The sequence below is a fragment of the Rhinoderma darwinii genome, chromosome 1 (assembly GCF_050947455.1).
Source record: "Rhinoderma darwinii isolate aRhiDar2 chromosome 1, aRhiDar2.hap1, whole genome shotgun sequence".
Lineage (NCBI taxonomy): Eukaryota > Metazoa > Chordata > Amphibia > Anura > Rhinodermatidae > Rhinoderma > Rhinoderma darwinii.
The window spans coordinates 406583642-406696195 of NC_134687.1; the positions used below are offsets into that span (position 1 = coordinate 406583642).

General features: G+C 44.5%; 1 protein-coding gene across 2 annotated transcripts; it reads left to right on the top strand.

Moving 5' to 3' along the window:
* Positions 1 to 57656: 57656 nt before the first annotated feature.
* Positions 57657 to 106293, top strand: JPH4 (junctophilin 4). 2 transcript variants are annotated; one of them, XM_075828922.1, is made up of 6 exons: positions 57657 to 57889; positions 58665 to 59396; positions 59662 to 60454; positions 103298 to 103416; positions 103977 to 104368; positions 105714 to 106293. In XM_075828922.1, exons 2-6 carry the CDS (start codon positions 59018 to 59020, stop codon positions 105834 to 105836), a joined length of 1806 nt encoding a protein of 601 aa, XP_075685037.1. In that variant the 5' UTR covers positions 57657 to 57889; positions 58665 to 59017; the 3' UTR covers positions 105837 to 106293. The 2 variants fall into 2 exon arrangements, with proteins under 2 accessions (XP_075685037.1, XP_075685038.1); XM_075828923.1 differs by having other exon boundaries at positions 57658 to 57889; positions 104485 to 105803.
* Positions 106294 to 112554: the final 6261 nt, after the last annotated feature.

Genomic DNA, 112554 nt, shown 5'->3' on the forward strand with positions numbered 1-112554 from the left:
ATCCGGACTAGGTTGTAAGTCCCACGCAGGTCTAGTTTGGAAAAAATCCTGGCAACACGTATACGATCAAACAGTTCTGAGATCAGTGGCAACGGATTTTTATTGTTCACCAGGATCTGGTTGAGACCTCGGTAGTCAATACAAGGACGAAAAGAACCATCTTTTTTTTGACGAAGAAGAACCCGGCTCCTGCCGGGGAGGAAGACTTTCGTATGAAGCCCCTCTCCAAGTTCTCTTTCACATAGGCGGACATGGACAGAGTCTCTGGCAAGGTGAGAGGATATACCCTACCACGGGGAAGGGATGCACCAGGAGTCAGCTCGATAGGGCAGTTATACGCCCATTGTGGAGGCAATGCCTCCGCCTCCCTCTTGCTGAATATGTCCGAAAATGAAGCATAATGACCCAGAAATCCTGCCAATGACCGAGGCAGCGAAGGCTGAACTGAACGAATCTGCACCAGGCATCGGCTTTGACACTCAGGGCCCCCTTGGAGAACCTCTCCAGAATTCCAGTCCAGGACTGTGGCATGTAGTTGGAGCCAAGGCAGGCCCAGCAACACAGGGTTAACGGCTTTGGATAGGACATAGAACGACAGGAGTTCGGAGTGAAGAGCTCCCACTTGGAGCCTCATCGGTTTGGTCACAGCTATAACTGGGTCTGGCAGAGGTAGTCAATTCACTGATGCAACCGTCAACGACCTCTCCAGGGGGGTGGTGGGTAGTTGAAGAAGATCCACCAGGTCTCTACGGATGAAATTAGCAGCGGATCCAGAGTCCAGATACGCAGAGACCTGATGCGTTCTCTCGCCGGACATTATGGTCACTGGTATGGACAATTTAAACAGAAGTCCTTTATTACCCAAGGTTGTCTCTCCTAGCAACCCTAGGCTTTGGAATTTTTGAGGACACAGATGCACAAGAGGGCCACCGAGGCCGCAATATAGACAGAATCCCGAAGAGCGTCTGCGTTGTCTCTCCTGGGTGGATAGCTTACACTGGTCCATCATCACAGACTCCATAGGAGGATCGACACCTGAGGACAGCAGGGGTTGCTGCAAAGTAGGGACTAGACTAGGAAGGCGCCTCCCGACGAACCTCTTGGAGGCGTTCTCGGATCCGCATATCAATCCGGGCGGACAGAAGGATGAGGTCATCCAGGGTAGATGGCAGGTCTCGAGCGGCAAGTTCGTCCTTAATTTTAGGAGACCGTACATGCCAGAATGCAGCCACCAGGGCCTCATTGTTCCATAACAGTTCTCCCGCCAGGGTGCAGAAGTGGATGGCGTACTCGCTCACGGAGATGTCTCCTTGGCGTAGGTTAATCAAGGAAGCAGCTGCAGATGAGACCCGTCCAGGCTCCTCAAACACCATGCGAAAAGTCCGGAGGAAGCCCTGGAAGTCACGAGTCTCTGGTCCTTGTCTCTCCCAGATAGGGTTCGCCCATGCAAGAGCCTTGCCAGTGAGGAGAGAGATGATGAAAGCGACCCTTGCGCCGTCAGATGAAAATGTCCTAGTATACAGGCTGAAGTGGATCTGGCACTGGTTCAAAACTCCACGACAGGTACCTGCGTCTCCATCATAGCGGTCCGGAAGTGGCAAAGAAAAACGCGGGTCGACATTGCCAGGAGGTGTAGTCTGAGGATCAACACTGCCAGGAGGTGTAGTAGGAGGAACAGCAGCTCGTGCCTCCTGCCGACGTGCGAGAATTTTTAAAGCCTGGAGGAGTTGGTCCTGTCGAGATCGGAGGTCTAGCATAACCGCCGGCATCTCTTGTGACGTCGTCATGGTCTTGGATCGACCAGCGGGGTCATGGCCTGAGCTTACTGTCACGTAGGGTTCGTGGACCCACTGGGCCATACCGCCTTGGCGTTTATATAGCGCTTTGCTCGGGACTCCAGCCCTGCTCCCGACATCATTGTCCATATATGGACAGTGACAGTGACGTTGGCAGAAGTGCTGGGGTCCCCAGGCAGAGAATCAGCTAACGTTTTGCTTGGGACTCCAGCACTGCTCTCGAGGTCCATATTTGGTCAATTCAGGGGTTTCCTATCGCTGGGGTTCCCGAGCAGAGCATCAGCTGATGCTCTGCCTGGGGACTCTACAACTTCTGCCCACGTCACTGTCACTGTTCATATATGGACAATGACGTCGGCAGCAGCAGCACTGGAGTCCCCGAGCAAAGCATCAGCTGATGCTCTGCTTGGGGAATCCAGCACTTCTGCCAACTTCACTTTCACTGTCCATATATGGACAATGACGTCGGGAGCAGGGCTGGAGTCCCTAGCAAAGCGCTAGCTGATGCTCTGCTCGGAACTCACGCAATAGGCAATGTGAAAGCCCCTTGTGGTCATGTTCACGAACAGCACATGAAGCAAAAGCTCAGTCATATGGGGCCGTGTCGGAGCAGACTGTGTGCATACCACTAATAACCCAATTTGGCTAGGGAGGAATACATAACGCTATGACAATAAATCAAATGAGGCTTACTTTATTTATAACGTGTGTTGACACGAGGGTCAGCTTCAGCTTTATTATATTTATATTTTGTATTTCCTTCGTTTTTGTAACAGTAACTGATTGCAAGAATATACAAGAAATAGAGCCCAGAAGCAGCACTCAATAGCAAAAAATGTGAATTTATTCACCCAACACAGCAACGTTTCACTTCCTCCATGGAAGCATTTTAAAGCAATTAATAAAAACAGCACACTGACATATATAGGAAGAGCAAAGCTCAATTAACAAGTGTTCTAAATCGTAGCAATTATACAATACATGTAAAAATATGATAATGTGTAACAGTGTATCAAAACACCAAGTATATATGTGGATGAGTCAATCTCTGACATTAAGTATAGAAAATGTAAGATTCTGACAAGTGAAATATGTGTATATAAAATAGTGAAACACATTGATTGCATATTAATTGATAATCACAATACAATACACAAAAGCTGACACTCACCAATCTGGATAAACAAGGAAATTCTGGCCACGAGATGTGTAAACTGAAATTTCGGAGCCATCGTCGCCGATCTGCGCATGCACCAACACTAACTGTCTATTGGGTAATGCTAACACGTGTGTACCAGGTAGCTATGACAATGCACATCGCCGCAACAGCTGACCCGAATACGTCACTGCTTGGAGACCAAGATCCCGCGCAGTCGTACTAAGGTATAGAGCTTCAGATTACGCCATATTTTTTTTTTTTTAAACTCGTTTTATTGAACTCCAAGCTTGCAATAAACAGTATACGATGTTACAGCAAATCAAACAATAGTACGTGGAAATTTAACACATATCATTCCATACATTTTCATACATTACATATTACAGATCATACAGTACATCCTAGCCTTACATGTTCAGAAAATATCCAAGTTTAATCATAGTTTATTCCGTTATACCTATATTAGTAAAGATCGGTCTAAATATATTTACCCAATATAACATTACATCCTTAATTTCTTTCTCTCTCCCTTCCACTCCCTGGATTCTACTGCATTAAAGAGTGCATTCTCCCTCTCGTTCCCAAGGTCTCTGATGTTGCGAGCAGTGGCGGATTAAGTAGACCATGGGCCCTGGGCTGTTACCCAAACTTGGGCCCCCCTTCCTCACCGCCGCCCTGCCGCGCCGTAACTATTTTTAACACTACCTTTTTGGGCAAGCATTAACAGTGTTACGATTTCCCTTGTCACACTGTGCAGGGACACAACCTCCTGACAAGGGGAATTGTCTATCAGTCCTGGACTGCAGAAATACTTTTTGTGAAATACAAGGATTCCTATAATAAACATGTCAGGAGAGGTGACAGATTCTCTATAAATCTAGTGACTCACAGGTGACGACGTCTCAGATTCTAGTAGTTTCTTTCCTCTTTTCTTCTCCATCCGGTCCAGTGCTCATGACGACTTCTCCCGGCCATGACTCAATTCTGCAGAATTTGCCACTCAGACGTCTCCTCACTTTCCAACATTTCCACACCTATAAACGAAAATAAAGTTATCATGGTGCCACATACTGTGCCCCTAAATATAATAGCACCAAACACTGCGCGCCTGAATATAATAATACCACACACTGTAAAACACCACATACACACAGCCCCCTGTACATAGTGCCACACATAGCCCCTGTAGATATTACACACTCCCATAGATATCGCCATACACAGCCCCCTCTATATATCACACATCCCCCCCGTAGAGAGCGTTACACACAGCCCCCTATAGATAGTGCCATACAGCCCCCCTGTAGAGAGCGCCACACAGCCCTCCCCCTCTTGTAAATAGCACCAAAAAGCCCCCCCTATAAAGAGCGCCACACACATACCACTGTGGATAGCACTACACAGCCCCCCCTTGTATATAGTGCCACACAGCGCTCCCCCTTGTATATAGTGCCACACAGTGCTCCCCCTTGTATATAGTGCCACACAGCGCTCCCCTTGTATATAGTGCCACACAGCGCTCCCCCTTGTATATAGTGCCACACAGCGCTCCCCCTTGTATATAGTGCCACACAGTGCTCCTCCTTGTATATAGTGCTACACAGCGCTCCCCCTTGTATATAGTGCCACACAGCGCTCCCCCTTGTATATAGTGCCACACAGCGCTCCCCCTTGTATATAGTGCCACACAGCGCTCCCCCTTGTATATAGTGCCACACAGCGCTCCCCCTAGTATATAGTGCCACACAGCGCTCCCCCTTGTATATAGTGCCACAGGGTTATGTACACATTTAAAAACTTTATATTGTAATTATATATATATATATATATATATATATATATATATATATATATATTTATTAGTATGTGTGTTTATCAGTGTGATTGATTGATTTTATTAAAAAATATTTTTACTTTCTGAGATACAGGTGCTTTGTTTCTGACAGGATCAGTGACACGCAGGATCCACCTCAAATCTATCACATCTAAGATTATAATTTAGCGCAGGGCCCGTTTCACTGATCCCGTCAGTCCTGCTGACCTGACGGATACAGGATACAAAGCAGCTGTATCTCAAAAAGTGAAAATATTTTTTAATAAAACGTAATTACAAAGTTGCACCAAACACACATTTTTATAAAAAAAAAATAAAACCGACGTGATTTTTGCGACGTTTTTTTCCGTAGACAATGCAGGTTTCATTTTTTATCGTTTTTATACACACCTTTTTTGCAATTTTAGAATTTTTATTCATAGTTTGAAAATAATAGTAAAAAAATAAGCTTTTTTACGTTTCAGCTATTTTTTTTTTGGTAATATAGTTTTACCCTAAAATAGACGTTTTATTTGTAATCGTCATTGTTTACCGTAAATTTTTATATATTACATGTCTATATTAGGGTAATTGGGTCAGCGCTGGCGTTACAACAATGATTGGCGGGGGGGAACGTTTTTTTTGGGGTGGGTATTTTATGTGTATTTATTATTTAATTTTTTTTTGCACTTTACTTTACAATTTTTTTATTACTGTGGTCTGATCCTCAAAGGTAAAAAAAGACCTTTGGGGAACTTTATATATATTTTTTCTTTTACACCATGTTTTTCCACTGTAACTGGGGCTGCACAGCAGCCCCAGTTACAGGGGAAATCAGCCCTCTCATAGTGACGATTGTCACTAATAGGGCTCTGCTGGGTCTAGTTAGACCCAGCAACAGTCTGCCACTAACGGCACCCGGCGATCATGTGACCAGTCACATGATCACCGGGAGGAATAGAGACAGCGCCGCTGCTGCTGTCTCTATTCCTGTACACAGCGCGCATTGAGCGCTGTGTACAAGTCATCAGAGAAGACAGAAGCAGTGAAAGCTGCTTCTATCCTCTCCTCAGGGTCCCCGGCAGTCACTGAGATCGCGCGGGCAGCAAGTTAAAACCCGAGCCATAGAAAGTCTATGGCTCGGGTTTTAACGACCCGTTCCTGACCGCTGGCCGTAAAAATACAGCCAGCGTTTGGGAACCAGTTGGGCAGGAGGTTAAGCCAACTAACCTCAGCGCCGGTGACCGCCCGCCCGGCTCTTCTCTTGCTGCTTTGGAGTAACAGAACAGCCGTCCGTCGCTGTTCTGTTACTCAATGGCGGCGGCCCGCACTTGTCAGGGAGGCGTGTCCTACCTCTTTCCCGGCCAATTCCCTGCTCCTCCTCCTCCTCATCTTCGGCAGCTAGCAGCGCTAGCGCGCTGAATATATTTATAAGATGATGTGCTGTTCGGGCTGCCATGGGCCCCCTGGAAGCCTCGGGCCCCGGGCGGCCGCCCGAATCGCCCATATGATAATCCGCCACTGGTTGCGAGCCAGCCATCCCAAATCTTCCCAAACTTCTGTTCACATTTCCTATTTCTGTATACAACTTTCTCAAACGGGATGACAGTATTAACTAGTGATTTCCATTGCTCGACCGTGGGGGATTTATCCGCCATCCATCTCAGGGCTATAGCCTTCCTAGCCAGAAATAGAGTTTCCCTGAGAAACACCCGTATATGAAATGTCCATCTTTCCTCCTGCAGCAAACCCAACAAACATACTTCCGGAGTTTTGGGTATGGGCACCATAACAATGCTATTTAATACCCCCAATATCTCATCCCAGAATATGCTAACACAGGGACAGCCCCATATGAGATGCATGAAGTCAGCCCCAGAGGAATGGCACCTATGGCATTCAGAATTTGGCATCCTGCCCATGCGATGTAAAGTAGTTGGTGTAAGGTAGCACTGGTGTAAAATGTACAGTTGAGTCATTCTATTATTAACAGATGGAGATACCAGCAAAGGAGACTCCAGCGCCTCCATCCAGTCCTCCTCTGACATACTGGGGATAACCTCCTGCCATGCCATCTGCACAGATAGCGTTTGCGTCTCAATTTTTGCGTTTAGGAGATGGGTGTATAGTGCTGAGATGATGCCCTTGGGTCCCTGTGTCTTAAGCACTCCTATCAGCGGGAATTTTGAAATAGACGGGGATTGCATTTTGAACTGTGCGGTCAGCGCATGTCTTAATTGCAGATACCTGTAAAACTGGGTGCGATTTAATCCAAATTTCTCCATCCTCTGGGTAAATGATAGCAACACATTGTCATCATACACATCCCCCATACACTGGACTTCATTTCCCTTCCAATGCTCAGATCCCTCCATCATGTGTAAATGTGAGAACATGAGATTATCCCACAGTGGCGTTCCTTCCTCCATAGCCCCAAAGCTACACATCAATTTTGCTGCCTTCCACACCTGATGTGCTAGTCTGTGAAGCAGAAGAAGGTTGCCTCTAAACAAAGCTGAAATCTCCAACACCGGCCACATGACTGAAACGCCCAGCACCTGTCCCAAAGCATAATCGGAAAAGGATTCCTTCCCCTTGCTGATCCACTCCTTCAAGTATCGCAATTGACCACTCAAAAAATAGATGTAGAAATCAGGTAGTGCCATGCCCCCCCTATCCCATGGACACTGTAGCTTAGTCAGTGCAATCTTCCTTCGAGATGTCCCCCAAACAAAGCTAGCCGTAAGAGAGTGTAACCTATCAAAGAAATATCTCGGAATGGGTCCATTCGCATGTTCCAGCAAATACAATCCTTTTGGTAAAAGGATCATCTTTACTAAGTTCACCCGTCCCGCGACGGACAACGGCAGCGTTTTCCATGGCCTAAATTTTTCTATAAAAAGGGTCTCCAATGGGTATATATTTTTGTCATGAGACTCCGCTGGAAGCTTAGTGATGTGAATGCCTAGATATTTAAAACTCTTAACTACCGGCAGGTTATAATATATATCTGGCCAATCCACTTCCCACAAAGGCATCAGTGCCGATTTAGCCCAATTTATCAGCAGACCCGAATACTGTCCAAAACAATTCACAATGTCAATAGCCCTTGGTAGAGTTTCGTGTACCTCGGACATATATAGAACCATATCGTCTGCATATAATCCTATCCTACTCTCCCTATTGCCAATATACACGCCCCTGAATATATGGTCCTGGCGTATGCGAAGGGCCAAGGGCTCTATGGCTAGTGCAAAGAGAAGGGGAGATAGTGGACATCCCTGCCTAGTGCCCCTGCTCAAATCAAATAAAGCCGTACCCACCCCGTTAACTAACAAATTCGCCCTAGGATATTTGTATAAGATAGATATCCATTTGGAGAATTCAGGCCCGCACCCAAATTTAGTTAGAACTGCGTGTAAGTATCTCCATTCCACCGAGTCAAAGGCCTTTGCCGCGTCGAGAGATGCCAACGCCCATTGCCTATTCAACTCCCTCCCTACTTGTGAAACTGCCTGAGCCCTTCGAATATTCCCAGACGTGGACCTCCCCGGGATAAAGCCAGATTGGTCTTCATGTATGATTGAGGTTATAATATGGTTAAGTCTGTTCGCTAAAATTTTAGTTAATATCTTGTAGTCTAGATTGAGCAGGGAGATAGGTCTGTAAGATCCACACTCCAAAGCATCCTTGTCCGGCTTCAGCAAAATAATAATGGTAGCTTCATATAAAGAAGTAGGCAATTCCCCCATTGCAAAGGCTGTCGTATACATCTGGAGCAATTCAGGACCAATAATATCCAAATATCGGGAATACACTTCCAGCGGGATCCCATCAGGCCCTGGCGCCTTCCCACTATTTAGATCCTTCACAGCCGTCTGTAATTCTTCACGATTGATAGCCCCATCCAAATAATCCCTATGTTCCCTTGATATCTGCGGAAATGCTATCCCCTCCAGATATTCCTTCAATGACTCCTCCGAGTAACCACATTGGGATGTATATAAATCCATATAGAATCTACGGAACCGGTCCCCTATCTGCTCAGCGTCATGAATAAGTTGACGCCCCTCATCTAAAATTTCCAGAATAGCAGGAGAGGATTGATTAGAATGTACTATATGTGACAATAATCTACCAGACTTATTGCCTAATTCAAAGGCATTTTGTTTAAGGAAGAACAACTTCCTGTCCCCCTTCTCCTTGAGATGTATCTGATACAGTCTATAATATAAACGAAACGTCACTTGTAATGGCGCATGATCCGAGGCACTAGGAGGGGCATATTCAACCTCAGTCACCCTGGGTCCCAGTGAAACTGATCCGAACACATAGTCTATTCTAGACAGTGCCCCCCCTGACAGGAGTAAAACATGAAAATTCAATAGATTGAGGATGTCTCAGTCTCCTCATCTCCACCCATCCCATCTCGTCCGTCATGCGTTGCAGGTTGGAGGTTGAGGTCAATTCCCCAGCCCCACCCCGAGGTACAAATTTATCAAGGGACGGATTCAACAGAAGATTAAAATATCCCATACATATTACCTTAGCGTCAGGGTAGCTGGAAACAAAGTGAACTGCTGACTGTATTATGGACAAATTTGCTGGGGGTGGATTATATATCCCTATTATCACAAATGGGACACAATTAATATATGCATGGGTAAATACGTATCTCCCCTCTGTGTCTCGCTCCGTCTGCATGGCATTCCACCTTACCGATCTATGAACTAGAATTGAGACCCCACGAGAATATGTCGTGTGCCACGAGTGCTCCGCCCATTGAACCCATGTTTTTTTTAAACGATGGGCTTTATCAGCCACTAGATGCGTCTCCTGGAGGCATAAAATATGCGGCCCAAATTCCCTCACATGTTGAAACACCGCAATTCTCTTACGGGGAGTGCCCATGCCTCTAATATTCCAGGACATAACTTTCAAATCAGCCATGTACGCCTACCTGCACATGTTTGACCCGGATTCCCCCCCATATCCCCTGTGTATGATGCAATCTATATATCTTTAGCATATATCTCGTATATTGCCGAATACATCTAGCAAGCATTGTAACTTTCATCCAACAAAACATAACTTCCCCCTGTGGGGATGTAAAGGATCTGCCAGGCACAGCGGGGTTAACTCCCAGAACTAATCAGTCAGCACCTGAGAATACATCCCTGAGACTGACTCCTGCTTCCACCATTCAGGCTGGCAGGCTTAGGAGTGGGAGAGCCTATCGTAACCTGGCCAGACTCAGCTAGCTCCCGCCCTCGGTCTATTTAAGCCTGCACTTCCTGTCCCTCGGTGCTTGTTATTGCTTTTGTTTCTTTCCTTGTGGTTCCTGGCTCAGCTACTGCTCCTGCTATTTTTGATCCTGCTCCATACCGACCCTGGCTTACCGACTACTCTTCTGCTTTTCGTTTTGTACCTCGCACACTCCTGGCTTGACTCGGCTCGTTCACCACTCTGGTTGCTCACGGTGTTGCCGTGGGCAACGGCCCCTTTTCCTTGCTTGTGTTCCTTGTATGTTTGTCGTGTTTGTCGTGCACTTACTGAGCGCAGGGACCGCCGCCCAGTTGTACCCCGTCGCCTAGGGCGGGTCGTTGCAAGTAGGCAGGGACAGAGTGGCGGGTAGATTAGGGCTCACTTGTCCGTCTCCCTACCCCCTGCCATTACATAATAACAAGCCCATACCTAGTCTACCCCTGGTCTCTGACACCACTATGGATCCCCGTGAGACCCTGGCTCAGCAAATGCAGGGTCTCTCCCTACAGGTCCAGGCCCTGGCTCAGAGGGTCAACCAGCCTGATGCTACCCTGGTAGTTCCCCGCACCGCACCTCTTGAACCCCACCTCAAGTTGCCCGACCGGTTCTCAGGGGACCGGAGGACTTTTCTCTCCTTTCGGGAGAGTTGTAGGCTTTACTTTCGTTTAAAGCCTCATTCCTCAGGTTCTGAGAGCCAGCGGGTGGGTATAATTATGTCCCGGCTCCAGGAAGGGCCCCAAGAGTGGGCCTTCTCCTTGGCTCCTGACGCCCCTGAACTTTCCTCCGTTGATTGTTTCTTTTCTGCTCTCGGACTTATTTATGACGAGACTGACAGGACTGCCTTTGCCGAGAGTCAGCTGGTGACCTTACGTCAGGGTAAGAGACCTGTTGAGGAGTATTGCTCTGACTTTCGGAAGTGGTGCGTAGCTTCTCGGTGGAATGACCCTGCCTTAAGGTGCCAGTTTAGGTTGGGTCTGTCGAATGCCCTGAAAGACCTGCTAGTTAGCTATCCCTCTTCTGACTCCCTAGACCAGGTTATGGCTTTAGCGATACGACTTGATCGACGTCTCAGGGAACGACAACGTGAACGTTTATGTGTTTTCTCCTCCGACTCCCCCATGATGCCTCCCGAAGCTCCGTTGCTTCGTTCCTCCCCGAAAGATTCAGAGATACCTATGCAACTCGGGGCCTCCGTGTCCCCCCAACAACGTAGAGAATTCCGCAGGAAGAATGGTCTCTGCTTCTACTGTGGGGACGACAAGCATCAAGTGAACAACTGTCCTAAGCGTAAGGTTGCAGCCAGAGAACTTCCGCGTCTAAGTGATCATCGGGGAGGTCACTTGGGCGCACAGGTATTTCCCGTAAATATGAAACATACTAAGATCTTGCTTCCCTTTCAGGTCTCTTTTGGTGGTAGGTCTGCTACCGGCAGTGCTTTCGTGGATTCAGGGTCCTCTACTAATATCATGTCTGTGGAATTTGCTATGTCCCTTGCTATGCCTCTTATTGATTTGCCTAAACCTGTCCCGGTAGTGGGTATCGACGCCACTCCTCTTGCTAATGGTTATTTTACACAGCATACCCCTGTTTTTGAACTCCTTGTTGGCTCCATGCATTTGGAGCAATGCTCTGTACTGTTGATGCAGGGATTATCGTACGATTTGGTTCTAGGTCTTCCCTGGTTGCAGTTGCATAATGCTACGTTTGACTGGAATACTGGGGAGCTAACCAAATGGGGTAATGAATGTTGTACGTCATGTTTTTCTGTTAATTCTATTTCTCCCCCTAAGGAGGCGAATACGCTACCCGAGTTTGTTCAGGACTTCGCTGATGTTTTCTCTAGGGAGGCCTCCGAAGTGTTACCTCCTCATAGAGAATACGATTGCGCTATCGAATTGGTACCAGGAGCTAAGCTTCCTAAGGGTAGGATATTTAATCTTTCTTGTCCCGAACGTGAAGCTATGAGAGTGTATATCCAGGAATCCCTGGCCAAGGGTTACATTCGTCCCTCTTCTTCTCCGGTAGGTGCTGGCTTCTTCTTCGTGGGGAAGAAGGATGGTGGTCTTAGGCCATGCATTGACTACCGTAGCCTGAATAAGGTCACTGTAAGGAACCAGTATCCCCTTCCTTTGATTCCTGATCTCTTTAATCAGGTTCAGGGGGCCCAATGGTTTTCTAAATTGGATCTACGGGGGGCGTATAACCTTATTCGCATCAAAGAGGGGGATGAGTGGAAGACTGCGTTTAACACGCCCGAAGGCCATTTTGAATACCTCGTCATGCCCTTTGGGTTGTGTAATGCCCCTGCGGTCTTCCAGAATTTCATAAATGAGATTTTGAGAAATTACCTGGGGATTTTTCTGGTAGTGTACCTTGATGACATACTGGTGTTTTCCAAGGACTGGTCCTCCCACGTGGAGCATGTCAGGAAGGTGCTCCAGGTCCTTCGGGAAAATAAACTGTTTGCCAAAACCGAAAAATGTGTGTTTGGGGTACAGGAGATTCCATTTTTGGGTCAAATCCTTACTCCTCATGAATTCCGCATGGACCCCGCCAAGGTTCAGGCTGTGGCGGAATGGGTCCAACCTGCCTCCCTGAAGGCGTTACAGTGTTTTTTGGGGTTTGCTAATTATTACAGGAGATTTATTGCTAACTTCTCGGTCATCGCTAAGCCCCTTACGGACCTCACTCGCAAAGGTGCTGATCTCCTCCACTGGCCTCCTGAGGCTGTCCAGGCTTTTGAGGTCCTTAAGAAGTGCTTTGTCTCGGCCCCGGTGCTGGTTCAGCCCAACCAAATGGAGCCATTTATCGAGGAAGTTGACGCATCTGAGGTGGGAGTGGGGGCTGTCTTGTCCCAGGGTACCAGGTCCCTCACCCATCTCCGCCCCTGTGCCTACTTCTCCAGGAAGTTTTCGCCCACTGAGAGTAACTATGATATTGGCAACCGCGAACTCTTAGCAATTAAATGGGCATTTGAAGAGTGGCGCCACTTCCTGGAGGGGGCTAGGCACCATGTAACGGTCCTTACCGACCACAAGAATCTGGTTTTCTTAGAATCTGCCCGGAGGCTAAATCCGAGACAAGCTCGATGGGCGTTATTTTTTACCAGATTCAACTTTTTGGTCACCTATAGGGCTGGGTCTAAAAATATTAAGGCTGATGCACTGTCGCGTAGCTTCATGGCCAGCCCTCCTTCAGAGGAAGATCCTGCTTGTGTTTTGCCTCCGGGTATAATCATTTCCTCTATTGATTCTGATTTAGTCTCCGAAATTGCGGCTGATCAAGGTTCAGCTCCCGGGAACCTTCCTGAGAACAAGCTGTTTGTTCCCCTGCAATTCCGGCTGAGGGTACTTAGGGAAAATCATGACTCTGCACTATCTGGCCATCCAGGCATCCTTGGGTACCAAGCACCTCATTGCCAGAAACTACTGGTGGCCTGGGTTGCTTAAAGACGTTAAGGCCTACGTCGCCGCTTGTCAGGTTTGTGCTAGGTCCAAGACTCCCAGGTCCCGACCAGCGGGCTTACTATGTTCTTTGCCCATTCCCCAGAGACCTTGGAGCCATATCTCCATGGATTTTATTACCGATTTGCCTCCATCTCAAGGCAAGTCGGTGGTGTGGGTTGTAGTAGACCGCTTCAGTAAGATGTGCCACTTTGTGCCCCTCAAGAAACGACCTAATGCTAAGACGTTAGCTACCTTGTTTGTCAAACATATCCTGCGTCTCCATGGGGTTCCTGTCAATATTGTTTCTGACAGGGGGGTACAATTTGTTTCATTGTTTTGGAGAGCCTTCTGTAAAAAGTTGGAGATTGATCTGTCCTTCTCCTCGGCTTAGATCCTGAAACTAATGGCTAAACGGAGAGGACTAATCAGTCTCTAGAACAATATTTAAATTTGTAGAGGAATAATCGAGGCACTCACCGAAGCTGGCAAAACAATTTCTTTATTACAAAAAGATCTCGGTCAGGATGTGGAATTGCCTACGGCCGTTTCACGTGCGTACACGCTTTCTCAAGGCCCTGGCGTCACTTCCTTCACCTGCCCTTTTATTTACAAATTAGTACACATTGTTACATAACAAAAATTAAAAAAGACAGGAAAATGCACAGTATACTTTAGTGATTCATGCAACTGATACATTTTAATCTTAAAATGTCAATACTTCAGTATTAAATCATCTAAAAACAATAAGGTTCATGTTAAGAACGAACTCAGATCGTTCCGATCATTAAGACCGAGCGGTCCTAGCGCACCTGTCTGAGAAATTATCTCTGCCTCTCTTTGCAATAGAGATTTGTGTCTGTCTCCTTCTAACGCCGATGGCTGAATGTGGACAATGCCCACAAATCGCATACATCGAGCGTTATTTTCATGTTTCTCCTGCATATGTTGTATCAACCTAGGGCATCCCTCACATGTGATTAGTGATCGTATATGTTCACGGAATCTTACATACATAGGTCGTATAGTTTTTCCTATATAAAATCTACCACAGTTACAGATCACTGCATATACAACATATTGGGTCCTACAGGTTATTAATCCATTAATTTCAAACGTAATGCCCCCTAAATTCAGGTTCCTTGTACGTATTATGGAATTGCAATAATTGCATTGTCCACATCTATGGTTACCCCTTGGACTATTAGCTGTCAACCAGTTCTCTTTACACTTCTCTTTTTGGGAAAAACAGCCTCTGACCAATATATCTTTTACATTTTTGCATCTACGAAATGATACTATTGGTTTCCTAATTGCGACCTCCATAAGTAATGGGTCATTCTCAATTAGGTGCCAATTTTTTCAAATACTAGTTCGGATAACATCACTCATTGGGCTATAACCGAAGGATAGAATAAATCTCTGATCTTTTTTAATGGGAGTTTTTCGACTCTGTTTTTTATGATGAAATAATGATGTCTGTTTAATCTTACTAGCTCTATTTAAAGCTTCTTTTACCAATTGTACTGGATACCCTCTTGCTTCCAATTTTTGACTCATCTCATCTGCCTGCTCATAAAATGTCAAATCGCTACTATTAATTAGTCTTAAACGTAAAAATTGAGCATAAGGTAAGGATTTAGTTATATGTCTAGGGTGATAGCTATCATATCGCAACAATGTATTGGTAGCTGTAGGTTTTCGATAACCTTTAGTCTGAATTGCACCCCCCTCTATTGTTACGTACACATCCAAAAATTCAATTTATTGATTACCAAATTTATATGTAAAACTCATATTGGATGCATTTGCATTATGGTATTTTACAAAATCTAAGAACTCTTGCTGTGTACCAGACCACACTACAAAAATGTCGTCTATATAACGCAGGTATAGCTGTAGGTATTTGGCATAGGGATTAGATAGATTATATATCATTTGTTCTTCAAAATCCGCTAAAAATAAGTTCGCAAAAGTCGGAGCTACAGGAGTTCCCATAGCCGTTCCCGACTTTTGTCGATACCAGATGTCATCAAATTGGAAGGAATTATGACTCAACCCATACTGTAATGCTTCACAAATGAAGTCAATAAACGCATGATCACTTTTAGTATACTGCAATTGATGTCTAACAGCCTGTACACCGGCATCTTGGGGGATACGGGTGTATAGGCTCTCGACGTCAATACTGGCCAATTTAAATTCTTTTTGCCAACCAAAATCCATAATTATTGACAGGAAATCCTGTGTATCCTGTAAATAGGAAGGAATATTCTTTAATATTGGGCGCATAACCCAATCCAAATAGCGTGAAAGTGGCTCAGTAACTGATCCAATTCCCGCTGTGATAGGACGGCCCGGAGGGGATTCCATTGATTTATGTACCTTTGGGATGAAATACCAATATGGTCTGTTAGGGAATGGTATAATTAATTTCTCTCCGAAACTTTCAGAAAAGAAACCACCCTCAACCCATTTTCTCAATAATGATCTCAATAACCTCAGGTATAACGAAGTTGGTTCCTGTTTAAAGGGAATGTGTTGCCAGAAAAACATGTTTTTTTTTTTAAATTTAAACATTTAGTGTGTGGGTGATTAAACATTGTTCAATTTTTTTTTTTTTTTTTTGCACGAGTCAGGAAATATTATAAATTATTTCTAATTTATAATACTACCCATTTTTGGTCACTAGATGGAGCTGTTCCCAAAATTGCAGCATTGGAACATTGGGTTAAAAGCCCTCGCTCTAGTGAGCTCTCAGCATCCCCCCCTCCTTTATCCTGGCTAGTGCCGGGATAAACGAGGGGTTTGAACGGTGTAACCTCCTACACTGTGTGTCGCCATTTTTTGAGCTAACCCACAGTGTAGTAGGTTTACATACAGTAGTAAACACACACAAACACGAACATACATTAAAATCTCTTACCTGCTCCTGCCGCCGCGGCTCCCTCCGGCCCGACCGCTCCGTTTGCTGCCGCTGGTGCAAGTGCACAAATCCGGAAGCCGCGACCGGAAGAAGTAATATTACTGTCCGGCCGCGACTTCCGGTCCACAGGAAAATGGCGCCGGACGGCGCCAATTTCGAATAGGACTGTGTGGGAGCGGCGCATGCGCAGTTCCCACACAGACGCCGTACACTGCAGTCAATGGGACGGGAGCCGTTCGCAGTCCCTATGGGACTGTGGCTGCCGTATTCCATGTCTGTATGTGTCGTTAATCGACACACACAGAAATGGAAACAAAAATGGCAGCCCCCATAGGGAAGAAAAAGTGAAAAAATAGAAAAAAGTAACACACAAACACACAAATAAATAAAAACGTTTTTAATAAAACACTAACATTAAACTGACATGAAATTTTTTTTTGTGGTGACACTGTTCCTTTAAGGACTTCATAAACCATTTTATCATCTAGCTAGCGATGGGCCTCCTGAATATAATATTCTTTTGACAGTAATACTATGTTCCCTCCTTTATCTGCCGGTTTTAAAATAACATTTTTATTAGAACTTAACCATTTCAATGCCTTTCTTTCATCTACTGATAGATTGGGAGTAGCTGATGGATAAATCAAGCATTTCACATCGCGTAAAACCTCTTTTTGAAATAAATCCAATTGTGAACCGGCAGGTAAAGGAGGGTTAAAGGTGGATGGTTTCCCACCCTGAAATTTTTCAATATTATACAATTGTGGTTCATAATCCACCTCTTCTATAGGGACATCCATTAGAATATGTAACATTTTTCTATCTTCAGCAGAAAAATTATCATTTAAACTAAAGCCAAGAGTACCCACAGTAACTTTCCTTTCTCCAATAGGAGGCATTTTTGTAGAAATATTACCAGAAAATACCCGATGCAAATTCATCTTACGTATTGATTTATAAAGATCTATTTCAAATTTAGTATAATCAAATTCGGAATTTATACAATAGTTAAAGCCCTTAGAAAGCAGAGAAAGGCAATCTGAAGTCAAAGTAAGGTCAGACAGGTTAATCACAGTTGTTACATTGGTAGAAACAGGTATATCTAAACCAGATATAGACATTGCATTGTTAGAAGAGCAGTTTCTTACTGTCTCCAAGAGACCTGCTTTCGCTTCACTCCTGCGTAGTTGCCTCTTCTGCCTTTGGCGACCCCTTCTGATGTTCCTCCTAAAGGGTTGTTGTTCCCCTCAGTTACAGGACTAGTAGAAATTTCCATCAACGGACCATGCCTGGTCACCTCTTCTCCATGGCTAGAATCTGATCCTGAATCGGTAGTCCAGTAATCCGTTGATTTATGCTGGGTCTTTTGACGTCTAAATTCTCGTATCCTCCGATTAACCCAACTGAAGATATGACCGGTATCGAAATCTCCTTTGTCTCGGATAAATTTGTCTTTCTTTCTTTCTTTTATTTCCGACTGGATTGGAATGACCTTCTTATCAACTTTTTTAATAAACATTTGGAATTGTGTTTCGGTTAATCTCGTTTTTAATTCCATTTTGGCTTTTCCAAGTTGTTCCTTTATAGATGTATATTCTTTTTCAGTACGGGTCAGTATTAACTCCGTTAAGTTGAGTGAATGTTGTACATGCAGTTGTTTCCACCGTGCAGCAAATTCCACATCATCTTGATACTGCGAGATCTCCTTGTATATACGCAAGCCTCTGGGTGATCTGTTGCAGTCTTTGTAAGATTGTAAGGAGTTGACAGTCCAGAACAGTTTAACTTCTTTTTCGGACAGGAACATGACCTTATTCTCAAGAGCTTTTGTGCCTATCACCTGCAACTCATCCTGGAGATTGCATTGTGCAAAAAATGTATCCACATCCATACGACCTGCGATCAGCGCTGCTGAATCCAAAGTAGCCAAGGGCTCCACATGATCCACTGGGTTATTTTCCATGACTGGTTATTTCAGCGTGCCCTAGCCCAAAATACACTGTATGCAATAAATGGGAAGAAGGAAGGAGGCTGGCACTGCCAAAACCGCGCAATCGGAGTGGAAGTATAAAGGTATGGCTTACTTTCTATTTGGATGATTGCAGGTAAATTGCCACGGAGTTGCTCATCGAAAGTGTAGCACAATCGGCTGAATAACCCAGTGGATCATGTGGAGCCCTTGGCTACTTTGGATTCAGCAGCGCTGATCGCAGGTCGTATGGATGTGGATGCATTTTTTGCACAATGCAATCTCCAGGATGAGTTGCAGGTGATAGGCACAAAAGCTCTTGAGAATAAGGTCATGTTCCTGTCCGAAAAAGAAGTTAAACTGTTCTGGACTGTCAACTCCTTACAATCTTACAAAGACTGCAACAGATCACCCAGAGGCTTGCGTATATACAAGGAGATCTCGCAGTATCAAGATGATGTGGAATTTGCTGCACGGTGGAAACAACTGCATGTACAACATTCACTCAACTTAACGGAGTTAATACTGACCCGTACTGAAAAAGAATATACATCTATAAAGGAACAACTTGGAAAAGCCAAAATGGAATTAAAAACGAGATTAACCGAAACACAATTCCAAATGTTTATTAAAAAAGTTGATAAGAAGGTCATTCCAATCCAGTCGGAAATAAAAGAAAGAAAGACAAATTTATCCGATACAAAGGAGATTTCGATACCGGTCATATCTTCAGTTGGGGTAATCGGAGGATACGAGAATTTAGACGTCAAAAGACCCAGCATAAATCAACTGATTACTGGACTACCGATTCAGGATCAGATTCTAGCCATGGAGAAGAGGTGACCAGGCATGGTCCGTTGATGGACATTTCTACTAGTCCTGTAACTGAGGGGAACAACAACCCTTTAGGAGGAACATCAGAAGGGGTCGCCAAAGGCAGAAGAGGCAACTACGCAGGAGTCAAGCGAAAGCAGGTCTCTTGGAGACAGTAAGAAACTGCTCTTCTAACAATGAAATGTCTATATCTGGTTTAGATATACCTGTTTCTACCAATGTAACAACTGTGATTAACCTGTCTGACCCTACTTTGACTTCAGATTGCCTTTCTCTGCTTTCTAAGGGCTTTAACTATTGTATAAATTCCGAATTTGATTATACTAAATTTGAAATAGATCTTTATAAATCAATACGTAAGATGAATTTGCATCGGGTATTTTCTGGTAATATTTCTACAAAAATGCCTCCTATTGGAGAAAGGAAAGTTACTGTGGGTACTCTTGGCTTTAGTTTAAATGATAATTTTTCTGCTGAAGATAGAAAAATGTTACATATTCTAATGGATGTCCCTATAGAAGAGGTGGATTATGAACCACAATTGTATAATATTGAAAAATTTCAGGGTGGGAAACCATCCACCTTTAACCCTCCTTTACCTGCCGGTTCACAATTGGATTTATTTCAAAAAGAGGTTTTACGCGATGTGAAATGCTTGATTTATCCATCAGCTACTCCCAATCTATCAGTAGATGAAAGAAAGGCATTGAAATGGTTAAGTTCTAATAAAAATGTTATTTTAAAACCGGCAGATAAAGGAGGGAACATAGTATTACTGTCAAAAGAATATTATATTCAGGAGGCCCATCGCTAGCTAGATGATAAAATGGTTTATGAAATCCTTAAACAGGAACCAACTTCGTTATACCTGAGGTTATTGAGATCATTATTGAGAAAAGAGGTTGAGGGTGGTTTCTTTTCTGAAAGTTTCGGAGAGAAATTAATTATACCATTCCCTAACAGACCATATTGGTATTTCATCCCAAAGGTACATAAATCAATGGAATCCCCTCCGGGCCGTCCTATCATAGCTGGAATTGGATCAGTTACTGAGCCACTTTCACGCTATTTGGATTGGGTTATGCGCCCATTATTAAAGAATATTACTTCCTATTTACAGGATACACAGGATTTCCTGTCAATAATTATGGATTTTGGTTGGCAAAAAGAATTTAAATTGGCCAGTATTGACGTCGAGAGCCTATACGCCCGTATCCCCCAGGATGCCGGTGTACAGGCTGTTAGACGTCAATTGCAGTATACTAAAAGTGATCATGCGTTTATTGACTTCATTTGTGAAGCATTAAAGTATGTGTTGAGTCATAATTCCTTCCAATTTGATGACATCTGGTATCGACAAAAGTCGGGAACGGCTATGGGAACTCCTGTAGCTCCGACTTTTGCGAACTTATTTTTAGCGGATTTTGAAGAACAAATGATATATAATTTATCTAATCCCTATGCCAAATACCTACAGCTATACCTGCGTTATATAGACGACATTTTTGTAGTGTGGTCTGGTACACAGCAAGAGTTCTTAGATTTTGTAAAATACCTTAATGCAAATGCATCCAATATGAGTTTTACATATAAATTTGGTAATCAATAAATTGAATTTTTGGATGTATACGTAACAATAGAGGGGGGTGCAATTCAGACTAAAGGTTATCGAAAACCTACAGCTACCAATACATTGTTGCGATATGATAGCTATCACCCTAGACATATAACTAAATCCTTACCTTATGCTCAATTTTTACGTTTAAGACGAATTAATAGTAGCGATTTGACATTTTATGAGCAGGCAGATGAGATGCGTCAAAAATTGGAAGTAAGAGGGTATCCAGTACAATTGGTAAAAGAAGCTTTAAATAGAGCTAGCAAGATTAAACAGACATCATTATTTCATCATAAAAAACTCCCATCAAAAAAGATCAGAGATTTATTCTATCCTTCGGTTATAGCCCAATGAGTGATGTTATCCGAACTAGTATTCGAAAAAATTGGCACCTAATTGAGAATGACCCATTACTTATGGAGGTCGCAATTAGGAAACCAATAGTATCATTTCATAGATGCAAAAATTTAAAAGATATATTGGTCAGAGGCCGTTTTTCCCAAAAAGAGAAGTGTAAAGAGAACTGGTTGACAGCTAATAGTCCAAGGGGTAACCATAGATGTGGACAATGCAATTATTGCAATTCCATAATACGTACAAGGAACCTGAATTTAGGGGGCATTACGTTTGAAATTAATGGATTAATAACCTGTAGGACCCAATATGTTGTATATGCAGTGATCTGTAACTGTGGTAGATTTTATATAGGAAAAACTATACGACCTATGTAAGTAAGATTCCGTGAACATATACGATCACTAATCACATGTGAGGGATGCCCTAGGTTGATACAACATATGCAGGAGAAACATGAAAATAACGCTCGATGTATGCGATTTGTGGGCATTGCTCACATTCAGCCATCGGCGTTAGGAGGAGACAGACACAAATCTCTATTGCAAAGAGAGGCATAGATAATTTCTCAGACAGGTGCGCTAGGACCGCTCGGTCTTAATGATCGGAACGATCTGAGTTCGTTCTTAACATGAACCTTATTGTTTTTAGATGATTTAATACTGAAGTATTGACATTTTAAGATTAAAATGTATCAGTTGCATGAATCACTAAAGTATACTGTGCATTTTCCTGTCTTTTTTAATTTTTGTTATGTAACAATGTGTACTAATTTGTAAATAAAAGGGCAGGTGAAGGAAGTGACGCCAGGGCCTTGAGAAAGCGTGTACGCACGTGTAACGGCCGTAGGCAATTCCACATCCTGACCGAGATCTTTTTATAATAAAGAAATTGTTTTGCCAGCTTCGGTGAGTGCCTCGATTATTCCTCTACAAATATATTCAGCCGATTGTGCTACACTTTCGATGAGCAACTCCGTGGCAATTTACCTGCAATCATCCAAATAGAAAGTAAGCCATACCTTTATACTTCCACTCCGATTGTGCGGTTTTGGCAGTGCCAGCTTCCTTCCTTCTTCCCATTTAGAACAATATTTAAGGTGTTTTATCTCTGACTGTCATTCATTCCCCTCGCCGAATTTTCCCTTAATAACCGGATCAGTAACTCGTCAGGGGTCTCCCCTTTTTCTGTAATTTTGAGTTTAATCCACGGTGCTCCTCCGTTTCACCTGGTAGTTCCAACAATCCCGAGGTAGATGTCGTTCATCAGGAACTGTGCACAGTCTGGGCCCAGGTTCAGAAGAACCTAGAGGCGTCCCAGAGCATACAAAAGACTCAGGCAGATAGAAGACGTTCTGCTAACCCCTTGTTTGTGGTCGGGGATCTGGTGTGGCTATCCTCAAAAAATTTGCGCCTTAAAGTCCCGTCCAAGAAGTTTTCTCCCCTGTTTATAGGTCCGTACAAGGTCATTGAAGTCCTTAACCCTGTCTCCTTCCGACTGGAGTTGCCCCCGTCTTTTCGAGTACACAACGTGTTTCATGCCTCCCTCCTTAAACGCTGCTCCCCGTCCTTGGCTCCCTCGAGGAAACCTCCGGTCCCTGTTCTCACCCCTGAGGGGGTAGAATTCGAGGTGGCCAAGATTGTGGACAGCAGGATGGTCCAAGGCTCCCTCCAGTACCTGGTCCATTGGATAGGATACGGGCCTGAGGAGAGGACTTGGGTACCCGCCCGGGATGTTCACGCTGGGGTTTTGCTCAGGAGGTTCCACCTTCGTTTCCCCAATAAACCAGGTCCACCTAGAAAGGGTCCGGTGGCCCCTCATAAAAGGGGGGTACTGTAAAGGATCTGCCAGACACAGCTTCTGTGTTGACGCCCGTGGGTAATCAGTCTGCACCTGCTCCTATGTCTGTGAGACTGACTCCATCTTCCACCACTCAGGATGGCAGGCTTAGGAGTGGGAGAGCCTGGCCAGACGGAGCTAGCTCCCGCCCACTGTCCATTTATACCTGCCTTTCCTGTTCCTCCTTTGCCTGTGATTCTGCTCTGCTTGTTTAATGGCTCTGCTGCTGCTTGATCTACTGATCCTCTGCTTGTTATTGACCTTGCCTTACTGACCACTCTCCTGCTCTGCGTTTGGTACCTCGTACACTCCTGGCTTGACTCGGCTCGTTCACTACTCTCCTGCTCAGCGTTTTGTACCTCGTGCACTCCTGGTTTGACTCGGCTCGTTCACTACTCTCGTTGCTCACGGAGTCCCGTGGGCAGCTGCCCCGTTTCCCTAGCTTCTGTGTATCCTTGTCTGTTTGTCTGTCGTGCACTTACTGAGCGTAGGGACCGTCGCCCAGTTGTACCCCGTCGCCTAGGACGGGTCGTTGCAAGTAGGCAGGGACTGAGTGGTGGGTAGATTAGGACTCACCTGTCTGTCTCCCTACCCCGTCATTACACCTGTATAAGAAGTGACTACATTTAAAATCTGCTAGTGCAGTGATTTACTTTCTATAAGTGCCCAGGCGGGTTATGATCACCACTGCCAGAGACCTGAGGGTACAGGCAAGCTGCACGCTCTCCTAAGCAGTGAGTTAGGGAAGAAGGGTTTAGTGGGGTGTTGTCTACAGAGATTGGTACTTCAGGTGAAGAAGGGAAAGGAGAAAAATAAACCTTCGGAGACCATGTTAAACTTAAGGAGATGTTAAATGTGAGGAAATGTCAAATGTTAAACTTCAGGAACGTGAAATAACAGTGTCAATATTGAGAGCTTAGTGGTAAATTTTGGCATAAAGGAAGCCAAAAGGCCTGAAATGTTTTTCAACACTGTAGATTTAGATGGAGAAGAGGGGCAAACAAGGGATAGAGCCTTGCGGTACTCCAACAGATAGTGGGCAAGATGATGAGGCTTTGAAGTAGTGAGAAACCCTAAATGACCCAACTGAAAGCTAGGAAGATTCTAGAAAGTGCTGCTAGTCCTTGGACAACTACAGAGGAGAGAGTCTGGATTAATAGAAAATGGTCAATATTGTCAAAAGCAAAGGATAGATCAATTAGGATTAATAAGGAGTATAGGCCTTCAGATTTGCCAGTCGGTGGGTAATTTTTAGGTGGTTTCAGTAGAATGGTTTCATCAGAATCCAGACTATAGGTGGTCAAAGAAGGAAGGGGTAAAATAGAACAGGATAGTTCTATGGTTTTATATAAACAGTTTGGATGAGTAGGGGAAGTGTCACATACAGAATGGTATCTGGAGAGGTCTGTAGGATTCAGTGACTTTTTATTATTAGTAAGACAATTACATTGAATGTAGAAAAGTACCAGAAGTGAGGCAGGGCAGGGTTGAAAACAGATGAAAGATCAAGAATGAGATGAGATGGAATAAGAGGGAAGGTGGTGAGGTAAACTTTGAGATTAATTAGTCCTTCTCTCACCAGAGTACCCTATCTCCTACATAATCTGATCGGCGCTGTAATGTATATAACAACAGTGATTTTTATTTTGAAAAACAATCAATTCTGAGCAAGTTATGCACAATTTTAGATTTATGCTAATGACTTTCTTAATAGACAACTGGGCGTGTTTTCACTTTTGACCAACTGGGTGTTGTAAAGAGAAGTGTATGACTCTGACCAATCTCATCGTTCCCGCCCAGATTCTTTCACTGCACACAGCGTGATCTCGCGAGATAACGCTGTGACGTCACTTCCTCCCACAGGTCCTTCACCGCTGTGTCGGAAGAGAGAAGACACATCGTCTCCAGGCGTCCGAGAGGCTAGAGTCTCTAGGGAGTTTACTATGCTTACCTGCACACTGTGATGCTGCTGCAGATTCAACTCTATCCTCTCGGACGCCTGGAGACGAAATTTATAGTTTTTCAAATTAAAACCACTGCTGTTATCTACATAAGGGTATGTGCACACGATAGCAGGCTTTTACGTCTGAAATGACAGACTGTTTTCAGGAGAAAACAGCTGCCTAGTTTCAGACGTAATGGCTCCTCCTCGCATTTTGCGAGGCTTCTCTGACAGCCGTAAATTTTGAGCTGTGCTTCATTGAGTTCAATGAAGAACGGCTCAAATTACGTCTGAAAGAAGTGTCCTGAACTTCTTTTGACGAGGCTGTATTTTTACGCGTCGTCGTTTGACAGCTGTCAAACGACGACGCGTAAATGACAGGTTGTCTGCACAGTACGTCGGCAAACCCATTCAAATGAATGGGCAGATGTTTGCCGATGTATTGTAGCCCTATTTTGAGACGTAAATCGAGGCATAATATGCCTCGTTTACGTCTGAAAATAGGTCGTGTGAACGCAGCCTTACAGCGCCAATCACATTATGTAGGAGATAGGGAATTTATAATCTGGTGACAGAGCCTCTTTAAAGAGACAGTCCAGTTGTGAGCACATAAATAATATGTCAGTCAGTATACAGACACTATATAGAAAAAAGTATTGGGACACATTTCTTAATCATTGAATTCCAGTGTTTCATTCAGGCCCATTGCCAGGGGCGTTGCTAGGGTCTGGGGCACAAGCCCAGAGACATATGTTTATCCTCCCCCCCCCCAAAAAAAATATATCCTTACATACATATTGGAGATAGGATATCTATAAGACTATAAGGCCCTATAGCTACACCACTGGATAGAATTGGATGCATTGTCTCAGACTCAGACTTTATCACATATCATAGGCTTAGATATTGGGCCCAGCTTGCTGACATTGCGGCTCCAGCGCTGGACCCAGGAAAGGTAAGAAAATAATTGCTTTGCTTATGTGTTACTAATTATTTTTTGTGTTTGTGTTTTTTTACAGGTTTGGTTGTTGGACTACTTCAGATTCGAAGACTACTTCAATAACAGCGTTTTTTTTGTTCTCAATAAAATGATTAAAGAGGACTTTGTGGTGGTTTTTTAATTCAATAAAATATTTTTTCTATGTCCTTGTATTTTTTTAAACTTTATTACTACCGCTGATTGACAGCGTCCATTACTAAGGCGGGGCATAATGTCAGCCGGTGAAAAGGTTAACACTAATCCCCCATTATTACCCCGATACCCACCGCCAACAGGGGTGCCGGTAAGAGGTAGGTACGATTCATTACCCGACCATCTGTGTCATGATCTAGGGGTATGTGGACCCACTAAGCGGAGAGGCAGCTGGCCAAGTCACAGTCTATGCAAAAGTCTGTGCAAGTTCGTAGCACAAGGGTACCTGAAATAGTCCAGATGGTGACAGGGGCTCTGGCACGGATGGTAGTAGGTGCAGCAGGTTGCAGCAGGACACAACTCCAATCACTAAACAGGCTCAGGAACTATAACACAGCACAGGATACAGGTAGCAGGGTACTCGAACACTGGGAACAGGACAACACTGAGGAACCATTTGCAAGACTAACTTGGGAATTACAAACAACAGGGCAGGACCCTTTTTATAGTTCAAGGTAATCTGAGCATAATTAATTAATTAATTACATATGCGCACGCAAGCCCTTTAAGGCCATGAACCAGCGTGCGTGCACCCTCTAGTGAACAGTACGGGACAGTGCGGATGCATGTGCTGGCATCTCCAGGAAGGGAGACGTCAGCAGGAAGAGGAAGATCTGCGGGAGGCAGGTAAGTGGAGGTCACTGTCCGTGACCGCGGCCGTAACAGTACCCCCTGTTACGCCTCCTCTTCTTAGGTCCAGAGCGAGAGACAAATTTTTTAATGAGGGTAGGGGCATTGAGGTTCTCCTCTCGCTGCCAGGATCTCCCCTCAAGACCAAACCCTCTCCAGTCCACCAAATAGAAAGTCCTTCTTCCTACCCTCTTGCAGTCCAGGATCTCCTTCACTTCAAACACATCAGATGAACCGCTGGGAGCAACCACAGGACCTGGAGTTTTACTGTAGCGGTTCAGGACCACTGGTTTAAGGAGGTACACATGGAATGAGTTGGTAATCTTGAACGTAGGAGGCAACCAAAGTTTATAGGATACAGGGTTTATCCGTTGCAGGATTTCAAAAGGACCGAGGAACCTGGGAGCGAATTTGTGAGACATCCTGAGTCTAATGTTTCTCGAGGACAGCCAGACTTAGACTCCAGGAGAGAATTGAAGAGGAACTTTTCTTTTTTTGTTGGCCTGCTTTTTCATACTGGCCACTGATTGGAGAATGGCAGCCTTCGTTTGCTGCCAGATGTGAATAAAAGTCCTAAACGAAGAGTTAGCTGCCGGTACTTGAGTCATGGCTGGCACAGGAAGAGGAATTTGAGGATGCTGACTGTACACAATGTAGAAGGGAAACTAAGTAGTAGACTCACTTGTGTGATTGTTGTACGAGAATTCCGCCCAAGGCAGAAGTTGTACCCAATTGTCATGTTGGGCGGAAATAAAATGACGAAGATAGTTCTCCAAAATTTGATTGGTCCTCTCCACCTGACCATTGGACTGTGGGTGGTAGGCGGAGGAGAAGTCCAGCTTAAGATCTAGCAGGTTGCACAGGGCTCTCCAGAACTTGGACGTGAACTGTACACCCTGATCCGAGACAATGTGCAGACGGAAAATGTGAAGAATAAACAGGTTTGCCAGGTGAGGAGCAGACAGAAAGGCCAGTCAACCGAATAAAATGTGCCATTTTAGAGAAACGATCCGCTACTACCTAGACCACAGTACATCCAGCTGAGGAGGGAAGGTCTGTAATAAAGTCCATAGTGATATGCTGCCAAGGGGCATCAGGGACAGGCAGGGGTAGGACCAGCAGGTTTGGAATATGTAGACTTGTTCGAGGCACAGTTTGTACGCGAAGAGACGTAATCCGCAACATCTCTAAGCAGCATGGGCCACCAGTAATAATGAGCTACCAAGTCCTGAGTCTTTCAAACACCAGAGTGCCCCGCCAGTTTGGTGCTGTGTCCCCAGCTGAGAATTCTCCTTTCTGCAAGCCAAACAAAAGTCTTTCCAGGAGGAATGTCTCTAATTTGCAGTAAGAATCCCAGAAGGATCTATAATATATTGAAGCATCAGCCTTCACAATCTTATCAGCAGGACGGAGGTCAATAAAAATCAGGCGAAGAACAACGACCACCTGGCTTGGCAGGGATTTAGTCGTTGTGCTGACTGTAGGTACGTGAGGTTCTTGTGATCTGTATAGATGGTAATAGTGTGAACCGCGCCCTCCAGCAAGTGTCTCCATTCCTCTAATGCCAACTTGACGGCCAGCAACTCCCGATCCCCGATGGAGTAATTACGTTCTGCCAGTTTTGAAAAGAAGCCACAAGCCACCATCTTGCTCTTAGAGGTTTTTTTTTTTACATAGTAGTGCTCCAGCACCAACGGAGGATGCATCCACCTCCATAAAGAACTGCCGAGATGCATTAGGGTGATGAAGAACAGAGACTGAGGTGAAAGCATTCTTGAGGTTTATAAATGTTGACTCTGCCTCCAGAGGCCAAACCTTGGCGTTCAACCCCTTCTTGGTGAGGGCGGAGATTGGGGCAGTCATAGACTAGAAGTTCGGGATAAATTGCCGATAGAAGTTTGCGAATCCTAGAAATCGTTGTATGGACCGAAGCCCCTGTGGACGTGGCCACTCTAATACGGATTTCACCTTCTCTGGATCCATCTTGAGTCCACGGTCCCACGGTCAGCCACTATGTAACCCAGGAGGGCAGAGAGTTCCTCTCGAACACACACTTCTCGAGTTTAGCATACAGGAGATTCCCCCTTAATCGAGACAGAACTTGGCAAACATGCCTCAGGTGTGTCGTCAAATCAGGTGAGTAGATCAGAATGTCGTCCAGATAGACCACCACACAGACATACAGCAGATCCCTGAAGATGACATTCACGAACTCCTGGAACACAGCTGGAGCATTACACAGTCCAAAAGGCATTACGAGATATTTGTAGTGACCGTCTCGGGTGTTGAATGCGGTTTTCCACTGGTCACCTTTGCGGATACGGATCAAGTTATAGGCCCCGCATAGATCCAGCTTTGTGAACACCTTGGCCCCGCGAATTCTATCAAAGAGTTCTGAAATGAGCGGCAAGTGGTACTCATTCTTGACCGTGATTTGGTTCAAGCCACGGTAATCGATACAAGGACGAAGAGATCCATCCTTCTTTTTCACAAAGAAGAATCCGGCTCCGGCTGGGGAGGAAGACTTCCGGATGAACCCTCTCTCCAGATTCTCCTTAACGTAGGCAAACATGGCTAGGGTCTCTGGCAGAGAGAGGGGATAGACCCACCCACAGTTTGGTGAGGTATCAGGAAGTAACTCGATTTGGCAATCATAGCTGCGATAGGGAGGAAGAGTCACTGCCTCCTTCTTGCTGAAAACGTCCGCAAAACTGGCATAGTGTGATTACCGGATCGGAGAGTGACTGAGACAGTGGAGGCAAAACTGGACAAACTTGTAGCAGGCAGCAGTTAAGGCATTTGGAGCCCCATTGGAGGACTTCTCCGGAACTCCAGTCGAGAACCAAAGCGTGTAGACGAAGCCATGGCAGGCCCAGCAGAATAGGGTTGATAGCTTTAGGCAATACAAGGAAGGCGATCTGTTCTGAGTGAAGAACTCCGAATTGTAGCGTCAATGGTTCTGTGATGTACACAATTGGATCGGGCAATGGTAGACCATTCACAGAGGCAACAGCCAGAAGTCTCTCTAGAAGAAATGTGGGTAGATGTAACCGATTTACTAGATCCTGCTAGATGAAATTTGCAGCTGCTCCGGAATCAAGATAGACAGAGGAGGAATGTGATGTCTCTCCAGATATAATGTTCACAGGAATAGATAGTTTGGAAGAGGTTTTGACGTTTCCCCCCTAGAGTTGCCTCTCCAACCAACCCTAGGTGCTTGAGTTTCCCGGCTTCTGTGGACATTGGCGCACAAAACCCTTAAGGCCACCCTTACAATAGGGAGGTTCTTAGCGCACATTTTGATCAAATTGTTTGAGCCCACCTGCCACGACAAGGCAACCTCTATGAGGTGGAAACCTAAGCTGCACATACATCCAGAATTGGGACTAAGCCTGCATATACTTGGAGATGGTAGATTTAGCACTAATGCATATTTATTTATATTTAGTGGCTTAGGTGGCAGCGTGCTGTCGCCATTTTCTTGTGTGCTGTATAAATTTGCAGTCACAAGCGTTCTTGCACCTGTATACACGTTTTGTTTCATTTTGTTGGAATGTGCTGTTCAAATTTTTGTGTTGTTTATGTGATTCATATATGTGGGGTTAGTGACTGCCTCCATTTTTGATCTTGCACTCCTCCCATTCTGCCCTGGGTGGTTTTAATTAGTTTAATGCAGGTTCCTACCATGCCCAAGTATATGTAGGTTTAGTCCCAGTTCTGGGTGTATGTGCAGCGTAGGTTTCCACCTCATAGAGGTCGCCTTGTCGTGGCAGATGGGCTCACACAATTTGATCAAAATGTGCACTAAGAACCTCCATATTGTAAGTAGATTTAGCAGTAATGCATATTTATTTATATTTAGTGGCTTAGGTGGCATTTGTGTTCGCAGAGTGCTGTCGCCATTTTCTTGTGTGCTATATATATATATATATATATATATATATATATAAATTACGATTGGACATATTACTTGACACTTTAAAACTATGGGTACGCATAATTTGTAGTACGTGACACTGCCCTAAAATATGTTCCAGCATTCATAGGGTTCATTATGGTACCTACGTTAGTGGCGAATGTTTGCCCTTCCTTCCCCATATTCTATCCTTACCATATTCCCTTTTCCAAGATGGCGCAGCTTTGCTGACGCCACTCTCGACACTTGTGTGACTCACACCCCACGCTTGCCGACATCATTACGGATGCATACGTGTATCACGTGACTCTAACCGGAAGTTCCCGGGAGTCGTTATAATGGGAAGCGCTGCACAGTATGTCAGCACTTTCATTTGCGGTCATCCGCTCTACCTTGCGCCGTCACGCCGAGTAACCAGTATAAGAAGGGTAAGCACACTAATGTACCATATATGTGTCTATTTACAATATAATGTGAAGGAACTGGGATCCATGTCTTTCTCATAATGCATTTAATACCCGCTTCCATTCACTACACCAGTATTTCTATACCGATACATTTACCTTATAGTGCATAACGGAACCTATTCATGTACCAACCATATGATCCTTAAATAAACATATTGTAGATCAACCGGAGGCTTGTATTTTGTGCATTTGAAACCGCACAGCTCATTCTACAGGGATTTCTGTGACTCATTTCACTACATACGAGATAAGACATGCTTAATAGAAACCTGTGATTATATGTGTCCGTTTTTTCCTATATTATATGATTTTTTTATATTCCTTTTTTTCACATTGTATATATATGTATGTACATTACATTGTATAGTAAGTGATTGCTCTTTAAACTGACTACATACGATGTATTATATGGAAATAATAATATATGTACACCGTGTTCCAAATTATTATGCACATTGGATTTAAAGAGGCTCTGTCACCAGATTTTGCAGCCCCTATCTGCTATTGCAGCAGATAGGCGCTGCAATGTAGATTACAGTAACGTTTTTATTTTAAAAAAACGAGCATTTTTGGCCAAGTTATGACCATTTTCGTATTTATGCAAATGAGGCTTGCAAAAGTACAACTGGGCGTGTTGAAAAGTAAAAGTACAACTGGGCGTGTATTATGTGCGTACATCGGGGCGTGTTTACTACTATTACTAGCTGGGCGTTGTGTATAGAAGTATCATCCACTTCTCTTCACAACGCCCAGCTTCTGGCAGTGCAGCACTGTGACGTCACTCACAGGTCCTGCATCGTGTCGGCACCAGAGGCTACACTTGATTCTGCAGCAGCATCAGCATTTGCAGGTAAGTAGCTACATCGACTTACCTGCAAACGCCGATGCTGCTGCAGAATCATCTGTAGCCTCTGGTGCCGACACGATGCAGGACCTGTGAGTGACGTCACAGTGCTGCACTGCCAGAAGCTGGGCGTTGTGAAGAGAAGTGGATGACACTTCTATACACAACGCCCAGCTAGTAAAAGTAGTAAACACGCCCCGATGTACGCACATAATACACGCCCAGTTGTACTTTTACTTTTCAACACGCCCAGTTGTACTTTTGCAAGCCTCATTTGCATAAATACGAAAATGGTCATAACTTGGCCAAAAATGCTCGTTTTTAAAAAATAAAAACGTTACTGTAATCTACATTGCAGCGCCTATCTGCTGCAATAGCAGATAGGGGCTGCAAAATCTGGTGACAGAGCCTCTTTAAGTGTCATAAACATTTAATTATTAGTTTTTCAATTAAACTCATGGATGGTATTTTGTCTTAGGCTGGGTTCACACGACCTATTTTCAGGCGTAAACGAGGCGTATTATGCCTCGATTTACGCCTGAAAATAGGGCTACAATACGTCGGCAAACATCTGCCCATTCATTTGAATGGGTTTGCCGACGTACTGTGCAGACGACCTGTAATTTACGCGTCGTCGTTTGACAGCTGTCAAACGACGACGCGTAAATTGACTGCCTCGGCAAAGAAGTGCAGGACAATTCTTTGCAGCGTAATTTGAGCCGTTCTTCATTGAACTCAATGAAGAGCAGCTCAAGATTTACGAGCGTCACAGACGCTTCGCATAATACGAGGAGGAGCATTTACGTGTGAAACGAGGCAGCTGTTTTCTCTTGAAAACAGTCTGTCTTTTCACACGTAAATGCCTGCTATCGTGTGCACATACCCTTAGGGCTCTTTGGATCATTGTAATCAATCTCAGACACCTGTGATAATTAGTTTGCCAGGTGTGCCCAATCAAAGGAAAACTACTTAAGTAGGACGTTCCACATTATTAAGAAGGCCACAGGTTTCAAGCAATATGGGAAAGAAAAAGGATCTCTTTACTGCCGAAAAGCGTGAAATAGTGCAATACCTTGGACAAGGTATGAAAACATTGGATATTTCAAGAAAACTGAGGCGTGATCATCGTACTGTGAAAAGATTTGTGGCTGATTCAGAGCACAGACGGGTTCGTTCAGATAAAGGCATAATGAGGAAGGTTTCTGCCAGACAAATTAATAGGATTAGGAGAGCAGCTGCTAAAATGCCATTGCAAAGCAGCAAACATGTATTTGAAGCCGCTGGTGCCTCTGGAGTCCCGCGAACCTCAAGGTGCAGGATCCTCCAGAGGTTTGCAAGTGTGCATAAAGCTATTATTCGGCCACCCCTAAACAATGCTCACAAGCAGAAACAGTTGCAGTGGGCTCAGAAATACATGAAGAGTAATTTTCAAACCGTGTTGTTTACTGCTGAGTGCCATGCAACCCTGGATGGTCCAGATGGATGGAGTAGTGGATGGTTGGTGAATGGCCACCATGTCCCAACAAGGCTGCGACGTCAGCAAGGAGGTAGCGGAGTCATGTTTTAGGCTGGAATCATGGGGAGAGAGCTGGTTGGCCCCTTTAGGGTCCCTGACAGTGTAAAAATGACCTCTGCAAAGTACGTAGGGTTTATGACTGACCACTTTCTTCCGTGGTACAAAAAGAAGAACCGTGCCTTCCGTAGCAAAATTATCTTCATGCATGACAATGCACCATCTCATGCTGCAAATAATACCTCTGTGTCATTGGCTGCTATGGGCATAAAAGTAGAGAAACTCATGGTGTTGCCCCCATGTTCCCCTGACCTCAACCCTATTGAGAACCTTTGGAGCATCCTCAAGCAAAATATCTATGAGGGTGGGAGGTAGTTCGCATCAAAACAGAAGATCTGGGAGGCTATTCTGACATCCTGCAAAGATATTCAAGCAGAAACTGTTCAAATACTCACAAATTCAATGGATGAAAGAATGGTGAAGGTGATATCAAAGAAGGGGTCCTATGTTAACATGTAACTTGGCCTGTTAAGTTTTTTTTGATTGAAAGAGCTTTTGATTTCTGTAAATATGACCTCCTGATGCTGCAAATTCAACAAATTACCATTTTAGTTCTCTTTACAACCTTTAAAATGTTTTGATCTCTGTTGTGCATAATAATTTGAAACAGTGCATTTTGAGTTTTTTACTTCTAAAACAAAATCTGTTATCATTAGGAGATTTGTTCAATAAAACTTGCATTATACTCCAACGGTTGATGGCTTGAAGATTATACTGACGGTCATTTGCATCGATTATTTAGGAAAATCAGCGAAAAATAACATTTGCATAATAATTTGGAACGCGGTGTATATCTACTATTATATGTTTCTTATGCTTGACAAAGGTCTATGTTTGGACCGAAATGTTGCACCCTGGTATAAGAAATGAAAATAATTTTATTTGCAAATTTATCTCCATTGGTGTTAAGGATCTGCCAGGCACAGCTTCTGTATCTACGCCCATAGGTAATCAGTCTGCACCTGCTTCTATGTCTGTGAGACTGACTCCATCTTCCACCACTCAGGATGGCAGGCTTAGGAGTGGGAGAGCCTATCACAGCCTGGCCAGACGGAGCTAGCTCCCGCCCTGTCTATTTATACCTGCCTTTCCTGTTCCTCCTTGCTTGTGATTCTTCTCGTTTGGTTTCCTGGCCCTGCTGCAGCTCTTGAACTATTTGACCCTGCTTCATATTGACCCTGGCTTACTGACTACTCTCCTGCTCTGCGTTTGGTACCTCGTACACTCCTGGTTTGACTCAGCTTGTTCACTATTCTCCTGCCCTGCGTTTGGTACCTCGTACACTCCTGGTTTGACTCGGCTCATTCACCACTCTTGTTGCTCACGGTGTTGCCGTGGGCAACTGCCCCTTTCCCCTTGCTTCTGTGTACCCTTGTCTGTTTGTCTGTCGTGCACTTATTGAGCGTAGGGACCGTCGCCCAGTTGTACCCCGTCGTCTAGGGCGGGTCGTTGCAAGTACGCAGGGACTGAGTGGCGGGTAGATTAGGGCTCACTTGTCTGTTTCCTTACCTCCATCATTACATAATCACAAGCCCATATACCTAGTCTACCCTGGTCCCTCACACTACTATGGACCCCCTAAAGACCCTGGCTCAGCAAATGCAGGGTCTCTTCTTACAGGTCCAGGCCCTGGCTCAGAGGGTCAACCAGCCTGACGCTACCATGTTAGTGCCCCCCCACCTCACCTCTTGAACCCCACCTCAAGTTGCCTGACCGGTTCTCAGGGGACCGGAAGACTTTTCTCTCCTTTCGGGAGAGTTGAAAGCTCTATTTTCGCTTAAAGCCCCACTCCTCAGGTTCTGAGAGCCAGCGGGTGGGTATAATTATGTCCCGGCTCCAGGAAGGGCCCCAAGAATGGGCCTTCTCCTTGGCTCCTGACGCCCCTGAACTTTCCTCCGTTGATCTTTTCTTTTCTGCTCTCGGACTCATTTATGACGAGACTGACAGGACTGCCTTTGCCGAGAGTCAGCTGGTGACCTTACGTCAGGGTAAGAGACCTGTTGAGGAGTATTGCTCTGACTTTAGGAAGTGGTGCGTAGCTTCTCGGGGGAATGACCCTGCCTTAAGCTGCCAGTTTAGGTTGGGTCTGTAGAACGCCCTGAAAGACCTGCTAGTTAGCTATCCCTCTTCTGACTCCCTAGACCAGTTATGGCATTAGCGCTACGACTTGACTGACGTCTCAGGGAACGACAACGTGAAAGTTTTTGTGTTTTCCCCTCTGACTCCCCCATGATGCATCCCGAGGTTCCGTTGCTTCGTTCTTCCACGGAAGACTCGGAGGTACCTATGCAACTCGTGGCCTCCGTGTCCCCCCAACAACGTAGAGAGTTCCGCAGGAAGAATGGCCTCTGCTTCTATTGTGGGGATGACAAGCATCAAGTGAACACCTGTCCTAGTCGTAAGAATAAGCAGCCGGAAAACTTCCGCGCCTAAGTGATCATCGGGGAGGTCACTTGGGAGCACAGGTATTTCCCGTAAATATGAAACGTAATAAGATCTTGCTTCCCTTTCAGGTCTCTTTTGGTGGTAGGTCTGCAACCGGCAGTGCCTTCGTGGATTCAGGGTCGTCTGCTAATATCATGTCTGTGGAATTTTCTATGTCTCTAGCTATGCCTTTGATTGATTTGCCTAAACCTGTCCCGGTAGTGGGTATCGACTCCACTCCTCTTGCTAATGGTTATTTTACACAGCATACCCCTGTTTTTGAATTCCTTGTTGGCTCCATGCATTTGGAGCAGTGCTCTGTACTGTTGATGCAGGGATTATCGTCCGATTTGGTTTTAGGCCTTCCCTGGTTGTAGTTGCATAATCCCACGTTTGACTGGAATACTGGGGATCTTACCAAATGGGGTAATGAATGCTTGACGTCATGTTTTTCTGTTAATTATATTTCTCCCCCTGAGCAGGTGAACACGCTACCTGAGTTTGTTCAGGACTTCACTGATGTTTTCTCTAAGGAGGCCTCCGAAGTGTTACCTCTTCATAGAGAATACGATTGCGCTATCGATTTGGTACCAGGAGCTAAGCTCCCTAAGGGTAGGATATTTAATCTCTCTTGTCCCGAACGTGAAGCCATGAGAGAGTATATCCAGGAATGCCTGGCCAAGGGTTACATTCGCCCCTCTACTTCTCCGGTAGGTGCTTGCTTCTTCTTCGTAGGGAAGAAGGATGGTGGTCTTAGGCCATGCATTGACTACCGTAACTTGAATAAGGTCACTGTAAGGAACCAGTATCCCCTTCCTATGATTCCTGATCTCTTTAATCAGGTTCAGGGGGCCCAATGGTTCTCTAAGTTTGATCTACGGGGGGCGTATAACCTTATCCGCATCAAAGAGGGGGATGAGTGGAAGACAGCGTTTAACACACCCGAAGGTCATTTCGAATACCTCGTCATGCCCTTTGGGTTGTGTAATGCTCCCGCGGTCTTCCAGAATTTCATAAATGAGATTTTAAGAGATTACCTGGGGGTATTTCTTGTAGTGTACCTTGATGACATACTTGTGTTTTCCAAGGACTGGTCCTCCCACATTGAGCATGTCAGGAAGGTGCTCCAGGTCCTTCGGGAAAAAAACTGCTTGCGAAGACCGAAAAATGTGTGTTTGGCGTGCAGGAGATACCATTTTTGGGTCAAATCCTCACTCCTCATGAATTCTGCATGGACCCCGCCAAGGTCCAGGCTGTGGCGGAATGGGTCCAACCTGCCGCCCTGAAGGCGTTACAGTGCTTCTTGGGGTTCGCTAATTATTACAGGAGATTTATTGCTAACTTCTCGGTCATCGCTAAGCCTCTTACGGATCTCACTCGCTAGGGTACTGATCTCCTCCGCTGGCCTCCTGAGGCTGTCCAGGCTTTTGAGGTCCTTAAGAAGTGCTTTATCTCGGCCCCGGTGTTGGTTCAGCCCAACCAAATGGAGCCATTTATCGTGGAGGTTGACGCGTCCGAGGTGGGAGTGGGGGCTGTCTTGTCCCAGGGTACCAGGTCCCTCACTCATCTCCGTCCCTGTGCCTACTTCTCCAGGAAGTTTTCGCCCACTGAGAGTAACTATGATATTGGCAACCGCAAACTCTTAGCCTTTAAATGGGCATTTGAAGAGTGGCGCCACTTCCTGGAGGGGGCTAGGCACCAGGTAACTGTCCTTACCGACCACAATAATCTGGTTTTCCTAGAATCTGTCCGGAGGCTAAACCCGAGACAAGCTCGATGGGCGTTATTTTTTACCAGATTCAACTTTTTGGTTACCTATAGGGCTGAGTCTAAAAATATTAAGGCCGATGCACTGTCGCGTAGCTTCATGGCCAGCCCTCCTTCGGAGGAAGATCCTGCTTGTATTTTGCCTCCAGGTATAATCATTTCCTCTATTGATTCTGATTTAGTTTCTGAAATTGCTGCTGATCAAGGTTCAGCTCCCGGGAACCTTCCTGAGAACAAGCTGTTTGTTCCCCTGCAATTCCGGCTAAGGGTACTTAGGGAAAATCATGACTCCGCACTATATGGTCATCCAGGCATCCTGGGTCCCAAGCACCTCATTGCCAGAAACTATTGGTGGCCTGGGTTGCCTAAAGATGTTAAGGCCTACGTCGCTGCTTGTGAAGTTTGTGCTAGGTCCAAGACTCCCAGGTCCCGACCAGCGGGCTTACTACGTTCTTTGCCCATTCCCCAGAGACCTTGGACCCATATCTCCATGTATTTTATCACCGATTTGCCTCCATCTCAAGGCAAGTCGGTGGTGTGGGTGGTAGTAGACCGCTTCAGTAAGATGTGCCACTTTGTGCCCCTCAAAAAACTACCCAATGCTAAGACATTAGCTACCTTGTTTGTCAAACACATCCTGCGTCTCCATGGGGTCCCTGTCAATATTGTTTCTGACAGAGGGGTACAATTTGTTTCTTTGTTTTGGAGAGCCTTCTGTAAAAAGTTGGAGATTGATCTGTCCTTCTCCTCTGCCTTCCATCCTGAAACTAATGGCCAAACTGAGAGGACTAATCAGTCTCTAGAACAATATTTAAGGTGATTTATCTCTGACTGTCAATATGATTGGGTCTCATTCATTCCCCTCGCCGAATTTTCCCTTAATAACCGGGTCAGTAACTCGTCGGGGGTCTCCCCCTTTTTCTGTAATTTTAGGTTTAATCCACGGTTCTCCTCCGTTTCACCTGGTAGTTCCAACAATCCCGAGGTAGAGGTCGTTCATCGGGAACTGTGCACAGTCTGGGCGCAGGTTCAGAAGAACCTAGAGGCGTCCCAGAGCATACAAAAAACTCAGGCAGATAGAAGACGTTCTGCTAACCCCTTGTTTATGGTCAGGGATCTGGTGTGGCTATCGTCTAAAAACTTGCGCCTTAAAGTCCCATCCAAGAATTTTGCTCCCCGGTTTATAGGGCCGTACAAGGTCATTGAAGTCCTCAATCCTGTCTCCTTCCGACTGGAGTTGCCCCCATCATTTCGAGTACACGAAGTGTTTCATGCCTCCCTCCTTAAACGCTGCTCCCCGTCCTTGGCTCCCTCGAGGAAACCTCCTGTCCCCGTTCTCACCCCTGAGGGGGTAGAATTCGAGGTGGCCAAGATTGTGGACAGCAAGATGGTCCAAGGCTCCCTCCAGTACCTGGTCCATTGGAGAGGATACGGGCCTGAGGAGAGGACTTGGGTACCCGCCCGGGATGTTCACGCTGGTGTACTGGTCAGGAGGTTCCACCTTCGTTTCCCCAATAAACCAGGTCCATCTAGAAAGGGTCCGGTGGCCCCTCATAAAAGGGGGGGTACTGTTAAGGATCTGCCAGGCACAGCTTCTGTATCTACGCCCATACTGTTGGTAATCAGTCTGCACCTGCTTCTATGTCTGTGAGACTGACTCCATCTTCCACCACTCAGGATGGCAGGCTTAGGAGTGGGAGAGCCTATCACAGCCTGGCCAGACGGAGCTAGCTCCCGCCCTCTGTCTATTTATACCTGCGTTTCCTGTTCCTCCTTGCTTGTGATTCTTCTCGTTTGGTTTCCTGGCCCTGCTGCAGCTTCTTGAACTATTTGACCCTGCTTCATTTTGACCCTGGCTTACTGACTACTCTCCTGCTCTGCGTTTGGTACCTCATACACTCCTGGTTTGACTCGGCTTGTTCACTACTCTCCTGCTCTGCGTTTGGTACCTCGTACACTCCAGGTTTGACTCGGCTCGTTCACCACTCTTGTTGCTCACGGTGTTGCCGTGGGCAACTGCCCCTTTTCCCTTGCTTCTGTGTACCCTTGTCTGTTTGTCTGTCGTGCACTTATTGAGCGTAGGGACCGTCGCCCAGTTGTACCCCGTCGCCTAGGGCGGGTCATTGCAAGTAGGCAGGGACTGAGTGGCGGGTAGATTAGGGCTCACTTGTCTGTTTCCTTACCCCCATCATTACAATTGGTGTGCATAATACTTACTACAGTCTATAGTGGGTTGGGCCCCTATCCATGCACCCACCTTCGAAAACCTGGTGCTATCTAAACTTACTACATATCTAGGTGATGCTTACCTTTTTTTTTTTTCTTAGTTCTTGCTGCTTAGGAACTGATCACATCTGTGTCGGAGGCTCCGTTAGGTGCTTCCATCACAGATTCCGTTGTTTTTGCGGAACACAATAGCGCAGCATGCTTCGCTATTATGTCTGGCAAAATAACGGAAACCACGACGATGACCTGACGGAACCCAATAAAAGTCAATTTTGTCAGGCCCCGTTGGTTTCCGTCAGCTTCCAGTATTCTCGTAGTTCTGCTCCTATGATGTAGCAGAACAATGGAACATGGAATGCAGATGTGAACGAGCCCTAAGCTTTTTTTTTTTTTCGCACAGCTGTATTAGGGCAGAGCTGTGATTTGCATAGAATGGTTCTAAAAGTGCAATATAGTGTACTAAACCCCCAAGAAGTATTATTAGGTAATTGTCGAACCTATACTGAGCCAAATAAGCCTTAGGCTCCATGCACACGACCGTAGTGGTGTGCACGGCCGTGATTTGCAGCTCGGACGGCCGCGGAGTGTCACCCGTGAGCCGCCCGCAAATCACGGGCTGTGCACATGGCCGCGTGCATTCATTTCTATGAGCCTGGACTCCTGGGCAATCCACGGACCGTGGAAACCACGGACGTGTGCATGGGCCCATTGAAACGAATGGGGCCGCAATTCACCTGCAAATTAGCGAGTGAATTGCGGTCTTAAAAATAAGTTTGTGTGCATGGGGCCTTAGTAAGGGGGAGTCTGGAGAGTTACTTTAGGCTGGATTTATACACAGCGTTTTGCTATGTTTTTTGAGCTGCTTTCATTAGCGTTTTCACAGTGGTTTTTTTAGGTCTAAAAAGCTAAGGTCAGATGTTACTTTAAAGTCTATAGTAAATTATTGAAAAGCCTACATACTATGATTTTGGTATGTGCTGTTTTTGTGGCGTTTTTCGGTTCAGTGGCGTTTTTTCAAAACACAGCATTTTCTGAGTATTTTTTTTTTGTGTTTTTCTCATAGTCTTCTCCTTAGCAATACAATAGGCGTAAAAAGCAACACATGCGAACACAAGCGAAAGTTTATATCACGGAGTGAATGTGTAGGCTCACAGTATTCCCCAATTAATTATACTATACAATGCCTACTAAGTACCCCAATACAGTGCTCAATTATAACCCCCATACAATTGTTAATCAGTTAATGCTACCATTCCGTGCCCAATTAAAGGGGTTATCTGGTGACATAAATTGATGGTCTGTCCTTAGGATAGACTATCAATATCTGATCTGTGTGAGTCCGACTCTCAACACTCTCTGCTGATCAGTTGTTTGAGGGGCTGTGGCTCTGCTTCCCCTTCACTGCTTACAGAGCTCTGCACTGCACAACGCCGTCACATTCGTAGCACCTGTGCCTGCAGGGCCGATTCTATCTATTCTGTTGCCTGAGGCGAAAATTGAAATGGCGCCCCCAGATTTTGACTGACATCCCCCTAACTGTTTACATCACTAGCAGCCTCCTCCAACACTTGCTGATGTGCCGCTGCCTTGTACTCCCCTGGCATGCACATTGAAGTAGGGCAGAGTACACCTCACTGCACAGTGTGTGCCCAAGTAGTACAAGGCAATAGCGCATCCGAGCGGGTAGTGATGTATAACACCCAGGGGGATGTCAATCAAGCATGGAAAGGTGGGTTTGGAGGCAGGACTATGTGACTCTTCATGATAGCAGCACCGCCCCATGACCATTTAACGAGTAATTAGCATATAGCGTGCGCTGTTTTATAAGTTGATTTTATAGATTTTGCTGCATCTGAAAAAGCATACAGTTTGGAAGCTCATGTATTACAGCATGGTGGTGGTTCAAGGGGTTAAAACTTCCTGACAGGTTCCCACTAAACATACAATGAATTGAAAACAATTCCATCTGCCCTGCAATTTTGTTATTATAAATATATCCTATAAAATGACAGCTTCACAACCAATCTCAATACATCTATACAGTACCAGAACTAAGCTCAATACATAAATACAGCACCAGAACAAAACTCAGTACATAAATACAACATCAGAACCAAGCTCAATTGTTAGGAAAGCACTTGTTCCCTTAAGGTCGCTATAACAACCTGTTTAGCTCCTGGGCGGTTCTTGTTTTACCTTGAGCCTATCTGTCTTCTCGGTCCTTCTGCCAATCAGCTATGGGGTTGTATTTATAACTGTCTTTTCCTACCTATCTTTGCTTGTGAATTTTCCTATCTCCTGCTTTCTGATCAAGCGCCTGACTGCTCCTGCACTTCTGATTTCTGGACCTCGTGTATACTGACCTCGGCTTGTCTCTTGTTAACTGTCTCTCTGCTTACCGATTCTGATTATCCGCTGCCGGCTGGTTTTGACCATGGCTTGTCTGATTACCTCTACTCCGTTTCTGGACTTTCAGTTACCCTATTGGCTGTCTGGTTTCCAGTTCAGGTTTGCCTGCATTGCACCTCTTATCCAAAACTACACTCTGTTAAGACAACTTGGGTTCTAAGCAGCAAAGTCAATCCCACCTTGCGGTCGGCTCTGGTGAACACCTTAGAGTAGACTTAGACACTGTCGATCAGAGTGGTTACGGATTTAAAGTTGCGGGTTTATGTGCACGCTCTCCCGGAAGAGTCCAGCATCCTTGAGGTATCGCTCCACTTGCAGTTCCATAACATCAGTACATAAATACAATGCCAGAATCAAGCTCAGTACATAAATACAGCACCAGAGCAAAGCACAGTACATAAATTTAGCTCCAGAACCAAGCTCAGTAAATAAATACAGCACCAGAACAAAGCCCACTACATACATACAGGACCAGAACCAAGCTCAGCACATAAATACAGCACAAAAATCAAGATCTGTACATATATACTGTCACGGTCACAGGGTATGTGGACCCACTAGGCTGCTCCGCCATAGCGGAGCGGAAGCTTACCAGGTCTCAGTCTATACGAAAGTCTACAGCAGTTCGTAACACTTGGGTACCTGAACTAGTCCAGACAGTGGCTGTGGCTTCAGCATGGATGGAGGTCGGTGCAGCAGGTTGTGCCAAACGTGGCGGGCAGTACAAGACGTGGCAGAAGACACTGGATGTGGCAGAAGACACTGGACGTGGCAAACGACAGCAGGTGCAGTAGGACACGACTCCAACACTAGTAGGCACAGGAACAAGGACACAGCACGGTATACAGGAACAGGTTACAGGGCATGAGTAACAACTGGAACGGGAGACACTAAGGGACCATTTGCAAGACAGACTTGGGATAAACTAACAATGCTCAGGCAACGATCAGAAGGGCTGGGGCCTTCTTATAGACCAGGAAATCATGTGGGTAGATGACGATGATGATTTTCATGTGCGCACACGCTTGTGCCCACTCTTAAAGGGCCACTATGGGACACAGCGGATCGGAGCGGAAGTGCGCGCTGGCGTCTCCTATGAAGGAGATGGGGACCAACGCTCACAGATCCATGGCTGCGGGCGTCGGGAGGTGAGTGAACCCGACGGCCCGCGGCCATGGACGCTACAGTATCCCCCCTCTTACTCTCCCTCTTCTTGGGGCCAGAGCGAGAGAGGAATTTCTTAATGAGAGCAGGAGCACTGAGGTTCTCCTCTGGCTCCCAGGACCTTTCCTCAGGACCAAACCCTCTCCAGTCCACCAAATAGAAAGTCCTTCCTCCTACCCTTTTGCAGTCCAGAATCTCCCTCACCTCGAACACATCAGAAGAACCGCTGGGAGCAACTGTGGAACTAGAAGTCTTGCTGTAGTGGTTCAGGACCACAGGTTTCAGGAGGTACACATGAAAGGAGTTGGGGATTCTGAGGGTAGGAGGCAGCCGCAGCTTATAGGAGACAGGGTTTATCTGTTGCAGAATTTCAAAAGGACCAAGGAACCTGGGAGCAAACTTGTATTAAGGCACCTTCAAACGAATGTTCCGAGAGGACATCCAGACTTTGGTACCCGGAAGATACTGAGGCGGCTCTCTTCTCTCTGTATCCGCTTTTCGCTTCATGCGATCTACTGCCAGCAAAATAGAGGACCGAGGCTGTTGCCAGATTTGCAGAAAGTCCCCAAATGCAGAGTCAGCAGCGGGAACCTGAGATGTAGTCGACACAGGAAGAGGGACTCTAGGATGTTGAATGTACACAATGTAAAATGGAGTGGAAGTGGTGGACTCACTTGTGTGGTTGTTGTACGAGAACTCGGCCCATGGAAGAAGTTGTACCCAATTATCGTGCTGTAAAGAAATGAAGTGGCAGAGATAATTCTCCATGATCTGGTTGAGCCTCTCGACTTGCCCATTGGACTTGGGGTGATAAGCTGAGGAAAAGTCCAATCTCACATCCAGGAGTTTACAGAGGGCTCTCCAGAACTTTGAGGTAAATTGAACCCCCCGGTCGGACACAATGTGAAGGGGCAAGCCATGCAAGCGAAAGATGTGCTAAATGAAGAAACTTGTCAATCGGGGAGCAGAAGGTAGGCCGGTCAGCGGGATGAAATGTGCCATCTTAGAGAACCGGTCCACCACCACTCAGACAGTGTTGCATCCTGCTGAGGGAGGAAGGTCTGTGACAAAGTCCATCGCAATGTGCTGCCAGGGGGCATTGGGTACAGGCAGAGGTTGAAGCTGGTCGGCAGGCTTGAAGTGAGTAATTTTGTTAGAAGCACACACTGTGCAAGAAGAGACAAAGTCCAGAACATCTTTAGGTAGCGTGGGCCACCAGAAGTAACGAGCAATCAGGTCTCGGGCTTTACGAACACCAGCGTGCCCAGCTAGTTTAGAACTGTGTCCCCAGCTGAGAATTCTTCTCCTGTCTGCCAACCGAACAAAAGTCCTCCCCGGAGAAATGTCTCTAACCTGCAAAGGATTAGCAGTGACAATGCAGGTCGGGTCTATGATAGTTTGAAGGGACTCCACCGTGTCATCCGCCTCAAATGACCTGGACAGGGCATCGGCCCTCACATTCTTGTCAGCGGGATGGTAGTGGAGCACAAATTAGAAACGGGTGAAGAACAGCGACCACCTGGCTTGACAAGGATTTAGTCGTTGAGCGGACTGAAGACAGGTAAGGTTCTTTTGGTCGGTGTAGACCAAGAGTCATTGCGCTCTGCAGAAGAATAAGTCTCGAGTAATAGCCACATACTACAGCCTTTCCTTTGGAGCTCCTCAGGAACAGAAGTGCACCTGCACCAACAGAGGAAGCATCCACCTCCAATGAGAACTGCCGAGACACGTCAGGATGATAGAGGATCGAGTCTGAAGTGAAGGCTTTCTTGAGGCTAATAAACGCGGACTCTGCCTCTGGAGTCCACACCTTGGCGTTCACACCCTTCTTGGTAAGGGTAGAGATGGGAGCCGTCAGAGATGAGAAATTTGAAATAAACTGCCGGTAGAAATTGGCGAATCCCACGAACCTGCGGTATGGCCCTCAGGCCTTGAGGACGTGGCCATTCCAGGACAGACTTTAGTTTCTCAGCATCCATCTTAAGACCTTGATCCGAGATGATGTAGCCCAGAAAGGGCAAAGACCTCTTTTCAAAGACGCACTTTCCCAACTTGGCATATAAGCGATTCTCCCTTAGTCGCAGAAGAACCTGACGGACATACCTCCGATGGGTCATCAGAGCTGGGGAGAAAATCAAAATATCATCGAGATAAACTGCAACACACATATAGAGGAGATCTCGGAAGATATCATCGACAAATTCCTGAAAGACTTAACGAAGAAAAAGCCGACCCCAGCCGGGGAGGAAGATTTTCGTCTAAAACCCCTCTCCAAATTCTCCTTGATATAGACTGACATGGATAAAGTCTCTGGCAAGGAGAGAGGATATACCCGTCCACGGGGAAGAGAAGCATTTGGAACCAGTTCAATGGGACAGTCATAATTCTGATGTGGAGGCAACATCTCAGCCTCCCGCTTGCAGAAGACATCTGCAAAACTGAGCATACTGAGAAGGTAGATCGGAGAGTGACTGAGGCAGAGGGGGCATAACAGGACAAACTTATGACAGGCAATGGCTATGGCATCTGGAACCCCATTGAAGAATCTCTCCGGAACTCCAGTCAAGAACCGGGGCGTGTAGGCGAAGCCATGGCAGACCCAGCAGGATAGGATTGATAGCCTTAGGTAGTACAAGGAAGGCGATCTACTCCGAGTGAGGAGCTCCGACCCATAGTGTCAACGGCTCTGTGATGAACACAATCGGATCGGGCAATGATAGACCATTCACAGGGGCAACAGCCAGGGGTCTCTCCAGAAGAATTGTGGGTAGATGTAAACGATCCACTAGGTCCTGCTGGATGAAATCAGCAGCTGCTCCGGAGTCAAGATAGGCAGAGGAGGGATGTGATGTCTCTCCGGAGACGATGGCCACAGGAATCGATAATTTGGAAGAGGTTTTAACGTTTGGAGACGTCCCACCTAGAGTTGCCTCTCCAACCAACCCTGGGTACTGGAGTTTCCTGGTTTCTGTTGGCATTGGCGCACAAAATGACCCTTAAGGCCACAATACATACATAGTCCAGATGAGCGTGTGCGCTGCTTCTCTTGTTCAGACAACCGGACTCTGTCTGCCTGCATGGGTTCTTCAGGTAGCGCACTAGGGGAAGGCAATAGTGGTCTCTGGACCGAGGGTGCTGGTCTGTGGACCCAGCTCTCCTGTCGAAAATCTTGAGTGCACTCCCGGATTCTCAGTGGCTAACAGGATGAGGGCATCCAAGGTAGAAGGAAGTTCGCGGGCCGCCAGTTCGTCCTTGATGTGAGAAGACAGTCCATGCCAGAAAGTCGCCACCAGTGCCTCATTGTTCCATGCCAGCTCGGCTGCTATGGTACGGAAGGAGATAGCATACTCCCCTACTGTGGAACCCCCTTGCTTGAGGGTCAACAGAGTGGCCGCGGCAGAGGATGTTCGACCCGGCTCCTCGAACACGGCACAAAAGGACTGCAGGAACAAGGCTAGGACCGAGGATACAGGTCCTTGTTGCTCCAAGACTGGGTTCGCCGATGCGAGGGCCTTGCCAGCAAGAAGCGAGATAATAAATGCTACTTTGGCCTCCTCGGAGGGGAAGAGATGAGCCCGTAGCCTAAAATTAACCGTGCATTGGTTAATAAATCCTCTACATGCTCTGGGATCACCGTCATAGCGGGGAGGAATTGGCAGAGGAACTGTGGATCCGGAACAAACAGGAGGAGCAACGGGCAGTGGTGCAGCAAGAGCCTCAGGAGGAAGAACCGGAGGTGGAACAGTGAGTAGATCCACACGGTCCATGATAGAATTTACAGCCTCAAGGAGTTGATCCTGACATGTGCGAAGGTCATGCATCTCCGACTGTATCTTCTGGACTGCAGTCTTGGGCTGGCCAGCGGGTTACATGACACTGGACGTGGCAGAAGACACTGGTCATGGCAAACGACAGCAGGTGCAGTAGGACACGACACCAACACTAGTAGGCACAGGAACTAGGACACAGCACGGGAAACAGGAACAGGTAACAGGGCACGGGTAACAACGGGAACGGGAAACACTAAGGGACCATTTGCAAGACAGACTTGGGATAAACTAACAATGCTCAGGCAAGGATCAGAAGGGCTGGGGCCTTCTTATAGACCAGGAAATCATGTGGGTTGATGATGATGAAGATTTTCATGCTCACTTCCGCTCTGGTCCGCTGTGTCCCGTAGTGTGCGCGCTCATGCTGGTGCCCGCTCTTAAAGGGCCAGCGAGTGCTGGTGTCTCCTAGGAAGGAGATGGGGACCAGCGCTCACAGATCCATGGCTGCGGGCGTCGGAAGGTGAGTGAACCCGACGGTCCGCGGCCATGGACGCTATATATACAGCCCCAGAACCAAGCTCAATACATATGTACAGCACCAGAACCAAGCCCAGTGCATAAATACAGCAACAGAACTGTCACTATCTAGGGGTATGTGGACCCACTAGGCTGCTCTGCCGTAGCGGAGAGGCAGGCTGGCCAAGTCACAGTCTATGCAAAAGTCTATACAAGTTCATAGCACAAGGGTACCTGAAATAGTCCAGATGGTGGCAGGGGCTCTGGCACAGATGGTAGTAGGTGCAGCAGGTTGCACCAGACATGGCAGATAACAGGAGGTGCAGTAGGTTGCGCCAGACGTGGCGGATGACAACGGGTGCAGTAGGTTGCGCCAGACGTGGTGGATGACAACGGGTGCAGTAGGTTGTGCCAGACGTGGCAGAGGGCAATGGCTGTAGTAGGACACGACTCCAAATCACTAAACAGGCTCAGGAACAATAACACAGCACTGGATACAGGATACAGGTAGCAGGGCACAGGAACAATGGGAACAGGATAACACTAAATTACCATTTGCTAAGACTAACATGGGTATTACAAACAATGCTCAGGCAAGGATCAGAAGAGCAGGGCTCTTTTTATAGTTCAGGGTGATCTGGGAATAATTTATTATTTACATATTCGCTTTAAGGCCGGGAACCAGCGCACGCGCCCTCTAGTGAGCACTATGGGACAGTGCAGACGCCTGTGCCAGCGTCTCCAGTGAGGGAGACGCCGGTAGGAAGAGAAAGATCTGCGAGAGGGAGGTAAGTGGAGGTCGCGGTCTGTGATCGCGGCCGTAACAAGAACCAAGCTTGTACATAAATACAGCACCAGAACCAAGCTCAGTACCTAAATACAACATCAGAACCAAGCTCAGTACATAAATACAGCACCAGAACCAAACTCAGTTAATAAATACATCAGAACTAAGCTCAGTACATAAATACAACACCGGAACAAAGCTCTGTACAGAAATACATCAGAACAAAGCTCAGTACATATATACAGCACAAGAACAAAGCTCAGTACATATATACAGCACCTGTAATGATGGGTGTAAGGAAACAGACAAGTGAGCCCTAATCTACCCGCCACTCAGTCCCTGCCTACTTACAACGACCCGCCCTAGGCGACGGTGTACAACTGGGCGACGGTCCCTACGCTCAATAAGTGCACGACAGACAAACAGACAAGGGTACACAGAAGCAAGGGAAAAGGGGCAGTTGTCCACGGCAACACCGTGGGCAACAAGAGTGGTGAACGAGCCGAGTCAAACCAGGAGTGTACGAGGTACCAAACGCAGGGCAGGAGAGTAGTGAACAAGCCGAGTCAAACCAGGAGTGTACGAGGTACCAAACGCAGAGCAGGAGAGTAGTCAGTAAGCCAGGGTCAAAATGAAGCAGGGTCAAATAGTTCAAGAAGCTGCAGCAGGGCCAGGAAACCAAACGAGAAGAATCACAAGCAAGGAGGAACAGGAAAGGCAGGTATAAATAGACAGAGGGCGGGAGCTAGCTCCGTCTGGCCAGGCTGTGATAGGCTCTCCCACTCCTAAGCCTGCCATCCTGAGTGGTGGAAGATGGAGTCAGTCTCACAGACATAGAAGCAGGTGCAGACTGATTACCTATGGGCGTAGATACAGAAGCTGTGCCTGGCAGATCCTTAACAGCACCATAACAAAGCTCATACATATATACAACACCAGAACCAAGCTCAGTTTATATATACAGCACCTGAACAAAGCTCAGTACATGAATACAGCACCAGAACCAAGATCAGTATATATATATATATATATATATATATATATATATATATATACACATACTGTATACAGCACCAGAACAAAACTCAATACATAAATACAACATCAGAACCAAGCTCAGTACATAAATAAAGCACCAGAACAAAGCTCAGTACATGAATACAGTATCAGAACCAAGCTCAGTACATAAATACAACACCAGAACCAAGCTCTATAAATAAATACTACATCAGAACAAAGCTCAGTACATATATACAGCACTAGAACCAAGCTCAGTACATATATACAGCACAAGAACAAAGCTCAATACATATATACATCCCCAGAACCAAGCTCATACATATATACAACACCAGAACCAAGCTCAGTATATATATATACAGCACGAGAACCAAGCTCAGTACATATATACAGCACCAGAACAAAGCTCAGTATATATATAGCACCAGAACAAAGCTCAGTACATAAATACAGCTCCAGAACCAAGCTCAATACATATATACAGCACCAGAACAAACTCAGTACATAAATACAGAACCAGATCCAAGATCAGTACATATATACACAGCACCAGAATCAAGCTCAATAAATATATACAGCACCAGAACAAAGCACAGTGCATAAATACAGCATCAGCACAAATACAGCTCAATTTAGTGCAACCCCTGCCGTATAGGTTTGTATGGAGTAAAACTACAGCTCCCAGCATGGCCCGAACAAGGATAAGGATATGCTGGGAGTTGCTGTTCCACAAAAAAAAGTCATACCATCCATCATCTCGCTGCAGATCATACAGTGACTACAGTACTGATTAGAGGCAGAATAAACATTTACATGAAGTGACTCATAGGTGACATCTTTTCAGATTATAGTTGTTCTTGTTCTCTTTTCTTCTCCCTCCGATCCAGACCTCTGTGATGACTAATCCCGGCCATAGCCCATTTCTGCAGTTTTACGCTTAGATGTCTTCAGCTTCTCCCTTTTCTCACCTTTCTGTACCTATAAACGAAGATAAAACTTTCATGCTGCCACACACAATGCCCCTAAATATAATAGCACCATACACTGCACCACATACATAGTGTCCCCTGTAGATAGTGCCAAACATACATAGTGCCCCCCTGTAGATAGTGGCCCCCAGAAATCCTCCTGTAAATAGTAGCCCCTGTAGATAGTGCCCCACATATAGTCCCCTATAGGTAGTGCCCCACATATAGCCCCCTGTAGATAGTGCTCCACATATAACTATCCACTGTGTTCCTGGTTATAATGGCACCATACACAGTGCCCCCCCACACAGTGCCCCATGTAGATAGTGCCCCCAAAGAGCCCCCCAAAGATAGTGCCCCCCATAGAGCCCCCTGTAGACTATGCCCCACATAGAGCCCCCTGTAGACAGTGCCTCACATAGATCCCCTGTATACAGTGCCCCACATACATAGTGCCCCCATAAAGCCCCCTGTAGATAGTGGTCAACAGAAATCCTCCTGTAGATAGTAGCCCCTGAAGATAGTGCCCCACATATAGACCCCTGTAGATAGTGCCCCACATATAGCCCCCTGTAGATAGTGCTCCATATATAGCCCCCTGTAGATAGTGCTCCACATATAGCCCCCTTTAGATAGTATGCAACATATAGCCCCCTGTAGATAGTGCTCCAAATATAGCACTTTTGTAGACAGTGCTCCACATATAGCCCCTCACACTTTTAACAGAAAAAAAAACCTTTACATACTCATCTTATCCCGTTTCCGCGCTGTCCTCTTGCAATGCAGGTCTGCTCTCTTCTGAGCAGGTCTGCTGGGCTGAACAATGCAAGCAGCGCGATGACGTCATCACGCTGCTTGCGTCATTGAAAGACGCTAATTGCCAGGGCAGAATGACTTGCCCAGCCATTCAGCACCTTTCAACGACGCAAGCTGTGCAATGACATATTCGCGCCACTTGCGTCTGTAAAGAGTGGCAGGACCATTCTGTCCTGCCAATCAGCGTCTTTCAATGACGCAAGCGGCATGATAATGTCATTGAAAGGTGCTGATTGGCGGGGTGCCATGCCCCTCCATTCAACAACCCAAGCGGCGCGATGATGCGCCGCTTACGTCATTGGAAGGCGCTGAATGGCGGGGCACTTATATCTGTAATCAGAAGATCGTATGGTGAAGTTCCCTAGTGGGACTTAAAAAAATAATTAAAAACAGTCAAATAAAGTTTTTGAAAATATATTTTAAAAAAAGTGAACAGTAAAAATAAAATAAAACCTTTTTTTTTATTTAATAAAAGTATAAAAAAAAATGAAAAGTACACATGTATGGTATCGCTGCGATCGTAACAACACAAAGAATAAAGGTAACACATTAATTCAACTGTATAGTGAACGCCGTACAAAAAAACGCTAAAAACAACGTCAAAATCGCTTTTTTTCTGCATTCCCCCACCAAAACAATATAATAAAAGTTAATCAATAAGTCCTATGCACCCCAAAAGTAACAATGAAAACTACACCAAGTGTGAATATGGTGATATCAACGGAAAAATAATACAGTTATGGCTCTTGGAATGCGGTTATGAAAAAATTTATTATTTTTGTTTAAAAGGTTTTTTATTGTGCAAATGTAGTAAAACATAAAAAACCTAAACATATGTAGTATCGTCGTAATCGTACCGAACCATAGAACAAAGGTAACATGGTATTTTTTCCGCATAGTGAACGGCGTAAATTTAAAATGTGAAAAACAATGCAGGAATAGTGTTTTTTTTCAATTCCCTTCCCCAAAAAAGTTAATAAAAGTTAATAAATATAATATATGCACCAAAAAATGGTGCCATTAAAATACACAACTCGTCCCGCAAAAAACAAGCCCTCATACGCCTATGTTGACGGAAAAATAAAAGAGTTATAACTCTTGGAATGTGAAGATGAGAAAAATAAAAAAGAATGCTTGGTCATTAAGACCAAAATAGGCCTGGTCGTTAAGGGGTTAATGGAAGAGGTTATTTATAATGTTATTTTACCCATAAATACGTTTCCGAGTTTTATTTAATTAACATTTGGAATTTACACTCAGAAGAGCTTAATGTGACTACGATCATACACCTAAGTACACATGTATACACACACATACAAATACACTCAGCTGTCCTTCCTCTGCAGGTCAGGATTGATCTCTCCGAGCAGGTAGCCATTTTACTTACCTGCCTCTTTGCTTACATTGCTAGAGGAAAAGGTAGAAAACCTGTGATAGTACCGTCATGTGTGGAGAGAGCCTGTCACACTGCTCTATAGGATTGAAAAATGTCAGAAAAACTGCATGTACAAAATGATGCTCAATTAAACGCCACCAAAAACTCATGTAAAATGCCATAAAATAATGCATATAACATTTTAAAAAATGCTGGCGTTTTTTCATGCAGTTTAAAACGGCAGACAAAAACCCTGTGTGATCCTGGCCATAGGCTAGATTTACATGAGCGTTGCGCATCTCGGATGTGAAAAACTGGAGTTTTTTTACGTCTGAGGTGCATTGGTGCTCTGCGCTGCAGGACGCGTCATCACGCATACCCCATAGATTAGAATCTATGGAGGCATGCGTGAAGCGTGAAAAAATAGGACATGTCCTATTTTCTCGCGGACCCTTCACACGGTCCGTTGAAACAACGGCCGTGTGAACGGCCACATTGAATTACATAGGTCCGTGTGATGGCCGTTGTTTCAACAGACGTCACACGGACGTATTACACGTTCATCTGAATGAGGCCTTAGGCAGTGAAAACAGAGAGGATGTTGGGGGAAAGTTCTGAATAGATAGATGACATGCAGTCTGGAACCATTCCTGATTATGTAGGTAATAATGTTGTGCCTTTGTAACATGAACAACATACACCGATCAGCCATAACATTAGTTCTTGTTCAAACAGTGCAGATTTGATGCAGATTTTGCATGTATTGTTTAAGCCAAAACCAGGAATGGAACCTAAACAGGAGAAATATATAAGACAAGGCCTTAAAGTGTCTCCTCTTTTGGATCCAATTCTGATTTTGACTTAAAAAATGCTAAGGCTATGTTCACACAGGGCCATACTCTGCAGGAAAAGTAGACAGCGCATATGACCCAGAACACTCCAGCTAAATATTTGCACCAAATGGTGTGCATATAGTCAGTTGGATTTTTCACTGCGAAATATAAAAAAATAAAAAAGGTCTATAATTACCTCTCCGGGCGTTGCCATAGAAACATGTCCCTTCTTTCATGTGACCCTGCTGATTGGCTGCAGGGGTCATATTTAATGAAACGTTCATCACGTGGGGCAGCCTGGAAACAGCAGCCAGAAGAGCAGGGACACTTTGTTATGACAGCACCGTGAGATTTAACTAGAAACTTTTTTGTTTTATCCTGCGGAATTTGCTGCGAATACGCAGCGTAATCGCAGCAAATTCCGCAAACAATGGCACTCAATGGGGAAATACTGCAACACCATATTATATTCTTATTTGTTTCTAACATGCACACGGCCGTAGCCGTGTGCACGGCCCGTGATTATGGCACGGACGGCCGCGGATTGTCATCCGCGGGCCGTCCCCAAGTCACGGACCGTGCAGACATTGATTTCAGTGAGCCCGGGGCTCTAGGAGCGGATTCCCCGGCCAGAGCTTCGGCAATGCTCTGGCCATGGATTCCGCTCCAGGTGTAGCCCCTGACGTCACTGTCCATATATGGATATTGAGGGCAGGAGCTTCTCCAGGAGCGGAATACCGAGCCAGAGTGTTGCCGATGCTCTGGGCTGGGATTCCGCTCCTGGAGGGGCCCCTGACATCACTGTCCATATATGGATAGTAACGCCAGGTGCCTCACCAGGCGCGGAATCCCCGGCCAGAGCATCGGCAATGCTCTGGCCTGGGATTCCGCTCCTGCAGGGAGCCCCTGACGTCACTACAGTGATGTCAGGGGCTCCCTCTAGGAGCGGTATCCCCTACAAGAGCGTCGTCAATGCTCTGGCCGGGGATTCCGCTCATGGAGAAGCCCCTGACGTCACTGTCCATATATGGACAGTAATGTTAGGGGCTTTAAGATGTCGGAATTCCCGGCCAGAGCGTCGGCAACGCTCCTGAGGATGCAGATACAGCTGAAACTGGGACATACCACTGGCCACCCGAGACAGCGGGACACCGCCTGGAATCCGGGACTGCCCCACTGAATCCCGGATGGTTGGCAGATTTGATGGTGATGTTCTGTGTCTTAATGAGGGTGCTTTCACATGTGCCGCTTTGATGAAGTTTTTTAGAGTGCACACTCACATTGCGGTGGCCGCATGCAGACGAAACAAAACCCACATTCAGGGGTTAATGGCTGCACGATTTTGCCATTAATACCACAGTGTTGCTGGCAAAATCATGCGACCATTTACCACTGCATGTGACGTGGCTTCATCGGCATGCTGCCGCCGCACCCTTAATGCAGTTCTTAAAGTGTAACTAAACGTTCGACAAACTTCTGACATGTCGTAGTGACATGTCAGAAGTTTTGATTGGTGGGGGTCCGAGCACTGAGACCCCCACCAATAGCTAAAACAAAGCAGCAGAAGTGCTCGCGTAAGTGCCCAGCCGCTTCGTGTCTGTTCGGCTTTTTACGGAAAGCCGATGTATCAGAGTACGGGCTCATAGACTTTCTATTGAGCCCGTACTCCAATACATTGATTTTCGGAAAAAGCCAAACAGACATGAATGCATGCATTTTTAATACTAGCATATGTATGCATTTAAAAAAGCGCACCAAAACTGCACATGTAAAGTTATCCTGCACTGTAACGTTGACGGGTAGGAGCTTTGCCGTGTGTGTGTTCAGAGTCATATGAGCTGTGGTGGGTGACGGGCAGGGGTCTCCTCATGTGTGCCAGCATGTATCAATCCAGCAAGCCAGTCGCGGCCTAGTATGCCACAAATTGGTGGTCCATCCCCTGCATCGGGAAAGCACCCTTGGCTCTATCCGAGATTGTGAAAGTCAGCCATCAACCGCTTGCCCAAGCGATGTTGTACCAAGAACTGTGCCTCTCTGTGTTTTTCTGCTGTGGCCACGTGTGCTGCTAACACTATCCTAGTAAAGTTCAGTTGCCATAAAATCTCCTGGTATCCTTTCCATCTTTTCGGCAACACCCCTGCCAAGGCCATGCACCAACCGAGCCCCGATCTGTAGATAATGATGCTTCAATGACGCTCCATCTAATTTCTTTTTTAATTTGGCCAAAACATAAGGTGGATTTCATACAGGGGAAAAGTATAATAGAAAAAAAAACTGCTTGCAACACTGCACTGTGTGAACAAGGCCAGCTTTGTACATAGAGGGAAGGAGGTCTCCTTCTAGTGGTGGTTTCCAATGGGGGTGACACTTCTATACCCCTAATGACCTGAGATAGGAGGATTTTATCTGCTTTCCCTGATCCTTAGATTGATTCCCCACAACTTTGTATGTTAATGTTGTAGGACTTGTGGGGAGGGGATCCCTGCACAGGTTTTCACCACCCATTCAAATAAGAGAGGAAGCCAGCCTAGGCTGGGCCCCCTTTCTCCCCCATAGAAGCATGTTCTGCCTCTATGGTAGGTACACCCATGAACAAGACCTGTGGATGAAGTTAAACACCTAAAATGAAGCAAGTTATCTGGGAGTTATGTCTGGGAGTCCCCTTTCTGTATATATATATGTATATAGCATTTGTTGACTTCAATGGGAACTGTATAAATATGTATGCAGCGGGCTACCTCTTGTGGCGACTGTAGGAAGAGAATTGTATAATTTAATTCTATGAATGTGCAGGGAAATATTCTGCTGGCACTGCTTATGAGAGGACACTCTGCTGGCACTGTGTATTGGTGGGGGGCAGACTTCTGGAGAGATTTTTTATTTGTTTTTGAAGGGGAGCACTCAGTGTTGTGCTCGAAATTGTCTGCGAGGACAATCGCATTTATTGTTTATGGGCGGGCAACTATGCAGCTAAACGGCAGTTTACCGTGGGATTATTAACAATGAAAGTGCTTTAACCTGTTGTCGGCCGTTTCGGCCGCATCATGGAGGCACCTCGGCCTCGCTGCGTTCGCAACGTGAGAATTCAGCCTTAAAGTCGGCAGGTACGATATTACATTCCTAACATGATCTGAAATCCACATGGGTAGAGTTGTTGTTTAATAAGTCTCTGTTATTATAGTGTTAAATTTGAATACAATTGTTTCCAACATATTTATATAATACATATAATGTTACAGTTTAAATTTGTACTTCTGTGTAAAAAGCAACAATATACACCATACAGTCCTGTAAAATCTGCACATTTACATATTACTCCCCGCGTAAATAAAGACATCTCAAAAACCAACAGATCGGCCATCTCTGAGAGCTCCCTACACTACCAGCATCATTCACGGCGAATAACTACTCATAGGGAAATAAGTCCGTCCCGGAAAACATGGCAGGCCTGATTATCATTTATGAGCCTGTTTAGCTGTATCCATGTTTATGTCTGTCAATGTGTATGGAACAAGATAGCAGGGGATGCTGCAGCCCTCTTCTCCATGGCAACTGTTTCCATGGAACCGCCTTTCTCTTCCTCCTGGTACCATGGAGACTGTAGTCATGGGCCAGCTGCAAGATGTTGCTAGGGAGAAAAAGAAGGCTGTGTGCTAATGAGCAGAGCTGTATACACTACAGTGCATGTGTATACATAGGTAAATAATGGCAGGTGATACAGCCCAAGAAATAAATCCAAATAAACCTGCAGTCATACCCTCCCCATTGCTATATATATATATATATATATATATATATATATATATATATTTTTTTTTTTTTTTTTTATTATATATTTTTTTTTTTTATACATTTCTATTATGCACATGTATTTAATATATTTAACATTCAATTATGATTTCTAGCCTATGGAAGAAAAACTATCTGCCGCTAAAACCTGGGCATCGGTTCATACCCAGTTACCTCAGCTGACCCCCAACTACTCCCCCTGTATCCATTTTTCTTCCACCCACAGCCAGCCCAGCTTCTCTCCTTCACCCACAGCACATCTTTCCCAGCACCCGGATATCATAAATGCTCCAAACTTCCAGCACACCTCCCCCCTGCTGGCCACCACTAACCCTCTTTGCACATCTCCACCCTGACAGAAGCCCCTCCACATCCAGCTCTCCTCCTCCTTTCCATCCTCCACCCCCTCCAGCCGTCTCAAACCTGCATCTATAAGCACTGAGAGGTGAGTGAAGAGCTATGTGTGAGTGAACGGATTGTAATGTAAAATGTGTGACATATATAGGTGAATGATTGTGGTTACACTCCATGCTGTACTCTATATGTAGTCATGTTACCACATTGCCTTGGTTATTAAATACACCGGGATCAATTTGTACCCCTTCGATAATTCCGTCTATGTGTGCACTTGCACAACATCTTTAGTCAATATCGGTGTATATGTTGTTAGGTGCATCTGATCTGTGTGTCCTTTGTAAATAATGACTATTTAGCTTTGTTTTATATATTATTTAGAAATGTGTTCTGTAATGCATGTGATTGGCCTAGAAATATTAAGTAGTGTTTTAGTTGGCTTATGCATAGATACATTTTTGACAACACTTGTGCCCATTGGTTGAGGTATTCTCTTTTTTTTATTTATACACTATTGTATGTTTTAACATAACTCATTGAACGTGTCCCACATTGAGTACTATGACTTTTTATTTTTATAATTTTAATGATAAGTTTTCCCTTTGCTAGGTTTACCAAAGTCTCAATGTGATAATAGTCATTCTGCCAGTAATTTTTCATTTTTACTATACGCCATTAATAATTTACATTGTTTCTGGTAAAGTGAACAAGAGCATAAAATAGCAATAAATAAACAGTTTAAACCCCAGCATCCTTTATATGGCTTGAAAAATGTGGATTCTTATTCTCACTGCGTTGACAACAGAGTGTAAACTCACTGAACCGTGTATAGTATTTAATGTAACTGTCATGTTCTCTTTTTCCAGGTATTTTTAGTAGCCACATGCGCTAACTGAGATTAACAGTGACAGACCATTGTACACTGGATCAAACAGGGAGCTCCTACCTGGATAATGGACAAACAGGTATAGAGACAGGTAATATAAGAGATCAAAAACTACACAAACTTGCTTTAAAAAAAATACCTTGGAAAGAAAAAGGTAAATCTCGGTAGAGGAGAGATACATTACCTAGACTGTGTATACATGACGCCAGCCGTTTATTTATCAACGTGTGAATGCCTGTGGATACAGAGAAACTAATAATGCGTGGATTGTGGAGCAGGTAATTAAAAGGCAAACTGGGGGTCGGACGAGATCGATGTGAAACCGGCTCTTGCATGTTCAGCGGGGGAACATTTGGGTTTTCAGATGGTGGATGTTACGTGGGGGACTGGCATGAGGGTCGAGCACATGGTTATGGGGTATGCAAGGGCCCCACAAGGCAGGGAGAATACAGTGGCCTTTGGAGTAACGGATTTGAATCTCTGGGAGTTTATACCTGGCCCAGTGGTAATACGTATCGTGGATACTGGGACCAAGGCAAAAGGAATGGACTAGGCGAAGAGCACAAGGGACGATGGCTATATCGGGGCGAGTGGACACATGGATTAAAAGGAAGGCTTGGAGTGAGAGAGAGCCTCTCTGGAGCAAGATATGAAGGTTTATGGACAGACGGACAGCAGGATGGATATGGCGTGGAGACATATTCAGATGGAGGTAAGACGGCAATCATTTGAATTTTAATGGGATTTTATTGTGTAACACATATGACATAAAGAGTACATGATGAAAAAAATCTGCTTTGGTAACTTGAACCTTTCAAATTGTTTAGATTTTGATAATAAGTTTAATATAAATTTTTATTTTTTAGCACTGCAATGATCTGTACTATGTAACTAATTAATGGTAGCATGCCATGTCTTTTTACTTATATTTACACGCTTTGATTTTGTCTACCTTGCATTTCCTTCCTTTTCTACAGGTACATATCAAGGACAGTGGCAGGCTGGGAAACGTCATGGATATGGGGTTCGCCAGAGTGTCCCATATCACCAAGCTGCACTCCTACGTTCTCCTCGAACACCAACCCTAAATTCTTTGCCTCAGTCCCCTGGTCCACATTCTCATACAAATCCAGTACTCCTTCCAGGAAGTCCAGCCTCTGGATCTCGTGGGGGTTTTGTTCTGAAAGTTCGAGGGGTTGGATCAGATGGCCCAGGACCTGGAGGGAGTGGTAAGCCCAAGAAACGGGGCTTTTTTTTCACACGTTCACTCATACTCAGTGGTTTCCGACTACATCGTGGATCAGACACAAAAACACCCTTAGGTGGTCGAGACAGCCAACGTAGTTCTTTAAGAAGTGAGACAAGGGGGGCTGGAGGATCCTTGGGGTCTAGTGCCAGTCAGGATGGATCAAGTGCCAGTGTAGCAGAAACAGAGTCTGAGTTGCCAATTGCTGCATGGGAAACAGAGACTTATGCTGGCGAATGGAAGGGTGACCGCCGCAGTGGGTATGGAGTAAGCCGAAGGTCCAATGGCCTTTGCTATGAAGGAGAATGGTTGAGGAATCGTCGGCATGGCTATGGTAGAACCACCTATCCTGATGGGTCACGTGAAGAGGGAAAGTACAAAATGAATATGTTGGCTAGTGGAAAAGTCAAGAGCCTGTTTCCACTACGAAGAGGAAAAGGGAGGGAGAAGGTGGAAAGAGCTGTAGAGGCTGCAAGAAGAGCAGAAGTTACAGCAAGACAGAAACAAGAGATGGCAATAGCCAGGTAAGTGTAACTAGAAAACCTTACTTACATAACAATTATTCCAAAAAATATGTTTTTTGTTATTTTTTATCCTTTCAATGGCATTGTGCAAAGGTAGAATTGATCATGTATTCTACACATGAACAAGGCTCATTAAAGTTTGTTAACTTTGTTAAGCTGACTGTACACATGCAGGATTTAATCAGGTTTTTTTATGCAATTTTTGTAGTAGATTAAAAAAAAAAAGAAGTACAATCTATCCTTTAGGCCTCATGCCCACTTAGTTATTTTCTTCAGTGTGCTGGCATATTAATTTCTATGGGGCCATGCACATTTCTGTTGTTTTAATGGAACCGTGTGGCTGTTTTGAGAAAAATAGGACAGGTCCTACTCCTGTTCGTTTTTGACGGAACAGTCTCGGCCATTTCATTCATTTGGTCCATTGAAACAATGGACCGCACACGGAAGCCATCTGTGTGTGGTCCGTGCTTCACGGATCTGTCATTAGCCGCTGTACGACGGGCAATGGATGTGTGCATGAAGCCTTACACTTTCCCTCCTTTTATGATCCACACCTGTGTTTTTGCTTAAAAACCCTGATAAAAATAAAGTCAATCTTGCCATTACGTTGAAAAACGTATTAGCGCATTGCATAAGTAGCAATTTCCTAATACAATGTTATTGTTGGAGCACTTCTGATAATAATAATAATATGCATGGCTGCAGCTAATTTAACCCCTTAAAGACCAAGGCATTGTTGGCCTTTAGACCAGATTAGCAATATTAGGCTGGGGCATCACCTATAACTTATTGTTTTGTAGTCTGTCAAAGATTTTTTTTTTTACGTGACATGATCATCTATATTTTCTTGTTGAAACTAGAGCTGCCATAGCAGCCCCAGTTACAGGGGAGAACAGCCTTGTTACTGGTAGTCTGAATCAGGGCTGGCGTTCTGAAGGTCACATGATCAGTAACCAGGCCCAACAGAGGAATCTGCACTACCACCCCCTCTATTGTATACACAAGGCTTATTGAGTGTTGTGAATAATATTAGAAGAGAGAAACAGGGGCCCATAAATGTTCGTTAGATTAATCTTTCGGATCCTGCCAACAACTTAATGTGTATGATGGCTTCCCTACTGTCCCAGATGCCAGATGTGGGGTAAAACGAACGTTGGGCAGATTGGATGTCAACATACCCAATTCTTTCCTGTGCTGGAAGATGAGCAGTTTACCTTCCTCTCCCCATGTAAATAGAGATGCACTCTCAGCCGGGCCAAACGTGCACGTTTATGAAGCGGCAGGTAGAAACTAGTGCTCGTCTGACAGTTGTCTTATGTGCATGGCCAGGTTTAGACGTAGCTTCTGCCTTCTCTAATGAGTGACCAGATGTTTCTCACAGCCAGACACCTGACCAATGCCCACTTGTGTAGCTTTGTTTCTACAACAGTCTCAAAAATCTTACTGCAGATCAAAATACTAGATGCCAAAAGATACAAACAGTTATTATGAGGTTAAAAGGGTATTTTCAGTTTTATTCTTTGAGTAATGAAAAGTTAAACAATTAATTAATATACTTTCTGTATCAATTCCTCACAGTTTTCAGGATCTCTGCTTGTTGTTATTCAGTAGAAACATTCATTGTTTACTTCCAGTGGATACAATTCTGTCCATGGTTATGTGATGGACACAAAGGTGGAGGACTTATTACACCTAGGATTTGTTCAAATTCACGTTGTGGCTTCCTTTTATGATGTAAGCAGCACTGCTGTGCCCCATTCATTGAACAATGGATACCACCACTGCCCATCGGATCCCTTTAGTCCGTTGGGCTCCGGCATGGCTGTTTGCATCACTATTTTTCCCCATCAAATATGGTGAAATTTGTGACAGAGGCTCGAAATAGAGCCTACAACACAGATAATGAGAGCCTTACGGTACGGTATATTTAAACATATCAACTGCCAGAAAACATATATTTGCTGAAACCAGAATACTCTTCTAAGGCTTCGTTCACACCTGCGTCGGGGTTCCATTCATGGGTTCCGTCAGACCTTTCCGTCAGGGGAATCCATGAACGGAAACCATAGCTTTTCGTTTGCATTATCATTTCAATGGCAACGCTTCCGTTGCTAATGGTTTCTGTTTGTCTCCGTTCCGTACGATTTCCGTTTTTTTTTGCGGTCTCAATAGCGCAGTCAACTACGCTATTGATTCCGCCGAAAAAAACGGAAACCTTATGGAACCGAGATAAACGTTTGGTCTCCCTTCAGGGGTTCCCCTGATGGAAAGGCCTGACGGAACCCATGAACGGAACCCCGATGCAGATGTGAACGAAGCCTAAGATCTAAATACACTGTCACCTACACTCATTCCCCCTCTATTCTGATCCTACGCGTTTCCATACACTGATTTAATCAGGGGGTCTATTTTACTTTAAGCTAACTAACATGCCAGCGATAGTTAAACTTGTTGGTACATTGTTTGTATATGCACAGAAGCGTGCTCGCATTTGATATCAGTGGCGTGCTTCCACTGGGACTGAGAGTTTACATAGATGACGCTCCACCCCTCAGGCTGAGGCCAAGCCTCCCTGCCAACCAATTAAAGCCGCAGACGTCACTCGTGACATTCGACCGTTCAGAGACATGCACGCCGTGTGACCTGCCCAGCCAATCACCGCCGCCCAAGCTGCCAGCAACGTCAGCGTTAAAACTCCTGCAGGGTATGCTGTCCCATCATTAAGGGGATGTTTGCAGCTTCTATATACAGTGACTTCACCACCCCCATATATAGTGTTTGGACATTATTAAGATTATACCATCACATACCATCCTACAATATATTATTTACTTTATATTATATGTTATTTTATATTGAGATGATTACACACACAGATGTGGAGGGCTGCAAAGCTCAAGGGGAACTGACTAATACTCCAGATAGCATAGTAACTCTATCCAAACATGCACACTGTATATGTTTAAATAAAGCATGTATAGTTAAATTGATCATTTAACCCATCTGGTTGCATACAGGCCATCCTATAGATCCACTGTGCTTCCTTTCTTAGGATCAAGTTGTCCCAATCACCGCCTCTTTTTGGTGGACGTACCCATTCAATTGCGTGAAAGCGTAAACATTGTGCCTTCCCTTGGAGTTTCTCATGTACATGTTCCGACAAAGGGGTATCCCTGTCATTTACAATATCCCCTATATGATCCCTAATACGGCGATTAAATTGCCGGATGGTCTTCCCCACGTGATTCAATGGGCATGCGCAGCTGATCAGGTATATGACACCCATCATTCTGCAATTAACAAAATCCTGAATACTATATTCAACATGAGTGGTCACACTTGGAAACTTCTTTCCACCTTGAATAAAACTGCAAGCTCTGCAGCTCCCACATCTGTGTGTGCCTGGGATCTTACGGTCCAACCATGTTCCCATTAATGCTAACCATTAAAGATAAATTTTACTCTTCAGTCACATTCATTGAATTGTCAATTTATAATTGTGGGAGCACAATAAATATGAAAATACAGTGAAATATTAGTGTAAGCCAGAGTTTCCCAACCTTTTTTAGGCTCGATGCACCCCTGGGGAAAAAAAATTCCTCAGGGCACCCCTACCAAAAAAGTTTACAAAACGACAAAAAACGGCTAAAAACAAGCACTACACTCTGAGGGTATGAACACACGGGCTATTTTCAGCCGATTTTCTTGCCATAGATGTCCCGAAAAACGGCTGAAAAATCGGAAGCCTCAGCCCCCCCCAGTAAAGTGACCATAAGGCTTAAGCCCCCTCCAGTATATTTACCATAAGCCCCCTACAGTAAAGTGACCATCAGCCCCCTCAAGTAAAGTGACCATCAGGCCCTCCAGTAAAGTGACTATCAGCCTCACCCCCCCCCCCAGTAAAGTGACCATCAGCCTCAACCCCTCAGTAAAGTGACCATCAGCCCCCTCTCTAAAGTGACCATCAGCCCCCCAGTAAAGTGACCATCAGCCTCAGCCCCCCAGTAAAGGGACCATCAGCCCCCACCAGTAAAGTGACCATCAGCCCCCTCCAGTAAAGTGACCATCAGCCTCAGTCCCCCCCAGTAAAGTGACCATCAGCCCCCCTGTAAAGTTACCATCAGCCTCAGCCCCCCGTAAAGTGACCATCAGCCCCCTCGAGTAAAGTGACCATCAGCCCCTCCAGTAAAGTGACCATCAGCCCTCTCCTGTAAAATGACCATCAGCTCCCCACTCACAGTAAAATGACCATCAGCCCCCCACTCCCAGTAAAATAACCATCAGCCCCCCACTCACAGTAAAATGACCACCTCAGTAAAGAGAACATAAGCCCCCCAGTAAAGTGACCATCAGCCTCAGCCCCCCCAGCAAAATGACCATCAGCCCCCCAGTAAAGGGACCGTAAGCTTCAGCCCCCCACTCACAGTAAAGCGACCATCAGCCCCCACTCACGGTAAAATGACCATCAGCCCCTCACTCACAGTAAAATTACTATCAGCCCCCCACTCACAGTAAAATGACCATCAGCCCACCACTCACAGTAAAAGGACCATCAGCCGGCTCCAGTAAAGCCACCATCAGTCTCCCACTAACAGTGAAATGAACATCAGCCCCCCACTCCCAGTAAAATAACCATCAGCCCCCAACTCACAGTAAAATGACCACCTCAGTAAAGAGAACATAAGCCCCCCAGTAAAGTGACCATCAGCCTCAGCCCCCCCCCAGCAAAATGACCATCAGCCCCCCAGTAAAGGGACCGTAAGCTTCAGCCCCCCACTCACAGTAAAGCGACCATCAGCCCCCACTCACGGTAAAATGACCATCAGCCCCTCACTCACAGTAAAATTACTATCAGCCCCCCACTCACAGTAAAATGACCATCAGCCCACCACTCACAGTAAAAGGACCATCAGCCCGCTCCAGTAAAGCCACCATCAGTCTCCCACTAACAGTGAAATGAACATCAGCCCCCCACTCACAGTAAAATGACCATCAGCCCCCCCAGTAAAGAGACCATCAGCCCCCCCAGTAAAGAGACCATCAGCCCCCCCAGTAAAGTGACCATCAGCCTCAGTCCCCCCCCCCCTGTAAAATGACCATCAGCCCCTCACTCACAGTAAAATGACCATCAGCCCCCCAGTAAAGTGACCATCACCCCCTCTAGTAAAGTGACCATCACAGACAGAATGTGTGCTTACTCTTGGGGAAGGAATAAATAAGGAGGTATAAGACGAGAGAACTACAACTCCCAGCATTTCCAGGCTCTTATTATGGGATATCAGAGGACATTACAGGGAGGAGGTATAAGAGGAGAGAACTACAACTCTCGCATGTCCAGACTGTTATAATGGGATATCAGAGGACATTACAGGGAGGAGGTATAAGAGGAGAGGACTACAACTCCCAGCATGTCCAGATTGTTATGTGACATCGGAGAACATTTACAGGGAGGAGTATAAGAGAGAACTACAACTCCCAGCATAACCAGATTGTTATGTGATATCAGAGGACATTACAGGGAAGAGGTATAAGAGGAGAGAACTACAACTACCAGCATGTCCAGGATGTTATTATGGGATATCAGAGGACATTACAGGGAGGAGGTATAAGAGGAGAGAACTACAACTCCCAGCATGTCCAGATTGTTGTTATGTTATATCAGAGGACATTACAGGGAGGAGGTATAAGAGGAGAGAACTACAACTCCCAGCATGTCCAGATTGTTGTTATGTTATATCAGAGGACATTACAGGGAGGAGGTATAAGAGGAGAGAACTACAACTCCCAGCATGTCCAGACTGTTGTTATGTTATATCAGAGGACATTACAGGGAGGAGGTATAAGAGGATAGAACTACAACTCCCAGAATGTCCAAACTGTTGTTATGTGATATCAGAGGACATTACTGGAAAGAGGTATAAGAGGAGAGAACTACAACTCCCAGCATGTCCAGGCTGTTATTATGGGAGATCAGAACATTTACAGGGAAAGGTATAAGAGGAGAGAACTACAACTCCCAGCATGACCAAACTGTTGTTATGTGATATCAGAGGGCATTACAGGGAAGAGGTATAAGAGGAGAGAACTACAACTTCCAGCATTCCCAGGCTCCAGTTCTCACACAATTGCTCACAAACTATAGAAAAAACACTTACCCTGCCCAGCGTTAATGGCTCCTCTCCCTCCGTCAGGCTCTACTAGTGGGAAGTGGTGTGCGGTATTTGTAGCAGACATGCGTGTGTCACGTCTGCTACAAGCACAGTTGGAGTAAGCGTCGAGAGCAGAACTTGTAACAAAAAAATATTATCATTTTTTTTGCAGTGGATGAGCGGAGTGTCGCGGCACCCCGGTTGGGAACCACTGGTGTAAGCAATAGCGTCAATCACTACACTATTGCCGACGCAAAAAAAATGACACACTTTGGCATATGGTGCACCCATAAAAAAGAATGGGTTAAAAAAATTAAATGTTTTCAAAAGCATTAAAAAAAAAAGTGGTGTGCAGGGGACCTTATTCTGGTGTCATATCTATTTAGTAAAGACTAATTTATTTACAGCTTTATATGTCAGAGTACAAAATAAACCATATTCGAATATATGTCAACCTGGTTTATTATACCAATCAATACAAGATATTGCGATATCTTCCAGCATCTTACAGGATCAATAGTACTTTTGATTAAGGGCGGATTTACACGAGCGTGTGCGATTTGCAAAATGCCGCATTTTTTGCGCGCGCAAAAGGCACTTAACAGCTCCGTGTGTCATCACCATATGATGCGCGGCTGCGTGATTTTCGCGAAGCCGCCATAATTATGACACTGTTTGTATGTTTGTAAACAGAAAAGCACGTGGTGCTTTTCTGTTTTCAATCATACTTTTTACTGCTGTTGCGCGAATCACGCGCGTCCCACGGAAGTGCTTCCGTGTGGTGCGCGTGATTTTCACGCACCCATTGACTTCATGGCGAGAAACGCAGAAATATAGGACATGTCGTGAGTTTTACGCAGCAAACATATTTAGCGGGAAACGCAGAAATATAGGACATGTCGTGAGTTTTACGCAGCGGACATATTTAGCGGGAAACGCAGAAATATAGGACATGTCGTGAGTTTTACGCAGCGGACATATTTAATCGGAAATACGGCGTTCTGTTCCGATGGGCCATTTTTTTACGGGACCGTTTTTAAAAAACGCAGTGTAAAAAAACGCCCGCGAAAAAGAAGTACATGTCACTTCTTGAACCGTTTTTGGAGCCGTTTTTCACGACTCTATAGAAAAACATCTCCAAAAACGGCTGTAAAAAACGCGAGTGGCTAAAAAAACAGCTCTGTATTTTCAGACGTTTTTTAGTAAGCGTGTGAACATAAGCTTAGGGTTATGCTGGGTCTAGTTAGACCCAGCAGCAGCCTCCTACTAATGGCATCCTGTCGATCATGTAACCAGTCCCATAATCACCGGGACCAATAGCTGCTGCCTCTATTCTATACACAGAGCTCATTGAGTTACAAAAAGAGAAAAGCAGTGAAAACAACTTCTGTCTTCTCTCCAGGGTCCCTGCCGGTCTCTGACTCCGACATTCAACTGCCCAATCGCTCAGGCTGCAGGATTTAACCCGCGCCGTATTCATACAGTGGGCGATCCTCAACCGGCTAAAATTCTGTATTGAACTAAACAAGACCCAAGTACAGTATGGAGCTTTTCACTGGGTGCAGTCTTTATTTTTTGTGTCGATTTTGGAAAAAATGTTTTGCAGCTATAAGTTTTCTTAGGCCTCATGCATACGTACCCATCGATTTTGCGGTCCCCAAATGCACGGTCCCATAGCGGTCCATCGGACCGCAAAAAAACACTGGACTCACGGATCCACAATGATTCACCAGTATTGGTGAATCCGCAATTGTGGATCGTAAAAAATTACTTGTTCTGAGTTTTTGCGGTCCACATTTGCAGCCCATGCACCGATCCGTGTGAATGATGGTCGTGTGCATGGGGCCATAGAAAAAAAATGGGTCTGCAATTAAGCCACAAAAATGCACATAAATTGCAGCCGCAAAAATACGGTCGTGTGCATGAGGCCTTAATCCACATCAGAAACAGATTATTGACTCTAGTAAGGTGGCTGGTGATAATCAAAAATGTATAGTATGGCTGAGGCCTTATTCACACGAATGTGTCCGTTTTGTGTCCGTAAAAAACGCATAGTTTTTTACGCGCGTATGTCATCCATATGTCACGCGTTTTGTACGTCAGCAAAATAAACTGAAGGAGGTGTTTTTATTTCCTCATCATTTCTTTAGCAACTGTTGCGTGAAAAACGCATGGCACACGGATTTGCGTCCGTGTGCTGTCCGTGATTTTCACGCACCCATTGACTTCAATGGGTGGGTGATGCGCAAGAAACGCACAAGTATAGGACATGCAGTGAGTTTCACGCAGCGGACACACACTGCGTGAAAAACACGGAATGTCTGAATGGCCCCATTGAATTGCATAGGTCCGTGTGACGTCCGTTGTTTTAACGCGCGTAACACGGACGTGAAATACGCTCGTGTGAATAAGGCCTTATTCTGTATGTATGTTTTTTATTTTTCAGTTTTTTCCCCTCTCAAAAGCTTTCTGGACTCTTAGGACCCATGCACACGACCGTGTTTTTGCGTCCGCAATTCCCCCGCAAATCCACGGGAGAATTGCGGACCCATTCATTTCTATGGGCCCATACACACTATCCGTGTTTTCACGGGTCTCCGCATGTCCGCAAATCCGTGCCGCAGAAACTCAGGACATGTCTTATTACGGGCCGCAAATTCGATGCGGACATGCCAATAGAAGTCAATGGGCCCGTGGAAATTGCGGATACACCTCCGTGTGTCATCCGCAGTTTGCGGATTTGCGGAAATGTTGCTAGGCGACGACCGGGAATGAGTTCTGTCGTCATCCTGTTTTACCTAGGCTTTTTTTTTTTCATCCGCATTTTGCGGATTACATACGGATGAACTGCGGATGACATTTCACGGAACACGGTCCTGGAATTTGCGGACCAGAAAAACACTACGGTCGTGTGCATGAGGCCTAACAATTGTAATTGCTGTGCAGACAAATTTACGAAATTGTTTATTATTGACGCTCTAAGTGCTTTGCTGCCAAGGAAAGATTAATATCAACGGACATGTTGGGAAAAAGAGAACTGTATGGTTAGTTGGGGGTATAAATTCCTTGTGGATAAATTACAGATCAAAAGGACATTTCTTTAGATTGCACATGTAAATTTGATGTACCCATTATTCAAAACATGAAATAAACTGGGAACACTTACCATTTATGAGAATAGCTTCTAACTCATGTTTATACATATTCATCTATGATGTTGTATTTCCAGCAGTACAACAGCCATAAATGACTATTGTAGAAAAGCAGAGTAATAAACATACAATGTATGCTGCAGAATGGAAAGAAAGGGGAATAAAGGAGGAAAGAGCAAAACAATTATTGGGGGTGGGAGAAGAAGGAAGGGTATCAGGAAATAAGTTAGGCAAGGGTCTCAAGCGTCCCTACCTCGGTACAGGCTCTGATGGAGGCATATCATAAGTTAAAGAGACTTTCTGGGATTATAAACAGTGCCACTCTAGTCCATGTGCTGTGTCTGGTATTGCAGATCAGCCACGATTATTTGAATGGGCATGAGCTGCAATAGCAGACACAGCCCATGGAACAGAGTTACATAGTTACATAGTTACATAGTTACATAGTTTGTACGGTTGAAAAAAGACACATGTCCATCAAGTTCAACCAAGGGATGGGAAAGGGGAAGTGGGATGGGAAAGGGGAAGTGAAAAATTTCTACACATAGCAGTTAATATTTTTTTGTTCTAGGAAATTATCTAAGCCTTTTTTAAAGCCATCTACTGTCCCTGCTGTGACCAGCTCCTGCGGTAGACTATTCCATAGATTCACAGTTCTCACTGTAAAGAAGCCTTGTCGCCTCTGCAGGTTGAACCTTTTTTTCTCCAGACGGAGGGAGTGCCCCCTTGTTTTTTGAGGGGGTTTTACATGGAACAGGATTTCACCATATTTTTTGTATGCGCCATTCATATATTTATATAAGTTAATCATGTCCCCCCTTAGTCGTCTTTTCTCAAGGCTAAATAGGTTTAGTTCTTTTAATCTTTCCTCATAACTTAGATTCTCCATGCCCCTTATTAGCTTCGTTGCTCTTCTTTGTATTTTTTCCAACTCCAGGGCATCCTTTCTATGAACTGGAGCCCAGAACTGAACTGCATATTCTAGATGAGGCCTCACTAATGCTTTGTAAAGTGGCAATATTACATCCCTGTCCCGCGAGTCCATGCCTCTTTTGATACACGACAATATTTTGCTGGCCTTTGAAGAAGCTGATTGACACTGCATGCTGAAATTTAGTTTATGATTTACAAGTACACCCAGATCCTTCTCAACAATTGACTCCCCCAGTGTAGCTCCCCCTAGGACATATGATGCTTGCAGGTTTTTCGTACCCAGATGCATAACTTTACATTTATCTACATTAAACTTCATTTGCCAAGTGGACGCCCAAACACTTAGTTTGTTTAAATCTGCCTGCAATTCACAAACATCTTCCATAGTCTGAACTATATTGCATAGCTTGGTGTCATCTGCAAAAATAGAAATAGTGCTATTAATCCCATCCTCTATATCATTAATAAATAAGTTGAATAATAGTGGTCCCAGCACTGAACCCTGGGGTACACCACTTATAACTGGGGACCATTCAGAGTAGGAATCATTGACCACAACTCTCTGGATACGGTCCTTGAGCCAATTCTCAATCCAATTACAAACTATACTTTCTAAACCTATAGTCCTTAATTTACCCATTAGATGTCTATGAGGGACAGTGTCAAATGCCTTTGCAAAGTCCAAAAACACTATATCAGCAGCGGCCCCTCTGTCTAGGCTTCTGCTGGAGTGTTGATGTTTCTGGAAAGAAAAAAACACTTTATTTCTAAATTTGCGCAACCCCATCAAACAATATACTAGTACACTATATATATATATATATATATATATATATATATATATATATATATATATATATATATATATATATATATATATATATATGTAGTTTTTAAATACTGACACATTAATTTCTATCGGCCATGGACACCTGGATTAATTGATCATCATCAAGTGTGGTCACCTCTATAAAAGCAGAAGTTTGGGCAGTTTGATGGTCTGGTGCATTCAGGCATGTGTTAACACAATGCCAAGGAGGAAAGACATCAGCAATGACGTTAGAGAAGCAATTGTTACTGTCCATCCATCCTGGAAGGATTATAAAGTCCATCATTCTACAGTGAGAAAAATTATTCACAAGTGGAAAACATTCCAGGAGTGGACGTCCCAGCAAATTTATCCCGAGGTCAGACCGTGCAATGCTCAGAGAAATTGCAAAAAACCCAAAAGCTACGTCTCGGACTCTACAGGCCTCAGTTAGCATGTTAAATGTTCAAGTTCATGACAGTACAATTAGAAAGAGACTGAACAAGTATGGTTTCTTTGGAAGGGTTGCCAGGAGAAAGCCTATTCTTTCTAAAAAGAACATGGCAGCACAGCTTAAAGAGGCTCTGTCACCACATTATAAGTGCCCTCTCTCCTACATAAGGAGATCGGCGCTATAATGTAAGTGACAGCAGTGCTTTTTATTTAGAAAAACAATCTATTTTCACCCCATTAGGAGTGATTTTAGCTTTATGCTAATTACTTTTTAATGCCCAAGTGGGCGTGTTTTTACTTTAGACCAAGTGGGCGTTGTACAGAGGAGTGTATGACGCTGACCAATCAGCGTCATGCACTTCTCTCCATTCATTTAGTCAGTGCATAGTGAAACTGCGTTATTCACTACGTGCTGTCTTATACTGACATATTAACGTTACATAAGTGTTTAGACAGTGAATAGACATTCCTTCCAGCCAGGACGGGATGTCTAGTCACAATCCCGACACTTCGGTAACGTTTCTGTGGTACTTACAGCAGAGCATGCGTAATCTCACGAGATCACGCTGTAAATGACAGGTTACAGCGAGATTACGCTTGCTCTGCTGTAAGTACCTGTGGGAATTTTTGCCCATTCATCCAGAAGAGCATTTGTGAGGTCAGCCACTGATGTTGGAAGAGAGGGCCTGGCTCGCAATCTCCGTATTGGTTCATCCCAAAGGTGTTCGATGCAGTTGAGGTCAGGGCTCTGTGCGGGTCAGTCAAGTTCTTCCACAATAAACTCACGCAACCATGCCTTTATGGTCCTTGCTTTGTGCACTCGGGCACAGCCATGCTGGAACAGAAAAGGTCCTTCCCCAAACTGTTCTCACAACGTTGGAAGAATACAATTGTCCAAAATATCTTGATATGCTGAAGAATTAAGATTTCCCGTCACTAGAACTAAGGTGCCTAGGCCAAACCCTGAAAAACAACCTCATAGCATTATCCCTCCTGCACCAAACTTTACAGTTGCCACAATGTAGTCAGACAGGTAATGTTCTCCTGGCATTCGTCGAACCCAGACTCGTCCGTCAGACTGCCAGATAGAGAAACCTGATTCATCACTCCACAGAACACGTTTCCACTGTTCCAGCGTCCAGTGGCGTCATGCTTTATACCACGCCATCCGACACTTGGCATTGTGCTTGGTGATGTAAGGCTGACATGCAGCTGCTCGGCCATGGAAACCCATGTCATGAAGCTCCCGGTGCACAGTTTTTGTGTGGATGTAAATACCGGAGGAGGTTTGGGCAGTTATTGAGTCAGCAGAGCGTTGGAGACTTCATTCACTATGCGCCTCAGCACTTGGCGAACCTGTAAATTCACTTGGTCTGCCACTTTGTGGCTGAGTTGCTGTGGTTCCTAAACGCTTCCACTTTACAATAATAACAGTTACAGTTGGTCGTGGAATATCTGGGGGACAACAAATTTCACAAACTGACTTGTTACAATGGTGGCATCCTATTACAGGGCCACGCTGGAGTTCAGTGATCTCTTTAGAACAAACCATTCTTTCACAAATGTTTATAAAGGCATAGCTAGGTGCTGGATTTTATACACCTGTGGCAATGGGACTGAATGAAACACCTGAATTCAATAATTTTATATATATATATATATATATATATATATATATAAACAAAGAGAAAAAAAGAGAAAAAACAGCACCGTTCCTTCCGTGGGGGGTGCAAAAGATTCCCGTTCGGACACTTGACCAGTGTCTCTGTAATCAATAACCTCCAAAATACGAGACAGCACTCCGATATTTGTGAAAAATAGGATCACTTTAATGCGACGTTTCAGCCCTGCTTGAGAAAGGCCCCATGGAGCAGGGCTGAAACGTCGCATTAAAGTGATCCTATTTTTCACAAATATCGGAGTGCTGTCTCGTATTTTGGAGGTTATATATATATATATATATATATATATATATATATATACACATAAAAAGTTGAGTAGAATTGTGATTAAATTGCATGACTTACGTTATATTGAGCCGGAGTTTCAGACTGCATTATAGTCTGTCGCTGCATTCACAATTCTGCAGATTTCCATTGGAATCAGTCCCCACGCTTGTCATCAGACACATCTCTAACAGCAAGGAGTGCTGGGAGATTTAATTTGTGCCCCTGCAGAATTGTCATTGTAGCTATAATAACTCTGGATCAATATAAGATAAGTAATACAATGTATTTGCAATTTAAGCAGTTTGTTTTTTTTAGTAGATAAATTCTATATGTAAACTGTGAAATGGTATCTGAAGTTGGACATTTGATTTTAGGGTATGTTCACACGACTTTTTTAAGCCGTTTTTTGGCCGTAAACGCCCCCCCCCCCGAATAACGGCTGAAAATATAGTGGGGCTGAACGCCTCCAAACATCTGCCCATTGATTTCAATGGGAAAAACTGCATTTCGTTCCCACGGGCCGTTATTTTACACATGGACCAACACTTTTGCTCAGTGGTCCAAAGTCCTGTTTTCAGATGAAAGTAAATTTTGCATTTCATTTTGAAATCAAGGTCCCAGAGTCTGGAGGAAGAGCGGAGAGGCATCAATCCAAGTTGCTTGTGGTCCAGTTTGAAGTTTCCACAGTCCATGATGGTTTGGGGAGCCATGTCATCTGCTGGTGTTGGTCCACTGTGTTCTATCAAGTCCATGGTCAGCGCAGCCGTCTACGAGGACATTTTAGGGCACTTCATGCTACTCTCTGCTGACAAGCTTTATGGAGATGCTGATTTCATTCTCCAGCAGGACTTGGCACCTGCCCACACTACCAAAAGTACCAACACTTGGTTTAATAACCACAGTATCTCTGCGCTTGATTGGCCAGCAAACTCGCCTGACCTAAACCCCATAGAGAATCTATGGGGTATTGTCAAGAGGAAGATGAGAGACACCAGACCCAACAATGCAGACCAGCTGAAGGCCGCTATCAAAGCAACCTGGGCTTCCATACCACCTCAGCAGTGCCACAGGCTGATCGCCTCCACACAGCATTGATGCAGTAATTCATGCAGAGTCGGAGCCCCGACCAAGTATTGAGGGCATATACTGTACATACTTTTCAATAGGCCAACATTTCGGTATTAAAAATAATTTTTGAAATTGGGCTTATATATAATATTCTAATTCTCTGAGAGACTAAATTTTGGGTTTTCATTAACTGTTACCATAATCATCAACATTAAAAGAAAAAAGTGCTGGAAATAGATCACTCTGTGTGTAATACATCCATATAATATATGAGCTTCACTTTTTGAATTTAATACTGAAATAGATTACTGTATGATGATACTCTAATTCATTGAGAAGGACTAGTATATATACAGTGAAGGAAATAAGTATTTGATCCCTTGCTGATTTTGTAAGTTTGCCCACTGTCAAAGTCATGAACAGTCTAGAATTTTTAGGCTAGGTTAATTTTACCAGTGAGAGATAGATTATATAAAAAAAAAAAAAAGAAAATCACATTGTCAAAATTATATATATTTATTTGCATTGTGCACAGAGAAATAAGTATTTGATCCCCTACCAACCATTAAGAGTTCAGCCTCCTCCAGACCAGTTACACGCTCCAAATCAACTTCTAAGGATGTCAGGGACAAGATCATAGACCTGCACAAGGCTGGAATGGGCTAAAAAACCATAAGTAAGACGCTGGGTGAGAAGGAGACAACTGTTGGTGCAATAGTAAGAAAATTGAAGACATACAAAATGACTGTCAATCGACATCGATCTGGGGCTCCATGCAAAATCTCACCTCGTGGGGTATCCTTTATCCTGAGGAAGGTGAGAGCTCAGCCGAAAACTACACGGGGGGAACTTGTTAATGATCTCAAGGCAGCTGGGACCACAGTCACCAAGAAAACCATTGGTAACACATTACGCCGTAATGGATTAAAATCCAGCAGTGCCCGCAAGGTCCCCCTGCTCAAGAAGGCACATGTACAGGCCCGTCTGAAGTTTGCAAATGAACATCTGGATGATTCTGAGAGTGATTGGGAGAAGGTGCTGTGGTCAGATGAGACTAAAATTTAGCTCTTTGGCATTAACTCAACTCGCCGTGTTTGGCGGAAGAGAAATGCTGCCTATGACCCAAAGAACACTGTCCCCACTGTCAAGCATGGAGGTGGAAACATTATGGTTTGGGGGTGTTTCTCTGCTAAGGGCACAGGACTACTTCACCGCATGAATGGGAGAATGGATGGAGCCATGTACCGTCAAATCCTGAGTGGCAACCTCCTTCCCACCACCAGGACATTAAAAATGGCTCGTGGCTGGGTCTTCCAGCACGACAATGACCCAAAACATACAGCCAAGGAAACAAAGGAGTGGCTCAAAAAGAAGCACATTAAGGTCATGGAGTGGCCTAGCCAGTCTCCAGACCTTAATCCCATCTAAAACTTATAGAGGGAGCTGAAGATCCGAGTTGCCAAGCGACAGCCTCGAAATCTTAATGATTTACAGATGATCTGCAAAGAGGAGTGGGCCAAAATTCCATCTAACGTGTGCAAACCTCATCATCAACTACAAAAAACGTCTGACTGCAGTGCTTGCCAACAAGGGTTTTGCCACCAAGTATTAAGTCTTGTTTGCCAAAGGGATCAAATACTTATTTATCTGTGCACAATGCAAATAAATATATATAATTTTGACTATGTGATTTTCTTTTTTTTTTTTTTATATATAATCTATCTCTCACTGGTAAAATTAACCTAGCCTAAAAATTCTAGACTGTTCATGTCTTTGACAGTGGGCAAACTTACAAAATCAGCAAGGGATCAAATACTTATTTCCTTCACTATATATATATATATATATATATATATATATATATATATATATATATATATATATATATATATATATATGTATATCTATATATGTATATATATGTGTGTGTGTGTGGATAGATAGATAGATAGATAGATAGAAAGATAGAAAGATCACACTGCAACTCATCCTGTCAGTGTATGAAAAGCAGGGAGGGTGCAGCACACACATTGTAGACAGGCAGTGTTATCTGAGAATTCACATCTACCTTACAACTGCACAGCTGCTGGACATAACCTAGGACAGCCAATTCAAACTGTGAGTGCATTATTGACTTTGCACTGGCAGAAAGCTTGTCACCCATGCAATTTTTTTCTTTTTTTTTAAAATGTATTTAAGGATATTAATATTTTCTGGTAAACTGCCTTTTATTTAAAGTTCCATTTAATAACAAAAGACATAAGAAAGGTACATTGGGACCATGTCACATTAAAGTCGTAAGAAGAACAATGAATAAAAGTATTTAACTTAATAAAGAAATAGCTGCGATACAGATTCCCCACCTATTACCTAAAAGGAACTGACCTGCAGTAAAAGAACTGGAAGAGGTAAGGGGAAGAGAAGAGAGGCAAAAAAAAAAAAAAAGGGGTTGGGAAGGGTTAGGAATTAGAAGTAAGAAAACATTCTACAAGAATCTTCCAGTTTTAGTTATTCAACAATCCATGATTGAGGAGCGAAGAGACCCAATAGTACCATGTTTTAGTGTAGGAAATCAATTGCAGTCAATTCTGCCATGCGCATTAAACGGTTCAATCATTCTATAAATTCCGTTCTGGAAGGGTTTGAGCACGACTTCCAATACCGTGGGATTGTGGCTCTAGTGGCTCCAATGAGGTGACGGAGCAATCTTTTCTTTGCTTTAGAAGTAGCTCATAGCAAGAGCGGCAGTAATGTAATTTCAGGATTGGGTACAAGTGATCCACTACAAAAAAAGTATTATAAAGAGAAAAAAATTCCTTCCAGAAGGGCTGAAAAATTGGGCTTTCCCACCAGATGTTGAGAAAGAGATCTAGAATACAGTAGCCAATAGCTTCTTGTGATATAGATCAAGGTCAGGAAGACCTACACCCTTGGGGGACTTGTGACGAAACATGATTTTATAGCTTAGTCTGGGGTGTTGATCCTTCAAAATGGAATGAATGTCCATAGATCTCAGCTTGCTAAAGAACGGTTTGGTAAAGAAGTGTGGGGATTGGTAATGTTTAAAAAATGTATAATACTCGAGGGAGAATGTCCATTTTGAGGGCCGCCATCCTGTCGAACCAGGATAAGAAAAGGATATCAATATTTTCAAGTATGGAGGCTAATTCCAGGGGATGTGTGTGGTGAGACAATGATATTGTGGAAAGTGGTCTAGAAGGTCATCAACACACTCCATATACTAATAAAACAAGTGCTGTCTCCCATGTCATTGATTATCCATTCATCTATGTACATCAGCTTGTCAACTTTCTCAAGTCATTCCAAAATAATTAGCGTCTCTGGGTACCGGCAATAGCATGGCAGCAGTTAAAAATAATTCTAAATGCCATTTTTGGTAGATATGTATAAAACTGGGTGATATAGATAAAATATTTACTTGAGGTGTAAAAGGGATATGCTGTCTGCCAAAAGATTTATAAATGGGTTTGCATTTACAGCATGAAGAGAAATGTGCCAAAGCACAGAGTCCCAGTTTCCCAGCCACCAGTCGACTAGTCGATAAGTGTCAGTAAAGGCAGTTAAAATATAACTTTTATTATGTATCAAACAGACAGACAACACTAAAGAGTTAAAATTATATCAAGAGACGGCCAGTGTGTGTCACAGGAGTCAGTGTGCATGCACCCAGTACAACGCTGGACGCAGTGAGAGAGACTGATTCGGCAGCTGCAGACTGCCGTGCATATAAACAGTCCCCCACGGGTAGAGGCAATGACTGGACCGTCAGTGATAGATTAAAATGGCGATAGCCCCCCCGACATGTTTCGCTGCAGAAGCAGCGTCCTCAGGGGATAACACGGGGCTAATGAGCGCGCGTTTGAAAACCTGCTCCCTATAAAGACTCGTGTGTCTGACGTCCGCATGACGTGTAGCTAGATTTATGCTCTCCCCGCGGTTATCATGACGTGCAGGGCCGCCATCAGGGGGGTATTAGGGGTAGTGGTGTGAGGGGCCCGGCCAAAACTAATTGAAAGGGGGGCCCGGCAACTGCCTCGACATTCTTTTGGTAGGAAAAAACGGGCCCCTGCAATGGGGCCCGTTTTTTTCACCAAAAGAATGTCGTGAGCTGCTGCTGCTGCTGCTGCTGCTGCTGCGGGCCCCCTGCCCCCTCCCCTCGTCATGGGGGGCAGTCAAACCGTCCGCCCGCGCGCGCACCCGATCGCGCGCACAATGAAACTGCCGCGCGTGCGCACTCGCGAGCGCGCATCCACGAACGCCCGCACTGGAGACCGCCCGCGCGCGCACCCGCGATCGACCGCGCGCGCACCCGCAAACGAAGCGCGCGCACCCGCGACCGGTCGCGCGCGCACCCGCGAACGAAGCGCGCGCAGCCGCGGACACACATGGACAAAACTTACCTGGAGCCTGGCTGGAGGTGAAGGACTGGACGTCTGGACCGAAGACCTCCCCTGGAAGACATCGCCGGAAGAGGACTGGAGTGGGAGCAGCTCTTCTGACACAGTGAGTAAATTATCTCAAAGTGTTGTTTATGTATGGCCCTGTTCACACAGTATTTTGCAGGCAAAAAAAAATCTGCCTCAAAATTCCTTAAAGAATTTTGAGGCAGATTTTGCCCTGCCCACACTATCTTGCCGCGTTTTTTTGCTGCGTTTTTTGCCCGCGGCGATTGAGGACAGCAGACAAAAAACGCAGCGAAAAATGCATTTTCTGCCTCCCATTGATTTCGATGGGAGGTCAGAGGCGGAACCGCGGCAAGAAAGGACGCGCTGCTTTTTCTTTTTTCCGCGACTGGCTCCCATTGATTTCAGATTAAATCAATGGGAGGCGGTTTTGGAAGTTGTTTGGTGCTGATTCTGACGCAGTGTCCGAGTCAATATCAAGGCCCAAAAACTCTGTGAACTGGGCCTTATTGTTAGGGCTTATTCAGACGAACGTGTAATACGTCCGTGCAACGTGCGTGATTTTCACGCGCCTCGCACGGATCTATGTTACTCTATGGTGCCGTGCAGACTGTCAGTGATTTTCACGCAGCGCGAGTCCGCTGCGTAAAACTCACGACATGTCCTATATTGGTGCATTGTTCGCGCATCACGCACCCATTGAAGTCAATGGGTGGGTGAAAATCACGCCCAGCACTTCCGCAGCCGTATTAACTATGAATGAAATTAGAAAAGCACCACGTGCTACAAACATACAAACAGAGTGTCATAATGATGGCGGCTGCGCGAAAATCACGCAGCCGCGCATCATACGCTGCTGACACACGGAGCTGTTATGGACCTTTTGCATGCGCAAAACGCCACGTTTTTTGCGCGTGCAAAAAGCACACGCTTGTGTAAATCCGGCCTTAGGGTAGGAACACACTAGGCATGAACGCTGCGGATTTTATGCAACACATTTTATTGTGGATAATCCGTAGCGTATCACAGTCGCAGCAGAGGGGGTCAGATATGAACAAATCTCATCCACACGCTGCAAAAATAATGGACCTGCAGTGTGACTTTGGCTTTTTAAGTCGCATGTCAATGTATTCTGTGGAATCGCTGCTCCTCTGTTGCGGAAATGCTGCGGTTCTGCCGCAAAAATCACACAAGAGAAGAAAAAAAAGGTACTTTTTTAAATTGATAAAGTTTAGACTTGCCCCGGCCGTAGTCCTGGTGACGCGATCCTCTATTCTTAGCGCAGCCCGTCCTCCTGTCATGACGTTTCATCCCATGTGACTGATGCAGCGGTCACATGGTCTACAGCGTCATCCCAGGAGGCGGGGCTACGTTCAGAAGAGAGAGATGCGTCACCAGGACTACGGCCAGGGCAAGTCTAAACTTTTTTTTCCCTGCAGGATTCCCGCAGCGGACACGCCTCACGAAACCTGCGCCGCTATTTGGTGCGGTTTTGCTGGCAGAATTCCCTGCGGCTCCCGGGATAAGCTGTGTAGTTTTACTCAGCATATCCGCCTAGTGTGTCCCTTATGATGTCGCTCCTGGAGCTGCTGCCGGTCTCTAAATAGGCAGTTGGTCCAGTAGAATTTGGAATTATTTTTTTTTGTGAACCAGCTTAAAAAAATACAAAACTTTTGTGTTAGGGCCTGTTCACATCACTGTTCGCTTCCGCTCCGGGGTTGCGTCTGAGGTTTCTGTCGGGTGAACCCCGCAACGGAAAGTGAAAGTGATAGCACAGCTTCCGTTTCCATCACCATTAGCGCAGTCGACTGCGCTATTAATTCCGTCCGAAAACCAGCCGGAATGGTGACGAACCACCGCTCCGGGGTTCCGTCTGAGGTTTCTGTCGGGTGAACCCCGCAACGGAAAGTGAAAGTGACAGCACAGCTTCCGTTTCAGTCACCATTGATCTCAATGGTGACGGAAACATCGCTAATGGTTTCCGTTCGTCACCATTCCGGCTGGTTTTCGGACGGAATTAATAGCGCAGTCGACTGCGCTAATGGTGATGCAAACGGAAGCTGTGCTATCACTTTTACTTTCCGTTGCGGGGTTCACCCGACAGAAACCTCAGAAGGAACCCCGGAGCGGAAGCGAACAGTGATGTGAACAGGCCCTAACACCAAAGTTTTGTATTTTTTTAAGCTGGTTCACAAAAAAAAATAATTCCAAATTCTACTGGACCAACTGCCTATTTAGAGACCGGCAGCAGCTCCAGGAGCGACATCATAAGGGACACACTAGGCGGATATGCTGAGTAAAACTACACAGCTTATCCCGGGAGCCGCAGGGAATTCCGCCAGCAAAACCGCACCAAATAGTGGCGCAGGTTTCGTGAGGCGTGTCCGCTGCGGGAATCCTGCAGGGAAAAAAAAGTTTAGACTTACCCCGGCCGTAGTTTAACCCCTTCCCTCTTTAGCCACTTTTGACCTTCCTGACAGAGCCTCATTTTTCAAATCTGACATGTGTCACTTTATGTGGTAATAACTCCGGAATGCTTTCACCTATCCAAGCGATTCTGAGATTGTTTTCTCGTGACACATTGGACTTTATGTTACTGGCAAAATTTGCTCGATATGTTCAGTATTTAATTGTGAAAAACACCAAAAATTAGCGAAAAATTTCAAAAATTAGCATTTTTCTCAATTTAAATGTATCTGCTTGTAAGACAGGCAGTTATACCACACAAAATTGTTGCTAATTAACATCACCCATATGTCTACTTTAGATTGGCATCGTTTTTTGAACATCCTTTTATTTTTCTATGACCTCACAAGGCTTAGAACTTTAGCAGCAATTTCTCACATTTTCAAGAAAATTTCAAAAGGCTATTTTTACAGGGGCCAGTTCAGTTGTGAAGTGGTTTTGAGGGCCTTATATATTAGAAACCCCAAAAAAGTCACCCCATTTTAAAAACTTCACCCCTCAAAGTATTCAAAACAGCATTTAGAAAATGTCTTAACCCTTTAAACATTTCACAGGAATTAAAGCAAAGTAGAGGTGAAATTTACAAATTTCATATTTTTCTGCAGAAATACATTTTTAATACAATTTTTTTTATAACACAGAAGGTTTTACCAGAGAAATGCAACTCAATATTTATTGCCCAGGTTCTGCAGTTTTAGGAAATATCCCACATGTGGCCATAGAGTGCTACTGGAATGAAGCACAGGCCTCAGAAGCAAAGGAGCACCTAGTGGATTTTGGGGCCTTATTTTTGTTAGAATATATTTTAGGCACCATGTCAGGTTTGAAGGGCTCTTGCGGTGCCAAAACAGTCAAAATCCCCCAAAAGTGACCCCATCTGGGAAACTAGACACCTCAAGGAACTTATCTAGGGGTACAGTGAGCATTTTGACCGCACAGGTTTTTTACAGAAATTATTGGAAGTAGGCGGTGAAAATTAAAATCAACATTTCTTCAAAGAAAATGTAGGTTTAGCGATTTTTTTTCTCATTTCCACAAGGACTAAAGGAGAAAAAGCACCGCAAAATTTGTAAAGCAATTTCTCCCGAGTAAAACAATACCCCACATGTGGTAATAAACGGCTGTTTGGAGACACGGCGTGGCTGAGAAGGGAAAGAGCACTATTTGGCTTTTGGAGTTCACATTTAGCAGGAATGGTTTGCGGAGGCCATGTCACATTTACAAAGCCCCTGAGGTGACAAAACAGTGAAAACCCCAAACAAGTGACCCCATTTTGGAAACTATACCCCTTGAGGAAATTATCTAGGGGTATAGTGAGCATTTTGACCCCACAGGTTTTTTGCAGAAATTTTTGCAAGTAGGCTGTGAAAATGAAAATCTACATTTTTTCAAATAAAATGTAGGTTTAGCTAATTTTTTTTCATTTCCACAAGGACTAAAGGAGAAAAATCACCATAAAATTTGTACAGAAATTTCTCCCGAGTAAAACAGTACCCCACATGTGGTAATAAACGGCTGTTTGGACACACGGCGAGGCTGAGAAGGGAAAGAGCGCCATTTGGCTTTTGGAACTCAAATTTAGCAGGAATGGTTTGCGGAGGCCATGTCACATTTACAAAGCCCCTGAGGGGATAAAACAGTGGAAACCCCCCACAAGTGACCCCATTTTGGAAACAACACCCATTGAGGAAATTATCTAGGGGTATAGTGAGCGATTTGACACCACAGTTTTTTTGCAGAAATTATTGGAAGTAGGCCCTGAAAATAATAATCTACATTTTTTCAAAGAAAATGTAGGTTTAGCTAATTTTTTCTCATTTCCAGAAGGACTAAAGGAGAAAAAGCACCACAAAATTTGTAAAGCAATTTCTCCCGAGTAAAACAATACCCCACATGTGGTAATAAACGGCTGTTCGGACACACGGCAGGGCTTAGAAGGGAAAGAGCACTATTTGACTTTTTGATATCACATTTAGCAGGAATGGTTTGCGGAGGCCAGGTCACATTTGCAAAGCCCCTGAGGGGACAAAACAATGAAAACGCCCAAAAAGGGACTCCATTTAGGAAACTACACCTCTTGAGGAATGCATCTAGGGGTGTAGTGAGCATTTTGACCCCACAGATGTTTCATAGAATTTATTAGAATTAGGCAGTGAAAATAAAAACAGTCCTTTTTCTTCAATAAGACGTAGCTTTAGCGCAAATTTTTTCATTTTCTCAACAAATAAAGGAAAAAAAGAACCCAACATTTTCGGCAATACCCCATATGTGGTCATAAACTGCTGTTTGGGCAAACCGCAGGGCTCAGATGGGAAGGACCGCCATTTGGAGTGCAGATGTTGCTGGATTGGTTTCTGGACACCTGTGGGCCCAAAACAGTGGAAACCCCCCAGAAGTGACCCCATTTTGGAAACTACACCCCTCAATGCATTTACCTAGGGGTGTAGTAAGCATTTTAACCCTGCAGGTGTTTTGTAGAAATTAGTGTGCGCTCAATGTTGCAGAGTGAAAATGGGATTTTTTTCCATAGATATGCCAATATGTGGTGCCCGGCTTGTGCCACCATAACAAGACAGCTCTCTAATTATTATGCGGTGTTTCCCGGTTTTAGAAACACCCTACATGTGGCCCTAATCTTTTGTCTGGACATATGACAGGGCTCAGAAGTGAAGAGTACCATGCGGAGTGGAGGCCTAATTTGGCGATTTACAAAGTATTGGTTCACAACTGCAGAGGCTCAGATGTGAAATAATAAAAAGAAACCCCTGATAAGTGACCCCCACTATGGAACTGCACCCCTCAATGCATTTATTAAGGGGTGTAGTGAGCATTTTCACCCCACAGGTCTTTTCCATAAATGAATGCACTGCGGATGGTGCAAATTAAAAAATTTTATTTTTCCCTAGATATGCCATTCAGTGGCAAATATGTCATGCCCAGCTTATGACGCTGGAGACACACACCCCAAAAATTGTTAAAAGGGTTCTCCCGGGTATGACGATGCCATATATGTTGAAGGAAACTGCTGTTTGGGCACGCTGTAGGGTTCAGGGCCGAGGGAGCACCATTTGGCTTTTGGAGAGCGGATTTTGCTTGGTACTATATTTGTTTGAGTATTGCTGGTGTTTTATAATGTGGGGGTACATGTAAGCGGGGCGGAGTATATAAGGGGCATAGTCAGGTGGTATAAAAAAATAAAAATAATCCATAGATGTGTGTTACGCTGTGAAGCAATCCTTTCTGCACAGGCCGGGGTCGCACTGATAAATGGTGTCATTCTTATCCCCCTTTTGGTCCACACTCCGCACCTTTGTAGTTTGGGGAATTTTGCTAGGAAGTGTTGTCCTGGTATAATACGGGCACCGTCGCTTCTAGCGGATATGTTTGGGCCCTCCCCTTCCTGGTTCCCTAATTTTAGGTCCTTGATAAATCGCCTCTTGAAACAGAAGAAATGTTCCCCTCGGGCACAACTGCATATTTTTTTATTTCCTGACTTATTGGAGCCATAACTAATTTTATTTTTCATAGACGTAGCGATATGAAGGCTGGTTTGTTGCGGGACGAGCTGTAGTTATTATTGGTACCATTTTGGGGTACATGCAACTTTTTGATCACCTTTTATCCTATTTTTTGGGATGCTAGGTAAACAAAAAAACGCAATTCTGGCACAGCTTTTTTTGTTTTTTTTATACAGCGTTCACCACGCATTATAAACTACATGTTAACTTTATTCTGCGGGTCAGTACGATTCCGGCGATACCTAATTTATAGCACTTTTTTATGTTTTACAACTTTTTGCACAATAAAATTACTTTTGTAAAAAGAATGTATTTTTTCTGTCGCCAAGTTGTGAGAACCATAACGTTTTAATTTTTTTGTCGACGGAGTTGTATGAGGGCTTGTTTTTTGCGGGACGAGCTATAGTTTTTATAGGTACCATTTTTGGATACGTGCGACTTTTTGATCACTTTTTATTGTAATATTTGTAGGGCAAAGTGACCAAAAAACAGAAACTCTGGTAACGTTTTTTACGGTTTTTTTTTACGCTGTTGACCGCGTGCAATAAATAATATAATATTTTGATACCTCCGGTCATTACGGTCGTGGCGATACCAAATACATATGGTTTATTATTATTTTTCAATAATAAAGGACTTGATAAGAGTAAAAGGGGGATTGTGTTTTATTTGATTACTTGAAACTTTTATTGTTTTCAAACTTTTATTTTTTGCACTTTTTTTTACACTTTTTTATACTTTTTTTACACTTTTTCTCAAGTCCCACTAGGGGACTTGAAGGTCCAACGGTCAGATTTTTTTTTTTCTAATACATTGCACTACCTATGTAGTGCAATGTATTAGATCTGTCAGTCATTCACTGACAGCAAGCCGTTTAGGCTTCGCCTCCCGGCGGGGCCTAAATCGGCTTCCGTAATGGCAGAGCAGGAGACCATTGTGTCTCCTGTTGCCATAACAGCAGTCGCCAGTCCCGATTGCCTGTCAGGGCTGGCGATCTGCTTGTAACCGCTACGATGCAGCAATCGCTTTCGATTGCTGCATCGAAGGGGTTAATGGCAGGGATCGGAGCTAGCTCCGGTTCCTGCCGTTACAGGTGGATGTCAGCTGTACAGTACAGCTGACCTCCACCGCTGATGACGCCGGATCAGCTCCTGACCCGGCGCCATCTTGCCGGCAGCTACGGAAGCCGATCAGGCTCCGCCGCCGGGCGGATCTTGACCGGCTTCGGTGCTAGGCAGACCGGGAGGCCAGTATTAGGCCTCCGGTTGCCATTGCAGCCACCGGAACCCCGGCAATTTCATTGCTGGGGCTCCGATGAGCTGCAAACACCTTAAGTGCAGCGATCGCGTTTGAGCGCTGCACTTAAGGGGTTAATGGCGGGGATCGAAGCTAATTTCGGTCCCCGCCGTTACAGTCGGATGTCAGCTGTAAGATACAGCTGAGATCCGACGATGATGGCACCGACTCCGCTTCTGAGCCGGTGCCAAACGTTTGACGTACATGTACGGCATTTTGCGGGAAGTCAATGCTTTCCATGACGTACATGTACGTCAAATGTCGGGAAGGGGTTAAGTGACGCATCTCTCTCTTCTGAACGTAGCCCCGCCTCCTGGGATGACGCTGTAGACCATGTGACCGCTGCAGCAGTCACATGGGATGAAACGTCATGACAGGAGGCGGGGCTACGCTAAGAATAGAGGATCGCGTCACCAGGACTACGGCCGGGGCAAGTCTAAACTTTTTTATAAATTTAAAAAAGTGCCTTTTTTTTTTTTTCTCATTTGTGATTTTTGCGGCAGAACCGCAGCATTTCTGCAACAGAGCAGCGGAGATTCCACAGAATACATTGACATGCGACTTAAAAAGCCAAAAAGCCGCACTGCAGGTCCATTATTTTTGCAGCGTGTGGATGAGATTTGTTCAAATCTCATCCACTCTGCTGCGACTGTGATACGCTGCGGATTTTCCACAATCAAATGTGTTGCATAAAATCCTCAGTGTTCATGCCTAGTGTGTTCCTACCCTAAGGCCGGATTTACACAAGCGTGTGCTTTTTGCGCGCGCAAAAACGTGGCGTTTTGCGCTTGCAAAAGGTCCATAACAGCTCCGTGTGTCAGCAGCGTATGATGCGTGGCTGCGTGATTTTCGAGCAGCCGCCATCATTATGACACTCTGTTTGTATGTTTGTAGCACGTGGTGCTCTTCTGTTTTCATTCATAATTTATACGGCTGCGGAAGTGCTGGCCGTGATTTTCACGCACCCATTGACTTCAATGGGTGCGTGATGCGCGAACAATGCACAAATATCGGACATGTCGCGAGTTTTACGCAGCGGACTCGCGCTGCGTGAAAATCACTGACAGTCTGCACGGCACCATAGAGTAACATAGGTCCGTGCAAGGCGCGTGAAAATCACACACGTTTCACGGACGTATTACACGTTCGTCTGAATAAGCCCTAACAATAAGGCCCAGTTCACAGAGTTTTTGGGCCTTGATATTGACTCGGACACTGCGTCAGAATCAGCACCAAACAACTTCCAAAACCGCCTCCCATTGATTTAATCTGAAATCAATGGGAGCCAGTCGCGGAAAAAAGAAAAAGCAGCACGTCCTTTCTTGCCGCGGTTCTGCCTCTGACCTCCCATCGAAATCAATGGGAGGCAGAAAATGCATTTTTCGCTGCGTTTTCTGTCTGCTGTCCTCAATCGCCGCAGGCAAAAAACGCGGCAAGATAGTGTGGGCAGGTCAAAATCTGCCTCAAAATTCGGTGCGCGGTTCCAGGCGGTCGCCGGTGCGCATGCGCGGGAGTTTGCGGGTGCGCGTGATCGGTTGCACGGGCGGCGGTGTTTGACGGCCCCCATGCTACCCAGGGCCGCCATCAGGGGGGGTATTAGGGGTACTGATGTGAGAGGCCCGGCCAAACCTAATTGAAAGGGGCGCCCGCAGCTCATGACATTCTTTTGGTGAAAAAAACGGGCCCCATTGCAGGGGCCTGGTTTTTTTCTACCAAAGGCAAGTCGCGGCAGTTTGCCGGGCCCCCCTTTCAATTAGGTTTGGCCGGGCCTCTCACATCAGTACCCATAATACCCCCCCTGATGGCGGCCCTGGGTACCATGATATAGTACTGGACGGAGTACCGTTAACAGGCGGTGCCACGGTAGGGGGGCCCAGAAAATGTAGCTGTAGGGGGCCCTGAAATTCCTGATGGCGGCCCTGATGACGTGTATATTGTATTGAATACATATTTTATATGTTACTTGGCATTTACTGTCACCAGTGATTGAGGCTCTTAGCGTTATCCACTTGTTTGGATTTGTGTATTTCGATTGGACGCCGTTCTGTATTCTCTACTGGCTGCCCATGTTGTCAATCTCCCCGCACATAGAGCTCTCTGAATGACTATCACCCGTTTTGACTGATGTGCGCATGCGCCCAGCTCTCGTGGTGATTGGATGCCTGATCATGGTGTTCTATTGGCTTGTTGCCATGCCACTCTTCTCGGCGTGGGGGCTTGTCATTTGCGAGTATCTGATTGGCCCTGAGGAGAGTGGTTGCCGCTACACGTCATGCGGACGTCAGACACACGAGTCTTTATAGGGAGCAGGTTTTCAAACGCGCGCTCATCAGCCCCGTGTTATCCCCTGAGGACGCTGCTTCTGCAGCGAAACATGTCGGGGGGACTATCGCCATTTTAATCTATCACTGACGGTCCAGTCATTGCCTCTACCCGTGGGGGACTGTTTATATGCACGGCAGTCTGCAGCTGCCGAATCAGTCTCTCTCACTGCATCCAGCGTTGTACTGGGTGCATGCACACTGACTCCTGTGACACACACTGGCCGTCTCTTGATATAATTTTAACTCTTTAGTGTTGTCTGTCTGTTTGATACATAATAAAAGTTATATTTTAACTGCCTTTACTGACACTTATCGACTAGTCGACTGGTGGCTGGGAAACTGGGACTCTGTGCTTTGGCACATTTCTCTTCATTGTCTAATTATCCCTGCCAGCCACTAGGGGGTCTCCTTTTTGCTTTTTTTTTTGCATTTACAGCATGGTTCCTCTTTACTGGTCATGTCTCCAGCATAGCTCTACCATAACGTAAATGGAGACGAGATAATGTGGTGATCGATACCACCTTGTCAGAATTTTTACTAGTAATTTTCTTAACTTATGCAAGCCAACATCATTTCATAGACCTAGAGCAGAGGTTTCAAGCACGCGGCTCGCGGGCTGCATGTGGCCCCTGGGGCTTTCATCTGCGGCCCGCGGGACACAGAGCCGCTAGTACAGACTCTGCTCCGGGACTCTGGAATTCCCCGACATCGCTGTCCACATATGAACAGCGATGTCTAAGTCTTCCCCAGAGCGGAGTCCCGGGCAGAGCGCTAGTATAGCCTCTACTCCGGGACTCTGTGGAATTCCCTGAGATCGCTGTCCATATATGGACAGTGTGTCAGGGTCTTCCCCAGAGCAGAGTCCCGGGCAGAGCGCTAGTATAGCCTCTGCTCCGGGACTCTGTGGAATTGCCTGACATCACTGTCCATATATGGACAGTGTGTCAGGGTCTTGCCCAGAGCGGAGTCCCGGGCAGAGCACTAGTATCGGCTCTGCTCCGGGACTCTGTGGAATTCACTGACATCAGTGTCCATGTTTGGACACACGATGTCTGGGGCTTCCCCAGAGCGGAGTCACGGGCAGAGCTCTAGTACAGGCTCTGCTCCGGGACTCTGTGGAATCATCTGACATCGCTGTCCACATATAGACAGTGTGGTCAGGGTCTTCCCCAGAGCGGAGTCCCGGGCAGAGCGCTAGTATAGTCTCTGCTCCGGGACTCTGTGGAATCTTCTGACAGCACTGTCTACATATGGACAGCGATGTCTGGGGCTTCCCCATAGCTGGAGTACCGGCAGAGTGCTAGTATAGTATCTGGGACTCTGGGGAAGCCTCTGACATTGCTGTCCATACATCGACAGTGATATCAGGGGCTTCCCCAGAGCAGGAGTCCCAGTGATGTCAGGAGCACAGCTGGAGTCCCAGGAAGAGCCTACTAGTGCTCTGCCCGGAACTCCAGCTCTGGGGTTGCCTCTGACATCCATGTCCATATATGGACAGTGATGTCAGGAGCAGAGCTGGAATCCCAGGCAGAGTGCTAGAAGCAGCTCTGCTCCGGGACTCCAGCTCTGGGCAAGCCACTGACATCACTGTCCATATATGGACACTGATGTTAATGGCTTCCCCAGAGTTCCGGCGTAGAGCCTATACTAGTGCTCTGCTCCGGGACTCCGGCTCTGGGGTGGCCCCTGATATCACATTACGGTCCAGGAGAATCCCCTGACATCACTGTGTATGGACAGTGAGGCCAGGGGCTCCAACAGTAGATGAATCCCCATCCAAAACGTCGGCAGCGCTCTGGCTGGGGATTCCACTCCTAGAGAGAGCCCCAATGGAGCTATCTACTTGGGGTTTGTGTGGCATTATCTGCAAAGGGCACTGTGGCAGCATCTGCGGAGGGCACTGTGGCAGCATCTGCGGAGGGCACTGTGGCAGCATCTACAGAGGGCACTGTGGCAGCATCTAAGGAGGGCACTGTGGCAGCATCTACAGAGGGCACTGTGGCAGCATCTACAGAGGGCACTGTGGCATTATCTAGGGGTGTGTTGCATTATCTACAGAAGGCACTGTGGCATTATCTACAGAGGGCACTGTGGCATTATCTGCAGAGGGCACTGTGGCAGCATCTACAGAGGGCACTGTGGCAGCATCTACAGAGGGCACTGTGGCAGCATCCACAGAGGGGACTGTGGCAGCATCCACAGAGGGCACTGTGGCACTATCTAAAAAGGGGCTGCCCCATCTTGACATGTGTGTCTGCCAAACGCTGCCAACTGAGCGGCCGGACTGCATTTGGCGACACTTAAACTGGAAAACTGGATTGTTGAAATAAGCACAAGGAGAAATCTCTCAAATTTTAAACCTAGCGGTATTATTATAGTAATGTGGTATTATTATTATTATAGTAATATAGTGTTATAGTAGTTCAAATAACTAATTGATTAACAATAATTTTGTATTGTATCAAATTTGAAAGTAATGCGGAAGGTCGACTTCCAATTTTTTAGTACCCGGCCGAGTATGAGATCCCTGACCTAGAAGAAGGCATTTTTCTAGTCTTATTTGGCGATTTCTGTACTTAGCTCCCGTTCCTAGGATGAGATGAATATAGAAGCTGCTATGTTGAGACCATCCTGCAGAACCTTACAGATTATAGACAAAACATGAGTAGGAATTGAGATTTGTAACAGAAATGTTGTGGTGGTGAGGGTAATCCCAAATTCTTAACCAGGTATTTGTATCTCCCGTTCTCTATAGCAACTAAGCCCTATTCACTTGAATACAGCTAAGCTGCAATATCAAACACAACCCCTGGACAAGAGTCAAGAGTGGTGCTGTTTTTGGTAAAAAGCAGACCTATTTTACAAGCCCTTTAATTACACAATAGTTATTTGAGTGCAACACAGCATTATTTTGTGCACTTTTATTATTAATGTTTTATCATTACATTAATGAATGTAAGATCTCAATGTCTCTAATGGATTGAGCATTTAAACTGGTCATGTAAGAGTGACCCTAGCATCTATACCCTACTTAATAATTTATAGTCAAGAAGCTGTCTCAATAGCCTAGTAGGGGAGTGCTATAAATTTGAGGCTTAGTGATAGCAAATAGGCTTGGCCATAGAAGGGTTTGATAAATATCTTCTCACTATATTCCAATGTATGTATTTACGAGGCCATGTTGTTTTCTGCTTATTGCATACTATTTTACTGTATGTTATTTACTGTATCATATTATATATCATTAGTCCTCATCACCATATCTTCAATGATTTATATATTTTTCAACGAGAACTTGCTTGTCCAAGTGCTGCTGGCAAGCCTCCAAGGGATTGAAAGAATATCTTTCTCCCTTTTATTTTACATTTAGCCAGGAGAAAATTGCTGTGAAGCATACATTACAAATGTAAGCATTATGGAATTATCTCGCTCTTTTCTGGTATTCGTATTTTATCGATAACTATCAAAGGAATTACTAACTGAACAGTCCTGCACTTGACATTTTGAGGCAGAAGAAATTACTGAAGAAATGAATTCACATTTAAAGGCAAATTGCTGAATTCATTCGTTTTTCATCTGAAAAGGGTTAAGCCATTAGGGTGACTGAGGCGAAGTTCACACTAGCGTTAGTATACGTTTACCTCTCTTCCGTCAGAGGAAGAGAGAATCGAAAGATGAAACTGAAAACAACGGTTCCGTTAGAATTACCATAGATTTCAATGGTAATTCTTTTGTTTCAGTTGCTTTCCGTTTGTCTCCATTCGCTAGGTTTCCGTTTTTTTCACGGAAACAAAAGTTTTGCAGACTGCACTTTTGCATCCGTAAAAAGAAATGGAAACCTAGTGAACGGTAACAAACAGAAAGCAACTGATACAAAAGAATTACTATTGAAATCAATGGTAATTCTAACTGAACCGTTGCTTTCCGTTTAATCTTTCGATCCTCTCTGCCTCTGATGGAAGGGAGGTAAACATATACTAACGCTAGTGTGAACTTAGCCTTACCTCTAGTATTTGTAGTTATAGTAGCCTGGAGTTCTAAATGGGGTTTCCCCGGACTATAACATTGTTGTATCCTTAGAATAGGCCATCAATGTTTGATCAGTGGGAGTCCAAACAATAGGACCCTCGACAATCAGCATAATGAATGGGCCGCAGAGTTCCTGTGAGCTAGTCCGTACGAGAGCTTTGCTTGGTACTGCAGCTTGTCCCATGTAAGCACCCACAAGCTACTGTGTAAACAATGAAGGGGACGTGGCACTCGCAAGAGCACTGTAGCTCCTTTAAGACTGGTTCACACGTATTGTAAATACTGCAGCTTTTCTGCAACGGATTTCATCGCGGAAAATCTGCAATGTATTATAGTAGCAACAAAGTGAATGAGATTTGAACTCTTCAATTCTCATCCACACGCTGCGTAAAAAAAGGCCAAAAAAACTTTCAGAAATTGATCTGCGGTGCGTTTTTTTTCATCCGCAGCATGTCAATTTATGTTTTGAAATCACTGCCTTTCTGTTGCAGGTTTTCCCCATTGAATTCAATGGGGAGGTAAAACCTGCAAAAAATAGCAGAGGTTGTGATTTTTGCGGCGGAAAAGCTGCGATTCGACCACAAAAATCGCAACTCAGGAAAAAAAATAATCTCATACTTACCCAGATTTCTATGCTCCTGCATCCAGCCCGGCCCCCAGGGATGACGTTTCATCCAATGTGACTGCTCCAGCCAATCACAGGCTGTAGCAGTCACATGGGATGAAACGTTATCCTAGGAGGCCAGGCTGCAGGACATTAGAGGGACGCGTCGCCATGGTTACCGCCAGGGTAGGTATGAACTTTTTTTTTTTATAGCGCTGCTTTCCGCATCCCCACCATTAACACCTTAAATGCAGTGGTCAAAAGCGACCACTGCATTTAAGGAGCTTGTAGCTAATCGCCACCCTAGCGACAAAATCGGCAACAGGAGGCCTAACACTGGCCTACCGGTCTGCCTAGTACAGAGGCCTCTTAGAGCCCGTGTCATCAGCGGTAGGTGTCAGCTGTATGTTACAGCTGACACCCTGCTGCAACGGCAGGGACCGGAACTAGCTCCGATGCCTGCCAATAAACCCTTAGATGCAGCGATCCAAAGCGATCACTGCATCTTATTGGTTTGTAGCCAAATCGGCACCTTTGCAATGCGATCGCAGAGGTGCCGACGGCTACTATGGCAACAGGAGGCCTAACATTGGCCTCCTGGTCTGCCATTACAGAAGCCGATTAGGCCCCATTTGGAGGTGGAGCCTAATCTGCTTGCTGTCAGTGAACAACTGACAGTTCTAATAAATTGCACTACATAGGTAGTGCAATGTATTAGAACAGCAACCAAAAAGTTGGACCTTCAAGACCCCTAGTGGGACTAAAAAAAAATTTTGAAAAAAGTTGTAAAAAATCAAATAAAAGTTTCAAGTAATAATATAAAACACAATCGTCCTTTTTCACTTATCAAGTCCTTTATTATTGAAAAAAATATATAAACCATACATATTTGGTAACGCCGCATCCGTAACGGCCTGAGCTATAAAAGTATTATGTTATTTATCCCGCGCGGTGAACATCGTAAAAAAAAAACAAACTAAAAAACAATGCCAGAATTGCTGTTTTTTGGTCACTTTGCTTTCTGGAATAAAAAGTGATCAAAAAGTCGCATATTTTCAGAAATGGTACCTATATAAACTACAACCCGTCCCACAAAAACAAAAGCCCTCATACAGCTCCGTAGACGAAAAAATTAAAAACGGTATGTGTCTCACAACATGGCAACAGAAAAAATACATTCTTTTTACAAAGTTGTAAAACATTAAAAAGTGCTATAAATTTGGCATCGCCAGAATCTCACTGACCCGCAGAATAAAGTTACCATGACATTTGTAATGCATGGTGTACACTGTATAAAAAAGAACTAAAAAAACTATGCCAGAATTGCTGTTTTTTTGGTCACCTTACCTTCCAAAAAACAAGATAAAAACTGATCAAAAAGTCGCATGTACCCTAAAATGGTACCCATAGCCCGTCCTGAAAAAGTCGACTACGCTATTGATTCCGTCAAAACGATGGAACCCTTGCACAACTGAGACAAATGGAAACCATTTGCATTGGATCCGTCACCATTGAAATCAATGGTGATGGAAACGGAAACCTTTGGTTTCCATTTGTGTCAGTCAGGGTTGCATTCCGATGGAAAGCTCAGTCGGAACAGGACCCTGGTGCAGGTGTGAACGAAGCCTTACTCTTTGTTACGAACCATACTATTTATTTTCCAGTCCTCATACGTGAGATCCAGAGGTTTAGTCAAGTGAGTAATTTCAAAGTGAATTATACAAAAAACGGCAGCCCTAAACATCTCCCTACCTGTTGATCTGCTGGATCGCCTAAAAACGTCCTTCTCATTAAATATTTAGGGGTTCAGATTCCTGGGGATTTGGCAAACCTATTTTCTCTTAATTTTCCTCCACTACTCCAACGTACTCTCAAAGACTTACAATTCTATGACCGAGTCCATCTATCCTGGTTTGGCCTATTGCATGCTATCAAAATGGATATTGTACCACGCCTCCTATTTTTATTTCAGGCTGACCCTGTTCTTGTTCTGGGGACGTTCTTTAACCCCTTAATAACTGGGCCTGAAAAGACCTTAATGACCAGCTCAATTTTTCTGTTTTTGTCTCTCTACCTTTCAGCAGCCGTAACTTTTTTATTTTTTCATTGACGTGGCTGTATGAGGCCTTGTTTTATGCGAGAGAAATAGTATTTATTTCCCCCACAGTTTGGGGGTAAAATATTTTCGGCATAGTTTTTCTTGTTTATTTTTTATCCCGTTCACGTTTCACGCTAAATAACCATTAGATTAATTCTTCAGGTTATTACGGTCATGTAGATACCTAATATGTGTAGGTTTTTTGTTTTTATTTAGTGTAGGGGCAATAAAGTGTATTTTATGCAAAATAAAGACTCTTTTTGGGACTTTTTTTATTTATTTATTTTTTTTGTTACTTTTTTTTTTTTAATCCCAACAAGGGATAACTTTATTTGTAACTTTTTTTTTTTTTCACTTGTAATTTATTAGCATACTCCTGTATGCTAATACATTACACTGTGTCACTATGACACAGGCTGCTGATCGGGCAGCACATAGTGTGCCCGAACAGCAGGGAAACGGAACAGACAGCCCTGGGGTCCTTTGTAGTTCCCCAGGCTGACTGCAGAGGGATTCCCCGGTGTTTGATTGCATCACCGGAATCCCGGCGATGCAATCAAAGAGGGGAATTCCCTTTGATTATGCCGCGGTCACGGACCACGGTAATCAAAGGGTTAAACAGCTGGGGTCCGAATGTTTGCCTACCCCAGCTGTGTTCAGGAGGCTGCTCTAAGATCAGGAGCTGTTAGTTATAGCTCCTGCTTAGAGGATGAGTGCTCACAGGAGCGCTCATCAGCCTCTCCTACAACGACGCAAAAAGACGTCGTTGTAGGCTCGGGACCTGCACCGCCTGACGTCAAAAGACAGTGGGCGGTCAGGAAGGAGTTAAGGCTGGGTTCACACGACCTATTTTCAGACGTAATAGAGGCGTTTTTACGCCTCGAATTACGTCTGAAAAAACGTCTCCAATACGTCGCCAAACATCTGCCCATTACCTTCAATGGGCTTTACGATGTACTGTGCCGACGACCTGTCATTTTACGTGTCGCTGTCAAAAGACGGCGGGTAAAATTACAGCCTCGTCAAAAGAAGTGCAGGACACTTCTTGGGACGTAATTGGAGCCGTTTTTCATTGACTCCAATGAAGAACAGCTCCAAATTACGTCCGTAAGAGACGCCCCACAAAATGCGAGTACGAGCAATTACGTCTGAAATTCAGGAGCTGTTTTCTCCTGAAAACAGCTCTGTAATTTCAGACGTAATTGCAGTTATCGTCTGCACATACCCTTAGAGTTTGCAAGGTGCCTTTAACAGATTTGTCTCGTCCGAAGCTAAAAGGAGGCGCTGGACTTCCTGATCTCTCCCTATACCATTAAGCCACTATTCTCATGTGAATTGTCGACTGGTTTCACAATACTGTAGTTCTAACAAACAATGGGTTTCGATTGAACGGACCATTGCCGCAATCTCCCTCAGGTCATTGCCATGGATTCTGCCTGATCATAGACTAGCCCTTTCTACTTTCCCAGTACATACCCAAAATTTCCTTACTCTCTGGGATAGACTCTTAGTTCGAAAAGGCCTATCACGTAGACCTGGGCTTCTTAGCCCCTTTTTTGACAATCCAGAATTTCCACCAGCTGTACATAAGAATAGTTTTTTGATCTGGTTTTCCTCTGCTGACACTCGGTTATGCCAGGTGTCGTCGGATGATGGACGGCTACCCTCTTTTTCTGAACTGCATGGGACCTGTCCTGGGAGGACTCTTTCTTGGCTTGAATATGCTCAGCTATCCACATTTCTCCGTTCTGCCTTACCTGGAGGGCTTCAACTGATCACAATTACCACTTTTGAATCCATATTACTCCAATCGTCCTTACCTGGCTGAGTAATATCCACGATATACTCCCTGGTCTTGGAGACCTCGGCGGACCAGCCTCCTGCATACATTTGCGCCTGGGAACAGGAACTTGGGGTTAGCCTGTCAACAGTGGACTGGGATCACATTTTTCTTTTGACTTACAAAATGTCTGTGGCATGTCATGCTCATGAAAATAATTTTAAGATACTGACTAGGTAATATCGCTGCCCTCAGATCTTACACAATATGTATCCTGATGTGTCTGACATTTGTTGGCGTTGCAGCGTGGAGACCGGAACAATGCTACATATTTGGTGGTCCTGCCCAGTATTGCAGACCTTCTGGAAGGCTATATTTGATATTTACGCCTTGGTTGAGAGATTTCCCATGGTACACACTCCTCAGATTGCTCTTTTGTCTCTGATCCCTTGTCCCCTACCGGGCATAAAAAGAGGACTTCTTAGACACTTCCTGACTGCGTCTCGAACCTTCATCCCCAGACATTGGAAGTTTCCTGAGTCCCCCACAATTAAAGAGTGGGTGGTTGAGATGGACCTTCTCCGCAAAATGGAATCATTCATGGCGAAAATAGAGACCACTCTGCTCGAATTGTGCTTCTTTGGCATGCATGGTCCTCCTTTAAATCGGGTCCACATTTTGTTACCTGGTTGGGAGGAAATTCACCATGTCAGTTTTCTGACATACGCACTGTCCTTTGGATTTGGACCCCCATCTGGTATTGGGATGGCTTTCCTTACTCCCTGTATCCTTTCGTTCTTCCTTACTCCTCACATATTTATGTTTTGTTTCCTATTCTCTTCCCTCTTTTCTTTTTTTTCCTCCCACATTCCTATCCCCATACCTTACACACTTTTGCCCCATGCTGCCTTTATAATGCGACATTTATGTGTGCTGATTTGTGCGCTACATTATATCTACTACCTTTTGCGTATTTGTACACTTTTGTATTCGTTTTGCTACCATTATTGCTCTATATATATTGATATGTGCATATTTGTTTCTAACTTTTGTATTTGAAAAGTTTACAAATAAAAATCAGATTATGTAAAAAAACTCCAAACAAAACTACTACCAAGCAAAATCCACGCTCCAAAAGCCAAATGGTGCACCCTCCCATCACCGTCCTACACTGTGCCCAAACAGCAGTTTACTTCCACATATATGGTATTGCCAAACCCAGGAGAACCCTTTTAACAATTTTTGGGGTGTGTGTCTCCAGTGGCACAAGCTGGGCACAACATATTTGACACTGAATTGGCATATCTAGGGAAAAATTGCAATTTTTACTTTGCACCATCCCCAGATCATTTATGAAAAAGACCTGTGGGGTCAAAATGTTCACTACATCCTTTGATAAATGCCTTGAGGGGTGTAGTTTCCAAAATGGGGTCACTTCTCAGGTGTTTCTTTTATTATTTCACATCAGAATCCTGCAATTGTGAACCAATACTGTGTAAGTCGCCAAATTAGGCCTCAATTTCTCATGGTACTCTTTCACTCCTGAACCCTGTCGAATGTCCAGGAAAAAGATTAGGGCCACATATAGGGTGTTCCTAAAGCCGGGATATACATCATAATAATTAGAGAGCTGTCTTTTCATGGTGGCACAAGCTGGGCGCCACATATTGGCATATCTATGGAAAAATTGCCATTTTCACTCTGCAACATAGAGTGCGCTCTAATTTCTGGAAAACACCTGCGGGTTAACATGCTCACTACACCACTGGGTGAATACCTTGAGGGGTGTAGTTTCCGAAATGAGGTCACTTCTTGTGGGATTCCACTGTTTTAGAACCACAGGGGCTTTGCAAATGCGACATAGTGCCCAGAAACCAATTCAGCAAACTCTGAACTCCAAAAGCCAAATGGCGCTCCTTTCCTTCTAAGCCGTGTTCCCAAACAGCTGTTTATACCCACATATGGGGTATTGCCGTACACAGGAGAAACATTGGGGTGCTTTTTCTCCTTTTATTTGTTGGCTAAATAAAAAAATTTGGAACTAAAGCTATGTCTTCTTGGAAAAAAATGAAATTTTTATTTTCACTGCCCAATTCTAATAAAATGTATGAAACACCTGTGGTATCAAAATGCTCATTACATCCCTAGATTAATTCCTCAAGGGGTGTAGTTGCCTAAATGGAGTCACTTTTGGAGATTTTTCACTGTACTGGTACCTTAGGGGCTTTTCAATTGCGACATGGTGCAGAGAAACCAATCCTGCAAAATCTGCGCTCCAAAAGCCAAATGGTGCTCCTTCCCTTCTGAGCCCTGCCGTGTGCCCAAACACCAGTTTATGACCACATATGGGATATTTATGTACTCTAGAGTAGTAGCTTTACAAATGTTGGGGTGCTTTTTCTCCTTTATTTGTTGAGAAAATGAAAAATTATGAGCTAAAGATACGTCTTATTGAAAAAAATATATATTTTTTTATTTTCACTGCCCAATTCTAATAAAAACTATGAAACTCCTGTGGGGTCAAAATGCTCACTACACCCCTAGATGAATTCCTCAAGGGGTGTAGTTTCCTAAATGAGGTCACTTTTTGGGAGTTTCCACTCTACCTTAGGGGCTTTAAAAATGTGACATGGTGCCAAGAAACCAATCCAGCAAAATCTGTGATCCAAAAGCCAAATGGCACGCCTTCCCTTCTAAGCTCTGCCGTGAGCCCAAACAGCAGTTTATGACCACATATGGGGTATTTACGTGCTCTGGAGAAGTTGCTTTACAAATGTGGTGGGGTTTTTTCTTCTTTATTTCTTGTGGAAATTAAATTTTTCATTTTCACATCCAAATTCTAATAAAATCTATGAAACACCTGTGGGGTCAAAATGCTCACTACACCCATAGATGAATTCCTGGTGGGGTGTAGTTTCCAAAATCGGGTCCTTTTTGGGGTGTTTCTTTTCATTTTGGCATCACAAGACCTCTTCAATCCTGACATGGTGCCTAAAATATAATCTAATAAAAAGAAGGCCCCAAAATCCTCTAGGTGCTACTTTGCTTCTAAGGCCGGTGATCATGTGGGATATTTCTAAAAACGAAAGAATCTGGGCAATAAGTATGGAGTTGCATTTCTCTGGTAAAACCTTCTGTGTTACAGAACAAAATGGATTAAAATTCCCTACATTGCTTTAATTCCTGTGAAACGCCAAAGGGGTTAAGAAACTTTCTAAATGCTGTTTTGAATACTTTGAGGGGTGAAGTTTTTAAAAAGGGGTGATTTATGGGTACTTTATAATATATAAGGCACTCAAAGCCACTTCACAATTGAAGTGTAAAAATACCCTTTTGAAATTTTCTTGAAAATGTGAGAAATTTCTGCTAAAGTTCTAAGGGCCTGTTCACATCACCGCTTGCTTTCCGTTCCAGGGTTCCATTGGAGGTTTCCGTTGGGTGAACCCTGCAATGGAAAGTGAAAGTGAAACCACAGCTTTCGTTTCAGTCACCATTTATATCATTGGTGACGGAAACATCGCTAATCGTTTCCGTTCGTCACCATTCCGGCAGGTTTCCGGTTTTCCGACTAAATCAATAGCGCAGTTGACTCCGCTATTGATTCCGGTGTTAAAACGAAAACCTGCCGGAATGGCGACGAACGGAAACCATTAGCAATGTTTCCGTCACCATTGATATCAATGGTGATGGAAACGGAAGCTGTGGCTTCAGTTTCACTTTCCGTTGCGGGGTTCACCCGACGGAAACCTCCGATGGAACCCTGGAACGGAAAGCCAATGCTGATGTGAACAGACCCTTAGCCTTGTAATGTCCTAGAAAAATAAAAGGATGTTCAAAAAACAATGCCAATCTAAAGTAGACATATGGGAAATGTTAATTAGTAACTATTCTGTGTGGTATAACTGCCTGTCTTACAAGCAGATACATTTAATTTTTCAATTTTTTTCTCAACATTTTGGTGTTTTTCACAATTAAATACTGAATGTAGCGACCAAATTTTACCAGCAACATAAAGTCCAATGTGTAACGAGAAAAAAATCTCAGAATTGCTAGGATAGGTAAAAGCATTCCAAAGTTATTACCACATAAAGTGAAACATGTCAGATTTGAAAAATTAGGCTCTGTCAGGAAGGCCAAAAGTGGCCAAAGCGGGAAGGGGTTAAATACTGCTAGAGCCATAACAATGTAATTTTTCTGTCAACAAAACAGTATGAGAGCTTTTTTTTCTGGTATTGTATTGAGTTGTATTTTTCAATGGCACAATTTTAGGGTAAATATAACTTATTGATTAACTTTTATTAACTCTTTCTGAGGAGAAATGGAAAAAAACAGCAATGTTTTTTACGTTTTAAATTTACATTGCTCCTTATACGGTGTAATCAAAATGTTACCTTTATTCTATGGGTCTGTACGATTATGGCAATACCAAATATTTCTAGTTTTTCTTTTGTTTTACTACTTTTGTACAATAAAAACCTTTTAGGGCCTGTTCACATCAGTCAACTACGCTATTGATTCCGTCAAAACCACGGAACCCTGTCCCAACGGTGAGAAACGGAAACCTTTAGCAAAGTTTCCGTCACCATTGAGATCAATGGGGAGGGAAATGGAAGCTAAGGTTTCAGTTTGCCTTTCCGTTGAGGAGTTACCCTGACTGAAACATGTGACGGAACCCCTCAACGAAAGGGCAACGCTGACGTGAACACAGCCTAATTCTTCAATTTGTTTTTGCATTACCGTATTCGAAGAGCCATAACTTTTGTATTTTGATATAGCCATATGTGGGCTTGTTTTTGTGGGACAATAGGTAGTTTTTTTGGTACCATTTTGAGGGAACATGGATTTTATTGATTAACTTTTATTATTATTATTTGGGAGGAGGGATAGAAAAAAAAACAATTCCGCCGTTTATTGTTTGGGTCGATACAATTGCGGCGATACCATACATATGTATCTTTATTTTTTGTTTACAGTTAAAAACACCTTTTTAGGGTCAGTTCACATTGAGTTTTTTTGGCGCTGATTTTGAAGTGAAAACCGTTTGAGATTGCGAGATCACGCTGTACTGTGTGGGTAAGCACCACAGAAACTTTAGCGAAGTGTCGGGAGTGTGAATAGACATCACATCCTGGCTGGAGGCAATGTCTATTCACTCTCAAGATACTTTGGTAAAGTTAATGTGGCAGTATGTGACAGCACAGCGTGATCTCGCGAGATCACGCTGTGCTGTGAGTACAGCTAAGCATGAATGAAGAGAAGTGTATGACGCTGATTGGTCATTGATTGGTCAACGTCATACACTTCTCTTTACAACGCCTACTTGGTAAAAAGTTAAAAAATGCCCAGTTGTCTATTAAGAAACTAATTAGCATAAATCTAAATTTGTTCATAACGTGCTCAAAAATGACAGTTTTTTAAAATAAAAACCACTGTTGTTATCTACATTACAGCGCCGATCAGATTAGGTAGGAGACAGAGCACTTATAAACTGGAGACAGAGCCTCTTCAAGTACAATCATGTTCTAATGGTGCATAGTCCACATAATAACATCTTTATTTAACAATTGTGATTATATACAGTATATTGTGTAGCAAACAAACAAACAAACAAAGATACAACTATACAACAGCAGGGTGTATATATATATATATATATATATATATATATACACACACACACACACACACACACGAGTCTACACAGACACACATTACTGTCAGAGTGAACCAGCCTTTGCGCCTCCCTCTCTCTTCCCTCCTGATGTGTCTCAATGTCTCTTTTTGCTTGTCAGTGCTGCTGATGCTCATCTTCAAGCTGATTCTGCTTCTGTAGCTGCACAACAAGCTCTGGAAGCTTTTCGTACTGCTCGAATCCTCTCTCATGACCTGGAGGAACTGCTGGAAACACCAAGTGAGCACATAATCAAGTGAAATACATTTGCATGCACACAGAAAATATTTGGAAACACTAGCTTGGACAATTTGTATATGGACCAGTTTCCGTCAGCCAGGTTTATAAATCAGGGTGTATAAAGGTTCCAGTCTGGTAATTTCATCTAAACAACCATTGGAGAAAGTGCATTAAATCTAACATAACGAAATATGAATGTCACTTAAGACATCCAATCAAATACTTTTATTTGTACTAATTGTAAGAAATGTCTTAGCAACGGTGTTACAGCCTCCGCTAGATACATTTTGACGGTTGGACATTTTTTATACCAGGGAAGTCAGTAGACTCTACCTGGGGCACCATTGGGCACCGGAAAGGGTAGAATGCAGATGGAATTAAATATGGTAATGGCAGGCCCGAATAGACCCAGCCCACCAGACAAAAGACCAAGGGCATGTTCCCTTGGTTCTAGGTGCCAGCAATGCCACTGTTTTATATACATGAAATGTAATAGGAAGTAATGACGAGGCCAGTATTTAATTTCTGAATTTGTTTGCAACATGTCTATTTCTTTACAGGTTCACAATGTGTACAAGATGAGGAGGCGCACAGTGCTGAAGGTGATATGCCTTGGCTTAGACAGTGTCCCACTGAGATGTGTAATGACGGAACACCTTTGTCTGACCAAACTCCAGAACCAAGCTTGCCTCCCAGCCACCCTGACACTCCCCCAGGTCTGTTGTGCAGCCATCTTAGAGATGTGACTCCGTGCCCCCCCATCCAGGAAGAAGATTCTCCTTCTCAGGTGGGAACCCCTGCACATGTTGTTGATCACCCAGTGGAACAAGAAACCTTTGAACCCATGCCTGAAAAAGAACTAAATAACGTTTCACCCAGCATACAATGCATGGAAGAACCAGTGGATATAGGGGGGACACATGAGCTCCCCCCAAAACCTCGTATGCAAATGGTGAGATTTCTTTTTGGATCTGATATCTGTTCTTGTGTTCTCTATGCTTTTTCTCCATCTGTTTACACTTTTCCCTTCATGTTTCTCTCTCTGATATTAATCTTCCTCTTCTGCAGGATGCTGACCCTCTTGTGGTGGCTGTCGTGCTGTTTCTCGATGTTTCGCTCGCATTCCTCATCTCGTATTTTCTGACATGAGATGAAAAAGTGTTCTTTTATGACACTCTCTCACAAAGTCTCTCCTATCTGTCTCTCCTTCTCTACCTCTCTACCCCTAATGTTTACATGAAAAGGGCTTCTCTCTCTTCCTTTCTCTTGTCTCTCATCCTATCGTTTTGTCTCACACTGTTAAAACCTCTTCATTTCTCTCTTTTGCTGGCAACACTTCTAAATCTGTCCTTTTTTTAACCCTATCAACTGTCTCTGTCAATAAGGCCACACAACTGTTAAAGCCAGTTGCAGAAATCCAGTTGGTTTAGGGTTAGTGCACTACAAATTTGTCACCTGGATGATCCGATATGTCCGTTTGGCCATCAGATTGACAATTTTTTTAAATCTTTTTTTTAGATCGATCAGATTTTGATCATGAGGTCACACATGACAAAGCCACGTACTTGGCATATATTGAGCAAATACCGAAGTCTGATGGAAATCATTGATTGTGTAGCCAGCTTTAAAGCAGAACTGTCAGGTTTCGTATGCTCCCCTATCTGAGCATAGGATAGAGGGGGAGATGCTGAGCCTGGGTATATATAGCTTTCTATAATAAGATTCAGTATTTTTATGTAAAAAGCTGTTTAAATGCTACAAGGACTCAAAGAGAAAGCCTGAGAGACTTGCTTCCCTCCGCCCACACAAAGTGATTGACAGCTCTTCTGTATGAGTTTGTATACATAGAGTGCTGTCAATCCCTCAGTGTGTAGTCCGGGGTAGCAGGACTCACAAGCTTTCTCTATGAGCCCGGGCAGAAATGAAAAAGCTTTTTACATGAATATACTAAATCAATAATAGAAAACTATACATCCGCAATCTTAGCGTCTTCCCCGCCTATCATATGCTGCCCTCAGATAGGGGAGCGTATGAGACCTGTCAGATCCACTTTAATATTAGTAGTTCCATCAATCCTGATTACAAAAAAAAAAAAAAAAAATGGACTATGACTGTTGAAACTCTTTTACCAATTGTTTTATTTGTGTTCTTTTCTTCTGTACTGTTTTCTTCATTTCTTCCTCTTCTCTTCCAATTAAGTATGCTTTCAAGGAATGTGATGATCCTGTTTAGTATATTTGCAGATATTTATTTTCCATTGCAGTAGAATTTTTTATCTAAACTCATTCCTTCAACAGCCTCAAAATCAACCCACCATGGATATGCGCTCCCCTGCCTGCATCACTCTTTTGTTAGATCCTTTTTTAGTGCTTCTCACCATGCCTCTTATTGACTTTTACACGTCTTGCCATATTGCCTGACCCCTTGCTTTAATCTATTACCTATTTATCTCCTTTAATTGCCTTGTGCCCCTGTTGCCTCATATTTTATGCCCCCTTTTCAGAGCATGCACTTCACTCCTATTTTTGTAGCAGTATTTTGCCTTTGACTGAACCTGAAAGATGCAAAAAATTATAAAATTTAAAATAAAGCTAAAATAATAAAACTTTAAAATGTTATAAAATTTGTAAAGCGAAATATCTTTGGTCCTTTGTATAAAAAAGCGGATGTTTCTAATTTATGGTTCCATTCACCACACTGGATGCAAGAGTCAGGCCCCATGCACACGACCGTAATTTCGTCCGTAATTACGGCCCCCAATTACGGCCCAATTCAGTTATATTGACCGCGGACACCGTTCCGTATCACTACGGATAGGTGTCCGTGCCGTAGAACTGTGCCGGGAATTATGGAGCATGTCCGTTTTTTCGTGTATTGCGTAAATACGGGGGGTCGTCGGCGGGTCGTGATTACGGGCACGACCTTATTAGGCTGTGGAAACTCTACATAATGAAAAGCAAATATTTGCCAAATGCAACAAAACAATATTAATGGAGAACAGAAGTAAGTATATATGTAACATGCATACTAGAACATGGTGGGAAAAAGTAATTTATTAAGTGTATAGAATTCATAGCTTATTCTATTTTGAGAAAATAAAGCACTCACCTTTTGAGAAGTATATGCAGGTACATATTTTCCAATAGACTATCCTGAGATTTCGTTCATAGTTTAATTAGACTTCTGCTTGATGATAGCCCAAAATAAAAATTTCCAGCATTGCAAGGAAAGTTAAGGAGGTATTTACTTGCTTTGCATAACCATCATTTTGTTAATGTTTTATTGTCACTTCTAAACATTCATCCAGCTTTTTTATTGAACGACAACGTGTATGATACAATAATGAAGTCAAAAATTGAGTGTGTCAGCCGGGGTATACAATGCTTTAGTTCACTTAGGTGGATGGGTTTCATTTTCCATATTATTTAGATAACAAGTGTCATGTTTTTTTGATGGTGAGGAAGAAAGGAGAATGTTGTACATACTACGAAAAAGAGGATAAATATCATATATATAATACAACACTAAACACAAAACATTTGAGGTAATCTATGAAGTAAAAAAATGCTGAAGCACCATGTTTATATGGTAACAAGCTTGTAGAAAATAACTTAGTCTGAGTGAAGTATTTCTGAAAAATCGCTGACTGGAGAGCCATATCTCATGGTTTCTACCAGGCAACTGAGGCTGGTGGTTGGTACCTCAGCTTCAAGCAAAGACCTACTACTAAAAAGGTTAGTACAGGAAGAAGAAAGTAAAAAGTATGGTTTGTGGCTCAAAGTCTGGCTATAGTGTGGGGTAGAACTAATGCTACTAGAGGTCAGAGATTGAGCACTGCATAAACCACGGAGCATCCGAGAATCATGGTAAAGATCATGGGATGGACATTCTATACATTTTCAGTGGACTCTATATACCTAACTGGAAACTTGTCCAGGGCCGGATACAGGATGTGCACCGAGGCTGACCTGTCCACAGAGTTTAAGGCAGCACAGAGTATTTCAGGAGCCACGTTCTGCTCCCGTAGGTAAACGGGGTAGCAGCACTGCGAAGACCGCACAGAGAATTCACCGGCGGTCAGGATAGAACGTAGCAGCTAGATGAGGGGAACACACCCAGCTGCTAAGTGAGACACAGCAGGGCGCGCTTCCAACACAACCGTGCTGTTAGCTATACAGCTGACGGCTGTCAGCCGTGCAGTAGGATCTTGTGCGGGGTGGTGACTTGCCAATCATGTGAAGGTGTTCTTGAGGACAGGAGTGGAGGAGAGGTAACAGACTGAGAGCTACGTAATGGTAAGAGCAGAGTTCACAGCAGCACAGAATATTTCAGGAGAGGAGCGTGCAGATGTTGAGGAGTGTATGACGCGGACTGGTCACTGATTGGTCAGCGTCATACACATAAACACGCCCAGTTAAAAACACAATACACGCCCAGTTGGACATAACGAAAAAAAAAACGCCAGTTGTCCATTTCAAAGCTCATTTGCATAAATATAAAATAGCTCATAACTTGGCCAAAAATGAACGTTTTTTTTAAAAAAACAACGTTGCTGTTATCTACATTGCAGCGCCGATCACATGCAATAGGAGATAGGGGTTTGAGAATCTGGTGACAGAGCCTCTTTAACCTCTTAACGCCGAAGGACGGATATATCCGTCCTCAGCAGCTGCTAGTTCGCGCAGGAGGACGGATATATCCGTCCTGTGATGGCGCGGGTACTGCCAGTGTACCCACGCGATCAGCGGCAGGAGCACGGCTGTTATACACAGCCTGGCTCCTGCTGCAACTGCCGGCATCGAAGCGCGCTCCGATTCCGTCAGTTTAACCCATTAAATGCCGCTGTCAATAGTGACAGCGGCATCTAATGTGTTTGACAGAGGGAGGGAGCTCCCTCTGTCACCCGATCGGCGCCCCCGCAAACAAATCGCGGGTCGCCGTCGGGTTTTCATGACAGCCGGGGGTCTAACAAAGACCCCCAGGTCTGTCTTCCGCAACTGCCTGTTAGGCGATGCCGTAGGCATGACCTAACAGGTTGCCTGTCAGTTTTACACTGACAGGCAATAATGCTTTGGTATACTAAGTATACCAAAGCATTATATATGCGATCGGCACATCGCATAGTGAAGTCCCCTGGTGGGACTAAAAAAAAATATGTCAATCAGTTAAATAAAGTTTGTGAAAAAAAATAAAATAAAATTACAGTGAAAATCAAATAAAACTACTTTTTTTGCCCAAAAAGTGGTTTTATTTAGTAAAAGTGTCAAAACAAATCACACATACACATATATGGTATCCCCGCGATTGTAACAACTTGACCAATAAAATGAACACATTAATTAAACCGCCGGATGAACGGCGTCCAAAAAAACCGCAAAAAACAACGGCAAAATTCGCTCTTTTCTCCCATTCCCCCCATAAAAAATTAAATAAAAATGAATCTATAAGTCCTATGTACCCCAAAATAGTACTAATGAAAACTACACATTGGCCCGCAAAAATCAAGCCCACATACGGCCACATTGACGGAAAAATAAAAACGTTACGGCTCTTGGAACGCGGCGATGCAAAAACAAGTAATTTTTTTCTAAAAGGGTTTTTATTGTGCAAACGTAGAAAAAACATATAAAACTCTTACATATTTGGTATCCCCGTAATCGTGCCGACCCATAGAATAAAGTTAACATGTTATTTACGCTGCATAGTAAACGGCGTCAATTTATAACGTGAAAATTAATGCTGGAATAGCTGCTTATTTTCAATTCTCTCCTAAAATAAAGTTAATAAAAGTTAATCAATATATTATAAGCATCTAAAAATGGTATAATTACAAAATACAACTCGTCCCGCAAAAAACAAGCCCTTATACGGCTATGTCGACGGAATAAAAAAAAAATTATGACTCTTGGAATGCGACCGTGAAAAAACAAAAAATAATCCTTGGTCATTAACGTGCAAAATGGCCCGGTCATTAAGGGGTTAAGTCTTATTTTGTTTGGTACATCATGATTTCATTTACTTTGTCTATATTAAGCAGGCCTTATGCTCGAGATTTTTGACGGCCAAAGAGGTAGACTTTTCGTGATATGAACAAGCATGACAGACGCCAACCGAAGATAGAAATCTGTGGAAAGTTGATCTGTGTTAGTTTTTTTTAGTTGTTGTGGGGTGCAGTCCTTGGAGAGTTTTCACATTGAAACGACAGATCTGCATCCCATCAATAGAAACCCAGACCAGGCAACAGATCAAGGCAGAGATCTATCGCTGCAGTTCAATTTGGACTAATGCCGATGTTGTCCAGAAATACATCCTTTACAGATCAACCATGAATGAAAAGTCAGATTTGTTTCTTGACACAGTGGCCGTAGCTCGAATACCTGCATTCTCTCATCATGTGCTACCTGGAGCAGTATGGGGGAAAAAGTTGGAAATTGGAGTTTTCTCTCAAGTACAGGTATGTGGATTACTTTGGAAGGCAAAGGAACAAGGTAATAGTAACAAGGTAATAGTAATGAGCAGGACCAGGCTATATGTGCTTCATACGTATGTTAACCAAGGGATCTCTTCAGGAATGTGCAGCTCGGTCAGTCTATAGCATAGTAAACTCTGCCTCTCGGAGACAGTTTGTTTCATTAACCATGTATGAATGGGGCCCTTTGGCGGACAAGCCAAGTGAATTATTTTTCAAATTGTTCTCTTATCTCAGAACATCCATCCAGGTAAGTAATAAAAACTGCAAACTCTTACTCTACTTAACAGCATTCAGTGATGAAATGAATAAGCTTTCAGAATATTAGCAAAAATACAGGGCCAGACCAACGTTGGTGAAGGCACCTTAGCAAAAAAAATTGGTGGAGACCACTTCCCCAGTAGCATGACCATATAACGTGTGGCTGACTAATTCATTAGATACTTGTCATCAGATCTCATGATGACAACAGGATCTGATGACAATCTAATGCGTATGAGGGTAGCCACACTGGGAATGTTGGGAATGTTCAACATTAACATGCCAGATTCTTCTTTTTCAAAATCCGGAGATAAACCCAGAAAAAAACTCTGCAAATCTGTAACAGGGCCCCCAAACTTTTATGCATAATTTATAGTACTGGCTTCCTTATATGGGGCAAAATCATTTGGGCCCCCTTAAGCTTTAGGGCCCCGCAATCTCTGCACCTTCTGTATTTACGCCCCTGGTAATAAATATTACTAAAAGGTCTATAATCATCTTTTCTGGCACAAATGTAACTTTTTATTTTCCTCCCTGTAAATAAATCTGTCCACAACTGCTTAGAAGGCAGAGGCCTTAAGAAGCCTAATTGTCACTGCTTATTTTATTCCATGGGTCCACTGGCGTAGCTATAGGGGTCGCAGCAGTCGCAATTGCGACCGGGCCCCGAAGCCAGGGGGGCCCACAGCCCCCCGCACCACATCAATAAAAAGTTACTATAGTAACTCGGGCCGCGGGCCCCTGTTACTACAGTAACAGACTGTACTTACCTTCCTGGTTCCGGATCGCAGCGGAGGTCCTGACGTCAAGCGCTGTGCGCAGCGCATGACGTCACAGCGCTATGCGCCGCGCGCAACATCGAGAGGACAGAACTTCCGCCGCGGCTGAAGAGGAAGGTAAGATTAGTAGCCCTGACTGGCGGGGTCCGACTCCCGGGACCCGCCAATCAGCTGTTTTGAAGGGGCCGCAGCACTCGTACGAGAGCTGCTTCCCCTTCATTCCGGTCACACTGTGAATCGGTGTCGGCGATTCACAGTGTGAGCGAGTAGTGAAATGAAGGGGAAACAGCTCTCGTACGAGTGCTGCGGCCCCTTCAAAACAGCTGATTGGCGGGTCCCGGGAGACGGACCCCGATACATCAGCTATTGATGGCCTATCCTGAGGATAGGCCATCAATGTTTAGGGACTGCACAACCCCTTTAAGCCTAGGCTTAGAGGGCCCATGAGACAGGATCACAGATTGTGTGATCCTGTCTGCTGGGCCCTGTATCTAAGCCAATCATATGGTAGGCTTAGATACATGGCCCATGTGTGATCCTGTCTGTGGGACCCTGTATATAAGCCTACCACACTAGGTTTAGATACAGGGCGCCAGCGCACAGTAATCTGATACTGTATAAGATTACTGTCTGCTGGACCCTGTATCTAAGCCTACCTTGTGGTAGGCTTAGATACAGGGTCCCACAGACAGTATCACACATGGGTCCTGTATCTAAGCCTAACACATGTGTTACTAATCGGTTTTTTTGTGTGTTTTCTTACAGGTTCGGTCGTTGGACTACGTCGGATTCCAGGACTACTTCGATGACGTTTTTTTTTTATTATCAATAAAATGGTTAATGAGGGTTGTGTGTTGCTTTTTTTTATTTCAATAAAATATTTTTTCTATGTTTTTGTGTTTTTTTTAAACTATATTACTACCGCCTTAGTAATGGCCGCCGGCTGATTGACAGCATCCATTGCTAAGGCGGGGCTTAGTGTTAGACGGTGCAGAGGCTAACCCTAACCCCCATTATTACCCCGGTACCCACCGCCACCAGGGGTACTGGGAAGAGCCGGGTACGATCCAGTAGTTGACCATCTGTAGTGATGGTCGGCCACTGGGGTGGCCGCAGGCTGGTATTATCAGGAGGGGAAAGGCCACAAACAGTGACCCTTCCCACCCTGGTAATGCTAGGCTGCTGCTGCTTTATTGTATCTGGCTGGTTATGAAAAATGGGGGGGACCCCACGTCATTTAAAAAAAAAGAAATAATAAATAATTGTAAAGAACGATGTCGGGTCCCCCCCAATTTTCATAACCAGCCAGATACAACACAGCAGCAGCAGCAGGCAGCGTTACTGCCACTGTTTTTGGCCTTCCCCAGCCTAATACTACCAGCCTGCGGCTACACCGGTGCCTGCCCGTCCCTACAGATGGACGGGTACTGGTTCGTACCCGGCTCTTCCCAGTACCCCTGGTGGCGGTGGGTACCGGGGTAATAATGGGGGTTAGTGTTGGCCTTTGCACCGGCTAACATTAAGCCCCGCCTTAGTAATGGAGGTTGTCAATCAGCCTCATCTAATCCTGTATCCTGTATCTAATCCGATCATGTGTGATACTGTCTGCTGGGCCCTATATCTAATCCA

Coding starts and splice junctions, on each gene's coding strand:
- JPH4 (XM_075828922.1), top strand. CDS start 59,018: ATGTTCAGCGGGGGAACATTTGGGTTTTCAGATGGTGGATGTTACGTG. Junction 59,397..59,661: donor GGAGACATATTCAGATGGAG/GTAAGACGGCAA, acceptor CCTTTTCTACAG/GTACATATCAAGGACAGTGG. Junction 103,417..103,976: donor GGAACTGCTGGAAACACCAA/GTGAGCACATAA, acceptor ATTTCTTTACAG/GTTCACAATGTGTACAAGAT.